Source organism: Telmatherina bonti (genome assembly GCF_933228915.1).
Source record: "Telmatherina bonti genome assembly, chromosome: 6".
In the NCBI taxonomy this organism is placed as follows: domain Eukaryota; kingdom Metazoa; phylum Chordata; class Actinopteri; order Atheriniformes; family Telmatherinidae; genus Telmatherina; species Telmatherina bonti.
The window spans coordinates 18,953,525-19,097,703 of NC_136624.1; the positions used below are offsets into that span (position 1 = coordinate 18,953,525).

The 144,179-nt window shown below is 39.0% G+C and overlaps 5 protein-coding genes across 6 annotated transcripts; 1 reads left to right on the forward strand and 4 right to left on the reverse strand.

Moving 5' to 3' along the window:
- Positions 1-1,526: 1,526 nt before the first annotated feature.
- Positions 1,527-19,948, reverse strand: LOC306757044 (odorant receptor 131-2-like; the record flags this gene model as incomplete). Its single annotated transcript, XM_079242008.1, has 2 exons — positions 1,527-2,294; positions 19,802-19,948. The coding sequence occupies 2 exons, from the start codon at positions 19,946-19,948 to the stop codon at positions 1,527-1,529; spliced, it is 915 nt and encodes a 304-aa protein (XP_079098134.1).
- Positions 19,949-26,918: 6,970 nt separating this feature from the next.
- Positions 26,919-28,696, reverse strand: LOC306757045 (odorant receptor 131-2-like; the record flags this gene model as incomplete). Its single annotated transcript, XM_079242009.1, has 2 exons — positions 26,919-27,698; positions 28,550-28,696. 2 exons carry the CDS (start codon positions 28,694-28,696, stop codon positions 26,919-26,921), a joined length of 927 nt encoding a protein of 308 aa, XP_079098135.1.
- A 4,356-nt stretch (positions 28,697-33,052) lies between these two features.
- Positions 33,053-34,718, reverse strand: LOC306757046 (odorant receptor 131-2-like; the record flags this gene model as incomplete). The annotated part of the gene is made up of 2 exons (XM_079242010.1): positions 33,053-33,820; positions 34,569-34,718. 2 exons carry the CDS (start codon positions 34,716-34,718, stop codon positions 33,053-33,055), a joined length of 918 nt encoding a protein of 305 aa, XP_079098136.1.
- An 11,197-nt stretch (positions 34,719-45,915) lies between these two features.
- Positions 45,916-76,800, reverse strand: matn4 (matrilin 4). Of its 2 annotated transcripts, XM_079242627.1 has the most exons (17): positions 76,593-76,800; positions 60,111-60,259; positions 58,792-58,967; positions 58,490-58,648; positions 58,049-58,280; positions 56,617-56,739; positions 56,063-56,185; positions 55,291-55,413; positions 53,647-53,772; positions 51,552-51,674; positions 50,411-50,533; positions 48,440-48,537; positions 48,159-48,290; positions 47,733-47,916; positions 47,481-47,633; positions 46,660-46,764; positions 45,916-46,366 (listed from the first exon to the last, which is right to left on the reverse strand). In XM_079242627.1, the coding sequence occupies exons 2-17, from the start codon at positions 60,190-60,192 to the stop codon at positions 46,308-46,310; spliced, it is 2,121 nt and encodes a 706-aa protein (XP_079098753.1). In that variant the 5' UTR covers positions 60,193-60,259; positions 76,593-76,800; the 3' UTR covers positions 45,916-46,307. The 2 variants fall into 2 exon arrangements, with proteins under 2 accessions (XP_079098753.1, XP_079098754.1); XM_079242628.1 differs by lacking the exon at positions 53,647-53,772.
- Positions 72,660-103,836, forward strand: rbpjl (recombination signal binding protein for immunoglobulin kappa J region-like; the record flags this gene model as incomplete). Its single annotated transcript, XM_079242012.1, has 12 exons — positions 72,660-72,680; positions 76,530-76,645; positions 84,406-84,534; positions 86,766-86,836; positions 86,984-87,099; positions 90,160-90,334; positions 93,755-93,892; positions 95,600-95,712; positions 98,529-98,669; positions 98,852-99,007; positions 99,104-99,207; positions 103,527-103,836. 12 exons carry the CDS (start codon positions 72,660-72,662, stop codon positions 103,834-103,836), a joined length of 1,590 nt encoding a protein of 529 aa, XP_079098138.1.
- Positions 103,837-144,179: the final 40,343 nt, after the last annotated feature.

Here is a 144,179-nt window from a genome sequence, read left to right on the forward strand (position 1 = left end):
TTAATAAAAAACTATTAAATAATTTCTTTTTTGTTTCTATAAAATTACCACACAATTATCATGTAATTGCCAATCAGTAATGTAAACTGCTACCCTCAAGGCAATCCCAAGAAGAATAGCTGCAGTGCTACGGCTGCTAATGTGGATCAAATTAAATAATAAGCAGGTATTAAGCCTTTCTGTCCTGTGATCATAACAGAGAAATGACTGATGTCATGCTGTGCATCCATTAATGCTTAAAAATATTAATGCAATCACTTACAGAAATTTGTTACCATTGTTAATGTACATATAAATAAAGAGTAGGTGAAAGCTGCATATGAGGGCTCACCATGCAGCATTTTTGAGCAGTTGTTATGTTACTTTTAGATTTATTTGAGCAGTTGTTATGTTACTTTTAGATTTATTTATTTACTCAAATCGTCTGCTGGCTTGACTTAAATTAGTATTGAAAATTACTTTGTGTTTGAGTTAGTATAACATTTGCACAAAACTATATTATCAAAAGATTAATATTTTTTGCAAGTCCCTTATAAATATTGTTATTTGTTCTTTTAATTTCTTTTCAAACAGTAAATCAAAAGTTCATTTAACAGTAACTAGTTATTTCTTGAAAGTAATCGACAAAGTAACTGATGTATATTTCAATGAAGTGATGAGTAAATTTAACTAGTTACCATTTTTAGTAAGTGCACAACAATCAAATTTGATAAATGATTTTATATGGTTTTTTAATTATTTCATAATTAACACACTGCCACAGACTTGATAAAAAATGCATTCCATGCAAAAACACAAAGAGTAAGATTATGTTTCTGACCCTAACCCAAAAAAGATGCACACACACACACAAATACACTCAATGTCCAGCGCCTCACTTGGTGGAAGTTGGAACATTTTCTGACAAGAGACTGTGTTCCCAGCAGACCCTTTCAACACATCTGAGCCTGCCACACCTGACCAACATCCTCCCCCACCATCCGAGCCAACTTGTGACTCAGTGGTGATCAGTTGACTGATCACTGAACCTCGTCACCCAAGAGTCCAATACATGCAGCTGCAGTCCGACAATACGACTATAAAGATCATCAAACTGTAATGTACAGTGTCCTGCTGCCAATTGTACATATGGAAACTCTTATGATTGAAAATGGTGTTTGTTATGACAATCCGTGACCAGTAGGGAAGTTCAGTAAAAAAAAAAAAAAAAAAAAAAAGAAAAGAAACACCACTTGTATTCAGATCACAGGGGTTGTCGTTCCCAATCACAGCCCTCCGGGTCTCACTGCCATTTGCATTCATGAGCACTCATGTCCCCAAGAAGAAGGACATAGTCCAAGGAAGGAGTTCTGTAAAATACTCCACCCAAAGACACCAAAAAGTTTTATGTACTCTGAACAGCTGCTTGGTTCGTAGGCGCAAACAACAGTGAAGACCCATCCCACCCACTTTCTTTACATGTTACTTTGCTAAAAAGAAAAACTGTAAAGTTTTGTCTTTTATTAGAATTTCATTCCATAGTTGATCTAATGTGCTCTGAAACCACATAAAAAATATCTTTTTAAGTACTTTCTGAAAGTATTGTCTCGAACTCCATATATAATTGGGCTTATGGCTCGCGGCAGAGCCTGCACAATAATATAGCAAGCAAAAAGGAAGTCATTATAATCTTTGGCGAACAGCTGCTGCAGAACACTTAATAACAGAGGAGATGCATATGTTGTCATACACAGCAGCACCTGAAACCCATGTAGGATTATTGTGTTTCGGGCTTTCTTTGCATCTTTACTTGCCGCTTTTGCAGTGAATAAAATCCTGAAGTAGGTGTAAAAGATGGTGAGCCACACTATAAAAAGAAACACTAAATATGTGACATCCCTCTTTTTGATAATGATGGGATTTGGAAACACAGTTTGTCTGACACAAAACACTTGGGAATGAAAGAAATCCAAAGGCTCTGTGGCCAAAGTGATAAACAAATCAGGAACAACAGACAACAAGCTGGTCGCCCAAATTAATCCAATCAGCATTAATGTCCTCTTGATGGTGCAGATTTGACAGTAACGAAGGGGGATGCAGACGGCAATATAGCACTCCACTGCCATGCAAGCCAAGTTCAGAGGGGTGTTTTCAGTAGCGAAGAGAGTCACCAGGATCAGGATGCAACAGACAGAGACATTGAGTTTGTAGATGGTGTAGCTGATGATGAACAGAGTGATGGACAGAGTCACTTGGATCATGTCGTTAACCACCATGTGAATAAAAAGGATGTACCGAGGATTGGTGTTAAAAATCTGGAGGGTAAAAACCAAAGTAAACACAGGAAAGATTTTAATAAATTACTGCTAGAAAGATGTATAGTGGATTGTGGTAACAAATAAAGATTCCAACAAATAGACAGGTTATGGATCTGCACCTACACTCATCTCATACAACTTGTTCAGGTTCTTTATAATCCAAACAGTTCCCTGTAGTTTCAACACTGTCAACATATTATGGATGTGGTAATTTGGCTACTATGTCTTAGTCAGAGTTGCATGGTTGCCTCACAGCAAAAAGCGGTCTACCCCCAGCCGGCTAGAACGGTGGTCTTCTGTGTGGACTTTGCATGTTCTCCCCTGTGAATGCATGTGTTCTCTTCGGGTACTCCAGCTTCCTCCCACCATCCAAAGACATGCATGTTAGGTTAATTGAAAACACAGAGGCATGTAGGTGGGCAATCAAACCCATCTAACAAAGCTGTGAACCCGAGACCATGGGGGAAACAATCCTTACCAGTAGCAGCAGGAAATTGCCTGTCCCACCATGGGGAGGGGAAGAATAAGCGGGTGACCTAACACCCCATTTTCAGAGTCCCCTCTCCTTTGAAGAAAAGAAAACTGACCGAGTATGGACTTAGCCCAGTTCTTCAATTTTCATTGGCTTCTGTGGTTACCAGTTCATCAGGAGTCCTTTTTAGTCTCCTCCAAAGCAGAGAGCAAAGACTCAGATGCAGGTTCATTTGTAGGAGCGAGTGTGAGCATGAATGGTGGTTTGTCTGTTTTTGTTGGCTCTGCAATGGACTGGTGACCTGTCCAGGGTGTACCTTGCTTCTTGGACGGAGGCTGCTGGGATAGGCTCCGGCTTCCCCGTGACCCTTAATCGGATTGAGCGCTTTCAGATGAAAATGTCTGAACTAAAGCTATTGTAATGCTTAAGTGATAGTCACTGTGAATAAAGAAGGGACCCACTTTATGTCAAAAATGATTTATGACCCCCTGTCATCCAATGAGAAGCTGCCACGTCACAAGTGGGCGTGGCTTAATGAACCGGAAGTCCCTCCCCTTTGTGATCCAATGAGAAGCTGCCACGTCACAAGTGGGCGTGGCTTAACGATCCGGAAGCCCCTCCCCTTTGTGATCCAATGAGAAGCTGCCACGTCACGAGTGGGCGTATCTTAATGAACCGGAAGTCCCGCCCCCTCAGTGATCCAATCAGCGTGTGCCACGTCATAAGTAGGCGTATCTTAATGAACCGGAAGTCCCTCCCCCCTCTGTGACCCAATCAGCGTGTGCCACGTCATAAGTGGGCGTAACTTGGGTGAGGGGCGGTCCCTGGACCACGTGATGTCCGGAAGTGACGTATGTCCGTACGTCATCTCCCTCCTCCCAGGCGTGGCTCTAAAAGTGACGTCATCCGTGGGCGGTCCCTGGACCACGTGATGTCCGGAAGTGACGTCCCTCCTCCCAGGCGTGGCTCTAAAAGTGACGTCATCCGTGGGCGGTCCCTGGACCACGTGATGTCCGGAAGTGAGGTCATCCGGCGGCGGTCCCTAGACCACGTGATGTCCGGAAATGACGTATGTCCGTACGTCATACCTGGGCGGACATGTCTTCTGGACGTACGGCATGCCTGGACGGTGTGCCTGGACATGCCCGGACATGTCTTCTGGACGTACGTCATGCCTGGGCGGTGTGCCTGGACATGTTAGGGGCATGTCCGAACGAGTCTAGAGGTATAAAGAGGGGTCCGGGGGGGGGGGGGGGGGGGGGGGGAAAAAGAAGAAAATTAAAAAACGTCTAAGAGAAAGAGTAATAAAATAAGGTAAAGAAAGTTTTGGGGAAAAAACAAAAAAAATCCCTTACCTTCTCCATATGCGTGTCACTCTGATGCAATCAGTATTTCTTCAGCGATGAGACGTGGTTTTTCGCCTTTGAGTCTTTTGGGTCTACTGGAAAAGAGCAAACTTATCATGGGAAATGCAAAAAGTAGTATAAACAGAGTTTACAGGGTGGGAAGAGTGAAAAAAAAGTTTTTTTGCTGGCTGCAAAAATCCTCTCTGAGTCTGTTTGTATTTACACCCCCGCTCTTCTACTGGCCCGTGTGGCAAGCACCCCCTCTTGTCTGCAGCAGGCTTTTTACGACCCTCTGTTGGTGTGTTTTCAGTGACTTTCGCGTTGATAAACTATTGGAAAAAAAGAAGAAGAATTAAACTATTATGATAAATGCAAAAAGAGAAGTAAAAAAATAGAAGTGTTAGCAAAAATAAAAAAAGTGCTAATAAATGGATGGGAAAAGAAAAAACGTTGTTTTTGCTCCTTCAGTCTGCAAAATCCTTTTTCCCCTCGGTGGTGGGACATGTGTTCTCTTGTTGGTCTGAAAGAAGAGCAAAAAAAAAGCTAACTTATTATGATATTTGTAGAGTTTTAACTGATAAAACGAGTACCTTTTTTCTACACGCGTCTATCTGCTGCTCATGCGTTTTGAGTCTGTTTTTTACTGAAGGAAGAGAAAAAAAGTTCCTTTAACTGTCCCTGTTTAAATCCTCTAACACTTGGGTTAACTTGCAGAGAAGTGGCAACAAGTTGTTAGCTGAGATAATACAAACAGAACATTCTTTCTGTCTCAAAGTAAGCTTTTATTGATTAATGACCCTCTAGCTGGGAAAAAGTTTTAAAAATCAGACACCTGGTCCATGTTTAAGAGAAAGGGGTTTTTAAACTATGGATGCTCATATATTTAACAGACACGTGTGGTAAACATACATAACTTACAGAGAAGCGTCAGCAAGCTGTTAGCTGAAATAATACAAACAAAACATTCTCTCTCTCGCCAAGTAAGCTTTTATTGCTTAATGACCCCCCCGTAGCCGGAAGAAAAAAATGTGATGTTTAAGAGAAAGGGTTTTTAACCTATGGATGCTCATATATTTAACAGAAACGTGTGGTAAACATACATAACTTACAGAGAAGTGTCAGCAAGCTGTTAGCTGCTGCCAGTGTTGGTCAAGGTAAGTCTTTGAATCTGAATAGAAATGAAAATATTAATATTAATTTTAATGATTATTATTTTATTGTTAGAAGTTCAAACGGAGGAGATCAGGACTTCTGCACCGACAGGCAGCATCGGCACGAATCGAAGTAAGCCCCACAAAATAAAAATAAATTTAAAAAAGATATCTTCTCATAGGAAGAAAAAAATAAATAAATAAAGTTTTATCCGAACTCTTATTTTTTTGGGCTTCTCTCCACAGGAACTAGGCGCGCTCTTCCTGCCGGAAGGAGGAGACCCGGCTTTCAGAAACTACGTTGTAATAACATTAGTAACGTAGCATTTTATTTTATTAACATATCATTGTTTTATTAACAGAAGTTTTATATATCATCTATCTTTCGTTTTGTCTTGAAATGTAGCGCCGGAAAGACGGCGTAACCGCGGACGTCCACGTTGGACGTCTCTGACATATCGGAATCCGCTCAGCAGGAGGGATAATTACGAACGCCGAGGAGACACGCTGGAGACATTCCTGCATCTGAGCCGTACACTGTCTGAAGTTTTAACTACGCTGGGTAACATGCTTCAAAGGTAAGCTGTAAAGGTGTGACATTTTCTACTCCTGTACTATCATGGAAGAGATAAACAGATTGTTAGATTCACTCAATCAGATTCCAGCGGCGTTCGCTAACCCATCTATTCCGTTTCAAGCCGATCAGCCCGTTCAAAATAGCGCGGATCCTGTACCGACTGATTTTAACAACTTTGATTTAATAGATCACGCTCTTCTTAACCTACATCGGCCTTTGCATGACAATTTTAACACACAACCCGTAAGTCTTCCTGGGACTGAGGTTGAAGAGATTTCACTCCCCGTACAAGATAGCTCTTTAGCACCATCCAGGGGACAAACCCGTCTCATCGCGGGAGAAGACCTGAGCGGTGCTGCTGAAGCTGCAGCTTCCCCTGACATTCTTCAGTTGAACGAACCTGTACAGTCTGGAGGAGGTATACGTGGGTCAGGAGAAGCTGCTTCGCTCGAAGCAGGTCGTCAGCTGTCCCGCGAGCGCTTCAATAATCATGAATTTAGACATACACTGAATCTGCCTGCCAGAGACATTCCAGACCTCTGTCAGTTTTACATCGATGTGCAGACGGGTATTGCGGAATTTGTTGATGAAGTTTACCCTCAGATTCATCGCGGCGATCTGGTCCAACTAGAAATACTGAGCCAGAACAGTCAGAATCATATATTATTACCCGTCACTGAGCCATCCCAGGGAGAGATAATGGATTTATTCGGGGATTTGCTAGACCGTATGGTACAGTCAAATGATAGTGTAGCTTCAGATTCTCGCCTAGAGCTTGTTGTGCAAATCATAACAAACCCTTCAGGCGGTGCTAAACGGAAACTTGAAAAAACAATAGACTGTGAAATTGTTCAGAAAAAAAGACGTCATCTGTACGTCGTGAACAATAGACAGGATGAGCTGTGCTTTGCGATAAACTTAGCCTTTCTAATCTCCCCACATTTCACAGATCAGCAGGCTGCGTCGTTTGGTACAGAACTGCAGCTTCGGGCAGGTCTGAATGCTAATTCGCCCGTCAACTTCAGCGACATTCGTAGATTTGAGGACATTGTCCAGCGTAAAATCATAATATTTTACAGAACAAAAGACCAGCGTCCCTTATCTAAATTTCAAACAGATTTCCCGGACCGAACAAATCCGCTGTTTTTTTTTCTCGCACAGAAACACTATTACGGGATTAAAAATATTGGAGGATTTATAGGGGGTAAATACATTTGCCACTTTTGCTATAAATCTTACAAAAACTCATACACGCACGCCTGTCCAGGGTTTTGCTCGGTATGCAACGTTTCTTCCTGCACTCAGGAAGAGGAGGCGTCTGAATTTTGTACGGATTGTAACAGAGTATGTCGCTCACATGCGTGTTTTGTGCGGCATAAGCAAACTAAACCCTGCTCCTCTGCTCAAACTGCTGATAGCATATGCTCGCTGATAAAACGCTGCAAAAAATGTCACACCACATACCGCGTGGCCAAAGGGAAGGCTTCTCACACCTGCCCTAAATTAAAATGCAACATCTGCGGCGAAAAATTAGCGGCCAAATCAGACCTCGATGTGCATCAGTGTTACATTCAACCGCTAACCCAGGATAAGAGGCAGGACAGTAATCTGATTTTTTACGATTTTGAAACATTCACAGACGCACAGGGTCAGCACGTACCATTTCTAGTCTGTACCAAAACGTTGAAGGGTGTCCGATGGGAGTCTTACGGTTTGGATTGCGCACGGCAATTTATCTTGCATTTCAGGAGACCGATGTACCGCGGATCTACTTTTATAGCTCATAATTCCCGCGGCTTTGACGGTTACTTGGTGCTGAATGCGATGCTTGAGCTTGGCCTGAAGCCCTCGCTGATTATGCAAGGCGCAAAAGTTCTCTGCTTTAGCGAACCTGATTTCCGAACGAGGTACATCGACTCACTCTCGTTTCTCGCCATGCGACTTAGTCAAATGCCAAAAGCCCTGGGCTTCGATGATTGTAGCAAAGGCACGTTTCCTCACAAATTCAGCTCGGAGGAGCATCTAAATTACATCGGTCCGTATCCACAAGCGTCTGATTACGGCGTGGACGGCATGTGTCAGCGCGAACAGGATGAGTTTCTTAGCTGGTACACGGATGCGTGTAAAGGGGCCTTTGACTTTAAAGCTGAAGCTCTGCGTTACTGTCGCAATGACGTCGAGCTTCTGGCACAAGGATGCCTGAAATTCAGACAGCAGTTTGTCAGCGACACGAACGTGGACCCGTTCAGCACCGTAACAATAGCGGCGGCGTGCAGTAAAGTATTCCGTACAAACTTTCTGCCGGCTAAAACACTGGCTATCCCGTCCCCCGATGATTATCGACGGCAGTGTAAGAGTTTTTCAAACGCTTCGATTCAATGGCTCGAGTGGGTGGCGGCCGTCAGAAACATTGACATTCAGCACGCGTTAAAAGGCGGAGAAAAGCGGGTCGGACCCTACTTTGTAGATGGTTATGCGCAGATTGCCGGTGAGCATTGGGTGTTTTCATACCACGGCTGCTTTTGGCACGGCTGTGCGTCTTGCTTTGACCCTCAGGGCATTTCTCCTATCAGAGGGCTTCCCTACGAGGAGCTTCGCAATGCGACTGAGCAGAGATCCCGCACGCTGGAGACAGTTTACGGCGTGCACGTCGTGGTCATGTGGGAGCACGAATGGGTAAAATTAAAGGCTGAAGATGCGACAGTGCGCGCGTTCATTGAAAACCTAAACATTCCAGAACCTCTCTCACCGCGTCAGGCTCTGTTCGGGGGACGGACGTGCGCCGTGAAGCTTCGGTACACAGCGGCGTCTGGCGAGTCAGTGCGCTACGTTGACGTGACGTCCCTTTACCCGTACGTCAATTATACATGCGCCTACCCGCTTGGACACCCAAAAATAATCAGGCGAGAATTTCTAGATCCGCGTGAATATTTCGGCTTCATCAGAGCCGTGGTTCTTCCTCCGCGCGCTCTGTTCTTCCCTGTTCTGCCCTTTAAAACCTCGCGCGGAAAGCTCGTCTTTACGCTCTGCCGGACCTGCGCGGAAATCAACAATCAGTCGACCGCATGCGATCACAGCGAGGAGCAGAGGGCGCTGACAGGTGTTTGGGTTTCAGAAGAGTTTAAGAAAGCTCTGTACATGGGGTACAGAGTGTGCCAGATTACTGAAGTCTGGCATTTTGAGAGACGCGACGATTCCATCTTTCAGGGCTACATTCGCACCTTTCTTAAAAACAAGCAGGAAGCGTCCGGTTATCCGACTGACGCGGCGGATCAGGCGTCCCGTGAAGCATACATCTCGGATTATCAGACGCATCAAGGTATCCGGCTAGACCCTGAGAAAATCGAGGTTAATCCCGCAAAACGTCAGATAGCTAAAATCTCACTGAACTCCTTCTGGGGTAAATTTGCTCAAAGGAGCCATTTGACTCGGACCTCACTGGTCACTGATGACGAGGAATTTTTCCACTATGTGTTCTCCGGCATGTACAACGTGGAATATCTTTCCTTTCTGAGTGAAAAAACAGCCATGATTCAGTGGACATACCACGACCGCGTCATAACTCCTCCAGGTAAAACCAGCAACGTCTTCATCGCAGCGTTTACCACCGCTTACGCGCGCCTGAAATTGTACAGTTATCTGGAGCAGCTGGGGAACAGGGTTCTGTACACAGACACTGACAGTTTAATCTATGTCGTGGGAAACGGTGAGACGGGTCTAGAACTCGGACGTTTTCTAGGTGATTTGACGGATGAGCTGGACGGCGACAGCATACAGGAATTTGTTGCCGCCGGGCCTAAAAGTTATGCGTATCAGACCCGCGAACGCCAGAAAGTTGTCATGAAAGTTAAAGGGATTACGCAGACGCGCGATTTCGCGACGCACATAAACTTTGATAGTATCAAAGATTTAGTGGAGGGCTTTCTAAACGACGCCGACAGCGCAGGGCACATCACCATCCCACAGCACACGATTTGCCGTGATAAAACAAACTTCAAACTCAGGAATCTTTCATATCAAAAAAAAATTTAGGGCCGTGTATGATAAGAGAAGACTTTTTCCTGACGGTTCTACTCTGCCTTTTGGTTACTAAATAGGAAGAAAATGTCACACTTTTCAGCACCTGATGAAGCAGAGGCCTTTGAGTACAGACTCAAAACTCCATTTTCATGTTTGTTAACAGGTCCGAGTTCCTGCGGGAAATCCCATTTTGTAAATATTGTTTTGAGAAACTGTGATCATGTCATGGATAAAGTGCCAAAAAATATTGTTTGGATTTACAGCTCTTTCCAGCCCATGTATGCTGAATTGCAGAAATTGAATAAAAACATCAAGTTTGTTCACGGTCTGCCAAATTCTTTTGACGAGGAGTTGTTTCCTTCTGATCAGACGCACTTGCTTATTCTGGATGATGTCATGTTCCAGGCCTCCGAACATCCTGAGGTGGTGAAAATTTTTACAGAGTACCGCCATCACCGTAACATGAGCGTTTTCATGCTAACTCAAAACCTTTTTCATAAGGGTAAACACAGCCGGGCCATTAGTTTAAACACAAACTATATGGTGCTTTTTAAAAATCCTCGGGATAAATTACAGCTGAAAATATTAGCTCATCAAGTTTTCCCATCACAGAGAGCCTTTTTTCTGCAGAGCTTCGAAGATGCCACCAGAGAGAACCACGGTTATTTATTGCTGGACCTGACAGCCACCTGCCCAGAACAGTACAGACTGAGAACGGGGATACTCCCCGGTCAGTGGCCTGCCGTTTACATCCCCAAAAAGTAAATAATAGATCATCATCAAGATGTCAGCGCGCATAAAACGGAATGCGGGTTTACTCAAAGCTCTGTATCATGCAACCCCTCGCCGGCGTAAGGAGATCCTGAAGCACTGCTCATCAGACTTTCTCCAGGCTCTGAGCGAGATTGCTTTAAATCTTTTAAAGGGTAACATTCCACTGTCGTCTTGCCAGTACAGAAAGCTTAAAGGTCAGAAGAAAATTATCAGATTGCTGGCCGATAAGAAAGCAGGGATAAACCGTAAACGGACGGTTTTAAGTAAGCAATCTGGAGGATTTCTATTACCGCTGCTCTCCGCAGCCGTGCCAATTCTGGGTAATATTTTAGGTGGAATCATCAGAAGGTAATCATGTCATCGCAGAAAATGTTTCTCATCACGCCTCAACAGTTAAACCGTCTAACCCGCTCCGGACCAGGGGAGAGTATTCGAGATAAGGCTGAAGAAGATCTGGATGAAAAAATGAGAGCTATATTAAACGAACCGGGCTTGGGTTCTTATGAAAAGATTAAGAAATATAACTCTCTGTTACAGAGATATCTCACCCTAATCAAACAAGGTCAGCAGGGTGAGCGAAGCGTTACTCTGACTTTACAAAACGACGCTGTCAGTGAGCGGCTGACCAGCGAGCGTCCCACCGGTGAAAATACTAAACACTCGGACTTGGATGAAACTGCCGGCGAAGTCATTAAAAACTTGCCCCCGCGCGACCGTCGAAATGCTGAGTACATTATGAAGAAATTAAGCGAAAGTGGTGGAAGCTGGACTGTGAGAGGGGAATTTATTCACCGGGGAAAAATAATAAAAGGTTCGCACATGATCGACTTACTGAAAAACCTGAATCAGTCTTTTAAAAAAAAAAAATCTCAAAGTCAACTGCCGAGAGGCTGGATGGATTTTCTAAACAGCTTGCGAGAGATTAACGTTCCTGTATCCACCGTGACAAATCCTGACGCGCGCGAGCAGTACCGCCTTCTTCTCCAGAAAGATGAAGATTTACCGGAAGCGGTAAACGCAGGTTGGGAAGCAGGGAAGAAGCAGAAGAAGACTAGAAAATTAACTTTATCCCCGCGCTGGGTTACGCCGGAGCAGAAAGAAAGCGGACAAGTTTCCACAAGACTGCGGAAAATTCGTAAGCCGCCTGCTTGGATAAACTTTTCCTCGTGAAAACAGAAAAAAAAAAAAACATTTGTTTTGTCTTTCTCAATAAAATCTTTATTCATCACATTTTTTTTTTTTTGCGTCATACTTTTTTCATACACACTGAATTAACAAAGTCGGTAACAATCTTTAAACATTTGTAGAGAGCAAGTCCCGTGATTAAAACATTGTGACCGTTGATTTCCGATACAGCGTTGATACTGCTTTACAAAGTTAGTTACCTCCAGGTCATTTTTTAACACGTCGTCGGTATACAAAGATAAAACTTGTTTATAAGAGAATCCCCAGGCACGGTGACAGAGATAATAAACGCAGTGTTGTCCGCAGGCTGTAGACAGAGGATGCTGAAGCTGTAGAGTGTGATAAGATATCTGATGTGAGCGGTCTTCCAAAAACTGCAGAATGCTGGCTGGGTAGTGAAAAAATGTGGGACTGAAACCGTAAGAGTCAAAAAAAGTCGACGTTCCATCCGCCTCCAGGGTAAGACTAAGCCAGTGCTCTCCGGGTTTATGCGAAGGATGCGTGTTGACTATAAAATAGCAGGGTGGCTGAAGCTCGCTACTCAACGAATGTAATTGGTCGGAGGCCCACACGCCGCAAAATAAATTTTTCCCCAGCACGCGCTGTAAAAGACTCTCCAGCTGATGGTTATTCATTCTGTTTTTGTTTTTTCAGTTTTAATAATAATCCACCAGCACCTGTCTTTTTGAGTTGATCTCCAGAATAGAGTCGTAGCAGGCGTACACAATCAAAGTCGTCGTGTGCGGAAGAGGCACCCTGAATCTCATTTCCAGCCTCAGACTACCGCTGGAGATGGGTGACAGGGCGTCGCTGTCCTCGGTGGCGTTCAGATTAAAGACAAACAATGAGTAGCCCTGATTAAATTCAGTTCGGTCGATGCTCAGCGGTAAATCTTTAAGATGTCTCCCCGTGGCTATAAACATGTTGTAAAACTCCCTGACCGAGATTCCCTGGTTGAATTGAGGCTGGAAGGCCTTGGCGGGAACCTGTCGGCCGTCCTGACATAAGGCTAAATATTCCACGTCGTTATGGATGAAATTAAACGGGGAAAGATCTCTTCTTCCTGTGAATGCCTCGTGGTGTACCATCCCCAGCACCACGTATTTTGGCACGGCCCCCAGAAACAGATTCTCCTGGTTAGAAATTCTGGAATTTTCCGGAATAGAATAAGTTTTCACCGTAACTCTCTGGATGGGGTAGAGGGCGTGACCTTTCAGTAAGGCCGCAGAATGACCTAGCCGCACAGCGGGGGAAACGGCTACTTTTTTGACAAACAGGGAGGCCCCCAAGATTTTCAGACGGAAAGTGGAGTCCCTGGCTGCTGTGAGACAGAAATGGTCGCTGGCTCTGGTCAATTTTATCCTCAAATCCACCGAGTTCAAAAGCAGTCTTTCGCAGAAAAATATGTCTCCGTGGAGGGCCCCGAGCAGATGCAGCTCGCTGGAATTCGCTGTGAGGGCCGCTCTCTGATTTAAACCCCTGTTCGGTCCGTTATTTGTGACGATGGAGTCAATAGCCCCGGCTGTATCTTTCATGAAAAGCCCCGCTGAAAATTGACTCTTGAGCGTGTCCTCTGAGAAGTTCAGCAAAGTTTCAATCATGGAGCGGTAAGGATGCGTTGCGCTGCTCTGCGAAATCAGTCTATCCCCGAGGATGACGTCGCATTGGCTGAAGATCGTATTCAGAGCGTAATTGATGAGCCCCACCTGAGCGTCGTCGGCCAGAACGGTGTGATCCGCGTTAGTAATCCGAAGCCGTAGATGAAGTAAAGTGTCATTTAAATCCAAATATTTCTCCCCATCACCGGGAATAAAAAACTCAATAGGACCGCCGTCTGTAATGGCTGAAAGAGGAGAAATTTCAGTGTAGGTTTTATCCTCTATAGACAGCTGCGTCATCGGGGCCGAAAATAAATCTAATTCAGAAAGGGTGCACTCCGACGATTTCTGATGTAAAAGAGCCATGACTACGTGGAAAATTATTTTTTAATTTTTTTAAAATATGTCCGTGCTCCGAGCGACCTTCCTCTCTCGGGCTCTGCCGGCAGCGACTGATTTTCTCCTGGCGGGAGCTTTGCGTTTTTTAGCGGTGCGCAAACGCTCACCCGGAGGACGTCTCTTCGGTCTGCGCGAGAGGACCATGATCCCACCTGATCCCTCCTGATTAGCGGGATTCATAATTTTCCCCATTGTGTGGCTCACCACGTCGCTAGCTATGTTCTTTGCCGCTGATTTTAGATGAGGCTTGGCTATGGCGAAACCTTTTTTAAACAGAGGGGTAACGAAACGGAACAGTTTGGAAAAAATGGATCCTACTCCGCGGCCGTACATCACCGGCGCTCCGTAAAAACCGGGTAGGGATCCCCCTACTTGACGCTCATAATAATTTACGAAACGATGAGGATCTTGTCTCAGAGCCATCTTTATTTATTTGACGCAGCCGGTTTAAAGTGCAGCTTCACTATGCTCTTTCCGTACACAAAGTTTACGGGTCTGTCACGATCAGTTTTTATTTCTATCCGAATGCTTTTCACGTAACTTTTCGACACGCGCGCGTAATGCACTGTATTATATCTAATGCTCACAATGTCCCCGTATTCCCCGCTAACATTCACGACAGCCAGCAGCGGTACGTAACTGTCCCCCACCGCTTGGTACTGAATAAGATCGGTGTAGACAAAAAAGTTATATATCCCAGTTCTCAGGTCGCTGGGGTGAGGAGAAGAGCGGTTGGAGATAGTCCACCAATCATTCGCTTTTAAGCCTAGCATGTATGCTAAGGGCCTGTAAGCACGGATTTTATATTGACCGTCGCCTTTAAAATCGACACACTTTGTCACAGCATTGTATGAAACGTTCGCCGTGGGCATGTATCTTCTTAAGGCAGGCTGAATCTGATCCAGCAGCTCTTTTTGCCGTGCGTAATACCCTCCTCGGCTAAATTTTACGCTCACCAACGTTTGCGTTTGTGATTTTCCAGAACCTTTTTCCGTCTGTTCATCTTCCGATACTTTCATGAGCTCGAAAAATGCTGCGTCCGGTTGGAGATTATACCACGTGTGCGGGTAGACGATCTCGCACAGACCCACGAGCCACTCGCCGCTCAGCTCAATGGGTTTTGCTAAATCAACAGTATAGCTGGAACTCGTGTTATCTTTAAACACGTCCTTACTAGAGTTGGACGGCAGCGTCACGTAAAATCCGTCTTGATGTAATAGATCCATATTGCTGAATGCTTGAACCTCAACGTACGCAGGTTTTTACGCATTCGTTAGGTCCGAGGTTTTAACCCAGCTGTTGAATTTCTCCGGCCAGTTTTTCCAGCGTACTAAAACTTGTTTTTCACCCCCGATCGTTCGCCGTTTTAAAACCTCCTCTACCTGATACGTTCTGTCTTTACCAATCTTTACTTTCTGCAGCTCGGCTTCATAAAAGGACCCGTCGATGGACTCTCCGTCGTAATCTTGGAGTTTGTATACGGGCGGGGTGCGTGGAATGCACTCTGCTACCGAGAAAACCTCATCCGTAAAGCTCTGCTCATATTTTTTATCAAACACTCCTCGCAGCTTTGATATTCTAACCAGATCTCCCTTCTTGAATTTCATCTTGCTAGCCTTTGTAACATACCTTGCTCCGTACAGGTTTCGAAAGACTTGAGAGGCGGTCTCATCAGTCACCTGCATGGGGGTCATCTTTATACTTTGGTGATAGCTGTGGTTATAACTTTTCACCAAATCTTGCAGGACGTCTATGTAACGTTTGGTGTTGTTGGCGGTGAAATATTTCCACATTCTTCCTTTCAAAGTGCGATTGAATCGTTCAACCACCGATGCTTTGAGGTCGCTAGCTGTGGCAAAATGTGTAATTCCGTGTTTCTTCAACAAAACTCTGAAACTTTTGTTGAAAAATTCTTTACCAGAATCCGTCTGTAACTTTTTAGGTACGCCGCTTTCTTCAAATACGGATTCGAAAGCTCTCACCACCTCCACCGCTGTTTTCTTCTTCAAGACACGTACGAAAGCCTTTTTTGAAAACACATCTATGACCGTTAATAAATAATTAAAATTGTCGTTATGTTCGGCTAAGGCACGCATATCGCAAAGATCTGCTTGAAATTGGTTCAAAGCCCGTGGGACAAAAACGATATTTCTGGTAAAATGGATTCTGGCAGGTTTATGCAGAGTGTAAGCGTCTTGTTTGGATAGAAAATCTCTGACATTATCAATTCCGACTTTTTCGCCCGTTTCATCTTGCACGCCCCGTCTAAGTCGATCTATTCCTCCGAAGCTGCCTGGATGTTCAGGGTTGTAATACACTTTTTTCATGATCCTTTTCTCCTTAACCATCCTGTCCTCTAAGTTTTTACTGAATAAAAGAAAAAGTCATGAGAGCTCTTCTTTTATGCCATTTCTTTATTTTATTTTATTTTTTTTTCATTCAACATCATAATAATAAAAACCTAAGAATAAATGATGGTGAAGACTTGCTCTATAATGGCGTCTTCCAAGTGACTATGAATAATACGTTGCAAACTTTTCAATTCAGACGTGATATTTACACTCAGATTGTTTTTCACACAGTAACACATCACATCGACAAACAGAGCATAAAGTGTAAATAAATGAATAGGTGATACAACAACACAAACTCTTGTCCATTCCCTAACAATGTTTTCAAATGTCTCTGACATCCCAGATGCATCGATACACACGGTACATTGTACAATCGTCTCCCAGGGTGTCAGGATCGAGTGAGAACGGACTTGGTGTAAAATGTTTTCCAGTCTTTGAGTTTCTAACTTTACGGTAAACTTCTCCGCACCTTTTTGAGTTAAAACTCTGTTTTCGATGACTCGCTCCAAAACATCCATCAGCCAGTAGTCAATGACACACTCCTCCGCATATTTAGTTAGTTTCCTCCAGTAATTTCCCATATTTTTTCCGCCTTCTTTATTAACTTTTCCAATACTCACTCAGCATTAAGAGCTGTCCTATTTTAACAGGATCCTGCTCAATCAGATCGTCTAACATGCTGTAAAGGTCCTCAATCTTCTTCACCGATCTCAGTTCGTATAAAATAGTCTCCGCTGCAGTTTTTACTCTGCCGTCATCGGAATTAATGTTGCGAAGGGTCAACAGATGCTGGATGGCTGGAATAAAACGAGGAGTGCATAGCCCTCGTATGATGCCGTGAAAGTTGTCTCGGTAGTAGTCGTCCTCCACCGCCTCTAGACAAGGATGCTCTCTCTGGCTAGGATGATTGATCTCGCAACCGTAGCAGTTAGCTCGTCGAAACTTGTGAAGGGTCATCGTGAGCAGATGGAGTACCGCTGTTTTCACAACTTTAATGAAGGATGAAAACACCCATCCGTCCGGCTCATCATCGTTGCCATTCGTGCTCCCCTCGGACGGGGTCGGGGAAGTCGGCGGTGTGAGTACTGACTCGGTCAGCCACGTAGCCAGAGACCCCGCCTGCTGGGAGTCCTCATACCCCTCATCCGTGGAGACTGAATCCTCCAATGCGCCCCTCGACTCCTCCGCGGAGGAGGGCTGGTGCGGCTGCTGGTGCTCCATCTCGCTCGACAGGACCGCCTCTGGAGGACTCTCCACCCCATCACCGATGTCATTCGCGGTGGCTGCAGAGGTCGGCTTCAAGAGCATGGTTGTCAGACGTCTCTGGCGCAGGGTTGGCATCTTGGTTCAACAGTGTTGACGTACATTCATGCGGTCTACTTATATCATGCTAAGGGGGGGGGGCTTCCTCCAGCACACATCGAAGGTCCAATGAGAAAAGATTGGAAAAGCAAAAAGGGGCGTGGTCTACAAAAATAAGGTTTTTTTCACCGCTAATGTGTCTTTCCAATTTCGACACTCGCGGAAAAGGGAGTCAAACTTGTCCTTCATTTCTTCCACCTTGCTCACCCAGGATTCGCTCGGCAAAACTAACACCGGTCTAAAAACACCGCATTCTGAATTAAAAGACTCCAAAACAAAGTCCTCTTGACCCATGCGCTCCCCGGAGGAGCGGAAGCTGGCTCGGAAGAACCACCGACTTGAGGCGCTGGTTTTTGACTGCCATATAGCGCTGTAACGAGGGATTCTTTGGCTCTCTGTAAATAATTCCCTTCTCGATCGTTTGGCTGGAGTAGCGAATGCCTGATCATCCTCTTCTTTTTCTTCTGCTTCTTCTTCTACCAGAGAATCCCGCTCAATCTCTGAGCTGCTGCGCGGCACCACCATTTTTAAGACAGTCCAGTCTCCTGATGTCAGTGAAGCGACATTCGCTAAAGGCCCAAAACTTTCTCCATCGCACGCCTGGTACAGGCAGAGCTCACCGGTTTCATACTTGAAATAATATCCCCAGCTTCCACGCACTCCGTATGCAGCAAGAGACCATTCATCCCGCAGAGATTTGAATGAACGCTGCTGGACCCGCTGGACATACACAGTACTTTTTGCAGGAGCTCGAGGAATTAAACCGTTGTCCTCATAGACGGTCACTGCCGTTTCGCTAATCACAGACGGCGGCGGTGTAGCATTCAGTCTGATTCGATTCTCTTCATTTGCCATATTGCAGGTCCAAAGAGCTGATTCTCTTCTCTGTTGCTCCATTTCTTTTTTCTTTTCCTTTTCTACCCCAGTAAGTAAGTAAGGGTTCTTTTTTTTTCCCCCCCCCCCCCCCCGGACCCCTCTTTATACCTCTAGACTCGTTCGGACATGCCCCTAACATGTCCAGGCACACCGCCCAGGCATGACGTACGTCCAGAAGACATGTCCGGGCATGTCCAGGCACACCGTCCAGGCATGCCGTACGTCCAGAAGACATGTCCGCCCAGGTATGACGTACGGACATACGTCATTTCCGGACATCACGTGGTCTAGGGACCGCCGCCGGATGACCTCACTTCCGGACATCACGTGGTCCAGGGACCGCCCACGGATGACGTCACTTTTAGAGCCACGCCTGGGAGGAGGGACGTCACTTCCGGACATCACGTGGTCCAGGGACCGCCCACGGATGACGTCACTTTTAGAGCCACGCCTGGGAGGAGGGAGATGACGTACGGACATACGTCACTTCCGGACATCACGTGGTCCAGGGACCGCCCCTCACCCAAGTTACGCCCACTTATGACGTGGCACACGCTGATTGGGTCACAGAGGGGGGAGGGACTTCCGGTTCATTAAGATACGCCTACTTATGACGTGGCACACGCTGATTGGATCACTGAGGGGGCGGGACTTCCGGTTCATTAAGATACGCCCACTCGTGACGTGGCAGCTTCTCATTGGATCACAAAGGGGAGGGGCTTCCGGATCGTTAAGCCACGCCCACTTGTGACGTGGCAGCTTCTCATTGGATCACAAAGGGGAGGGACTTCCGGTTCATTAAGCCACGCCCACTTGTGACGTGGCAGCTTCTCATTGGATGACAGGGGGTCATAAATCATTTTTGACATAAAGTGGGTCCCTTCTTTATTACTGTGTTAAAAACTACTGAGGGGTAAAAAAAACATTATTTGCAAGAAGTAAACAGTTGTGTCATCAACTGTACTTAACATTACTGTTTTTCTAGCCCAAACCAAAAGAAAAAGAGAAAGCAAAACAAATATTAGATTGTGGCTTTTGAAGTAATTGTTCATCCTGTTTATAGCCTTTAACATAACCCTCAATTACATCTGTATGGTTGTGGCCTCATAAAAGAAACACCAGAGAATGACATCTGCTTCAATGTGAATAAGAGTCAAGTTTCTTTCCTGCCACATTTATGTCTCTAGGAGAATTCACCCTCTCCAAGACACCCCTCACAATATTATAACATCATCTTTTTAAAATCTCTTTTTCAGTTGAGAGTGAGGAAACTTTCTTTCAGCTCAAAATACTATCCAATTCATACTATCCAATCAATCAACAGTTGCTTACAGTTAGCAACAGTTAATAACAATATTGTATGTAGTTTGTAATAAAAGGCTCATCAAACCTGATGTTTGCAGAAGGTGTGAATGAGACTAATATTGACATAGTTGATGGAAATCCCAAGGACGATGACGATCATGTTCTTGGTCAGAGCTTTACTGAAGGAATCTTGATATCGGACTGCTGTCACATTGGTAAATGATGCATTCATCTCTTCAAAACTGTTGCTGGAGTTAAGCAAAGAGAAGCACAAAACAAAGTCAGATTAACAGAACAATCTTCCTCTACAGTATAACAGAATACAGCTCTGCAGCAGATTTTAGAAAGATGTTTTCAAAGCTTAAAAATATTTAAATACCTTTGTTTTAAAAGTATTAAATAACATTGTCAGAATTATTGCTCTTAACTTACAGTGTTTTTCTTGAAAACATCTAATAATCACGTGTGTGGGGAAAAACACTTTTGTACATTTTCAAACAAAAGAGCAAAATATTATAATTATAACACAGGACAGCTCATCAGCACCAGAATTAAAATTGTTTTCAAATTTTGTCTTTGATCTTATTCTTTTCCAATAAAGTACATATTACAGTCAACTTTGAGAGATGTGAGCAATATTAATTAAGGTAAGTCATAAATGTTGCAGTATATAAACTGTATTTATTTTTGTATAAAAATGTCAGCAAATTTAATAAAAATATTTTAAAAGTCAGATAACAATCACAATTTACATCAGCTCTAAATATATCACAAACACAAAACATGTCATGGTGAACAAAGTGGTTAAAGCAAGATTATATACATATGAGACAAAAAGTTACAGTGAACATAATTAACTTTTAAAAACTAACTAAAAAATTAATTAAATGCTTGTTGTGGTCAGTAGTGGGCGATTAGGAAAAGTTCTACATTTAAAAAGTCAAGTATTTTGATTGTTAGCAAAGAGCTACATGAATATCATCTACACATGATTCAAAGTTAGAGGTACTTACCACAAAGTCTCGCTTGAACTGACACACTCAAAAGACTCGAGATGAACTCTGGCATTTATGTTGATCTCACATCCCATGGTCCACAGAGATATTTACGTGTAGCTTGGATGTGTGTGAGAGTGTGTGTGTGTACATGTGTGCATGTTGCTATAATGATGAAATTTTATTAGATACTTATTTACATACAGATTGTTGTGGTTAATGGTTTTATTGTTTTTATTTATATGAACCCATGGTACCCCTGAGTAAAAAATACACAGCAAGGAGGTTCTAACTTTGCTTGGTGTTTCATTGTTGCTTAGGTGTGACCAACTATGGAAGCTCCAATGACACTACGTCTGTCTGTGACAGACAGGTACAGCCGTAGCCAGGACTCCGCTCCTACGTACAGATATGGCCAACCAACCACCTCCTACTCATTCTCGCTTTCTTTCCATGTGGAACTACAGCAAAGCTCTCTCAGCATGGACAGACTAGCTTGGTGTACTGTTCATCTGTTCACAGATATCCAGTAAAGGGGCACGTCACTGAACACAGTCCCTGGCTCTGGTTGGTAACCGTGTTCAGTAAGAAGTTGTTAGTCTAACATTAACTTGTCATCAAGACAATCTGCTTCAGCTAACATGTCACAACAAGGTGACTCGGACATCAAGTAGTAAACCCAGAATTAACCCTCTGACCAGCACCCACGAACAGACTAACGTGTTACGACAAGCCTGTTTCCTCGCCGCATTCCAGCTGCCATCCCCGCCAGATGGTCGGAACCAACAACTAAGGAGGCTGCATCCCGCCCGTGCCCTGCGTCATTTGGGGCCTCCATCTTGGCAGGGACCCTCCTCCGATGTGTATAGTTTGCATGGACAATAAACACGCTCAGAACTCGTTAGCTAACATGCAGGAATGCTCGCATTGCTACTTCATGCTTGAAAAGATCCTCGAAAGGTGGCTGAAGGTGGCAGAAGCGAACAACCAGGACCCCCCCTCTTGCTGAGACCACAGCCGTGGCTCCAGGCGCAAGCTATCATTAGTTGGGCAGACATGATTGACCCAGTGTTAATAAGGAAGTAGAGTGCGATGCCAGCTCTGATCTAGTTGAGATGAACGACATAGAAGAAAAGGAGGATGACTCTACTTTCCCAGCCCAGCTTCACAGCCAGCCAGTGGGGCAGAAATTTCCCCATGCAGCAGACAGGAGTTTATATGATGTATGTAAAGGTGCATCTGCAAGGCTTTGAATCCCATGGCCTGTAGCTCAGGATGCTGAAGGGACAGAATTGGATCTATATGATGGCAAGAGACTTCCATCAGCCCTGCCACCAGCCAAGGAGCTGTTATTGGCAGTTCATGCTTGCATGAAAGAAATGAGCCATTACTGGTCGAGCCCTTACAAGAGCAAGCTTCCGACCAAAGGCTGCTCTAAGCTTGAAGTGCAAGGTATGTTTTGTCTGGGATTGGCTGAACCCCAGTGGTTGAGCCTTCAGTGGCTTATCACCTTCATCCAAACCGCAAGTCACTCATTGCATCTTCAAGTGCTGAGAGTGTCTCTTCAAGTTTCTTCAAGTGTCTCTGTTCCCACCAAGATGGATCGCCTCACAGCATCCATTTATCAGAGGCTGTACAAGTATGCAGCACAGTCTGTGTGCTTCCTTAACACACTCACACTGCTGTCTGCATATCAGGCTGAGATTCGTGAGTAGATGGGCCACCAGCTGGACTCTGGCTTGCCTAACCCAGTTCTGTGGGATGAAATATGTGTGGTAAATGATCTCATCCTCCACTCTTTCAGGAGAGCGGTGCAGTGCAGGGTTCTAGTCACATTATGGGACTGGCAGTCTCTGGTTAGAGGGTCCTATGGTTAAACCTGTCGGGCCTGGGTGATCCCAAAAGGCTAAGGTCATTGATGCAACTTATGATCAAACCAGAGGGCAGCTTTGGAGAAAATAAGGAAGACAAGCACCCACAAAAAAGAGGAGGGTGAAGCCTTCAACCTCTCTCTCCCATGTAAGCCAAACCCTCTTCCCCTACAGGGTCTGGCTTTGTAGCTGTAGCTGCAGCTGCAAGAGGGCAGCAGAGTGGGGTGAAAACACAGAGGCATGTAGGTGGGCAATCAAACCCATCTAACAAAGCTGTGAACCCGAGACCATGGGGGAAACAATCCTTACCAGTAGCAGCAGGAAATTGCCTGTCCCACCATGGGGAGGGGAAGAATAAGCGGGTGACCTAACACCCCATTTTCAGAGTCCCCTCTCCTTTGAAGAAAAGAAAACTGACCGAGTATGGACTTAGCCCAGTTCTTCAATTTTCATTGGCTTCTGTGGTTACCAGTTCATCAGGAGTCCTTTTTAGTCTCCTCCAAAGCAGAGAGCAAAGACTCAGATGCAGGTGAAACAAGGTTTAAATCTGCGTGCCTGCCAAAACACTTTGTCAGTGCCACCAAGCACGACAGTGTCCTAGTTCAGTTTGTTCCATTCAGGGGTAACGAACAAAATAAAATGTGTATTTCTGCATCCAGGCATTTTGCAGAGGGAAGAATGTCCATTCAAAAACAAACAAAACAAAATAAGAGAAAAAGCCATTGCCAGCGTGATGTCACAAGCGCGTTACACTTTGGCTGCCCGGACAGAGAGGTGGAGCACTTGTGCAGTTCATCCCTGGATCAGGGGGACTATTTGCCAGGATTATGGGCTTGAATTCACTGTCAAACCACCCAGATTCAATGGTGTGTTAGCATCAACGGCAAGCGTCAGTTTAGCTCATGTCCTGCAAGACGAAACAGCTGCTCTGCTGGACAAAAGAGCAGTCAGAGTAGTCCCAGATGAAGAGAGTTGTCAGAGTTTCTACTCACGTTATTTCCTCATTCTGAAAAAGGACAGGAGATCACTCCACCCAGTTCTAGAGCTACTTTTTTTAAATTGACACTTACAAAAGTATACGTCCAGAATGTTAACACACAAAACACTGTGCCGCTCTATCCGCCCAGGAGAATGGTTTGTGACAATTGATTTCTCAGATGCGTATTTCCACATTGACATATATCCTCCACACAGAAAATTTCTCAAGTTTGCTCATCAGGGTATAGTCTACAAGTTTCAAGCTATACTGTTCAGGCCATCATTATCCCCAAAGGTTTTCAGCAAGTGTGTTGATGCAGTGCTGGCTCCATTGAGGAACAGCAGCATCAGGATATTCTCCTACATAGATGATTACCTGATCTCCTCCCAGTCACAGATGGAGATTATTGAGTATTCCAAAGTGGTGATAAGTCACTTAAACAATCTCGGTTTCTAAATAAACTGGGAAAAGAGCTGTCTAATTCTGGCGCAGTGTATGCAATATTTTGGACTCAAGATAAACTCCATCTCATATCGGGTCACTCTGTCAGAGGGGCAGATTGCGTCCTTCACCCAGTGCATGACTTGTTTTCAGCTGTGGAAAGTTTTGCTGTTCAGAGTTTGCCTGTGTCTGCTTGGTCTTGTGGCATCTGTCATTTCAGTGGTGTAGCTAGGGCTTTTGATGATGAGAGATTATCAGCGCTGGGTCACGTCTTTGTGAATGTGCACCTGTCGTCATCTCCGCCGCTTGTGAAGATCACACCGGCATGTGAAGATCACACCGGCATGTGAAGATCACACCGGCGTGTGAGCCAGCTCTTTTGCCATGAAAAAAGCCAACAACTCTCACTGCGGGAGTGCCACTGGGTGCAGTGTCATCCAGGCTTACCCTGACAACAAATGCTTCCTTAAAAGGATGGGGTGCAGCTATGATGGACAAAGTGGTGAATGGCCTTTGGTCATAAAATATGGCCCACCTTCACATACATGTGTTAGAGTTGCAGGCAGTATTCCTGACTCTGAGACACTGTTTGCCCCACCTGGAAGGCCATCATGTCTCGGTGACGAAAGACAACTCCACGGTGGTAGCCTACATCCACCATCAGGCTGGGACCCACTCACTGCACCTGCCTGATGGTGGCCAGGAAGATAATGGTGTGGTGCAGCTCCAGACTTCTATCCATTTGAGCAACTCAGATACCAGGAGTCCTGAACAGGAGTGCAGATTTATTGTTCAGGGGGAGCTCACAGTATGGGAAATGGAGACTCACTCTTCAAGTGGTAGACAGATTTGGCAGAGACACAGTCGAAATGCCGTAGATTTCTTTGCTTCATGGGGAAACTCCCACTGCCTACTGTTTTTATTTCCTATCTAAGCCAGAAGCGCCACTAGGGATGGATGCTTTAGCCCACCCATGACCAAACATGCTGCTGTATGCATTCCCACCTCTCAGCCTGATCCCTCCCTCTTTAACCAAAGTGAGGGAACAGGGCCTGGCACTGATCCTGGTGGCTCCTTGGTGGCCATCCAAACCTTGGGTAGCAGAGCTCATTCAAATGGTAACTGCAGAAACGTGGTCCCTTCCAGTCCGCATGGACCTTTTTTCTCAAGCAGGGGAAGAGATTTACCACCCCCATCAAGACTGGGTAGCACTCTTAGCCTGGCCCCTGAAAGGTGGATTTTAAATGGTACTGGTCTCTTCCCAGGAGTGATTGACACTATCCAGAACACACAAGCCACCCTACACATTCTCTTTACAGCTTCAAATGGCAGATATTTGAGAAGTTGTGTGAAGAATGGCAACATGTACTGTTCCAGTGTTCTGTTGCAGATTTGCTCTGTTTTTTACAGGATTTGTTGAAAAAAGGGAAGGCCTTTTCCACAATCAAAGTTTATTTGGCAGCAATTTCAGCCTGTTATGTCAGATTTGGTCACTCACCTGCGGATCATCAACCCCTGGTGTGTCACTTCATGAGGGGTTCATGCCATAAACTACATGTCTCCAAACCCGTCATCCCATTTGTCGCTTGCTTTGGATTCCCTCTCTCAGCATCCTTTCGAACCGATTGAGGGGGTGGGACTGAGGGTTCCCTCATTTGAAACAGCACTGCTTTTGGCTTTGACTACAGCCAGATGAGTCAGTGATCTGCATGCCTTTTCAATCTTCCCATCTTGTTTGCAGTGTAGTCCAGGGTTCATCAGGGTGTGTCTGCAGCCCAATCCTGCTTTTGTGCCTAAGGTTATAGAACCATTATAGCCTGCAGCTCCTCGGTGGAGCTGCAGGCATTCCATCTTCCTCTATTTTCCTTTGTGGAGGAGCAGAGGTGAAACACATTGTGCGAGCACTAAGGGTTCATGTGAACAGAACAGTTTACTTCACAAGGTCTGACCAACTGTTTGTTTCCTGAGTCAGTTCCCACAAGGGCAACCTGTGTCTCGCAAAAGGTTATCACACTTGATTGTTGAGGCCATAGGTCTGTTTTAAAGACATAGAGGGGTGCAACCCCCCACAGAGATAAAGGCTCATTCTACCAGGAGCATGGCCACATCATGGGGCTTGTTTAAAGGGGTGTCTATTCAGGACATCCATGCTGCCGCTAGTTGGGCCACACCAATCACATTTGTGAGGTTTTACAGGCAGGATGTTGCTCAGCCATTGCTGGCTCATGCAGTGTTTGAAGTTAGGTCTAACTTTTATCTGTCAGGGGCTATTGCTCACTCTTCGGGATTTTTTATGCAATTTGGGAGCGGGCTATATGTCTCATAGTGAAACACTGAGCGAAGTTAGAAAACGAACATTGGGTTATTTGACATGAACACTGATTCTTTGATAACATAGTGAGGTGTTTCAACTTCACGTTCCTTCTTGCACGGACATGAAAAGAAACCTGTCCAGAATGAGTAGGAGGTGGTTTATTGGCCGTATCTGTATGTAGGGGCGGAGCCCTGCATGGCTCAACCTGTCTGTCACAGATGTGATGTGTCATTGGAGCTTCCATAGTAGGTCACGCTCAAGCAATTCCCACAGTGAAACATCACTCTGTTATTATCAAAGAACCAGGGTTTACGTCAAGTAACCCAATGATTTTTTGCTGACCAATCAAAGTTTCCACGCTCCAGTTATTCATTTCTTGGAGAAAATAATCCAGATTTTAAGTGCAGCTGCATGCATTTAATCATCAAATTTAATTTAATCCATAATAAAGTAAAACTGTGGTTTCTACCAGCCAAGCAAATGCAAGTGATTAATTAACATTCATACAGCAGTTGTACAACAGGTATGTTAGTGCCTTATGCCCTGTCTCTGACAGCAGTCCATAAAACTGTTACTGACCATGTAATTTATTAAAATTACCTTTACATAGCTGATTTATTGTGCTCTGACTTCACAAAAAAATACCTTTTTAAGTACTTTCTGAAAGTATTGTCCCGAACTCCATATATAATTGGGCTTATGGCTCGTGGCAGAACCTGCACAGTAATATAGTAAGCAAAAAGGAAGTCAGTAAAATCTTTAGGGAACAGCTGCTGCAGAAAACTTAAAAACAGAGGAGATGCATATGTTGTCATACACAGCAACACCTGAAACCCATGCAAGATTATTGTGTTTCTGGCTTTCTTTGCATCTTTACTTGCTGTTTTTGCAGTGAATAAAATCTTGAAGTAGGTGTAAAAGATGGTGAACCACACAATGAAAAGAAATACTAAATATGTGATATCTCTCTTTTTTATCAAGATGGGATTTCTAAAAACAGTCTCTCTCATACAAAACAATTTTGAGTGAAAGAAATCCAAAGGTTCTGTGGCTACAGTGATAAACAGATCAGGAAGAACAAACAACAAGGTTGTTGCCCAAATTAATCCAATCAGCATCAATGTCCTTTTGATGGTGCAGATTTGACAGTAACGAAGGGGGATGCAGACGGCGATGTAACACTCCACTGCCATGCAGGTCAGGTTCAGAGGGGTGTTTTCAGTTGATAAGACAGTGAGCAGCATCAGGATGCAACAGACAGAGACATTGAGTCTGTAGATGGTGTAGCTGATGATGAACAGAGTGATGCACACTGTCACTTGGATCATATCATTGACCACCATGTGAATAAAAAGGATATACCGAGGATTTGTGTAAAAGATCTGGAGGGAAGAACCAAAGTAAACACAGGAAAAGTTTAATAAATTACAGCTCGGAAGATGATTAGTGGATTGTGGTAACAAATAAAGATTTCAACAAAGAGACAGGTCATGGGTCTGTACCTGCATTATATTTTGCAGCCATTAAACTTGACCTAAACTTCATCTTGTAAAACTTGATCAGGTTTCTTATAATCCTGATAATTAATTCCAAATAGTTTCAACACTGTTTCCACATTATATATGTGGTAATTTGGCTACTATGTATCAGTCAATATTGATATTGACACTTAAACTTTTGGAAAGCTGTTGTGATGCTTAAGTAATAGTCACCGTGTTAAAAACTACAGAGGAGTCAAAAAACTTTAAATGCAATGCAAATGTAAAAATGCATGCAAGAAGTAAACAGTTGTGTCATCAACTGTCTTTAACATTATTGTTTTCTAGCCCAAACCAGGAGAAAAAGAGAAAACAAAACAAATATTAGATTGTGGTTTTTGAAGTAATTATTTATCCTGTCTATTGCTTTTAACATAACCCTCAACTACAACTGTATGGTTGTGGCCTCATGAAAGAAACACCAGAGAATGACATCTGCTTTATTGTGAATATGCTCATAAGAGTCAAGTTTCTTTCCTGCCACATTTATGTCTCTAGGAGAGTTCGCCCTCTCCAAGACACCCCTCACAATATAATGACATCATCTTTTTAAAATCTGTTGTTCAGTTGAGAGTGAGGAAACTTTCTTTCAGCTCAAAATACTATCTATTCATGCTATCCAATAATAGTTGATTACAGTTAGCAACAGTTAATAACAACATTGTATGTAGCTTGTAACAAAAGGCTCATCAGACCTGATGTTTGCAGAAGGTGTGAATGAGACTAATATTGACATAGTTGATGGAAATCCCAAGGACGATGACGATCATGTTCTTGGTCAGAGCTTTACTGAAGGAATCTTGATATCGGACTGCTGTCACATTGGTAAATGATGCATTCATCTCTTCAAAACTGTTGCTGGAGTTAAGCAAGGAGAAGCACAAAACAAATTCAGTTTAACAGAACAATCTTCCTCTACAGTATAACAGAATACAGCTCTGCAGCAGATTTTAGAAAGATGTTTTCAAAGCTTAAAAATATTTAAATACCTTTGTTTTAAAAGTATTAAATAACATTGTCAGAATTATTGCTCTTAACTTACAGTGTTTTTCTTGAAAACATCTAATAATCACGTGTGTGGGGAAAAACACTTTTGTACATTTTCAAACAAAAGAGCAAAATATTGTAATTATAATCCAGGACAGCTCATCAGCACCAGAATTAAACTTGTTTTCACATTTTGTCTTTGATGTTACCTATTTCCAATAAGGTACATATTGCACAGTCTGAGAGATGTGAGCAGTATTAATTAAGGTCATTTATAAATGTTTCTACATATAAATCAGTATTTTGAGGTGGCCACCATAAACTGTCACCAAATTTAACAAAAATATATTTTTAAAGTCAGATAACAATCACAATTTACATCAGCTCCAAATATATCACAAACACAAAAAAATGGCATGAGGTGCAATGTGGTTAAAGCCAGATTCTATATATGAGACAAAAAGTTACAAGAAATAGAATTAAGTTAAACTCACATGTTGCTTGTTGTGGTCAGTAATGGACGATTAAGAAAAATTCTAAATTAAAAAAGGTCAAATATTTTGATTGTCACCAAAGAGCTACATGAAAATCGTCCACACATGATTCAAAGTTAGAGGTACTTACCACAAAGTCTCCTTGAACTGGCACACTCAAAAGACTCGAGATGAACTGTGGCATTTATGTTGATCTCACATCCCATGGTCCACAGAGATATTTACATGTAGCTTGGATGTGTGTCAGAGTGTGTGTGTACATGTGTGCTTGTGACTGTAATGATTATGAAATTTTACTGGACAGTTATTTTGCATACAGATTGTTGTGGCTAATGGTTTTATTGTTCCTATTTACATGAACCCATAGTACCCCTGAATAAAAGCAAACTGTGAGGAGGAATTTCTGCTGACCAAAGTTTCCATGCTCCAGTTATTATTTTCTTGGAGCAAATAATCCATATTTTAAGTGCAGCTGCATGCATTTAATGATATATGTGTTTTATATTGTTTCTTATTGAGGTTTTCATTAAATGCTTAACAACTACAACAATATTGTCCCAATGTTTTGTTTTTAATTGAAAACAATTGTATTTTAAAAGAAGTGAATCCCTTTTTCTGGTGAGTGATGACTCCTGGCAGGATTGATCTCTGGAACCTTTCTGTCTTATGCTGGACTTGATGAAGCTGTACAATGAGCACACTCTGTTTCTTCACTCACTGTATTGTGTAGAGGAGGTGAGAAAGTCATCAGAAATCCTCAGCAGATTCATTGCCAAATCAGAGATCTTGCATGTTCAAACCAGCCAGTTCCTTATTATACCGTGAAGCAAAACGTCACGTTGTACCCTGTATATAAAAGTTGTATATTGCAGTTTCTCAGCCTGGGGACGTTGCTGGGTAGCGGCGGCTCTACAAGTGCACATGATAGATATCATTGTGTCATCAAACAAGTCTGGGACGTAGAGTTTTAAGGTAAAAAAGTTGTAGAATGTGTCTTTAAAACACCCTCTCAGAGCATCTTCACCTTCATTAGACCAGGTTTTAAGTATTTTGATGACTGGTTACTGTGGAACAATGACTTTATATATGTAAGTGAGAAGAACCAGATTATGATCTGATCTTCCTTAAGGAGGCAAGCCAGAGGAGCTGTATGCTTTTTGTTTTACATTTGCATTCAGTCCAATATTGGAGAAGCTAACATATTGTTGTAGAGTTGGTAAAGTTGCAGAGTGGGATATCTTGTTGAATTCTCCAGAGATCGCAATGAATGTGTTAGAAAGTCAAATCAATTTATTTATAAAGCCTTTAACACCAGCTGCACCAGCTGCAGCTGCACAAAGTGCTATACAATGCATGAAATGACATCAAACACCAGAAATGAAGAAAATTTAACAATATAATAATATTATAAAATAAGTTAAGAAAAATAAATAAAAGATCCAATAAGAACAAATGAAAGCAAAAGAGATCAATTCACAGGTTGGCTAGAAGGCCAATAAGTTAAAATAGATTTAAGGCAGGTTGTCATGGTTTGTACATTTTGTCTCTTTTTTTTTGTTCTGGTTAGTTCCAGTTAGTTATTTAGCAGTAAGTCCCGGAAAACGTTGCTCCTCCTCTGATTCCTGTTCCCGAGGATGTCGCTTCTCCTTGGCCTGCTGTCTGTGTGGCCTCATGGCCGTCTTCCAGAACCAAGCCTGCCCCCATCATCCCGGTGTCCTGGCTGTCCGGTGGCCGGTCTTTGTAGGGGGGTTTCAGTCATTACACCTGTTACTTGTTCTGTTTCTGTCTGTATTTATACTCCCTGGTTTCAGTTGTTTGCTGGTTTATTGCTAGTATTTTCTTGTCTTCTGGTTGATCCTGTTTTGTCCTGTTTTTTGGAATAGAGGTTTTTGTTGGATTGAAACATCTTTGCTCTGCATCCTGCATCTGCATCCCATCCCTACATTTGTGTCCACACCACCTCCACATCGTGACACTGGTTTTTAAAATAAACAGTGAAGGAGACTAGCAAATGGGCAATGGTAAACAGGTCAGATTCTGCTCGTTAATAGACTGCAGTGACAGACCGTAATCTTTGGTGGAAGGTTGAAGGCAAGAAAGGAAAACAAAATCCACAATGAGAGCCTGTCCACTCCAGTTCTCCTCCAACAGGCAAACTGTTAAAAAAGGGAGAGATTTCGGAGCTTAAGGAATTCATAAGGGGGTCCCAAGAAGAAATAAGGAAGGAGGGGCTTAAAGTGAACTAAAGTGATGTGAAAGATCCTTATAGGCATATCAATACTTAACCAGATTTTCTGGCATTATAAATCAATGCTCCACCATTCCTGGTTACACACAGGTTAAATCCACTTACAGAGAAATCCCCATACTCTTTGAGTCTCTTTTTAGCTGTGGGGATGGCCAGAAGCTGCTGGTCAGCTAACCTGAGGGACCATGATGGTGTGTAGTGGTAGAGAAGCTCCAACAATTAAAATGGAGACCATATAAAAGTTGATAAACAAACTACAGAATTTTAAAATGAACTCTAAAGTGCACAAGCAGCCAGTGGATTGAGGTAAACTAGGTGTGATGTGTTCTTATTCGTTCCTGTTAAAAGTTGTGCAGCAGCATTTTGGACTAGCTGCAAACAAGTAAAGACGGACTTACATACTGGCATGCTACGTTTGTAGCCTAGCAACAACGAGGCTGATGACATCACTAGCTGTGATATTAAATGAACCAGTACCAGAGTAACCCAGGTAAAACCTCTGTGTAAATGATATGGATGAAAACTCACAGTCTGCCACGAGTCCCCATATGTTGCAGAACCTGCTAGAGCTGTTTCTACAGGCCAGCGCAACAGTGTAAATGGCTCAGACTGATATGGTTCATAGAGACATTGTTCTTTCACAACTGTGGCGTGGAGCTGAGAGGATTCTGCATGGATGCTTTGCAAATCGAATAGTGGCCACTGAGCTGCTGACTCTCATTCAATAATTTCAGCATAATTACAGCATACCCAATCTACACAGCTGATTACAGAACCACAACAAATAAATTATATAAAAAATGCCAAAGCTTGGATTCTAACCCTTTAGATAAAGATACTTAGAGCTCAATGGTTCTCAAACCGTCTACTACGAAGGATTTATTTAGGAATCAACTCAGATCCACTCTCTTCCCTTGTCAACAAGTTTAATTTAATCCATAGTAAAGTAAAACTGTGACTTTATAAAACAATTAAGCAAATGCAAGTGAATTACTTACCATTTATACAGCAGTTGCACAACAGGTAGGTTAGTGTCTTTTACCCTGTCTCTAAAAACGGTCCATAAAACTGTTACTAACAGTTAAATCTATTAAAATTACCTTCACATAGTTGATCTATTGTGCTCTGAAATCACATAAAAAATACCTTTTTAAGTACTTTCTGAAAGTATTGTCTATACCTGCTTACTCAGAAAGCGTGTTTTTCTTGAACATAAAGAGCTCGAACATAATGGATTGTTATTCATTAAGTCTCGATACATGTTCATTTCTTTCTTACATGTACAGGATTTAATCAGTAGATTTTCACACAAAAAGAAACAATATCAATTCTGCCGTCTTCCATTCATTGTAGAAATTAAGTTTTAAAAATCCAAATAACACTTCGATGTGACACTTTCTATGTTACATTGCATGAACAAAACCATGTAAAGCTTTGTCTTTTATTAGAATGACCTCCACGTGGTAATTCTATGGTTCTCTGACTTTGCATAAAAAATACCTTTTTAAGTATTTCCTGAAAGTATTGTCTCGAACTCCATAGATGATTGGGCTTATGGCTCGCGGCAGAACCTGTGCAATAATATAGCAAGCAAAGAGAGAGTCACTGTGATTCTTGGGGATCAACTGCTGAAGAACACCTAATAACAGAGGAGATGCATAGTTTGTCATACACAGCAGCACCTGAAACCCATGCAGGATTATTGTATTTCTGGCTTTCTTTACATCTTTACTTGCTGTTTTTGCAGTGAATAAAATCTTAAAGTAGGTGTAAAAGATGGTGAACCACACTATAAAAAGAAACACTAAATATGTAATATCTCTCTTTTTTATCAAGTTCGGATTTCTGAACACAGTTTCTCTGATACAAAACACTTGGGAACGAAAAAAATCTAAAGGCTCTGTGGCTACAGTAATAAACAGATCAGGAACTACGGACAACAAGCTGGTCGCCCAAATTAATCCAATCAGCATCAATGTCCTCTTTACTGTACAGATTTGAACGTAACGAAGAGGGAGGCAGATTGCGATGTAGCACTCCACCGCCATGCAGGCCAAGTTCAGAGGGGTGTTTTCAGTGACAGAGATAGTTACCACGATCAGGATGCAACAGATTGAAACACTGAGTTTGTAGATGGTGTAGCTGATGATGAACAGAGTGATGGACAGAGTCACTTGGATCATGTCGTTAACCACCATGTGAATAAAAAGGATATACCGAGGATTGGTGTTAAAAATCTGGAGGGAACCAAAAGGAAAAAAAAAAACATGTTAAACATGTTGAATATGTTGTAAGGTAGCAAACAGAGACACATGGACAGATTATGGATCTGGATCTGCATTATATTAAGCCATTGAAGTTGTTCTAATGTTATTTTCAGATTCTTTGTAAATCCCTGATACTTTAAACACTGTCAACAAAATGTTTAAAATAGTTATTGTGCTTTTGTGATTTATCCATCATAGCCCCGTCTGCCTCTGTCTTCATAAGATTTGTTGGAGGAAAGATCGGGGAATGACATCCCCCCCTTCCCCTTTCACACACACACACACACCCACACACACACACACACTTTTACATGCAGCACATTACAGGGTGCTTTGAACTGTGACAGATGTCACTCCTGAAGCTCAGTTCACATAAATTTCTGCTTACAAATATATTATTATATTATATTCTATATCAGGAATCACCAAATCAGGCCAGTGTCTTGCAGGTTTTCTATGTGTCCCTGCTCCAACACATCTGACTCAAATTAAAGAATCCAACAGCCTATGACTCATCGATACGAATCAGAAGTGCTTTGTAGCAGGGTCCCTGTGGCAGGGATACTTGGTTTCATATTTTATCAAAGAGATAATTTGTCTATTTGCTGCAACATCTTTATCAGCTGTAGAAAACATAAATATAAAGAATTATTGAATATTCTTTTCTATCCAATTTTGACAGTAAATCAATTAGTCTTTGTAGCATGCGATATCAGACCTGATGTTTGCAGAAGGTGTGAATGAGACTGGTGTTGACATAGTTAATAGAAATCCCCAGAATGATGACGATCATGTTCTTGGTCACAGCTTTACTGAAGGAATCTTGATACCGAACTTCCGATGTCACGTTGATAGCTGATGTGTTCATCTCTTTAAAGTTGATGCTGGAGTTAAACATACAGTATATTATGTAATACATAATACATATTTTATAATGCATGTAAATATATCACAAGCACAAAACATTTTGTGGGTTTGGCAGCCTGATGACATAAATTAGAAAAACTGTTACATTAAAAACAGATAAGTATAAGCAAAATGAGACATAACACAACATTTTTTAGATCTAAAGTTCTTGTTATCGAATCGAGTAGTAGGTGGTTCAATACCCAACTTTCCATATCCAGCCTTAGGCAAGAAAGCCAACCTCATGTTGCTCCTGTCATGTTCATGTGTGATAAAGAAAAGCACAACACATAATTTACACTGAGAAGTCCTAGATGAATGCATGGGAAGAGAGACTGTGTCTGACAGTGTGAAGCAGTTTGATAGTCAACAATGCGAGGCCAAAAAAAAAAAAAAAGAAAAAAAAAAAAAAGAAAAAAAACTATGAATGCAGTCCAAGAATAGTTCAAAGTTAGTAGTGGTCTTACCTGCCCACTTTGAGCCAGGACACAAAGATGGTTTCAGACAAGCTTTGCCTTTTATGTGGTGTGACGACCTTATATCTCTGGAGTCAAAGAGGTGTGAGTTCAAAGTGTAGTTTGCATGTGTGTATCTACATGTGTGACGAAGGCTTTCATATTATTATTATTAATTCCCTAAATGCCAAAGTAGCAATATTTTACCAAGCACCATAACTGAGTGACCTCAATGCTTCCTTTGACAATGTCCTCTTGGGTTTATATATATATATGTATGTATATATGTATGTATATATATATATATATATATATATATATATATATATATATATATATATATATATATATATATATATATATATATATGTATTATATATATATATATATATATATATATATATATATATATATATATATATATATATATATATATATATATATATATATATACATATATATATTATGTTATCAGCCAGTCGATGGTCTTGAAGGTTCCACACTCAAATTTGAGGAGACAGAGCCTTTGCAGTTTTGCAGTTGTGGCTCGGAAGCTGTGGAACATAAAAGCCTCTAACTGCAGTCTGCCAACAGTCTGTTCAATTTTAAATCTAGGCTGAAAACATCTCTGTTTGCTTTGAAAATGATCATAGCATTAGACTTTCCATGTGTTTGTTTTTTTGTCTGTGTATTTTAGTGTTTTTATTGGTTTTATTGTTATTTTCAACTTATTTTCATTGATTATGTAAAGCACTTTGGATGCTGTCGCTGTTTAAATACGTTATATAAATAAAATTGACACTGACCTTGACATAAATCAAAAACAGAGACAAACCAGGTCAGATGTTGCCCAGTCACACAAGGTGTGCATCTGGAAATAAGGGACCAGGGTACTATGATGCGAGAAATGGTTTAATGGAATACATTGGACATGAGATGGGAACTCAATATAAAGTGGCTCTACCAACCTGCCACCTGTCATGGCTTGGACTTTGTGTCTCTTTTGTCTTTTTGGGCAGGGTGTGGACATGACGAACTTATATCTACACACAATAAGAACCATTTTTGCTCAGATTTTGAATATAATAATGAAGTACCAGGTCAACGTGAGCAACTACTACACTTTATTCAGCAGCTGAGGAGGAGAAGGACGATAAAGTCCTGGAGACAGAAGGCAGAATACCAAGCAGAATATGGAAAGGAAGCTATACATACAGTTGCTCTACCTAATAGAGCTAAACGCTGGCTATATTTGAAATGTTTTACCAAAATCCAATAAAACCAGAGCAATAACATACATAGGGTAATATGCATTCGTTGAAAACTGTCCTTGTTCATCTTTTGTTATCAACTGTCTCTGCCAAACTCAGCCATTTATTTACTTTTTTGCTAGTTATACTTGTTTATGTTGATTAAAGGCCATGGTGATATTTATGAAGTTATTGTCACCATTTGGTTACAAATATAATGCTTTTACTATGTCTCCATATCATGTCAACAAACATAGATTAAACTTAAAGTCAATGCCAAATACCTCAGAGCTCAATTCTATCAAGAATCATAAAAGTAGGGTGCTGTAGCATCTCAGCCTCTGTCAAACTCTCTTTAATGAAGTGTTAATTAATCAAATTTCATATGATGCCATTATTTCATTTCACTCTTTGTGTAAATACCAATATAGTTACTAATGTTATAGGCCCTTAATGTTTGTGGTAAAGTTTTGGCTACTTGAAGTTTCAGTACATTTTTTAGGTTTTGTGGCATGTGGAACAGGAACAAATAATTCTGGTTACACAACATTCCTGTTTTTGCAGATTTTAGGCTGAGGACACATAAATTCAGCATGGAAAATGACAGATCATATAATCCACATCAGTCCATAATTTTGTGGATATGTTAATGCACTCACTGGATTTAAGTGTTGTTGCGTTAACTTTTTAAACTTTCCAAAAGAGGCCTCTTGAGCAGGGTAGAGCTATTGTTAAAATTTAGTTAGATTTATTGGCTGTTCTAACTTGACTTATTTTCACCTTGTGGTTGTTAAAGTTGATAAAATCTAGATTTTCTTCAGAGTGTAAAATATTCCATGCCAAAGATATTGTTGTGTATAATATTTTACTTGAATAGTGTAAAAATCTGAATTCTCCAAGCTTGATGTGCAGTTGAAACTGGCCGTGCAGCAATCCTCTGAAACCAAACAGGAGAAAGAGATGCTTCTTCCCATAAACATGCAAGAATAGTAAAATAAATAGTAAAATATATCAATTTTAAATTCTTATTGGTTTATCCAGATTTCTTAAATTTTCATCCCCTCCAATAAACACTTACAACACTGTTAAACATTTAGTTGAACTCCGTGCAAACACAACTTTGTGGCACTTTGCACAACACTGTCCTCTGGGACAGTCTGACATTATCAGCAGTCTGTTGAGTATTCAGGAAATGATTCAGGCAGCAGGAAACAGAGTGAGCATTGTCCTCATTAGGTCTCAATAGTGAAGGTCACACACACAGGGGTTAGGCTGTTATGCAGTAGTCAGCAATCACTGCACACATACACAGCATCAAAGGGATCTATTAGATATTTCTTCTGAGAGTTTAATGATTTGCAATTAGGAGTTTGAAGATGTTGTGTTGATGGTGATAAACTTTAAGTGACTGTTTAAATTATGAACCAGTTGCAGCATAATGAGTGGTAAACAGTTGAATAAATAAAAGTTGATTAAATAAAAGCTATGATGAGTGGAAAGGTTGAGTCACAACTTTTTGCTAAACCATATTTTATTATATTATATTATATATATATATATATATATATATATATATATATATATATATATATATATATATATATATATATATATATATATATATAAATAAATATATATATATGTATTTATATGTGTATATACACACATTTCTGAGATGTCACTGTCTCCTTACAAATTAAATATACCTAAAATAAATGTTCTCTTAGAACAGAGATGTCTGTCTGAGGTTCGCTGTTCTGCAGGTTTTAGATGTTCACCTGTTTAAACACACCCGACTCAAGTCTTTGCTGAAATTACATCCAAGCTGTTGGATTCTTTAGATTTAAATCAGGGTAGGAACTGGTAGGAACTAACTAAACTTAAAAGAAAACATAAATATAAAATAAATGGACTGATATTTCTAGCTCCGCCTGGAAACTAAATGTGATGTATCTCCATATGTCTTTCACAATATCATAATTTTGCTGCAAGACAACACAGAAATAGAGTAGCAAAGGAATATTTATGACCAACACTTATAGCCAGCAGTCTTCAATGTCAAATACCATCAGAAATACAAATTTTCAATCAGTAAATGCTTGAGACTGTTCATTCAACTTCTAAAAAAGGTAGGCTATTACAGGGGGCAGAGGGATGCACTAGTGTATGTATTTATGTTATTTAAACTTTTTTGATCTATTTTATATTGCTATTTTATTCTTGTGTTTTTTCTTCTTTCTAATATATTGGTTTATTTTATTTAACTTTATCTGATATGTTTTGTACAGCCCTGTGGTGGACTGGCAACAAGTCCAGCGTGGACCCTGCCTCTTGCCTGATGATTGCTGGCAATAGGCTGCAGGCCCCCCACGACGCAGTATAGAAAACAAATGAATGTTTTGTAATGCACATTGGTTAACAGAGATTGTTTTTAAATGTGGTAGACAAATAAATTTGACTTTTTTATTTAGCTTTCATTACAAATGACTAGGTTGCATGAAAATTGCATTGTCATAAGGTTTAATATTTATTGTTCAGAAAAGATGTTCAAAACTACATGCTTAGGAGTTAGAACAATATTAAGACTAAGCATTTTGTTAAAAAAGGGTTACACCACATGGATGCTGCCAAATATACAATAGGAGGCTATGGATACATTCTTTATGTATCAGATTTTATTGAAATGAAATGAAATAAAATGTACTTTATTAATCCCCAAAGGAAAATTCAATATTGTAGTATATAATTAACTTGACTGCCGGCAGGAATGATCTTCTGTATCTTTCAGTCTTACATCAGACCTGAAGAAGCCTGTCACTGAACACACTTTGTTGTTTCTTCACTGTGTTGTGGAGAGGGTGTGAAGAATCCTCCATCATCTTCATCAGCTTGTGCAGCATTCTTCTTTGGACAATCAGCTCCAGCGGCTCCAGAGTTACTCCAAGCACAGAAGCAGCTTTCTTGATCAGTTTGTTGATTCTCTTCAAGTCTCTGGTTCTGATGCTATTACCCCAGCAGATGCTGCAAAGCTGACTGCACTCTCCACAACAGACTTATAGAAGATATGCAACATCTTGGTGCAGACGTTAAAAGATCTCAGCTTCCTTAAGAAGTACAGTCTGCTCTGACATTTCTTGTAGATGTAGTCAGTGTTGCATTTCCAGTCCAGTTTGTTGTCCAGCTGAACTCCAAGATACTTGTATTCCTCCACCACCTCCACCTCCTCTCCCAGGGTGGAAACAGTGCTTTGTTTATTCTTGTTCCTCCTGAAGTCAACAATCATCTCTTTTGTTTTGCTGCTATTTAATATGAGATGATTGTCACCGCACCATTTAAGAAACCAACTGACCAGTTCTCTGTACTCTGCTTCTTGTCCATCCCTGATACACCCCATAACTGCAGAGTCATCAGAGTATTTCTGCAGATGACAGAACTCAGAGTTGTACTGGAAGTCTGAGGTGTACAGTGTGAAGAGGAATGGTGAGAGTACAGTTCCTTGTGGTGCACCAGTGCTGCTGACCTCCATCTCAGACACACAACCTTTCAGTCTCACAAACTGTGGTCTGTTTGTGAGGTAGTCATAGATCCAGGTGGTTGTGGAGGTATCCACCTGGAATTTACGGAGCTTCTCACATAACAAAGCAGCTAAATGGTATTAAAGGCACTTGAGAAATCAAAGCCCATGACCCTCAGAGTGCTGCCTGACTGGTCCAGATGAGAGTGTGCTCTCTGGAGCAGGTATATGATGGCATCTTCAACCCCAAGTCCATTACAATATGCAAACTGTAATGGGTCCTGAAAGGTGTTTACTTGCTTGTTGAGGTGAGCCAGTAAGAGTCTCTCCAGGACTTTCATGATGTGAGAGGTCAGGGCAACTGGTCTGTAGTCACTTGGTTCAGCTGGTTGTGTTTTTTTAGGCACTGGAAAAAGGCAGGAGGTTTTACACAGCACTGGGACTCTATTGTTGTTTTGAGCAGGTCTTGAGAACTCTGGGACTGACACCATCTGGACCTGCAGCCTTGTTCTGCTGCTACAGTTTGGATTTGGGCAGAATCTTAATAATACATATTGGTTGCAATTACTCCTGCCTGCTCTGACTCTTTAATATATACATATAGCTAAATGTTCTACAGTTATTTTTACATTGGTTAGGTTTAATAAATAAAGCACAAATGAGGGACAGATTCTAAAGGAGATTCAAACACAGCACAAGCTTGTTAATTGCCACATCCTGCATGCAGGCATTTAGAATTTTTCAGGGACCTTCTTTGATTAATAGCTTTCAATGTATAACAAAATAAAATGACAAAAAGATCATTGACTAAAAATATTAAAAACTGTTTGTATTTATATCTAATCTCTTAACTAAAATTACTGTAAATACTCTATTCTTTTAGAATGATCTCTTTGAATCTACTTGCTATGAGCACACATACTGTACATGGCAACTGCCATATGTGCCCCCGTTTTTACTATGATATCTCTGAATGGGCACTGTACTGTGTGAAGAAGACACATACAGTAGGTCACAACATCATGTATGCTGTAATATGTCAACGTAATATGATGCTAGATCTGATCAATCAAATTGTGAATATTGAGAAATCAGTGGTAGAGTAACTATGTTTACAGACATTTTAAAAAATATAATTAATCTTTAAATGCATTTTTAAAAAAATAATCAATTTAAAATACCAAACAACTTCTTTTTAAGTATGTTATTTTAAAAACTAGACTCTATCACTTTCAGTAAATTCTTGTGAAGTTTGTTCACAAGTAACTGCTGGAAAAAACATGTCACATCACCGTCTCTTGAGAATTTGTGGTAAAGGTCACCGTCGGTAATGATGCTCTTAGTTCAAAAGCAGTAGGTGGTCCCGATGGAGCTGCTCTTTAAACCAGTCGAATACACCCCTCAAGGAATTAGCTTTGCTCCATGTGTGTTTCTTTCCCTGCACGTCTGTATGTATTTTTAAGAGCACAAAACTTCTGTTGATCCACTGAGAGCAAACTGTTGTCATCATGCATCTGTTATTATATGTAGTGTTATGAAAGAAAGTCTCAAAAGAAAAGTTGATTAAAGTTGACTGAAGTTTGATCACCCATTAACTCCCTTATTGAGTCATTTTCTAAATGCTATGATACACTTCTCACTTGTGTTTTCATTAGCATTCCCAATCAGTTACTTTAAATCAGGTAAGTATATTCCTTTATTAATGCTTTTAACTCAAAACAACATAGCTTAAATAATTAATTTATTAGTCATTTTTTCAGCTTATTGCTACACTTTAGTAAAACGTTGTATTACATTTAAATAGCTATAATGTTCATGTAAACATAATGATAAATGTGATAATGTAAGCCTATTATGGACTGACTATTCTGTCAGTGCACTTAAATGCTATGCATTCAAAGATTTTAAACAAAGCACACAAAAGAAAGTTGACATAACAGACTGTTGTATTTGCACCCTTTTGCAATTTACACTGCTCAAAAAAAGAAATGGAACACAAAAGTAACAGATTGTGGTTCTGAATGAATGAAATATTTTTATTAAATACTTTGTTCTTTCCATAGTTGAATGTGCTGACAACAAAATCACACAAAAATTATCAATGAAAATCAAATATATCAACCCATGGAGGTCTGGATTTGGAGTTATACTCAAAATGAAAGTGGAAAAACACATTACAGGCTTTGATGTAATGTCCTTTAAACAAGTCAAAATGAGGCTCAGTAGTGTGTGTGGCCTCCGCGTGCCTGTATGACCTCCCTACAATGCCTGGGCATGCTCCTGATGAGGCGGCGGATGTTCTCCTGAGGGATCTCCTCCCAGACCTGGACTAAAGCATCCACCAACTCCTGGACAGTCTGTGGTGGAACTTGGCGTTGGTGGATGGAGCGAGACATGATGTCCCAGATGTCCCAATTGGATTCAGGTCTGGGGAACAGGCAGGCCAGTCCATAACATCAATGCCTTCGTGTTGCAGGAACTGCTGACACACTCCAGCCACATGAGGTCTAGCATTGTCTTGCATTAGGAGGAACCCAGGGCCAACCGCACCAGCATATGGTCCCACAAGGGGTCTGAGGATCTCATCTCGGTACCTAATGGCAGTCAGGCTACCTCTGGTGAGAACATGGAGGGCTGTGCGGCCCTCCAAAGAAATGCCACCACACACCATTACTGACCCACTGCCAAATCGATCATGCTGGAGGGTGTTGCAGGCAGTAGAACATTCTCCACGGCGTCTCCAGACTCTGTCACGTCTGTCACATGTGCTCAGTGTGAACCTGCTTTCATCTGTGAAGAGCACAGGGCGCCAGTGGTGAATTTGCCAATCTTGGTGTTCTCTGGCAAATGCCAAACGTCCTGCAAGGTGTTGGGCTGTAAGCACAACCCCAACCTGTGGACGTCAGGCCCTCATACGACCCTCATGGAGTCTGTTTCTGACTGTTTGAGCAGACACATGCACATTTGTGGCCTGCTGGAGGTCATTTTGCAGGACTCTGGCAGTGCTCCTCCTGTTCCTCCTTGCACAAAGAAGGAGGTAGCGGTCCTGCTGCTGGGTTGTTGCCCTCCTCCACATCTTCTGAAGTACTGACCTGTCTCCTGGTAGCCCCTCCATGCTCTGGACACTACACTGACAGACACAGCAAACCTTCTTGCCACAGCTTGCATTGATGTGCCATCCTGGATGAGCTGCACTACCTGAGCCACCTGTGTGGGTTGTAGACTCCGTCTCATGCTACCACTATAGTGAAAGCACCGCCAGCATTCAAAAGTGACCAAAGCATCATCCAGAAAGCATCGGAACTGAGAAGTGGTCTGTGGGTCACCACCTGCAGAACCACTCCTTTATTGGGTGTGCCTTGCCAAATGTCTATAACCTGTTTCCACCTGTTGTCTATTCCATTTGCACAACAGCATGCGAATCTAATTGTCAATCAGTGTTGCTTCCTAAGTGGACAGTTCCATTTCACAGAAGTGTGGTTGACTTGGAGTTACATTGTGTTGTTTAGGTGTTCCCTTTATTTTTTTGAGCAGTGTGTATTGTTGGGTCCTTAGGCAAGACTCATAATGCTACAACCTAACCACCTCACATCAAGAAGGCAATCAGATAAAGAGACAACCTGGGTCTTCATCAGGTACTGAGGAACCAGTGTACTATGGTGAGAAACGGACTAAAAATTACATAAAATGGCTGTTCTCGACTACTCCAGCTAAAGTATACTGCCACTGGCAGGGTAATACCACATGAGTAAACCCACAAAAGCTGGAAACTAAATAATACTGGGATAAAGACATGGGAAGAATCAGCATTACATAAGGTACAGCACAGTGGTTAAAAGAACTTAAAGTGCACCACAGCTCCCTCCCTGAATAAGATCCAGTTACCATCACAATGGCAGATATTCAGCAAATAATTTCAGGTATAAAGAACTGGTCAGCTCCTAGCCTGCTCTGTGCCAACTGGTTACAGATGTGATTTTATTACATGAGCACCTAAGGGCACAAATTAACTAGCTGTTGAGGGATGCGACCCAATCTGAGGGATGGGCTCCACCCTGAAGGGTTGACCAAGACACTAACAGTCCTGATACTAAAAGAAGAAGACAATTCCAGCCGACAACCTATCTCTCCACAATATGGAAGCTCATGGCAGAGACATGGAAAAGTACCAGTGAGGCGGCAAACACCAGAAGCTGGTTGGCAGAACTGTCGACAAAGATTGTAAAATAAGACAGACAAACTTGTGCGCTGCCTGAATTGATTACGGAAAGCCTATCAGTCAATGCCACATACATGAATCCGGATATTGTTCCATCCCTCCATGTGTTAACTATACGCTAAGTGCAACGAGGGACATCAGGACGATTGAGCATTATGGCCAGTATGTCAGATGAAATATCCAAGAAATACCAATAATACTATTGAACTGGGGGCTTGAGATGACCCTTACCTATGGCAGATTGGAGTGTGTTGGAGGGACATTTATGTGTCAATTGAATTTCTTCACTGTGGAAAAATAAAGTCTTGTCTTGTCTTGTCTTGTCTTAACTCTTATCTTTCCATTTTACATAACTTCAATTATGAGAAAAAACATGCAAATGAAATGATAAAATATTGAACATTAAATTATAAACCAAAAGTAATATTCTTCACTGTCTTTTTTTAGACAGTTAAAAAAAAAAAAAATCTCTCTCTCTCTCTCTCTATATATATATATACATATATATATACATATATATATATATATATATATATATATATATATATATATATATATATATATATTCTTTACCGTCCATTTTTAGTTCCACAAACATATAGGGAAAAGTAAACGAAACACACAAGCTAAAAGTTATCCTTTATTGCCTTCTGTGCTGTAATGCAGAGATTTATTAGAAAAATACAAAAAACTGTAACTATTTGAAAATATACAAAACCATACAGAAAATAATGATTGTTATAAATTTATTGTAGTCTTTTAATACAAAACTGCAAAAGTTAGACATCCTACACTATACTACATAAGGCATTTATAATAATTTACAGTAAAGCTTCTCATGGATGATGATGATACATAGAAACACAGATTTTTCTTTTACTTATTTTAATTGTGTATTATAAGGGTATTTTGATATTATCTTTTGATAACTGCCTGTTTTCACTGGTAGGTGATGTGCTTCAGCTGTAATGATCAAGAATATAATGGTAAAAAGTGGGGACTTTACTACATGTAAGCTTACATATAGTCATTAAATGTATAAAAACAAACAAACAAACAAAAAAACATTAGAAAGTGCAGAGTAAAGAAAATATTTGATTTCAAAGAAGGGACAAATATTAGTATAATACTTTATAGGACTAATATCTATTCCTACATTTCTATTCCTGTAACATTCTAATAAGATTGCTAGACATTTTTGTTTACTGAAAACAGACCACAGCTTTAGAAGGGAACAATAAATTTCCCAGTAATTTCCTAAATTCCCTTTTTTATTTTAACTTACTGTCCTATCAAACAATTCTGGCCCTTCAGGCCTGAGATTAAAGAATTATTTCTACGGTTCAACACGAGACATATTTCAAAATGATCCAGGCCAGCTTTATATCGGAAATGCTAATAATATCAATTTCTCTAATTAATGTCCTCCTTCTAAGAATTCTTTATTCACTATTCTGCTGTCGGGTAAAACACAAAAAAGCAACAACAATCTGCTATAAATACATCACATTTAACAAAATGTATTAAACAGATCAAGTATAAATAGATCAATAAGAGAAGCAAACAGGCGGATCGTGACTTTAATGTACCACTATATGAGAAAATAGGAAACACACCCACATACAGATACAGATACAGATACAGATATATATATATATATATATATATATATATATATATATATATATATATATATATATATATATATAAATAGTACCTGTAGTTTGAGAAATGCACATTTCTGTCGGTTCTTTTTTTTTTATTTTATTTTTTTATTAAATATAGTGTTTTGTTCAGTGTTAAATGGAAAATGCTTGTGGTTTATGTAATCTATTACTACAACAGAACAAAAATCTGAAGCTATGTCACAGACTGAAAGTGTTTTTCACACCACTGCATGGGTGAAGAGCAGCTGAGCTGCTAAACGTAAAAGCTTTGTGAAAACACATCACGCTTTGTGAACTGAAGTGAAAAGTTTCTGATTGCTCGTATCTACATCTTAGAACCCATCTCAGACAGGAGGTGGATACATGATTTCACAATGATACTGCTTCCTCTTTGTTTTCAGTGTTCCTCTTCTGTGCCACGATGTTATCTCATAGTGATGACCAGATCACTTCCTGGACAGAAGCTGATTCTCCAGCTGCTCGAGACGAGTGGTCATTGCAGTCAGTAAATGGTTGATTAAGGAATAACAAGAAATACAAATGTTAACTGTAATCCAACATGTGAACACATGAAACATTAACTTTATCTCCTTTTTAGCTTGTGCAAATGCACAGATATATCAAGCATTGAGACTTTGAGAAGGAGAAATAAGAAGAATGCGTTGGGCGCTTGTCACCACAGCAATTTCATTACTTCAAAATATTCAAATGAATCACATACAAAAGAAAAAATCTGTAAAACCATCAGAGTTATTTGTTTAAAATAACCCTTTTGGGATAAATTTTCTTAAAGGATATGTTTCTGTGTGAGCTGCTCCAGGCTGCTCATGGTCGACTGCTGAAACTCCACCAGGTTTTCACAAGCACATGGATCCTTCACCTCAATCTCCCCCTGACTCTCCTCTGCAAAGGGGGGAAGCACTCCATTGTATTCAAACAAATCCATGCAGGGGTGCATGTTGCAGAAATATTCTTTGTATTTTCCCGAAGTGCACGTTTGTTTTAAAAATGGTGATGTTTCATTAAGTTACTTTTAATCTTTTCTTGGACCTCATGAAAGGTTAAATAAATAAATAAACCTGCATATTACAGCAAATTTAAATGTAGGGATGTCACAATTTGTTGTATCATTACAATTTCTGTCGTGTTGTACGTTCATCAGTAGGTGGCGCCACAGGTTAAGGCATCATTATTCATTGACATTCACAGAAAAAAAAAAATAAAAAAATCCTACACTACCAGTTAAAAGTTTGGAAACCGTTTCCAATTGGAAAGTGTGTCCAAACTTTTGACTGGTAGTGTATGAGCTGGGATTCTGGTACCAGTTTTTGAAAACCAAAAGAAAAAGTATATACATATTTTATTCTATGAAAACATTTCTAAAATAATATATAATTAATCATATAGATCTATTCTTTAAAAATATAGCAGTCACATTACTTGTCTTGTATATCACTAAGGTAAACCTGGCAAACATATATTTAATTATATCATATACTTATCCGATATAAATTAAATATACTTATATCATTATTAAATTATCCTTTGTTACCCTTTTTAATTATTTTTCAATCTTTTATATAAATTGCATAGCAGTGAAATACAACACAGCTTTGTACCTGGGCAGACATTGAGTTTAAGGTTCTCAGCAATGGTGCTGATGGCGCTGAAGTCAGTGGTATAATAGAAATGTTTCTCCACAGGTTCAGATGCAATTTCACGAAGTTCGTCTTCTACAGCTTTTCCAACACCCACAGCGTACATGGTGATTCCTGCGTATGTGCACAGAAACATTAAAAACATCCAGTCAGAAATCAAAGCATCAGAGTCAGTGAAGGTGAAGAGTCCATTAGGATTAAATTAGGTCTCACCTGCTTCTTTAGCCTTCTTTGCGTACTCGCTGATGTCGTCCTGGGATCGTCCATCCGTGAAAACCAGTCCAACCCGTGGGATGTTGCGACTGGCTGGACGAGCACCCTCTGCCTCTGCGAAGCTGTTCTCCAGCATGTGCTTGAGAGCCAAACCTGTCATTGTTCCTTTCTCCATGTATTCAACCTAAAAGTAAAAATGATGCAAGAGATTAAGCTGAACAAAGTGCGTAAGGCAGTGGAGACTACTGGTTTGGTCCAGCCTCCATAAATGTTTAAATAAAAACACACTTGTGAGGAAATATTGGCACATTTAGCTGAATTCTAGCCTCACACAGTTTAATACGGCTGCATCTCATTGGTGCAGCAACACTTTTTATTCCTATGTACTTTGAAGTTAAATGCATGAACATGTGCTTGTGCTGTTACCTTCATTACTGCAGCTTTGATCTCTTCAGCGGTGTGGTACATGTTGAGAGGGAACTCTGTCCTGACCCGACTGGAGTACTGGACCAGACCGACTCTGGTACCATGAGCAGACACATCCAGAGAGTCCACAACCTGGAGTACAGAAAGATGGGAGGAATATCAGTCTCGCCGCTTTGTTCTGTTTTTCACTTCTACAGTTTTCTGTTTCTGATCGACTTTGCAGACCAGTAAGTCAAATTGTGGACTTTCTTCAAGGAAATGTGCATAAAAAAATGTTATACCTGATTAACAAATTTTTTGACAAGCTCAAAGTTTTGAGGACGGACGCTCTTGGAGCCATCGATCAGAAGCACCAGGTCGATGTTGGCAGACTTGCAAGCTGCAAAAGAGAAGTGCATGATGGGAATAAATTCTGATGAGATGGGTGATTTTCCCTCTTCAGAATGACTGGTTTTATTCAAGCTGCACTGAATCATTTTTCATTTCACTTGGAAAAATCTAAACAAAACAAACATTCAACATATACTACAAAACACAAAAATCCCACTGAAAGAATCTTAAATCAAACTTCTACTAGGCACAAACCCACAACATGTCTTTTCTTTACTGGCAATATCAATAGATATCAGAATATAAACTGGTTCTTATTTTTTAGTCAGTTTTTAAATCAAATTAAATCAAAAATAGAAAGTACTTTTCATTCAATAAAAACATGGCACAAAGTGCTTTACACATTTAGAAACACCCCACACCATCTTCACCCACTATATGCACTTACTTCTCTAATTTAGGTGTATTTAAAAGGGGGGTTGGAGGTGTCTTGTTGTATAATGTTTCTGTCTGTGTGTTTCCTTTATGTCTGATTTTAAACTGTAAAGCACTTTGAGTCACATATTTTATGTTGGAAAAGCGCTTCATAAATAAAGTTTGATTGATAGATTGATATACACACACATACATACACTCATACACACAATACAGGTACATGTATACATCCATACACTGTGTGTACACAGGAACTTTGAAAAAAAAAAACAAAAAAAAAAAAATTCTGACTAAATACAGAGGACCCTGAGTCAGGAAACAGCATCAGGAAGCTCCAGGTCCCGGCAAGAGCCCAAGGCCAGAACACCTCCACCCAGGCGACCACCTTATGCAGGTCAGCCGAGGCCCACAGCAGCGATGCACAGACCCCGCTGACCAAGCAGATGCCCCATTCAGTAACGTTTTAGAGCAGATATAACAGTTATATTCCAGTGAAAATATGTTTCTTTCAACCATTAAACTCAACAAAATGATTAATAACTTCAAATATTCATGATCTTATATTTATGTTAAAATTTGTGCTGCTAGTAAACTTACTAAAGTAGGAAAGTGTTTATTGCAATTTTTTCTTGTTTGCCACACTTTTCGAAATCATTAGTTAAATCAACCACTTTCACTAAACAGTAAAGGTGATTTGTTTTCATGATAACCGTAAGACAAAAAGTCCAAATCCTAAAGTACAAATGTGGATGTCAGATGCCTCAAAAAAATCACGCACAGCACCGTCTGAGGCTGCACGCAGACACACTGGGTCTCTTCTGTCCTCCCCAGAGGGACAGAAAATTCAAAGATCTTCAGAGTCCAGACAGTTTTCCCAAAGAAAACTGAGCTGCTGTTAAATCAGTAAAACATCTGGTTTATTTTTTCACATCTTTATTTCCGCTCTTTTATTCAGATTCTAATCCCCGATTTTGGCTGGTTCTTCTATATGTACCTATTTCTTTCCAAATTCTAATGCAACAAGATTTCTTTTTTTTACTATAAGCAGTATATTTCCCCGTTTCAAGACATGCAGCAAAGTTGTAAACCTGTTTTGCTTGATGTCAACAATGCACACGCTGTACTGTGTTGCTATGGTAACATACACCAATAACTCAACCATAGTGCAATGTTCTGCTGGGAAAACTGGCATTTTGACTTCTACATGGACGTTATTTTACTTTAGACTTGCCACTTGAAACTTTCTCCAATGTCCCCTCCCTGTAAGCACTGTCCTGTGTTTTAGGAACAGCCTCCACTAACAGGACCGTAGTGGTTTAAAGATGGCCTCCTGCAGGTGAATCTCTTATCCATGTTTCTAATGAGGTCCAAACTAACCTCATTCTGATTTATACAAACTAGCTGGATGCAGCGATTGTTCAAACAGATCAAATGAGTTTATATGAGTTTGTTTTTTACAGATCTAGTACACAAGCAAGATGACTTACTGCCACAGCTTTTGCCATCCTCTTGAAGCAGTTGGCCTTCAGGACAGATACAGTAGTACGATCCAGGAGTGTTCACACACTGGTATTCACAGCCATGCTCCACGGTGTTACACATTTCCATGTCTGAACCCACAAAGCAAATAAACACATATTATAGAAATCCTGCAGAGATACACACACAGATACAAAGCAACCATGACAAGTACATATGACCTATGTAGGAAGTATTTGCTGCTTGCATGAGAAAAAACAAGAATAAATCATTTTAGAACAGTAGCAAATAAAATTAATAAAACTCTTAAATGAGAAAATATGTTTTTTGCAACCGCTGATGTTTTACAGATAGAATAATGAATGTATGGTCATGGTTAGGAATTTGCATGACTTTGTCCTCCATTAATATTTTTCCAGCAAGTAAACTCACAGGGTTTAAAATCCTTCCAGATTTATCATGCTTGATGCTTAAAATTAGATTGATTTGATGACAAAGCAACCGGAACATAATCTTGGTAGTAAAGCAGTATTCCTATTTTTGTTTTGGGGTCAGAACAGAGCAGAACATGCTCATAACTAAACAGTAATAACTGTGTGAGCCCTGACAAATGCTTCTGAATTTTGATTGGATATAATGTTCATGTTAAAAATGACCCTAAATAAAGAGATACAAGATGTATATTTATGTTTTGAAAAATATAATAAAATACTAACATGGAAAATTAGGCTTTACTTGTAATTTGTAGAAATTTTAACAAACAATTTTCTATTTTCTTCTTATTTAGACTCGACAATACAGAACATAGACCTCATGGTCTATCAGCAAGCAGTGAGTGAAAACACCTTTATAACTTGGTACAGAATGTACCCCATACGTAAGCCTGTGTATGAATCTCTGTCAAGGAGTGATCAAAGTTTAACTTTGGACTAAATTAAGACTGTTTTCAGTAGTTTGAATGGCTAAAAGGGAACCACTGAACATTCAGTTCCTCTAATCCACTTTCCCAGAATGAGTAACAACATTATCCAGTGCAAACAAATGCTTAAAAGAATTGAGCAATTTGCCTTGATATTTAGCGGCAATATGTTTTAAGCAGTGATGCAATGGAGAAAATTCTGAATGAAAATGACTGAATGATTCACTGACTTGTGCAAGTCTTCTTGTCCTTGTTGAGTTTGAATCCTTTGTTGCAGTCACATGTGAATACGCCTGGTGCACTGATGCAAATTTGTTCACAGTCATGCTTCCCCTCAGCACACAGGTCGATGGCTGAGTATAACACATGCACATGAAGTTATTCACAATTTTAATTTATGATAAAAGTAAAATGGAACATTGACTGAGATTAGTGAGGTATGTGTTTGTAGATCTAGCTATGCGTCTAAGCAAAAGCATCAGTCAGGCAAGAGGATCATATGATGACAATGTGTTTGTAAATAATAGTTTTTGTCTATTATCTATTATACATTATAAAAACAAATGTATATATATACATATATATACATATATACACTATTCACAAAAAGTTAGGGATATTCAGCTTTTGGGTGAAATTTCACAACAAGCCTAAAATGCATTCAAACCTGTACAGGTGAACTTAATGTGATCTCTCTAAGCTTTTAAATGCACATGTCCAACTGTTAAATGTTTCAATAAATTTTGCACAAGTTGCTGTTCTCTAACAAGGAGCTTAACGGCAAAAATCACAGCAGGTGTGTGATCCTTGAATTGACCAATAAATGTCCTGGTTCAATTAGAGCTGGTGTTTAAACACTTGTCCTCATCATGCTGTTCACATTTGGACATCATGAGACCAAGACGACACCTAACAATGGAACAACAGTCCCTTGCCATTGCGATGCTTCAAACAGGACGTTCTCAGACAGAAGTGGCCACTGAGCTTGGAGTGTCACAGAGTGTCATCAGCAGGTTGCAACAGAGATATGGAGAGACTGGAAGAGTCACAGAAAGGCCTAGAAGTGGACGTCCTTTGGCCACATCCCGTGCTGATGACCGCTACATTGTGAACACTGCCCTGAGAAACCGGATGATGAATGCCACTCAACTCCAGGCACGTTTAAGAGAGGTGAGAGGCACCCAAGTGTCACGTCAGACCATTCGAAACCGTTTACATCAGTGTGGTCTGCGTGCTAGACGACCTGCACGGGTACCTGACCACACCACCAGGCACAGGCATCATCGTCTTGCATGGGCCAGGGAGCATTTATGCTGGACGAGGAACCAGTGGGCCTCAGTGCTGTTCTCTGATGAAAGTCGATTCACACTGAGCAGAAATGATGGCCGGCAACGATGTTGGAGACGTCAGGGAGAGCGCTATGCATCAGCCACTGTTGTCACCAGGCCAGCTTTTGGTGGTGGCGGTGTTACAGTGTGGGCAGGGGTGTCCACTTGGTACAGAACTGCCCTACACTTTGTGAATGGTACAGTGACAAGCCCAAACTACCTGAATAACATCATTAATCCAGTGATTGTGCCCCTACATGAACAGCACAGGCCTAATTTCATCTTCATGGACGACAATGCTCCTGCTCATCGAGGCCGCATCATCAGGGAACGGCTGTTGGAGACTGGTGTACCTCAAATGGAACGGCCTGCACTCTCTCCAGACCTGAATCCCATTGAAAACCTATGGGATCAGCTGAGCCGTCGTGTAGAGGCTCGAAACCCTGCACCCCAGAACCTCAATGACCTGAGGGCTGCCCTTCAAGAAGAGTGGGATGCCATGCCTCAGCAGGCAATAAGTTGCCTTGTGAACAGCATGAGACGTCGTTGTCAAGCTGTAATTGATGCTCAAGGGCACATGACGAGATATGGAGACGTTCAAATTTTTTGTTGTGGTGTAACTACCATTGTTGTTACCTTTTGTGTTGAATGAATTTTTTGAGATGAGGAAATCAGTAGTGCATCCTTCTATTTAAATGTCTTACTTTTATGATATTATATCACTGTAGCATGAACATATTGCATTTTCCATAAATTTCACCTGAAAGCCAAATATCCCTAACTTTTTATGAGTAGTGTGTGTATATATATATATATATATATATATATATATATATATATATATATATATATATATATATATATATGTATATAAATTTGTTTTTATAATTATTTGATTGTTTTTTCATTGTTCAGAGAATCTTTCCACACACTGAAATCTATTGGTATCTGTATGCTTGTGTATGTGTATGTATAAATATGCCAATGTGGGACTAACGTTCACAGCTCTTCTCATCTTCGTTTAGTCTGTATCCCTCGTTGCAGTCACAGGTAAAGACGCCCGGTGCCATGTTCACACAGATTTGTTCACAGTCATGTTTTCCTTCAGCACACAGGTCTATGGCTAAATGACACACACAAACATATAGAGTTAAAGATGTTGTGTGTTGCAGCTGTTTCAGTTGCAGTTCTGTAGAAAGGGTTACTGAGAAGATAAAATGGACTGACAAAATGCCAAATATTAAATGCTGACAATGATATTAAAATTCCAATAAAATTCCAATTTATTAAATCTTGTACACATCAATTTGCTTAAATAAATCTGTGATATTCCTTTTCTTGCATTGGACAGCCAAGTAAAACGTGTTAACAGAAAAAAAAACTTGACAATAGCTGAACATGCATTAACATCTACGTGACCCCCTGAATTCAAACAGATGTAATCAAACAAATTAGGTGACAATTTGTCATAAAAATAGCCCTTCACATTTTTACTTTGAAACTGAGCGCTTGTGCCTTTAAGACATGCATGACAACTATGGAACAGCAAGTCTTTGGTTACCTGTAGGTTGTAAATTGTCTTAATTTCCTGTCAACAGGATCCTGTGCTGCAGGTGTTTCTGCATAACTACCTCTGCAGCCTCTGCAGCATCAGTAAATGAGTCAATCTGAAGTAGCATGCACAAATATGTACCAGCATGTTAGTGGAGTGCATTGTCATGTTTCCAACATGTGCTTAGTTTGTGCGCGTAGCCGTTGAAATGTCTTGTTTCTGCATCTTATTGCCCCCTAATTTTCAATAACTCTGCTGGATAGGAAGCCACGTTTCAATAATCGTATCCTGAGGCAATTATATTTTTTATGGTTTCCACAAGAACAACAATATTTATTAGTGGTACACAAGTTATGAAGAAAAAAATCACTATTATGGCGTGTAATTTTGCCAACTCAAATGATTTAAATATTATGATCTACTGTTCTTGCCAAGTAGTGATAAAATGATCATGATATCTGCTACATTAATCATCTACATTTCCTGTGTTTTCTCTGGAAGAGTCCATCGTATGAGCCTTCCAAGTTATCCTGCCGTTGAACGATAATGAATTTTGGTGAAACCGCACCATAAATTGGTTTGATATTTTTGGCCTTTCTTCCATCTGACACCCTCAGATTTTTTTTTGTTTAGGCTGGTTGGTTAAAGTATTTCATTCCTAATTTTATTTCATTCCAATTTTAATTGTCATCATGTGAGCACTCATGAGATGATAAGGCAAGCGTAGACTGTAGTTGTAGCACAATGGCATCATTTTGAGATTGCAAAGTGACAGTAAAAGCAAACAAAGCTTTGATTAAGACATGTATAATATAAATAGAAACAAAGAATACTTAGTGTGGTAATAGTTGAATACAATAAACAAATAAAATCAATAAAAAATATAATTTTGTTGCATATTATGTTGTTATGCTTACTTGTTAATACTTTATTATACTAATATAAAGGATCTTTGCTGATAACAACCATTTTTCAAAACATGCAATCATGTTGCTTGGTTAGGAAATTTTTTTTATTTTTTTTTATGAACTTTGATTCTTACTTCCACTACAACTACAAAGAACATCATTGCTGTTATTTCCCGCTTACCTTGACAGGTTTTGCCATCACCCAGCAGTCTGTACCCCTCCTTACAGGTGCAGAAATAGCCATTGAGCACATTCATGCAGTTATGATCACAGCTGTGGTTTCCAAATGAACAGTATTGGATCACTGTAGGGAGAAAAGCAGCAATGCAATCAGCAGCAGAGCACAAAACCAGCACCAACATGTGGGATTGCATTCATGTTGCTGCTGCTTAAAATAAAAACAAGCAGATGTCTACAGAATTCAGGCAGGATAAACCTCAGTCACTGAACGCATCTCTAGTAAATGCAAGAAAAGTTTTTACCGTTTAAAAGGAAAATGTTATTTGCAGGACCAAAACAGGATAAGATCCGATTTACTCACAAAACTGAAATGAGACTGCTCAACATCTTACTAACATCCTGCTCTGAATGTTGTGGTGGCAACTGGTAGCAGACATAGAGAGCCTTGTTTCCTGGGTACTTACTAACCCCCAAAAATAAAAAATAAGCATTCTGACTGTATATAGTTTACTGACTTTAAGTGGAATAAAACAGGTAGTTCACATTTCATCATTTTTTATGGATTGCAATGTTTAAAAACACCAAAGTTACAAATTTAGTAAATAGAGGGACTTAATGCAAACCCACATTCAGCGTGATGAAGCAGCAGAGGGAGTGAAGCAAACCATGCTTTAGTCATTAATGGGCTAAGAAGAGCAACCAGTTATTATGAGATGATTTCCATTTCTGCATTAATAGATTATAAACTGTGCATGTCTGTTTGTGAGACTAACTTGAACAGGTCCTCTCGTCTTCATTCAGCTGGTATCCTTTGTTGCAGTCGCAGGTGAAGACACCAGGAGCACTGACGCAGACTTGTTCACAGTTATGCTTTCCCTCAGCACACAGGTCAATGGCTAAAACATACACACACAACATGCAAGATTCCCAATAACATTGGAATATTAAATAATTGTTTGCTTTAAGTACTCAAGTCCCCTATTCTTTACTGAATTAATCTGTAATATCTGACTCTAGCTTTTTTTTTTATAATGTGCATGTTTATATGTATTAGCAGTGGGACATACTCTACAAAAATGGCACACGTATGCTAATTAGCCATTACTTTAAATCAGGTGTGTTGCAGCAGGGAAACTCAACACTCTATCTAATAATCTAAAATAACCCCAATTTTCACGTTTACATTTTTCATCCATATCAGCAGTTTCATCTATAAGTCTGTTTTTATTCCCTTTTTTTTTTTTTTTAGCATGTTACATTAAAAATGGAAAGGCATATTATGTTTTCCATTGAAGTCTATGTTTGACTTTGACAGTTTATTTGTTACCAGCACAAGTTCTCCCATCCTCATTCAGCTTGTATCCTTGCAGACAGAGGCAGTGGTAGGACCCTGGGGAGCTCTCACAGATGTGCTCGCATCCATGGTCCGATTCCAGACACAGATCTACACCTGAAGCACAGTGCAAATCATAATCAGCATGTATGTCAGCTTAGCTTTGCTTCACTTAGTGGTAATTATCCGTTTTATTTTTCCATTTTTATTCACAACTTAAAGAAAATAGCAGCTGCCACTTTTGTTTGTCAAACCTGCAAGAAAAAAATACTCCTGGGAGCTGATTTATTTCCAGCTTCTTGTGACCTGTCTGCAGATACAGTTAGGGTGTTATCAGCCTCAGCTGTAAAGCTCTGTCAAGGTTCAAGCAGTCTTTGTTTTTCTCGTGAGGTAATTTGCTATGCAGCAGTAAAACAATCAATCAGTGCAACGATCACACAGAAACGAGTGAATATAAAAAAGAAAATGGTAAAAGAACAAAACCATAAAACAGAGCGACTTGTTCAGTCGGCAATGAGAGCAGGTTGTATCTATCCATGGTTACACCTGGATTTGTGCAGGAAGGTGCAGGTAGTTTTAATCTTATTATTATTTCTTCTTGTTGCTACAGAAGACTCTTTGGGATTTTTAAAAATGATTTATTTTCAGATATTGTTTCACCTTTTTATCCTTGTTTCTCCCCTTTCCACCTCCCACTGAGGATGACAGTATTATTACTTTTTTATAGAAGCAGTCCACTGTGAGTGATTGCTGCAGAAGGAAAAAGCTGCTCCTGACACGGTTTGAGGAGTTTTGTTATGAAAAAGTACAGCATTCTTTTGGGTGAGACAGGCAGGGACATTTTTCTCTTTTTTCAACAGGCTTGACAGGCTTCTGGGTTTTTAATAACATAAAAATCCTGCTTTGCCCTATCTGATGCCAACTGCATGACTTTTCAATTTTAAAGACTTGGCCTCAGGTTTTTACATGACTTATGCTAAGACGACTTCAAATAAAAATAATCCATTAGCAGAATTAAATGTGAAGGCCAGGTTCAGATGGGATTTTAAAAAAAAAACCCAACATTATGTCATATCCAGGAAGAACGACTCCCCCAAAGTTCAGGTGTTTTATGAGCTTCAGGCTGTATTTTAATGTTGTTTTGGGCCAAAGCGAGTTTTAAGTTTTGACATTCCAGTAAAATTATTTAATTTTTCAGAGTTTTTGTTTGCTTAGGAGTCTGTGCTTAACTCTATACTTCATGACGATGTTATACAAAATGAAAATAAAACTGAGTTAATTCTAAGTCAAGTAGACTCGATCCTCTGTACATAACTGACAAACAATCTCTTAAAGGCTCTAGAAACTGAGAAATGCTATTCTGTGTGTAGTGTTGTCTTTATGTTTTCACAAAAAGTGATTATTATTTCACATCCATCATTCTTACCACATAGCTTGTCCTGGAACTGTAGTCCGAACTGGTGGATAAGATCAAAGCTCTCAACCAGGAAGACGTGATCTTCAAAAGGCGGGGACGCCATGGCCCTCAGTGATGTCATGTCAGCTCTGGCTACGCCCACGGCAAAGATCTCAATACCTTTTTCTCTGGCCTCAGCCGCCACCTCCGCCACACGGTCCTGAGGACGTCCATCTGTCACAATCACAGCCACGTTGGGGACCTAAAGGACATGGGGAAGGGTGGGAAACACTTTGATGGCAAACTATTCTAATATTGTATCAGTAAGATATTTGATGTCATCAGCACAAAAAGCTTTTCAGATTCCATTCAGTAAATCAGGGTGAATACTACTAAACCAATAAAACAAAGCTGCGTTATGGTTTAAGACACTGTGTTGGGACATGGGAGGTGTATTATGTCTTGCAGTACCCGTGGTCTGTCTCCTTGCTCAACAGTAAAAGCTTCATTCATCATATATCTGATGGCGAGCCCAGTCATGGTACCCTGAGCGAGGGGAATGATCTCATTGATGCCTTTCACCATGTTTTCCAGCTTGCTGTGGGCCATCAAAGAGAACTCACTGCGAACCTGAGGACAAAGGAGGTGAACAATGATGCTCTGTTTGAACAGCATCAACTTTTAAACATGGACTTATTGTAATTAATAAAAAAAAAACAGAAGTACAGAGAAAGAAAAAGAGAAATAATGAGGATTCTGTAGGTATGCAGTACCTGGCTGGAGTACTGAATTACTCCCACTCTGGTAGCATCAAGTCCAATGTCCAAAGTGTTCAGGATGTCAATCATAAACTTCCTCATGGTCTCAAACTCATGTGGGCGAACGCTGCGGGAGCTGTCGATAAGGAAGACCAGATCCACAGGGCCAGACTTACACTTATGGTCAGGACCTAAAAGATTAATTAAAATAAAGTATTACAACATTGTATCAGCTAACAAATGAAGATAAGTTAAATTTTGATCCCAAATGAATGACTGTAACATCAGTTCTACTCATTATTCTCAACTCAGCTCTTTTCTGCTGTTTTATTGTAGCGGTAACTGTAGTACTAACGTGGTTTGGATGCAACATCTCTGTGGTGATGCAGTATCCATAATAAAACAAAGTGTCACCCACTGAGCACAATAAACTCTTTATAAGCTCATTTTTCTGTAACTGTAGAAATATGTGTGTGGTTTTCATATTTATGTTTTGTTTTTTTTTGTCAAGCATAAAAATAGCAGAAGTCTTTGTGCTCGAGTATAACTTACACCACTTTTGCCACCTGAACGTACTTTTCCATGGCTGCAGCTGCTACTGGGCACCTGTTTTTGTCTTTAATTTTTACTGATTCACTCTTGTAACATCATCGGGGTTTAAAAATCCTCCACAGTCATGGATGAGGAATGAGGTGAGCCTGTGTTTGTAATGTGGCTTTATGAGCTGGAAATAAATTGTTTGATTAATGCTCATCCAGAATTTCTCAACAAAGACGGAGCTTAAACTGGAAGACATAACAGAAGAGACTTGATGCCGGTATGAGAAGATGTGGGATTGTTGTGGAATCTGGTTTTGGTTTCAAACAGACGAGCAATGATGACAAGTTTTTAACCTTGTATAACTGAGTTAAAGCTTAATGTCTGGCCATTTGTCTAGGTTTTACTGCCTGCCAATAAAATGTGAATCATGTTTAAATTTACTGGACTGATCAGGCCTGCATGGTTCCAGTGAAGGGTTACTTAAGTTTCAGAACTGGGAGCAAGATGAGAGATGGGACAATTACTGGATGTGGAATTATGGTGTATGAATGCACCAACGTCACATAGCAAGGAAGTTTCTTTTATTTTATATACAGTATACTTCTTGTGACTATACTATATGAGACTAAGATCCATAAATAGAAAAAGAAAAACATTTTTATTGTTATTTAGTATTCATTTCCCAACTTTTATTGAAACAAGCTAACAATGCAGAACATCTGGGTGAAAGTAAGAAAAAAAAATTCATTCTTTTTCTTTATGTTTTCATTTTTCTCCAGTAACGATAGACTCACCTGATTTTGGTCTTGCTGTTGCAAGGACAACCACGGTCAACAGAGTAACGCAACTTAATGCTCTGAGCTGCCTCATCTTCATCCTGCAGATACCGATCGAGCAGATGGGTGTTTTGCAGCTGGGCTCGTGTCAACTGGTACTGGATTAACTGTGAGAGAGAATGTTGGTGGGGGAATCAGTGGTGAAGGAGAAAGCAACACAAAGATTTGTGCGAGTTTAAGGCAGATGTTCCCATTTTTTTTAGAGTGAAAAAGGTCTTGAACTTATTAACAAGAGAAACATTAGTGAAGAAAAGCCTGACTACAGAAGTTCTACCAAGCTTTTGCTTCAGTTTTAGGGTTTTATGTGTAAAATAATGTCTTATGTTCAGCTTAATTGTATATGTCCTTTTAGATGCTTTTTCCATTCTTAAAAAAACTTTTCAATTGTCATCATAACTTTCAAAGATAGAAAGATACAATATAATTGAAAATGTCATCCCACCATAAATTACCCTAATTTATACATAAAGGGTACACATCAAAATTAATTTAATCTCCTCACGTTGATTATTCTCTGAAACTGGGTCAGAATACAGTTCTCCTTGGTTTCAGTAACCTGCCTGTGTTGACCCACCCTCAGTCCAGATACATCCAACATCTGGACAGCATAACAGGTATAATAGCATAACCTTTGACTTATTTTTACTTTTTATTTAACCTAAATTTAACCAGGTAAGAGCCTCATTGAGAATAAAAGGCCCAAAACATCAGCAGGGACTTTTCGCACCCTGGACACTCACTGTTTGAACTATTACCTTCAGGTAGAAGGTTTAGATCTTTGAAGACGAAGACAAACAGATTTAAGAACAGTTTTTACCCAACGGCAGTCATCATTTTAAATAATGCTAATCATAGATGATTAAGCTGGGGCAGCAGACGGTACACTATTGCATTGTTTGTGTATTTTATTTTATTTTAATCTCTATCTTTTTATATTATGTTTTATTGAATGAATGAATGAGGCATCAGCTGAAATGGCACTCTAAATTTTGTTGCACTTGTTGCAATGACAATAAAGTTTATTCTATTCTATTCTATTCTAAAATTTCTTTTCTAAGAGTGACCTGACCAAGACACGAGCAGCAGTTAAGCCTTTGACAAACACACAACATGCATTCAAACTAGCTCATGCCAGTTAAAGTTAGACTTAAAGCACAGAATATGTTTAGTTTTATTGTGTTGTATGGTAACTATTGCAGCAGTTCTAAGTAGCCTAACTAGTCATTTGTATTCCTGGCTACCACCTCAATGATGCCACTAGCTGTTTGGATTTTGATAGCTAAAGTTTCACAGAAAATCATAAACAGTAGGGTGATAGTACAAATCTCAAAGAGTATTGTTAAAAAAAGGGGGAAAAAAGAAAGGTTAATAATAACCTCTTTGGGTACAACCAGATTGTTTGGTTCAAAGACTAAACAGATTAAATTGTTATGTAACCAAACTGAAAAGAGCAAACTCCCCTCCACCTCGTAGAAAACCTGTATGTCAACGACAAAACTGCAACTTAAGATAAGTGTTGACATAAAGGAAATAACGCAACAGGATCACAAAGAGACAACATGCTGAAGGAGATTGTTGAGATCGATGGGTCCAGCCAACCGAAAATACCCACTGATACAAAAAATTTAATAATCAAATCATTATTCAAACTTTTTTTTATCTAAGGGTCCAGTGTTATGGATCTAAATTGTAAATAGCTGAATAACCCTCACATACCCCGACATGATGGTAGCTGGTAGCTCTTTCTCGAGCCAGTTTTTGGTATTTGTCCCTTCTGGGCTACTGTCATAACAGCAGGGCAACAAGGAGGACCACGCGGACCACCTGCTATGTTTCTGGATATTAACTACTCACTGTAAGGTTAACCAAAAACACACGGACAAAGAAATTCCTAATTTCACTAAATATTTCAAACTTAGTCCTGACAACTGACTTGCATCTATTATTCCAAAAGCTATAAATTAGAGTTTTTTTTGGTGCCTGACAACAGTGTCAGTGCACCTTCTGTTGAATTTACTGACTATCAGGTTAAATTCACTTTGTTAACACTCCGCTCAGTTCATTTATGTACAAAATAGTAACAACCGTCACAGTAGCACAGTCTCAGTTGGAGTTTGTGTCGTTTTCACTCACTTCATCTGATAGTGCTCATTAAAGTGATTAGAGAGTGTGGAAATACCAGCAAATTCCTGCTGTTGTTTGTGTAGTGATAATAAAGGCCATGACGGGCGTGTGTTGCAGTGGGACATTCCAGTCCTGCCCCATCATAAAACATTTGGCTGCCAACACCTGGTTAAGGTGCGTTGCAGTTCCTGCTAATAGAAGGCTCTGGATAAGCACACACAGAGTCCTGGATCTGCCTGGGTGTCTGTCGGTATCCCTGTAGGCTATCAGCTCTGCAGCAGAGGGATAACGATAATGTCTGGAATGTGTTTATGTTCAGGGCACTCGGTCAATTCCAACAGACAGCATGAAAGTCATGTCCTCGTCTTTAGGTCCACAGAAATGTTCCTTTAGGGCTTTATCACAATCTGACTGGAAGCCAGAGATTGTGGTCATTACAGGCTCCCATCAGGATCATGAGTCAACAGATGTAGCAGAGTACAAAGGCTCTTTTCTCTCTTTATGTCTCTGTTTGTCTCGTTGTCTTTCTTTGCGATGTCTGCTCTTTTTCTCTGTGCCCACTTTCTCTCTTCACCTCCATTCTTCTCCAAATACTTTCAGGAGCATCTCTGCAGTTAATGGAGGGTCAGCCAAACATCTGAAGTTATTTCTGCACCTTGGCAGTCACCAACTACAATTAGGTTTTTAGGTAATTTGGGGTGTGAACTGATCCCTTAGCGGCTCAGACCCGGGTTGCAGATTCAAGTTGGGTTTGGAGAAGATATGGAGGCAAAGTCAATACTTTGTGTTTTTTCTTCATGTCCAATTAACTGTTTTTGTAAATGTACTTACAGGGTAGGATGTTGTACTTGCTCTGCAGTATTAGTTGTATTTTACGAGTTTTTCTAACATCCAGGTGACTGCCAGTTCTCAGATTTTCTGCAGATTGCTGCATTGTAACAAAAGTTACACCCACAAGTTCTGTTATTCACATTTTTAATTGTCTGTTCCACATTATGCACCTCTCCCCCAGCAGTGAATGTCATCCATATATTCACCTTACCAAGTAACTTTTGGGAAAATGAGGCACTATTGCAAGTTTTTGGTGTTTTTCTTTGTTACCTGAGTTCAATAGCAAACAGCAGAGCTACTGAAGCAACAATTAGTGAGCTGTTTTGCATATCCACAGTGTTATGGCAACTCAGAGAGCTATCACAAGCTATAGGGTAATGATACAGCTTGACATCTTTCTGGATGCATTTGAAGGCTGGATGTGCATAAAAACTTGTTCTCTGGTGAGAACTCTGTGAACGACAACATATCTTTTGTTGCATTAAGGTTTTGAACAATGTTAAATGTAAATGGACTGCACTTAACTTTGTGCAGGCATCTGGGGTATGCAGCTGTTTGTCTTAATATCACACACACATTGCACATGAACCCATCAAAGGCAACGTGAGGTACAGTGGATGAAATAAGTATTTGATACCCTGCAGAATTTATAAGTTTGCCCACTTCCATAGAAATGAACAGGCTCTAACTTTTTTATGGGTGTTTACTTACTGTGGGTATAAACAGACATGTGGTCTGGGGAAGCTGGAGATAAAATAAGTCTTGTGTCAAAGGTTACAGTGACACTTACTTTCCACTTTACTTCATAACAATATGCATATGCACTTCATATGCACCTCTCCCCCAGCAGTGAATGTCATCCGTATCTTCACCTTACCTAGTAACTTTTGGGAAAATTAGGTACTATTGCAATTTCCCCAAATGACTTATGATGTTAACTACACCTTTGCAGCATCTTGAGACAATGTATTTTTTAATATGATGACTAAACATATTGAAAATATTGTGAAAGGGATCAAATAGATGCATTAAAGCTAAACAGAGGACTCTTTTCAGTTTAGGTAATAAGATAAACCTGAAACTTATGTATGCATGATTGAGACAAAGAGTCCTCAGTATGACTTTCTGTACCTGGACGGCAGTAACCAGCCCCCTTCTGAGCCTTCCTGTCTCCCTCACCATCCACTCACTAAACGACAATCTACTACGATCCCACCGCTGCTCAGCAATATAGATACATAAACATACACACTGCTGCCACCGCTCTGTGTGAGTCAGAGACCAGCAGTTCTATATTCATCCACAAAGAGAATCATTCAGCTCAAATACAATATTTTCTTGTTAAACATTTCATTGACTGGACAGTGGTGAAGACTGTTGGTTGTGGTGACTGTGAGCCACATATCAGTGTGCTTAACTTAGCTGGTAAATGTAGAAATGGAGATCCTATTTCCTTTAATTACCAAGTTAAACAAATTACAACTATGTGCTTCCTTGTTACCTTTGGAGGTAGTTTCTTTTTTCACAAATAAATAATATAATCTGTCACTTATGAAACATGTTTACGCCACTGAACAGTTCTTTATCTTCTGGAAGTGCAATTTGAAAGAATGATCAAGTGGATGGTTACATTACTTAATATCAAATCTAAAATGTAAAAAAAAATGTGCTTTGAGTATGAAATCTAAGGACAACTGTTGCCAAATGTTTGTGGAGCAGTTTGATGCCACATACTGGAGTATTAACCAACCGTTTTGTTTAAAGAGCTACTTGGTAAGAAAGGCAGGAGTTCATGCTGATGTTGGTATGCATGCAAGATTATAAACCAGAGGCCATTCCTTAAAAGTTCCTTTCAAGCCTTACAGGTATAAAAAACATTTGATTTTCTATCAGACTTTTATTAGTTTTAATGGATGGAGGATTAAAAGTTTTAAAGAATAATAAAGAAAAACTTTACTTAAAAAATGTAATCTTAATGCTTCTTTTTTTCATGCAACTGCTACAAAATTAGCAGGTCTAACAGTGACACCATAGGAAACTATTGTCTCAAAGACGACATCATGCACAGATGGTCTGACTCTATTTGTTTATGGTCTAGGCTATCTGTCCCGGACTTAACTAAATCTAAAAATTTACTTTTAGGTCAAACAGTAAAGACTCTCTAAGGGTTATGGGGACTTGGGGAAAAAACATCCCATTAAGGGTCTTTTTGCAAAAGTCATGTAATGAACAGCCAGCAGAGATGAATTAAAGTCATTTCATTTCTCTAATTCATATTGGCTCAGCTAACCTTGGGCTTCACTGTCAGTCCATTCGTCATATTTTAATTGATTTGAGTCTAAAGTCTAATATAATCTGATATACTTTTGTTATAATTTATGATTTTATTGTGATTTTGCCATTTGTGTTATCTTTAATGCTTTATTAACTCTCTGTAATGCTTTTAACATGTCATGTAAAGCACTTTAAATTATCTTGTACATGAAAGGTGCTAAACACATAAACTTGCCTTGCCTAATATAAAGAAGTCTTGTTTATATATGGAAGATTCCTGCTGTGAAACAGGAACAAAAAAACCCCACATAAAAGCAGTTCTCCAAACTACCAACGGCATCATATCTGCTGTATACACAAAGGGCAGCCTCCCCAGTAGTTGTATGAAAAATGGAAAGTTAGGTGAAATAGTAAAAAAGTATTTCATGAATCACATACAAGCTGACTATCTTAAGAACAACATGCAGCATCAAAACTGCTGAAGATCAGGCTTCATAATGTGAGTCAATGTGACAACTGGTCTGGTCAGATGGTTCAAATTACTTAAATTGTACATAAAAATGTAATCTAAATGGAAACAACTACATCTTTCACCTCAGTGTCGTTGACTAGTACATGGCAAACTTATCTAATATTAATACTATGCTTTTTTAAATTTATTGTGTCGCTTTATTGGGAAATCTGAAGATGAAAAATGAGGATATTTAGTGTGGCATGTTCTGAGATATTTGCTTTCAGCTGTCACTGCTGTCTCCTTTCTTGTGCATTCTTTCAATACGTATACCAGATAAATCAGAGACCTCTGGCAGTAACAGACATAAGAGTTTTAGCATGCCGATAGGATCCAACATAACAGAGGACATAATTGATGCTCCATCTTTTAACAGTTCAGGGCCTAAAAATCCTATCCTTACTCTCACCCTGAGTCTACCTTAACTTGTGTTTTATTTAGATGTCTTAAAGTTATTTACCTTGGATGAAGCCATTTACTTTAATCCAAATAAACACAACAAAACCACATAAGATCAGCGATTGCTTCTCTAAAATGAAGGGACAGAGAAGCAGCTTAAAGGACACCACAATATTAGACCCTTGTTTCCTGGTAGCACTGTCGTCTGGAGAGAAGAGCAAGGTAATGCATTTTCCAGATTTCCCTTGCAGTCTCCCCAAGTGTTCACTAAAAGTGCAGACAGTAAACAGAAGGAACCCTCACCTGACTCAGTGACTTCTGCAGAACACATTGCACCAAACAGTATATTTAAGCTGCCTCAGCCCTGATGCTGCAGGAGAAGTGTGAAACACTGCTTTCAGTGATGTTTGCACTGCTTTTCCCATATTAATTCATCTGCTAGCTGCTTGATTTTAAATATTTAAGGAACTGCTTAGATCTAGAGAAGGACACCCTGAGCATTTGTTTGTTGGCGTTTATAAATATTGTTTAAATAAAACTTTGCAATCAGATTCAATATGCCTCTTCACTGTCAGCAAGATCATTTTTTTAAATTAAAACTGACAACTTTCATAAGATATTTAAACAGATCTTCATTTAAAAAAAAGAATAGACTCTATCCATTCATTGTGAAGGCATATTCTCTCTATTTCTCATTTTAAACCACATTTTTGTGCTGAATTAGTTAAATCATTCAGTTTTACTGGACAGGAAACATTTAGTCAGTGGATCTGGGCTGGTCACATTCATGTTCACAGAGCGCTAATGCAGACGGAGAGCTGCCATGAATCAATCAAAATATGATTAGTTTTCACTTAGCTTCACTTAGCTTTGCCTGACTATCCAAAGAGTGTTCATCCTTACTCAGTTGAGTTTGACTGATACCCCTTCAAACTTCCAGCTGCAGCTCCTGAAGTAAAACAGAACTCTTCCACATATGCTATTCTTCAACTTTACTAGTCCTTCCAATGGTTGGAGTGGCCAGTAAATAACACGAGCTGCGGTTATGTGATTTTTGGTCACCAAGTTTGTTTTTCTCTGTGCTGACTGATGGAGAACACAGCCTTGTTGTTTGCTGTTATCACACTATAATGGTTTTAACAACCAGCAGCCATGACAGTGTAACACAGAGACATTGCAAAACATGTCAGTCTGTAAGATAAAGGTACTCAAAGGCAAACATATTCCTCCATTGCTGTTGCAAAAGACTTATCAGCTCTGCCATTTACGTAAAAAATAATATTAGTTGAAGGACTGATGTGTCATCAGCAGCTGATTTAAATATGTCAGCGCTTATTCTTTAGTTTAGCTCAATAGATTAGTGTCGCTGAACAATCAGTTAAATTGATCGTGTTTGTATTTCTATCATCTCACTTGTTAACGTTATGTAATGTTTCATTAATTATTTAAAATCTGAAGTTTGAAAACAATAAATTGGTGCCAATGAAGACTTTTGAAAAGTTTAGTCCCTTAAAACAGCATTTTGTTCATGCATTGCAATTGTCTCTTAAATTTCTATGTGATAATACAGTTATAGTCACATGCAGTCTCATACATATATACATATATATCCACCATCAAATGATAGTATTCACTATCTTTACTCACTATTTACTATCTTTACTTACTATTTACTATCTTTATGCTTCTTTGTTTTTAGATAGGATGAACCCATGATTGTCTTTTTCTTTTGTACAGTAGAGTTAACAGCAAGATTTGTACATTTGAGGAAAACCTGTCTCTTCAGCCTTAATGCCTTGTCTGTCACAGACTGCTTTGTAAATGTCATAATTCCCTCCGATATCATAACCAGTCAAATTTATTGGGCACAAGATATCTGAGATTGCCACCATCACTGCATTTTTATCACATCCCATGCGAGGGTTCTATCTCAGTTTATGATGAACTGCTGTCGTTTGTCGTCCCCTGTGCGTTTCGAGTCTATTACTCTGCAGAATTATCTCAAGTTTATAGGCTTGTACTTGAGGTAATCACTAAATGTAGATCATCTGGACGCGTTCACTTCAAGCTGAGTTTGAGGTGATACTAGTGCTCAAATCAATGCTAAACCTGAATCAAGACTGGGTTGCCTAAACATTTAGGGTAATGCACACTGTTAGTCCTAGATGTAATTTAAAAACAAAAAATCCTTATGTTTGTGTTTATATAATAAAGTTAGTTTCTGTTTCAAATCCTGGCCGTTTCCTTTTTTTTTTTTTTTTTTAAAAAAAGCATTAATCCTATTTTAAGGGTCATAACAACCTGTGCACATGAACAGCTGTGAAAAGCCATGTTAAAATGTTCTCTCTGAGATACCATACTGCAAATTTAAAAGTGGAGTAAAATTTCATAAACATTAACAATGTCACATTTCACTTTGTAGTTACTTCTTTGCTGATCTCAGTCCTCAACATTAAGTTAAACTGTTGCTTACAACAGTTGAAACCACAACTGTTTCTCAATATGGAAAATAAGGAAATACATAATGGATTTTTATATTTGATTATAACGTGTGCTGCACGAACTCCATTCTCATGGGTTTCACATTACTTATTTTCATCAATAAAAAAGAGGCATTAAACAAAAAAAAAAAGTAATTTAAATTAAAATTTTGACATTTTAAACATTTGCCACAAGATCAGCTCACACATATTTGCAGTGTTTGCTATAGAGAAAGGTGTGTGTGAGAAATCTGCCATGCAGGAACAGGTGATTATCTCCTTATTCACACAAACTGACAAGTACAGTAATATCTGCACATACATACACACACACCAAGGCCAGATAGCATATCTGGGATGCAGAGCAAACAGGAACACACGCTTAAATTAGTTTTCCAACCCTCTTCTTACCGTAGTCTAACTGTAAGATATAAAGGCAGCATTTCCCTTTCTGGTGAAGCTCATTGATCATTTTACTGGCTTGTTGACTTCAACAGATTTTGACTGAGCTGAAATATGAGGATTATGTTGCATCATAGCATGGGTAACGTCTGGAGGGACAAAAACCAAATCTGCTGAACTGTGAAGTTTTTTTGTGAAATCAGAAAAACAACCGGGGCATCTGAACCAAGAAAACACAGAGAAACTTCATCACTCACAGTAAGAGCCATGACAGTAACATGCTGTTGGGATTGTTGTTCATTTGCAATTAATCTGAAAAAATAATGTCATTGAAGTTTGATGCATAAGCTGTGGTGCTTACTTTTGTTTAAATCACATTCAGAGTATTTTGTCTTAGAGAAATTTCTCATTTACACAAAGGATGCTTTTACACATATAGTGGACCCAACAAACATTTAATGTCAGCAGACCATCAACTTGGAACAAAAAGCCAAATGGATGTTTAATCAGCAGCAGCCTGAATTAAATTCAACTGGCCTTTATGTCTTTACTGGACAATGAAAGCATTGTTTGCACTCCTTTAATTATAACTGGCAAAGTTTACACTTGTTCATCCACTGGATTGTTCTCTATAAACTTGTCTCAACAGGTAATCCTGAAGTTATTTAGGCAAGGCAGGTTTATTTGTATAGCATGTTTCATGCTCAAAACAACGCAAAATGCTTTACATAAGATACTAAAACTGTTTACAAAACCTTTCCAAAAGCAGATCAGCTATGGACCTGGAGAATGTCCCACTCTAAAAACAGCTGAGACTATCATGGATGAGTTGAGCATTGGGAATGATGGCAGGGAAGGTGAGTCAATGATGATTTTGTAATCTATCATTTTTAGAAATTGTGTGTGAGCAGTTTTGGGGGGTTTGGGGGGACTCTGTAGTGTTTCTAAGTTCCCTTGGCAGGATGTAGAGACATCTAGTGGCTCAAACTGCAAACTGCAACATACAAAATAATCCTCACCTACTCTTAGACTAAGATGCCCAAGCGTTCCCAGGCCAGCCAAGAGATATAATCCCTTCAGCGTGTCTCCTCCTGTAGGGACGTGCCCGGAACACTTCACCAGGGAGGCATCCTGACCAAATGCCCGAGCCACCTCAACTGGCTCCTCTCGATGCGGAAGAGCTCCACTCTGAGCCCATCCCGGATGACCGAGCTCCTCACCCTATCTCTAATGGAGAGCTTGGCCACCCTGTGGAGGAAACTCATTTCAGCCGCCTGTATACGAGATCTCGTTCTTTCGGTCACGACCCACTGCTCATAACCATAGGTGAGGGTAAGAACATAGATCGACTGGTAAATCGAGAGCTTTGCTTTCTGGCTCAGCTCCTTCTTCACCATGACAGATCGACACAGAGTCTGCATGAATGCAGACCCTGCACCGATCCACCTATCGATCTCATGCTCCATCATAAACAAGATCCTGAGATATTTAAACTCCTCCATTTGAGGCAGGACCTCACTTTCGACCCGGAGAGGGCAATCCACCCTCTTTCGAGGACCATGGTCTCAGATTTGGAGGGGCTGATTTTCATCCCAGCTGCTTCACACTCACCTGCAAATCGCTCAAGCCAGAGCTGGAGATTAAGGCCAAATGACGCTAACAGGACCTTGTCATCTGCAAAAAGTAGAGACCTAATCCTGAGGTCACCAAACCGGATCCCCTAAACACCTCAGCTGCGCCTAGAAATTCTGTCTATAAAAGTTATGAACAGAATCAGTGATAAAGGGCAGTCTTAGCGTAGTCCAACTCTAAACGGAAACAAATCTGGCTGACTGCCGGCCATGCAGACCAAGCTCTCACACTTGTCATACAGGGACCAGACAGCCCGTACAAGAGGGTCCTCATACTCCCGGAGTACCCCTCACAGGAGCCTCCGGGGGACACGGTTAAACGCCTTCTCCAAGTTCACACAGCACATGTACACTGGTTGGGCAAACTCCCATACCCCCTCCAGGACCTCAAAGTAGGTATAGAGCTTGTCCACTGTTCCACAACCAGGACGAAAACCACACTGCTCCTCCTCTTTCCAAGATTCCTCTACCTGACAAACCCTCCTCTCTAAGACCCATGAAAAGAACTTTCCAGAGAGGCTGAGGACTGTGATCCCCCTATACTTGGAGCACACTCTCTGGTCCCCATTCTTGAAAAGGGGGACCACCACCCCAGTCTGCCAGTCAAGAGGCACTGTCCCCAATGTCCATGCGATACAGCAGAAACATGTCAGCCAGGACAGCCCCACAGCCTTAAGGAACTTTGGGCGGATCTCATCCAACGCCAGGGCCTTGCCACCAAGGAGCTTTTTAACCACCTCAGCGACCTCTGCCCCAGAGATAGGAGAGTCCACCCCCGAGTCCCCCAGCTCTGCTTCCTTATCGGAAGTCATGTTGGTAGGATTGAGGAGGTCTTTGAAGTAGTCCCCCCACCGACTCACAATGTCCAAAGTTGATGTCAGCAGCTCCCCATCTCTACTGTACACAGCGTTGATAGAGTACTGCTTCCCTCTCCTGAGTTGCTGGAATGTGGACCAGAATTTCCTTGAAGCCATCCAGAAGTCGTTCCCGATGGCCTTGCCGAACTCCTCCCACGCTCGAATTTTTGCCTTGGCAACAGCCGAAGCCACATCCTGCTTAGCCTATTGATACTTATCAGCTGCCTCCAGAGTCCCACAGGCCAAGAGGGCCCAATAGGACCCTTCTTCAGCTTAATAGCATCCCTCACTGCAGGTGTCCACTAGCTAGTTCTGGGATTACTGCCGCAAGCATTGAAGTCCCCCAGCAGGACAAGGGAGTCCCCAGTGAGAGCACCTTCCAACACTCTGTCTAAAGACTCCAGAAAGGCTGGGTACTCTGAACTGCTGTTTGGTGCATAGGCACAGACCACAGTCAGGACCCGTCCCCCCACTCAAAGGAAGAGGGAGGCTACCCTCTCGTCCACCAGGGTAAATCCCAACGTACAGGCACCAAGCTGGGGGCCAATGAGAATGCCCACACCCACTAGGCGCCCATCACTAAGAGCAACTCCAGAGTGGAAGAAGGTCCAGCCCCTCTTGAGGGAACTGGTTCCAGAGCCCAAGCCATGCGTCGAGGTGAGTCTGACTATATCTAGTCGGAACCGCACAACCTTGCGCACAAACTCAGGCTCCTTCTCTGCCAGAGAGGTGACATTCCACATCCCTAGAGCTAGTTTCTGCAGCCGAGGGTCAAACCACCAGCTTCCACGCCTCTTGCTGCCACCCAGCTCACATTGCACCCGACCCCCATGACTCCTCCTACAGATGGTGAGCCCATGGGAGGTGGGGGCCATGTAATCCTTTTGTGCTAAGCCCGACCAGGCCCCATTGGCCACCCGACACTCGCTCTAGTGCCCCAATGCCATGCCTGGCTTGAGAGGGGGTCCCTGGTGATCCACAAGGGAACACTTCTGACAATGGTTATCATCATCATGGGGGTTAGTCTGGTCCCTCCCCTAGACACCTGTTTGCCATGGGTGACCCTACCAGGGGCATAAAGCCCCCGACAACATAGCTGCTAGGATCTTCAGGACACACAAACCCCTCCACCACAATAAGGTGGCATCTCAGGGAGGGGTATATCAATCACTTGACCTATAATAACCATCCCACCTCCTATTTGGGTCTTGACCCTGAGGTCAAGAAATGGTGACAGATGACGGATATTTGACATTATGTTGAAAAGTTTCTGACACTCAGTTTGTCTGAGGACTTCACCAAGGTAGGACTTTATTGCATTTTTAGACGTATTAGTGCAGTGAAGTGTTAATGTGCTCAAAGCTTCAACAGTCATCTGACTGCAAGACAGTCTTCTTGTTCATACGAGACAGATGGATCCATAAAGCTGCTCTGCCCTCCTTCAAATTACTTGTCCTTTTGCTTTTACTAATTCAACATTATATTGAATCTGCCTGACAGTCAAGCTTAATCTAAGCATTCTGAACAAAACACCCCCAGTGCTGTCCAGTACACTAGGCCTTTGTTTCCAGCCAGGGGTCCAGATGGATGGAGTTAGTTTGATAAATCTGAGGGATGAAAGGGTGAAAACCATTTCTCTTACAGAGGTTTTCATTCCATATGTGGTTTCTAGTCATGTTGGCAGAGATGGTACGTCAACCCATCCATCTGTTATACATGGATGTATTTCACACCTCATTACAGGTAATAGATGAGTTGAAATGAAATGCTACATTGACAGTCATGGTGCCCAGAAGGGGAATCCTAATGACTTTGGTTGTAAACTGTACACCGTGTCTTAATACATGTTTGGAGAATTATGATCAAATGTGGTTTAAACACTCAATGCTCTTGAAAAATGTTATGGTGATGGTAATAATAATAACAACCATCAGGGATCCTGTGGTTAAATAACGAGGGCTACACAGATTTAACAAAATCCAGTGATTGAGTCGTGCTACTTCAAAAGCTTTCAATAGATGCAGTGGTGTGTAGTGAAGTGAAAATCTTTAAACATATTGAGATGGCATGTAAAATATTCCTAAAGGGGGCATGCTGGGATTTAAAGTTACTGTTTCATGTTGTTTAATGATGCAGCAACTAAATCTCTAGTGGATCATGTAGAGATTAGGAATTGCTCTACATTAACTGGTCCTCTTTTGTGGGAAAACATGGAAACGGTAGAAATAACCGAGAGAGTTACTTATTTTAAAAAAGCATTTAAAAATTAACTTTTTTCAAGAAAGAGAACATGAAATTTGAAAATGTTATTTTTCCCTGGTTTCATGTTTAATTGTTAATTATATTGTATGAGGGAAACATACAGACATCCATAACTAAAACAAATGTACTGGTACACTTGGACATCCGGTGTTACCTTGGCCTCCCATTCTCTTTTGTTAAAAAAAAAAAGAATATCAGATTAACCTGTTCAATATGTTAACAAGTACACCTATTATATCATGCACTATTTACCAATTGCACCATTAAACAATTGATGATAAACAGTGCCATAGTATCGTTTCCTTATGTTGTTACTAAATTCTTCAACTCTTGTCTTCTCTAAATGGCATGACTGAAAATAGAATGGACAAAAGTTCATTTTACCTTCACCAAATGTTTAAACAAACACCTTCTTGTTAGATATATATCGTGTAACAGGAATGTTAACATTAAAAATGGAAAGCTGCTTCAACTGCTCAACTTAAATGTAAGTAAAAAAAACAAACAAAAAAAACTGGCAAGGGTGCAGAAGGATGTTGCATGTTAATGATGCAGTCATAAACGCTGGGCAATATGTATTACTATGGGGCACTTACATTGCAATTGTTGTGGGTCTCTAATAAGAATGAAAAACATTGGGATTAAAGTAACTGGTTTAAAGGTGACAAGGTGAAAAGAAAAAAACAGTAGGTATGCAGGTAGTTAAAGAAGTAGGAGTTGCACATACATGCTTGTAGTTTCTCTGCAAATGTGACTTACAGTCTGGTTTCACATGGAGGTAAAAACATATCTGTAGGTCAGAGAAAAGGAAGCAAGGCTGCAAAGATGTGTGCCATAGATTTATACACACTGATGCAAGGAAAAGAGAGAAAGTGGTAGATAAGTGGGCAGAGTAGAGACGAGCAGACATGAGCAGTGACACGGACAGAGAGCCTGGTGTCTGTCCCTTAGCTGATTTGAGAGTTGAGTGACAGCTGGAGCCCATACTGAGATGAAGACACAGCACTTCTTGTTAGTAGCTTTAGATTGGAAACAGATGTTGACTCTGCTACTGTTAGCAGTTTCCCTGACTGCCTGACCTGTTTTATTGACTGTCTACCTGCCTGCCTGCCTGTCTCACTGAATTACTTCCTGCCTGCCTGACTGACTGTATTTCAACCTGAGGGTGGTTTTATACGTTTACTGTGACCAACAGTAAACTACAAGCATGAGGGAGCTCAGAATTCATTCCTTGCACCAAAATGCCTGATTCTCAGTCCCCTTCAGGGGGAAGACTTTTCAGGGCAGAAAACAAACTTTGTCTTTTGGATGAACTCAAATTCAGCAGTAACATTTAAATCTGGAAAGCACTCAGACTTCCAGCTGAGTTTCAAAGTTTGCTAAATGAAACCAGCTGATGATGCTGTCACCGCCTTAATTTAGCAGTGCTCCCTGAAAGCGTTTCTTCTCATCTCTGGACCACGGCAGCCAGCATCAAGTAACCAAATGTTGTTTCCTCTGCCTGTGTCATTAATAGTTATAGAAATGCCTACTGTTTCAGTACTGGTCTGGTGTTAGGGTGACTGATTGGACCCACCTTTGTAGGTTTACAAAGCAGAACTTTGCACCTAAAAAAATAAATGAGTTTAATACTCAAATGCAAATCTATAAAAAGATTCCCAGGATGCCATTTTCTTCCATTGGATGGCATGTATACATACAATTACGCGCTGTTTTGTTTTAAATCTACAAAAAAAAAGAGTGTCTCTGATTACATGGTGTGCATTTCTCAAACAGTAAGTATAAAGAATAGCAACACAAGCTGATACAGTGAAATGTTTTTAACAACCATACAACTTAATTAAAACCATAAGAGGTAAAAAATAGTAGGCTATAGACAAGACTATTTAACATCTCCTACTGTGAAATAAACACAGTAGGAGATGTTAAAGGATAGTAATACTAATAATACCACACCAGTCAGCCTTTCTTCCTATAAAACCAACTCTTGTCAACCTCATATTTAAGTCTGACTGTATTACCACTTTCATAGGCCTGAATGAGTCTAAATGATTGTGTTATCTGCTAAATTGCTCTCTCTCGCAGTCGCACACAGCATCACCTCCAGGCAACCAGTGTGAACCCAAAGTGTTACTCATTCACATTATTAGCACCTTCTTTAAAACCACGCTGTCACCTGTACATACTAAAGCTTCTGAAATGTTATGCCTGTTGCAGCATGAGGGCTCTCTAATAGGACATTTTATCAGATATAATGAGATTTCTTTCACAAAAAATATCAGAATGTAATTTTAATCCACCTCTGCCACCCGGAACCATCAAAGGCGTCTTTGGTTTTGTGGCTCTTTCATCGAAGTTGACTCAAAAGGCAAAAAAAGGTTACTGTAGCATTGCATTTAAGGGAAAACGATCATTCTGGATAGCATTTTATTTACAGATTGTGTCAATAATTATCTTTGATTTCAGTTGTGGCTGAAATGAACATAAATATATTTAATGCTCACAAATGGGACGTCTCACGTCTTGCACTCATCTTTGACTTTTATACAAATCTGACAGGTTATCTTGTTTTGTCAGAGCCATCACTGCACCATGAATTCCCTCAGGTAGACCCCGCTCTGTTATACCAACTTCCTTTGTCCCCCGACCCGATCAGCCCGCTGACTCACCTGGGGACGCTGCAGGTCGGACACGATGTACAGAGGACCGACGGATGGGGCAGGTAGGACCGACAATTCTTCACCTCCGCCACAATAAGACGCGTAACATACAAACAGCACCCCGGATTAGAGAAGAAGAAGAGGCCTATTAGTTATCCCCAAACTTTCACAGAGAAACTCCGCGCCGTTTTATGAGGAATGAGCGCGTGGACGTGAAAATGCGTTCAAGACTAACGCAGTTGTGGAATGAGGGGGTGAGAGATGGTGTGGAGGTATTAGAATGTCAGGAGGAGACATATAAGGGGAGAGGGAGACCCCACCCCCTGCAAATGAAATTCGAACAACGGGGAGAGTTATGGAGGATGCTGGAGATGTGAGGTGAGCCATATGGCGCATGGCGCGCACCGTGGCGCACGAGTCAGAGCACCAACGGTGGACTCTTCTTCTAAATTAATTCATACAAAGTCTTAAATATCTATAAGTATTTTACTTGTATGTTTGTTTTACATAGAGTTTAAGTAGGCCCATAATCAAAATATGATCCAGAGATGACTATTACTTTTCAACGATTTACAATGTAGACCCTCTGCAGTATCCTAAGACTATGATAAACTTTTCACTGACTTTCTTAGAATGATGGTATGACCTAACCATCCCTGTTTATGCAGACATTTCTTATAATATTGGAATAGATTTATATTTTCCTTTGTTGCGGAAGACATTCAAAGTGCTTTCACTTGATCCATTATTTATCCACTCCTCCTTTACTCTTCAAGTTGTGTGTGTATATATATATATATATATATATATATATATATATATATATATATATATATATATATATATACACACACATATATATATATATATTTAGAACTGTGCCTCTAGAAACTTTCTTCTTGTCCATCTTTATAGACCTGTCACCTGTTGGGTCATGCTTACTAGCTAACCTCACAATAATTGTAGTTATTACAACTTTCTGTGTCTTGTGTCAAAGCAACCTCTGGTCAAGAAGATGTTCTTTTTTGGGAGGTGAAAGTACATTCCTTTCCCTCCTTTCCCCCTCTCTGTTCTCAGCCTATTCAGTGTGCATTGTGTGAAATACCAGAAAGTCTGAACTCCTGATACACTGTCCTTTGACCTTTGAAGAAGGGAAGGTCTAATTTAGATTTCAGCTGTCACCCAGGTGACTGACCACACACTCAGAAACACACAACCATTCAAGTTTGAACCTTGAACTGTGAAGTGATGTGTCACAAGGCTTTTTTCCTAAATGAACAAAGTATTTTTACACAGTATGGCTAAACTTTTAACTGGCTGGCTTAGTCTGAATACATGTTCACGTGAAACTCGGTGAATGTTGGGGATGATTTGGTAAAGTAGCAGATGAGTTTTAGATAGGAAGTATTTATTAGTGATTGCCTACGATTATCTGGTTATTATTTATTGTGTAGTACCATAATATACTATACAAAATACTGCACACAAACTAGACTGTTTCTGAACTCTAGTAAAAACAAACAATGTTTAAAAGTGTAAAGAGTTTTTTTTTCTTAATGATTTGAATCACTAGTAACATGAAGACAGCCATGCACCATCAGCTGGAAAATAACATGTATAAGGAACCTAGCTGTACATTATTAGCTTTTTTTTTAATTTTTTTAATTTTTTTTACTTTTTTTACATTATTAGCTTTAATAGCCTGTTTTGAAATGATTTAGAGAGAAATAAACACATTTATGTTTTTCCAATCTAATCCAACTTTTTGAAAAATATAATTTAAACAATCACACACGACCAAAGTGCTGTACAGAATAATAAAAGCATGGTAAAGAAAATAAATAAAAGCATTAGTGAACAGTGAAATCTGATCAATGAAACAAATTAATAAATAAAAGCAAAAACAAAATGTCGATACCTCAGAGTGTTAAAAGGCCAAACAAAACAGGTGGGTTTTAGGAAATGATTTACAAACCGGCAAGGTGCAGACCTGTCTGACATGCAGTGGCAGGTTGTTACATAATGTCAAACCAGTAAAGCAAAGGTCTGATTTCCCTGATTCTTCCATATTGTTCTTGGCACCATCAGCAGCAACTGGTTGACTGCTATTAAAGACTGTGAAAAGGTGAAGAAGCTCAGCGAGGTCAGATGGTAAAAGACCATGGAGGGGTTTAAAAACAAGTAAAATTATTTAATCTAAATTCTAAAATGAACAAAAAACCCTTTTGGTACCATCTGAAGACAAGCTATGGAGGACTCACTAACCCCCAAATATGGCAGTAGTTCAGCCTAGTTGTGATGAAGGTGTGTTTAATAGGCATGCTATTAGACACCTAGCAAGTTTTATTTGTTTGAAATTGTTTGTTTTACATTATATCATCAGATCAGTTTTCCATATAGTTCGTCTTCCTTTGAGTTTTAACTTAGTCTACTTTCTTACTTTACAGTCAGAAACAGGCCTTATGTTGAGATTTAAAGAACAAAAACTTCACAAATGATTTTGCCATGTTTTAAGTGTTGGTATTAATGTATTTGCCATTTAAAGGGCATCAGCTTTCATACATAATGTGACAGCAGCACAATTGTGCTGACTCCATGCTGTTTGGATCAGGGTGAAAAGCAGGTCCATCAGTTGGGTTCTTGTTGGTTTAGATTTTCGCACTTAAATGTGCTGAGTCATCCCTGGTCCAGACAAGACATTTATTCATTTATTCATTGTTTTTCCAAAACACTTAGTTCGGTTAAGGGTAAGCTTAATCAGACTAAGCGGAAGCTGGAGCCTATCCTACCTATCATGGGGCAAGAGGCAGGGTTCACCCTGGACAGGTCACCAGGCCATCACAGGGCCCAGACAAGACAATCAACTCTTACGGCCCCAGTATTTTGTAATAGTGGCACCTTTACCACTGTGGATGACCGAATGTGTGCATACATGGGTTAATGGGTAAATGGGAAATGTTTTCTAAAGTGGAGAAGCAAACTCAGTCTATGCAAGTGTAGTTTGTTTATCATGCATTTCAAAAGGTGTTTGCCGCATCCACTGATGTCACATAAGTGTAAATACTAATAGTTTAAAAAGCTGCAACTTTATCCTCGTATAGCACCTATTAAATCTGTCAGCTTTCAAGGTGACAGCATTGCCCAATGAGAACTTTTCATATCTGGTTTAAGGATCAGTTTCTTAAAAGTGTTAGTACACCTCCTACTTGAGTAACTCCACCCACTGCCAAATTAAAAAAAAAAAAAAAGATGGAGGATGATGGGACAGAGAGTGGATGGGTTGTGAATACACAGGCAGAAATTATTGAATGACTGACAGCAGCTCAGCAGTCACTAGCTAGATGGAAAGAAATTCAGATTCACACCCAGGTGGAAGAGTTTTCCCCCCCAGAATCTTCTCAGATACATAATGACGAAAGAGCAAGGTGGTCCTAAACCATATCAGTCTGAGTCATCAGCGGTGTTGTGCTGGCCTTCAGCAATAGGTCTGGCAGCCAATGGCAATCTGTGGCGACATGCAACAGGCTGATGCAGCTGTTGGAGGTGCCACTGCAAGTTGTTGCTGCTACAACTTGAGCTCACTGTCGCCAGATCAGCATCAGTAAGTAAAAAATAAAGTCCATGTTATTTGTGCACCCCCCATAAGTCACATATCTGTCCCATTCCAGCAGTATTTTCTCAAAAAATGTGTAAAAATCTGAACATCTGAAACTAGTGAATCTATGTCAGATAAGTTCATAATCGTATGTGTTGGTGGGTGCGGCAAGGCAAGGACCTTCCTCTTTTGCTTCTGTAGGGATGGAGCTATTAGTTGTTGTTTTTTTCATTTGAGAAGCACCAAGTAAGGACTGAGCTAAAAGGACTGACTGTAGAAGAAATTTATCCAGTCAGATGTGGGAGTCAAAATGAAGGAAAACCTCATAATATCAAGAAAAAATTATTGTCATCAAATATTTGATGCAAGTTCCCATTTAAGTCTGTTCTTAATCAGAAAAAGGCTTTCATGCAAATATGACACAAATGCCAGCTTCATGTTTTATCTAACTTATCCACCACCTTAGGCTCTCACAAGATGAGTGTATAATTCCTTTATTTGCTTACATTTTCCTTGTTTGTTTTTTTTTTTGTTTGTTACATAAATAAGTGCAAAATATTCAACTTGGGTTTATTTTCACTGGAAAATATTGTGACTGGTCAACAACAGCTTGTTTATAAATAAATACATTATGGCTGCAAACTGCAACAGGTTAATGACCTCTGAATATTAGTCCGCTCACACGTACACAACTACATTATGTTTGAAGGATTTTATTAGCAGAAAAGTACGTGAACAATATTAAATTCTGCTGCATTTACTTCCACCGGTGTGTCTGATCAGAACGTTGTCCATGTGACTGTTGTCGTGCTAGACTATCCTGAAAGCCAACATCTTATTGTTTAAAGAGTAGACCTGCTTTACTCATCGGCTCAGATTTTTCCATAAAATAAAATCCTAGCTACATATTAAAACAAAGATATAATTTTCTTACTTGGTAAAGCCGTACACTCACATCTCGTCCGGCTTCATTTGTTTTTTTTTTTGTGTTTAAATTCTTGAGTGATATGTTGAATATTCTGAATCACAGTTTTTGGTAATGTAAAAGCAACCAAAACAAATTTTGGAAAAATAATTAGATTTAAGATAAATTTGCTAGCAACATGTCATGTTCAATTTGCATAGTGTTGTCATGTTATAGATTCTGTGATAGAACTTAATATAACTTTTTGAAAGTTTTTTTAAAAACTTTATTTAATAAATTATTGTCATCTCTTAACATCTTTGTCCTCGAGGAAAGAAATGACATCCAAGCAGTTATGTTTTAAAATGTGTTTTTTCAACAGTCACGTAATTCAGAAACGTCCTTTTCATTCCTTCGTCTTTTTTTTTTCTCCTCCTTTTACATTGACAGTCTTCATTATGAGAAACATTCCTGACTCCAGGCCTCGGGGTTACATAACTCTGTGTCTGGCTCCTCATTACATCCTTACAGTGGAGAAAAACACAGTAAATGTGACAGCAACTATTGTTTGCAGCTCTACACGGGGCAGCTCAGCATGGTCACTTAGCCGCTTACCTGCTGTTCAACACAGCATCTGAAAGCAAATCAGGAGACACAGGAATGGAAAATATTGTGTTCTGTCATTTTACTGTTTTCATTCATTTGATTAAATCATCTTAATAATTTTGCCACAATGTACCTGGAATATATTAGCTATTGTGGTAGGAGGAAAAAAATGATAAATATAGAAAATATACTTCAGAATATTTTGTCCTAATAATATTAGTCTTCTATCATCACCTTTCCTTCTATTGAGTTGTTACTATAAGCCCATAAATGCACTTTTCAGGTAAATGGTGGTAGGTGAGGGTGTCAAGATTGGATATTAAAAAAAAAAGGATCCCCTAAAGTCTTAAGGCCTTTACACAGCGGGGCCAGGGCAAATAAAAAACACAAAACTGCAAATAATTTGGAGAGGAATTATCAATGTTTCTGACTATGCACACCAAGTGCGATGCAAAATTGTAAATAATGTGTGACAATTTTCAAACAAAATTGCAAGGTGGAAAGGTGGATTTCACATCAAGCCTTGACAAGTGTGCAATAGAAAAGACAAAAAAAAGCACTGGCCACATACTATTGTGGAAAAAAAGAGTAAAACTGAGGAAGTTTCACTGTTAAATCAAGGAGCAGAAGCTGGCCGACAGCCGCTGCAGAACAGAAAGATGTCCATGGGAAAGTTCAAGGGTTCGCTTTAGTAGCTATGGCTTGAAGAAGCAGAGAAGAAATAATGGAAGCTCGGCCATGATGTTACAAAGTTTAAATGAAATAGCAGTGAAAATGACTCCTGCATAGCTCGCAACCGGTGATCTATCAGTCAACAGGCCTTTTCTGATTGGTCAGTTATATAGCTGTCGGATGCGAATATTAAAAGAATCCACTTCAGTTTGAAAAAAGAAAAAATGCTGGATGTGAACATTCACATTGGCTTTAAACTGATCCAATAAAAAATATTGAAAGTTTCCAGACAAAATATTTGGAGTAGGTGTGTAAAGGCCTCTAGTCTTTCAACCAAATATGGACTACGACACCCTTCTCAGTGCCAAACTTGGTAAGATCATCCTTTCTTGGGAGGTGTGTGGTCATTTTAGCCGGACAATGCCAGACTTTATTTTATGTGACCCCCAACAGCGTGTTTCATGTGCACAGTGTGTGTCCATGCTGGTCTTCCTGCAGTCCAGATCTGTCTTTGTTTAAACTGTATATACCATCGTGAAGAGTGAAATCAGATGATGATGACCACTAAGAAATGAAAATAAAAATCTACGGCAAAAATACCTTCAGAGTCCAAATAATTACAGTTTAATTAAAAAGCACTGTGATGTAACATCATGATTAACTAACTTCTTTCCCAACTTAGTTGTGTTTTGTTGGTATCAAACTTAATATTTGTTTACATTTAAAATACATTCAAGTAGGCCAAAGAAGCCACCTAAAGTAATGTGATTTTCACAAACTGACAAGTTGTTTTAATTTGAATAAAATGTTTTTCTCATACTAATTATGGTAATAATGCATTTGCTTTAGTTTTTGTTTGTTTGTTTGTTTGTTTGTTTGTAAAGGTAAAATGACAGGAGAGTTTAAATAACATAAGTGACATAAATTACTTTCTTTTTCTTGTGTTTCCTGCAGCTTAATCATAGATAACATAACATAATCGTGACAATTCCCTCAATAAACTATTCTAAAATAATCAATTTAAAATCATCATCAATCATTATCTTCAGCATGTCTTTGTTTATATGTTCCTATTGCTATGCACATTGTCAAGGTGGATAGTTTTTGAATATATCTGTTGAATGTTTAGTCTGAGTCACTTTGTGCCAGCAGGATAAAGTACAGAGAGATCTGTTTCTTTATGACAAAGTGGCTCCGGTATGCGCACGTGCCATAAAGAATTCCTTCTAGGAAACAAACATTCTCGCCAGCATTTTACCCTTTCCCACTTGTGTTAGTGTACAGTTTGATAGCAGCTGTTAGAGTGCTTTTAAAGACGTGTTGTACATGTGTTCCGTTAACAATCACTCCTTTAGTCACAAGATGTAACTTGTTCAGTTTGTTTGTTAATTATAAGATATGCAGTTAAAAATATCTTTTTATGATGTACCAAAATACAAAGCAGCCACAACTTTAACAAAACATGTCTTGGTGCATACAATCCAATGAATTGGAAATGAATGTCAGCAACCTTTTTATTGTGAAAGCAATAATCTTTGGTGGCTTGTCAGTTCATGCAGTTTACTCACTCATTCATTCATTCATTCACTCATTCATTCATTCATTCATTCATTCATTCATTCATTCATTCATTCATCCTCCTCACTAATGTAGTAGTAGTTTACTGAGGTTTGTAAGTTTCTGCTTGAAACAAAATGCTAAAAACCCATGGAGCAAAGTGTCTAAGATGAGGCTTTATTAATCCTTTGGAGCTGCTATCATTTGACTGCAGCAGACCCAAATCAGCAACACCTGCTGATGCGGTTGCTGCAGTTGTCCGCCTAAATCCTTTTCTATCCTTTTCTACATCTTAACTTGACTAGAATAACATTTTTCCAACATGGTATAAGAAAACAATGTAAGTAAAGGAACAGCATTTAAGCCTGTTGACTGTTTGACTCATAGTATCCAGCTCTGTTGATCTAATATCTTCATGAGCCAGATCCTCACAAATGAAATATGTTCTTTGTATGTTTGTGAGTGAAAAAGAGATCTCATTCTATCAGGAGACTGGACCTCGGGTTTCAAGGCTGCCAGCTACTCGGAAGGCAAACAGGAAGAGAAGCTCATGCAGACCAGAGTATCCTCATCCAGCACGCCAAGGTTGCTCAGAAGTCCTACGGCAACGAGAAAAGGTCCGGCACTGCGTCTGTGCAGGAACACCTTTTAAAGCTTGTACAGTTAAAGGTTAAATAGGTAACGATGACATGGAGTGTTTAAAATCAGAACTGCAAAAGAAATAACACAAACGTGGAAACTGGAGTCAGCCAGTCTACAAAGGTTTTTCATAAAGAGGGAGCAATTTGGTGTTTCATTTCGTTTTTCTTTTTTTGCCAATCAAACTATTCCTACAGTCCAGGCCACGCTGTCTTGAGTCATTGCTATTGACTGAATTTACAGGAATTTAAAGTGGTGATAATGAGGATTGTTAAGATTGATTCGGGAAATGTGATTAGTGTAAATGTGTACACTTCACACATACAATACAACTCACTGAGTCCTCTTTACAGAAGAAGGATGGGTCGTTTGTTACATACTCCACGAGAAGCAAGAACAAGAACTGAGTTCGAACTGAGCACGTCTGCAGCGGGGAGGGATCCCTGAGGGGGGTGATGTCTGCCTTTATGTGTAATCAACCCGGTTGTCATCTCCATCAGGTTATGTTTTTACTGGCATCTTTTTGCTCAAGATAACTTAGAAGGTTAAGGAGGGATTTTTTAAATAAAAATTTTAAGAGTTGTTGCAAATGTAAAAATGAAAAACTAAACAAATTCTGGTGGTGATCCGGATCACCGTTTGGATCCAGGAATGTTTTAAGAGGATTCTTTAACATTGTACTTGGTGGAGGTTTCCACTCTCCGAGTGCTTTTCTAGTTTCATATTTGACGAGCAACTTCGTCCTCAGCAGGGCGGGTCGTGCACGCGGCTGGGTCTGAGTGTTTTAATGCCTCATGTAAAAATGTTTGTACTTTCTCACCACCTCGATCAGCTGTTTTATTAAAACAATCAGTATTCCCTGCAACAGTAAAAACGCAGAAGCAGCAACTCCGCTTCATGCTTTTTCCGTGTTAACCACGCCCACCTCAAATGTCCGACCAATCACACGATACTTCTCGGAGCCCCGCAAGAAAAAAGTTCTGCCAGCCCGATGTGTCAAGAACTGTCTTCAAACACGTCCGCGAGAACAAAATGACGTCATTTTTTTTCTCGGAGCCTCGAGAACAAGAAAAAAGTTCTCGCTTCACGTGGAGTATGTAACAAGCTTTACACAACAAGCCTTGCTGAAATCTTAGCACTTTCTAGAACTGGTTGTCTTATTGCTGAAATTGTGGCTTGTTTTTGATCAACAGACAGAAAGTTTTAGTTCGCCCACACATGGTGAGACGCCGACAACCAAAAGTGGCCAACAACCTGTCGTTGACAGCAGCAGCCAATGACCGTGACTGTTCAGCTGCTGTCCACAGAAGCAAGCACCCCCCACCAACCGCATTGTTTACTAATTAAGCATCGGCATATGCTGTCAGGGTGCCAGAGTGCAACCATCTGTAAATTTTAATTTCAGCTTAATAGTTAATGTAAAGTAAACCCTTAGCACTAATGCTACACGCTAGTTTATGTTTGTATCTGACAGAATGTAGAAGGAGCTACATTAATCAGCAAATGTCACACAGCAGCTCTTTTCCTTTTGTCTCACTTATTAAATTCACAAAGTTCATAAGTATATAAATTCATAAATAATTTGATAAGTTTGGAAGGCCAAACATGCTATTCACTTGGCCAAAACATTGTTACTCTTTTTGTCGTAAACTAATAGGCCACAAATTTTACTCAATAAAACTATTAATACAGTCACACAAATTAATAACACTCCAGTTCATCTGAAGGCGTGGCGTTAGTGTGTCTCTGTGTATTCCCTACTTCCTCCCAATGCCTAAATACGTGTTATAATTATGCTCGTGTCCGCTGACAGCAGCTGGAATAGGCTCCAGTTTTGTTCCAGCTGCTTGATCTTTCCAAACAGGTTAGTTAAAAGATGTTCAGTTAAATGTATAAGATAAGGACAACCAGATTCTACAACTTATGAGCTTTAATATCCAGCATTTTTCTTTACAGTAATTAATTTGTTGTTTGTCAGTTACTGTATATTGCTACTTGCAACTATTTTCTAAATGAACAACTAACTATTTAATCAATTTTTACCTGTTTTTTAGTATTGATAAGGTAGATAATAAATTGGAATTTAGTGTGATGTTCCGTTTACCTGCTTTGAAAAGGTGTCACATGAGATGTAAAATCCAGATATATGACTTTGTTTCATGCAAATTCACATCTATTTCTTTACTCCACAATGTCACATTGTCTGCAGGTTCTTCTGTCCTCCTCCTTGTGTTTACATCAAGGGTCATGGGTGGAGGGTCATGCAGGATCACTTAAAAGGTGAAGTGGCACAGTATATGCGCTTTCAGATTATTAAAACTCATATTTATATCTGTTACAGCTCGATTGATCCAAATTCTGCCATACTCTTCCCCACTTCCTTGCCCTTATTTAAAAAAATATTTTTTTCTTGTCATTTTCCTGTAGCTGCTGGCTATGGAGACTCGGTATACCGACTGTGCGGCTACATGTGTCTGGACAGCGCCAGTCAGTCACAGGCAGACACATTCAAACTGGTCTTCGATGAACAGCCAAACTCCTGGGTGAGAGAACTGTGATCCTACGCAATGTTCCGACCTATTTAACTGGACGGGTTTTGCCACCAGAGGCCTTCCAGTGACACAGACCCCAATTTCCTGAATTTTAAATTGGATTTTTTACCCCTGCAAAATGATCCTCTCCAAACAGCAGGTTTTCAGTATGTGGTGATGTTGTGCCACTCAAAGTATGGAAATCTATATCTCTATTCTCTATATAAAAGTAAATACGTTCTAGAATTTAAAAGTTGAGGATATTAATACCGACTGATAAAGTGCAAATAATACAGAGAAATGAAACTGATCACAGCAAAAACAAACCTGTTTTTCTTTTTTTTTTTTTTTTTTTTTACAAAATGAGGAATCTTTTTCAGACACTCATCTGGTGAAAGCTGTTTTTAGTACAAAGTAAATTCAGAGTCAGTCATCCATCGGGAGAATAATGTGCACAAAAGGCAAGAAGTTCAGTACTGTGTGCTATTTGTCCTCCACTGGAATGAAAGACTTATGGTGTCAATATCTTTTAAGATGCCTGAAGTAGCAGCGTCTAGGAAGATTTAAGCTGACAGTTTGTTCTAAAAGCAACAGCCAGTTTCCAAGTTGAAGGTTAAAGTCACAGCAGAGGGAAACTTTGCCTTCTGGGCCTCATTCTTCCAGATTTCCCCAACTTGATTGTTTTTAAACGTTGCAGCAATAGAAACAATCCTAACCTGTGATTCAACCCATCAGCACATTAATTTTTTCCTAACATCCAGAAGATTCATCCAGGTGTTCAAACTATTTTCTGCTGAGGGTGAAAGTGATGAAAAATAAATTGTGTCCTGCTGTAAATAAAATTGAATTCATACGTAAGGACTATTTTAAAGTAATATGTTTGAAAGTGAACCCAGATGCAGCTTAGAGACTCAAATTAGCATTGCAAGGATAGTTTCATGTACGTATGGAAAATCTTGTGTGGTGAAGCAGAAGTCTGCTACAGTTTGGTGGACTCTGATGAGGCAAGGCAGAGCGTCAAATAAACAGGAATACACAGGTTACAGTTGTATTTGTATTTTCTAGTGCTGTTTTACTCTTATTTAAAACACTTCAGTACCACATACCACATGCAAACAATTATATACATTCACACAACTGGTTAAGCTAAGTAATCTTAGCAACCATGCATCCCTTTGAAATCCAATGGACACATCAGAAGCAGTTTGAGTTTACAGTCTGGTCCAACAAGTAGAAGTCGGATTTCAGTCAAATGACAACTGTCCTTAGTAGTGAGTTAAACCTGGACAAGATGAGAGTCCAAAGGATGTGTTACCACACAGGTTGGTGATGAAAAGCTAGGGTTTACTGTGGAAACTATTGAGCTGAAGCAGGTGTGCGAGTAAACTATTAGACGGGAAGGCTCAACATCGACATACAAAGATTCAAATACGGACACAAACACAAGTCTTCATAAGACAAAACTTGATGAGGGAAACTGTGAGATGCAGAAGAAATGAGTGCATATTTGTACCGCAGTAAAAATTTCATCAGCTTTCCACACCATAATGCAGCTGGCATTGTGGGGATCCACCACATCTTATGGATATGCTAACAAAACAGGAGACATACACAGAGTGCTGGCATTATTGGTGTAAACATGAACAAACCACCAAACTAAAACTCTTGTTTGTCTCAAAAACTAAATTGACTGAAATTGTAGATCAGTTCTTTGCTTCTTCTGCACTGATTTCAACATTGAAAATGCAGCTTTGAGGTCTTAGGTTCAAATAATTTTTTTTCTGTGGAAACTACTCTATATTGCACCAATGCTTCAAAATTGTTATATGCACATAAAACTTAGCTGAACAAAGATAAGCAGAGGTTTTTCATCTACAGGCTTTTGATTAATCCTGGTAGATGGTGAAGTCTTTGTAGTAACATTTTATGACAGGTGAGCTGTGTAGATCCGAGCCATCCCGAAAGTCAGGCATTAGTGTTTTAATTTTGTGTATTGAGCCAAGTATGTCATCTTCCTTTTTTCTCCACAAATCATTCATTTCTAGGTCATGTCAGAAAAACTCTCTTCTGCAAAAAGATGTGAGTTTTATCTCCTGAGATTAAACACAAATGCAGGAAACCCACATTTGAATTATCTTACTATACAATAATTATCTAATGTGTGGTTTTGGTTTGGTTAGTAGTATACATACAATCACACTTTTTCTGCACTTTTCAACCAATTCAGTGGTGCCTAAAGTTCCAAAACTTACAACATAAATCCTTTTCACTTCTTCTCCAGCTCTTTATCATGACTGGCTCCAACTGGCAGCTTAACGTTGCCAAAGTTAAAAAAAAAAAAAAAAGACAAGAAAAGATAAGAAATGAAAGAGGATAGGCTACACTCTCTGGATGGAACAAATCATAGCAAATTAAGGAGTTTAATGCAGATCTGACATAGATAATTGTAGATTTGCACAAGCCAGGAATGTTTGGAGCCATTTCTAAACAACTTCTGATTTCAATTGTGCATAAGTACAATTTAATGGGTAGTATAATCACTTCATAAGATCTGGAGAAAGATTCAAACTGTTAAAAGAAGTTGATGTGAACAGCCAGGATCATGGTATTACAAGTTACTGTTTTACTAGAATTCTTCATCATAGCTTAAAATGATGGGGTTTTTTTTTGTTTGTTTGTTTGTTTTTGTGCGTTAGTGTGTGTCTTTTTGTGTTACAAGTTCTTGAAAGGAAATGCAGTTCTAAAATGAGTAGTGAGATGTCAGTATAGGGTCACAGTAAATTGTCTTTGTAATGAGAGACATAGATAGTTTGTTTAAACTTTTTCCACTGCAGAGATGATAAAACACACTGACATTACTCAGTTAGACAACTGAACAGCCATCTTCCCAGTTTGGTATCTTTTTGTTTGAACCCAGTGAATTTTAGATACATCTTTACACATATAAGTCCTTCTAGAGACTAAACATGCTCTTAAAAGTCAGTTCAGCATTTACATGAAAAACAAAAATGAACCACAATTTAAGTAAAATTGACCTTCATCCTTCACTGACTGACTGTGTCTCTGCTGCAGATGTTTGCTTGTGCAAAGTCTCTCTTCATCTCGGACCAGGATAAGAGGAAGCATTTCAGCCTGTTGCTACGACTTTTTTTGGGCAACAGACAGGAAGTGGGGTCCTTCCAGAGCAAGATGATCAAAGTCATCTCTAAACCCTCCCAGAAGAGACAGTCCATGAAGAATGCTGACTGTAAGTTCATTTATTGGAATCTTAAATGAAGCAGATAGTAAAATAGATGAGAAAATACAAAAAGTACAAATTGCTGTGTGGTAATCAAAATAAATTAATGTGTATTTAAAGAAGCAAAAACTACATTTAAAACAAACACATATGTCTTGTTCAAAAGCACAACTGGGTATCAATATTATAGGAGCAGTTTTGTTTAATTATATATTTTTTAAAAGTTCTGACACTGAAATTGTTATTTTTTTGTTTACTTGCTCAAATGTTTGGCTTTTTTTTTTTTTTTTTAACCAAAATTAGATACTATGTTAAAATCCCACATTCCCACATGGTATTTAATATCATCTAAGTTTTCTGCTTAAAGATTTATTGATACAAAGTTTAATCATCAAACCTCACATTGGTATACGTAACTGGTATAGCCAGGTGTGTTAGAACAGGGATCTATTGAAAACCTGCAGGACAGCGGCCCTGGAGGACTGACTCTAGGCACCCCTGGTGTATTAATGTGGGACTACAACATAGGGTGTTTCTCAATTCAGGTTCTGCACACTTCCAAGTGCGATTCGTCAGTTGCATGCGTCATAGTGGTGTGCTAAGTGCTGTCCCAATTCAAAGGCTCCTTTGAGTCCACCCTTCAAATCTGCACTTTGTTTGGCTCCAGATTAACTTAAAACGAAGTGTACAAGAGATGTATGCTAAGCGCCCTCTCCTATCCCAGAATTCATTGCGCGCCTGATAGAAAAAAAATGAGCAGCAGAGCGCTGATTTAGGTACCACAACAGCCAGACTATTTATTTATTTATTTTTATGTATATATATACTATGGATGGGAAAATCGAATTGAAAAATTGAAAATTGGGATTTTTTTTTATTTTTTTTTGCATCACAATTTTAAAATTGATTTTTGTTTAAGAAAAAAATCGATTTTTTTTTTCAAACAAATAGAAATAATCCATTATAAAATTTTTGTAATTTTTATTGTTTGTAGTGATCTTTTTACTTGTCTTCTGGGGCATTATAGCAGCAAAATGATGATCTGGCTATTGTGTAGTGTTTTTTCTAGTTGAAATCAGGAAAAATTACGAGCAAAAAAATACGTTTTATACATTTATTTTGTTTTTAATCTACAAAAATCAGCAATATCAAAGAATTGTAAGAATCGCAATTTAAATCGAATCGGCACACAAAAAAATCGGAATTGAATCGAATCAAATCAAATCAAATCGGGACAAAAGCATATCATCACAGCCCTAATATATATACACACACATATTTGTCCCAGCAGACAAGCTGGGAGGATAGCGGTATTGTGTCCAATAACCACAAACAAATTTATTTACTTGTCCTCAGATGTCTCCGTCCCCTTTCATTAAAGAAAAGGCTGAATTTATTACAGTCACTTTTTCTTGGGAGGGTATGAATACATATGAGGACCACTGTATATGTGTCTAACAAGGGTTATTTTTCCTTGAAATTAACGTCAGCTTGACAGGATGAGTTGTCAGCCAGAGGAGAGCTCGTCTGGTCCGCCTCCTCCACGTTTCTAACTTAAACACAAAGGAAAATGAAAATAAATCAAATTTAAATTACTGGCACCATTTTCTTTCATTTTAAGAATATTTCAGTGTTTTTCGTGAAAAAATTGGATCACTAATTAGATAAACTTTGCTTATGTAGTTGCTAGGTAACGGAGGACTGGAGCACTATGGGTAATTCTCGTACACTAGATAGGCTGTCTCATTTTACTGACTGTAAGCGTACTTTGTTGTGTGCAGATGATGTAGAACACTTCGTAGCCTACGCAGTCTGCGCACTTGGAGATGTGCAGAACCTGAATTGAGAAACACCCATAACATTGGGGGTTTCCCTGCTTCAACACATCTGACTCAAATCATTGGGTAATTAGCAAAATTGTGCAGAGTTTGATGTCAAGCGCTACACAAGTCTGCTAATTAGGTCTGATGTGAGTCAGGTGTGTTTCATCAGGGAAACTCCCATCACTTGCATGACTGCTGCCCCCGACGACTGGAGTTTTCCACCCCTGTTCTATAATAATAATACATTTGATTACACTGCACTTATCGCGGACAGCACTCAAAGTACTTACATGTGATTCATTATTCATCCACTCCAAATTTGCACTTGGTGATACCAAGCAAGACATGTATCCACAGCTGCTAGGCAATTGCCTTTCTGACCACCACCGAAACGTTCGTGCTTATTCATACACCAGCAATGCCACTAATGGAGGTAAGGAGGGTGAAGTGTCTTCCCGAGCAAGGCGATAGATGATTCTCTCTCTCTCCAGTCATTGGACAACCTGTTCCACAACCTGAGCCACCGGAGTACCGTAGTCATTTCAGATTTCTTCTAAGCTGTGATCTATTGGGAATGTAGGTCCACTGGCCAGGACAGAAAGATGCTGAACAAGCTAATGAGGGGCATCAGCTCTGTCCCAGGTAGACCTCTGGACTTAGTGGAGGTGGTGTGTGAGGGGAGGATGTTGACTGACATCCATCATCAGCAACACTGCTCACCCCTCATATGAGACTTTTGAGAGCATTGAAGCATCTACATCAGGAAAAGACTTGTACATGCAAGATGTAAAAAGGAGTATTTCAGCACTTCATTCCCATCACAAGACTTCTGAATGATCACAATTAACTAGTAAACTGGTAAAAAATAATGATTTTCACAACTACTAAGCATGGGTCTAATTAGCCTATCTTATGGCACATTCACATCGGCCTTTAGGATTCGAATCCGAATTCACCGAAGAAATTCTGATTCAGATCAAAGAAGTGGATTTGGTCTGCCTACAAACACAAGTCTCAGTCCATTTCAAATGGACCAAATACAGGAAGCGGACGACAAAGTCACAAACACAAGGCACTTCCTGCATTTGGAGTATTATTTCATTGTGGATTGTGATCGCATTAAAGGTCCTCTGCCTTGTCTACCTTGCCTTTGGCTCAAAGTGTCAGCATGAATGTGACCTTGGTCTGCATGGATACACTCCCCTAAAACCGAGCTAAGTCCCGAATTGGACGGAGTCTAGCGGACTATCCTCATGTCAATGCACCCTTACTTTACTTTTTTCTACTTTGTTGTATTCTTATTGTCTGTATATACATTTTATAATTCTTATGGAGATTTTTGTTTTCTATTGAGCTGCACTGTCTCATCTCATCTCATCTCATCTCATCTCATCTCATCTCATCTCATCTCATCTCATCTCATCTTATCTTATCTTATCTTATCTTATCTTATCTTATCTTATCAATATGCTAGCAATCACAGAAGAGATAAGTGTGTTTTACACTCTACTAATTCATCATCTACTAAAGTGCACATTCTCATTCTGAAAATTGATACAGTAGTATGATGCAAGGGCCTTTACAGAGTGTCTTTGTGTGTTTGCAGTGTGTATTTCATCTTGCTCCAGAGTGGCTTTGTTCAACCGTTTACGCTCTCAGACGGTCAGCACTCGTTACCTCTCTGTGGACAGAGAAGCTTTCATAGCCAGCGCCAGACAGTGGTCGGCCTTCACCATCACCATGGGTGAGTGTGTGTCACAGCTTGTGGGCTAACTGTGCAGCGCAGTACATTCAAAGCTTTGTATTCTGGTATGTGTTGTGTTCTGGAAAGGTCATTTCATGGTCAGTCTGTGATTTCATATCATGGTCAGTGTCAAGCTCGTGTTAAAAAAAAATGATTGTCCCGCTTGATAGGACTGGTAGAGCAACAGAGGACGCGAGGCCAACTCAGCTTCTTTGAAAACTTTATTTTGAAGTTTCAGCAGGTTGAAAACCTTAAAGAAAAGAAATTAAATAGGAAAAATTAGAAAATAGTTTTTAATGAAGAGACATCTTCTTTGCCATGACAGTCAGTCTATGATTTCACTGTGAACTTTAAATAAAAGATAAAACAGATGTCCTGTCAAAAGGTCATTTTCTCAAAGAACTTTTATCACATGTAATGTATTACACATTTTACTATAATTTAACAAAACATGTGTGAAGGTTTCTCACAGTAAGCTGCCTCATGAAGAACAGATTCGATAGCTGCTCTGTTAAGTGTGTTAATGTTGGAAGAATTGTATCTAAAATATTTTTGACTTAGTAAAAAGGAAAACAGAAGACTCAAAATGAAATAGATGTGGCTTTTTACTTGCAAAGAGTTTAACAATACACAACAACTGGATTAAAAAAAAAACATCACCATATGATGGAAAGAGAACTGTCAGTTTTGTTTTCACAGTTCTTTATATAGTTCGTCTCTGGCAGTACTGAGGAAGTCAGGAAACATCTAGCAGCGGCAGATAGCAGAACTAAGACATCTAGGATGTCAACACGGATTGTGGCTCTAAGCATATACTGTACGTCCTCAAAACTTTATTATCACACTTTAGTTAAGTATAGAGATGCCATAAAATATATATGTAATGATACATATTTCCAACAATTCCCTCCTGTTTATGATATTTCTATGTGCATTGGATGCCCCCACATGTTGCAGAAAACCCTCAAGTCCATTATTTGAAGGAGGAAAGCGACACATTGTCCTGCTGCTGTCAGCAATGACCTTTGTTCTCAGGCATGGTAGCATCCAAAAGAACGGGGAAGGGTTTGGTCAACATAGAAACAGGAAAAGAAATAACTTTATTATTATTATGCAGTGATAGAAGAACAATGCCAAGCTGTCCATCGTCTTCCTCAATTAATCTATTTCACTTTAAGTCAGCAGTTTTTCTCTTTACTAAATGAAGAGTATTGTAATTTACTGTGAAGTCAGGGAGGTATCATAAGGGTGAAGTCACCATGAGTTCAGTTTGCATAAAAAAACACTGGAACAGGGATGAACTGTGGCCATCACTGGCATCAAACTTGTACCTTCTAGTCGCCGCCTGGCCACCCTGCATTAATACACTCAGTGTGTGCACGGTTATTCACCAGCCTTTTCCTCACACGTGTCTGGAAGGCAGTGAGGTTATTTATGTAGTACAGTTTTCAAGCGCACAGACCTCCCACCACCAAAACCTCAGTTTCATCCATCAGCACTCTATCCTCTCTACCATCAACAAACACACACGCACCTACTATCCATTTGTCTTTATTCTTTGATGGGGAGAAATGTTAACCATTATAAGGAAAATATTTAATGAGAAAAATTAAAATCCGCAAACATTAAACTACTACATCAAAAAATCAGTGTTACAGTCTACATGTTTATTACTCTGAATATTCATGCTTTATTCTGTGTGTGTAGTGGATGACCAGCGTGCTGACCAAGGGGGTTTTGTGCTGAGTGAAGCCTTCATCTGTTACGGCTCTGTGGTCCAATTAGTTTGTACTGAGTCAGGAGTAGCTCTACCACCCATGGTAACACACACACACACACACACACACACACACATCCATACATGTATTCTTAGCTTTTTCTCCATATTGTTTCACCTTTGATGTTTTGCATGCTCCCTGCTGTCTTTCCAACTATAACTTGGACCTAAGTTTAGTGTCTTACCAACTCATCAAGTTTTGACTGTAAGAGAAATTACATGTTTTCATGCATCAAGATGCATTGACTTTTAACTTCAGGTGTAGTTTTTAGTATCAGTATCCATATCACTGTGTGTGTGTGTGTGTGTGTGTGTGTGTGTGTGTGTGTGTGTGTGTGTGTGTGTGTGTGTGTGTGTGTGTGTGTGTGTGTTTCTTATTTCTTTGCTGAAAAGTTTCTTCTGCATTTATACTCACTTGTTTTTTGTTGTTTCCTGTGAATGTGCAGAAAAGTAGCTGTATCTCTTAAATGATATGTTTAACTCTGAACTATTGGCCTGACAGATGCAGAAAAAAGTTTTTCTTTGAAAGAGTACTTCAACCAAAAGCTTCCTGTGTAGTCATTTGGCTTTACAACATCCCCATTTCTTGTCTGTGTTATGACCTTTCCCATTAACTGTGAAGAGGTTGCTGCATTTCTGTGTCATAGTCTGACATTTGCCACTTGCCACTTCATTAAATCCACTGCGCCAGTACCAGGTTGGACCACCTTTTGTCTCCAAAACTGCCCTTATCTTTTGTGGCATTTTAGACAAGTTGTTGGAAACATTTGTTGGAGATTTTGGTACATATTTAAATGATGGCTTTACACTTTTGCTGTCGATTTGATGAGAATCTTCTATTCTGCCACATCCCAAAGGTGCTCAGTGCAGTGGTTCTCCATCTTTTGAGTGACAAGCCCTTAGGGAGGCATTCGGGATGTATCCAAGCTAGATGTCTATGCCGAATCACCTGATTCTTCTCAGTGTTGAGTAGCTCTACCTGAGCCACTCCCAGATGACCGAGTATAGAGCCCAGCCACCCTGTGCAGGAAATTCATTTTAGATATTTGTATTCATATTCTCATTCTTTCATTTACTACCCACAGTGCCCATAGGTGAGGTTACCTCCGTAGGAGCTCTTACCGAATGTAGACTAACCAGTAAATCGAGAGCTGAGACATTTGACTTTGGTCCTTTTCCACCACAACAGACTGATGCAGAGTCTACACATGAATTATTGTTACACTACTTCCCCCTCCTGAGCCACCAGATGGTGGACCAGAATCTCCTGAATGAAATTAATTACATTTACAAACCATGACAACAGCATCTTCAAACTCCTCCCAGGCATGAGTTTTTGAGTCAGAAATCCAGAAACGCTGTTCTGCTTAGCCTGCCAATATACTTTTTTTTTTTTTTTTTTTTTAACCATAAATCTATTAGTCCAGTTATAACTTCTGCTTGGATCCCACACAGCGTGCAGATCTTTGCCTATGCAGGTTATTATGCAATCACAAAATTGTTGATAGTGTTCCTCCCATTGCCCAGTTCAGGTTATACTTAGACAAACCTCTAGCAGAATCCTTCATTTCGCTGAGCAGACCTTTTGTCTGGACCTCTGAAGCTGTGAACATAACACCCTGCAGGTCCGCTGGAAGATGGTTATAACCACATCATGCTATACCATATATGTTTTTGTAGTTGAGGCTTATTGCTGTATGGTTTGTTTTAATATAGAGAGATTTTACCCACAAAGTCAAGGCCTGATGAGATATTTGGCTCTGACTTCTGTTGTGCTCAGTGTTCAGTGACTGTGGAAGAGGAAAGTGGATATAAAGACCAAAACGTTCAGCTGGCTCAGCAGACAAAATTGAAACCAAAGCATTTAATATCCTGCGTGCTGTGGACTCTGGGGTGTTATCAAATGTGTTCATTCTCACATCGGAGGTAAATCATTAAGATACCGCCATATGAACTGAGACAGTGGTATTCAGTTTGGCCCTACGAGTTCCGCAATCCAGCAGGTTTTCCATGTTTTCCTGCTTCAGCACATTTGAATAAAATGGACCCAACAGCCTATCAGGTTCTGCACAATGACTCCATAATTTGAGTCAGCTGTGTTTGAGCACGTATACATAGAAAAACTAATAGATTGTGGCCGGTAGGACCAAACTGAATAGCCCATAATAAGGCCACCATGTTGTCATAAAGCTTGTTTTTATGCAATTGCCCAAAGACCCAAAGACTGCTGGGATACGCTCCAGTTTCCCCCGCGACCCTTCATCAGATTAAGCGGTTTGGATAATGAATGAATGAACTAAAAAATGTTTTGATTGCATGTCTCCTGGGTTTTCTACAAATAGGAAGTGTGTTTTTTTGTAATCTCTTTGTCTGCAGTTCTCTGTCAACTTTCCAAGTAAGTTAAAAATAAAAGTTTAATCATTAAGCAGAAATTCAAACCCAACGAGTATCATAAAATCTGTTTGGTGTGTTTACCCTGAATTCCCGGAAGATGAATGAAAACAGATTTTTCTAATCTCCTGAACTTTTAAACACTATCATAACCTGATCAAAATTCAGTCCTAATAAAAAATAAAAAAGTTTTAAATTGTATGTAACATGTTAGTGTGCAGATGTTAGCATAAGTGTGCAGATATTTAGAAAAAAAAAGGCCAGAGCCGCTAAATTTATTCTCAGTTCAGTCAAATATCACCATTAAAATGACATTTTAAACACTTTTTCAGCTTATTGTTAGCTGGAGCTATAAAGAATAAACCTCCTCTTTGACTTATTGAGACATGACAGAAAAAAAATGATTATTCTTCAGAGGAATTGTGCTTGGTGTTTTGAAAACATTCCTAAGATTTTTGATTCCTCCAGGTGATTCAGAAAGTCAACAAGCAGCACGCCATCCTAGACGTGGACGAGCCAGTTTCCCAGCTCCACAAATGTGCCTTTCAGTTCAGAGACAATCCCAATACTTATCTGTGCCTCTCAAATGACACCATCATACAGTACCAGGTGGGACGGCCTCTTTCTACATCTATCCTATTTGTTTTTTCTACTTCTTAGTTTCATTTCCTCCCTTTTCCTTATGCCTCCACCTATTCCTGCCTGTTCACACTAATTAAACATTTTTCCCTCGTCTTTCCTCCGTTCTTTTTTCAAAATATCTCTTTTACCTTTTTTTCTGTGTCCTTTAGGCCCCATCCAGCATGAGAGACCCTAGCAGAGTGGTGCTGAATGATGGATCCTGTTGGACCATTATTGGTGTGGAAGCAGTGGAGTTCACCTTTAACCAGGGCCTGTCTTGCATTCAGACACCAGTTAGCCCTTTTCCTGTTATTACTGGGTTAGAGGTGAAATTTTATACCAGCTTCTTAAAATTTTTTATGACTAATCCTCTAAAGTGGAAATTTATGGGAAAATGTAAAGTCATGCATGTGTTCTTACAGGTAAACGGTGGAGGACACGTTGCCATGTTGGATATTCATGGTGAAAACTTCAGTCCACACCTCAAGGTCTGGTTTGGTAACAGTGAAGCTGAGACCATGTTCAAGTGAGTTGACAAAAAACACGAAAGGGCAACATTAGATGTGAGAGGAGGAGGTATATTCAGTTGACTGGAAAATAAAAACCTTGGTAAATGTCGTATGATTGCAGATTGGTATAGGATTATCACAAATGTACTTTTAACACAAATATTTCTTAAGCAAAACAAATTTTCAAAGAACATTTTGAAAAGTTTTGAGGAAAACATAAACAGAGATCACCCTGATAACATCCAGGACAAATTTTCTATCAGATTTCAATTCAATTAAATTCAGCTTTATTTTCACAACAATGTTGTCACAGGGCACTTCACATACACAAATCAACATACACATCATTTCAAGCCAAATCAGACAAAGCCTTTAATAGAAATCAACTGATCGCATCGAATCATGACTTCGATCCAATCCCCCATCGTGAGCATGCACGAGGCGGCAGTGGGAAGGAAAAAACTCCCTTTTAACAGGAAGAAAACCTCCAACAGAACCCGGCTCAGGGAGGGCAGCCATCTGCCTCGACTGGTTGGGGTGGAGAGGACAGGACAGACAGATTTCATGATAAAATGTTGCCTCACTGCTTTTTCTGTTTTGTTCAACTGATCTTTGGGCAGATTTAATCTTTAAACAAAATATTCCTGCCTAGAAATGTATAATGCTGCTTACATTTACCTTTATACTCACTTCCTGTATATTTTGATTATCTTAGATAAACAAAAGTTTGTATCATTAAAAAGTGGTGAAAAACGTATTTATGTGACGTTTGAGTCCCAAGTGGAATGAAAGCTGGACTAATTTTGTGAAGTTTGTACTTGGTTTTATGAGTTGACTGCCTGAGTGACTGCGTGAGGTTAAAACTTCGTCCTCAAGAGACTCTTTCCTTTTCTTTATGACTGCCTCATGCCGTCTTCTCATGCAGCTTTGTCAGAGAAATACCAGGTGTGTAGCTGAGCAGCCAAGGAGAAAATTAAATTATTGGGGTTTTTTTTACTTTGCAAAGAATACTTTGAATGAGAAATAGAGAAATTATGTGTCCTTTTTTATAGAAAAGTATGTTTTGTCCCCTTTTTTAACTTAAGACTGCACCTTTCAATAAACTGAAACTTGGGGGCAAAACACACTTTAAATTGCATATAGCAGAATTTTAAACCAACGCTACAATTTTCCAGTTATGAAAATGTTTTCTTCTGACTTAATTTAATGGCAGAATGATATCTATTATATACATCTCCGGAGCTGGCATCACTGCCCTGCAGGATCCTGACAGTTAGAAAATGTACCTCACAATTTTTGTTCCAGCTCGGAGCATGTTTGCATTCCACTTTATGTCACCGCGCAACACAGCAACTGGATATCAACACATTAGTTGTTTTGTATGCTCACTACTGCTTATCAATATTCAGCAAAGAAATGAATAGGATATAACAGAGGAAGAGATAAGACTCAATACTGGACAGACTGATTTTTATTAGCTGGAGAGAGCTCAGAGGAAAGACAGGATGCGAGACAGATGCCAAATTATCCTTTATTAAGGATTCCAAAGTTTGGTCGTGCTACTTAATGTGAGAGTTGCAGTGTTTTAGAAACACATTTAAAAAGATTATACATTTGATTTTGGCTTCTAGTACATAACAGCTAGATATGGATCTGCATCAGATCCTAGCGGTCTTGGGATGATTATATTTCTAATAATTTTCCCCCCAATCGGAGCCAACTATTGTCACATATGCCAAACTCATTATGCATTTTTTTTTTCCTTTTTTGTTTTTTGTAGTCTGCTTTAAGTTTCTGCTCAAAATGGACCAAGACCTGAAACTCAAATCAGAATTTTTTTGCGCATTCAAAACTCCCTAAACAAATCAGACTTAGCAAATGGACCAAGATACAAATCACAAAGGCTTGTTTAAATGTGTCAGTTTAGTCACTGAAAAAAATGTTCTATCAAATATTAGGGTAGGCTCTCAAATAATTTAAAAAAAAAACTTGCCAGAAGCATAAACCTAACAAAACAGCAAAATTATTATAGAAACAACAAAAGAGTTTCAATTTGAACATGGAAACATTAGAAAACGATGGTCAGCATCAAAGAGAGTGAGCTCTTACCTCCAAATGTGGACAACCTGCTTTCTAGAAAACTGATACAAGATGTTTTGGAAATTGTCAGTAATCAGCTTATTTTGTCACTTTAAAGCATCTAAGGCTGCATTCCCATCAGGATACTCTGCTAGATTTGGTCCGATTGGGGAGTCGGCTCAGTTGTAGGGTTTAACGCTGCACTTTGGTCAAACGCGCCAAACCTTTACAATGATATATCCCCATTCCCACCGACGGTGGCGCTGCACTAATATTTAGCAAAACAGAGGCCAAGACCGGCGTGAAGAAGAAAACTCTGTTGCGAGTTAGACATGGAGCATGAATCTATCGCTGTTTTGGTTTTTTTTATTTTGTCTTATGCAAATATACGACAGAAATACACTCTGAGAATGACCGTAGTATGAACAACAGACGAGGCAGAGGATTCTTAACGCGATAGCTATGTACTTATCCGCAATGCACTGCAACGCCAAATGCAGGAAGTGACTTTTTTTGTAGTTCGCGAGACCTGCGTTTGTAGGCGGGCTGAGTCCACTTCTTTGGTCTGAATCAGAATTCGTTTGGCGCATTCCCCACCCAAACAAAGCAGACTTTCCGAGCAAACGGACTCGGATTCTAATCAAAAAGGCTGGTGTGAGTGTGCCCTAAAACCAAAACCATTTGGCATACGTTTATAACAGAAAGAATCCAACATCAGAAGGTGTTTTTTCTTTGCACTGCTTTGTTTATCTGCTCTTGGAATAGGGAAATCAGGCTTTCTTTCTTCATTTGTTCAGGAGAAATTTCAGGGATTTTCAGAATGAAGAGAATTGGCACTTTACTCAAAAACATTGACTTTACTATTCTTGAAACTCACAAGATGGCCTGCAATTTATTGACTTCCTTCCTTTTTCCTTGTACTTGTTCTTATTTGTTTTGCAAGACCAAACTTGAGCCAGTAAAGGGAACTCCACTGTCTAGGGAGCAGTCCTCTGTCTAACTCTTCTGTTGGGACTCTAATTTCTAGAAAGGCTCTACAGACTCTGGACATTCATGCTCCCCTTCACAGAGTCCCTCGCAGACCAAAGGAGCTCCTTTGACGTCAGATCCCACCTCAGACCCCCACATCTAAAGTGCTGAGGCGTCGTAACTCAAGGTCTCTGGCTGAGAACAAATCGCTGAGTTTTTGCAAATATTCCTCCCAGAAACTTAGCACCATGGAGAAAAGCTGTGTTTGAACAACTGTGCTATTCACAAAGTGCTGCAGCCAATTACAAGAGTAATTTCTCACAACTGTTTAAACAGAGCTGTAGTTTGAATATGTTGTCGTAGTTCACGTGTGTCACTTAGTTCAATATGTCTGCCTCATAATTATGTCTATTTTACAGCTTAATTTATAACATATTAATTTTGTGGCCTTATATTACTTATAAATTGAAAACAAAGTGACTGTAGTTTATTATGGACACAATAAATCTCTACTGCATTATTTGTAGTGACAAAGGAAAAATGGCACTAAGCTTTTTTATTCAAATGCATCAGGGGCGATTCTAGGATCAGAGGTTTAGGGGTGCTGAGCATCCAGAGAGCTGCTTGCCCAGGCAAGATATATATGTATACATATATATATATATATTTAAATAGCTTGGTCATCTGGGAGGGGCTCAGAGTAGAGCCGCTGCTCCTCCGAATCGAGAGGAGCCAGTTGAGGTGGCTCGGGCATCTGGTCAGGATGCCTCCTGGACGCCCCCCTGGTGAGGTGTTCCAGGCACGTCCCTCTGGGAGGAGACCCCGGGGAAGACCCAGGAATCCCCCCTGCAGTGTTGGTAAATGTCACAAGGGAGAGGAAGGTCTGCCCCCGCGGCCCGGCACCAGATAAGCAGCAGAAGATGGATGAATGGATGGATATACATATATATATATATATATATATATATATATATATATATATATATATATATATATATATATATATATATACATATATATTATATATATATATATATATATATATATATATATATATATATTGATATACCGTACTCTTGTCTGGATCTGTCTCTTTTTCCCCGCTCATTAAACTCATCAAATTTTTGTGTTTTTCTGATTTATCATTTTTAAATCAGACACAAAGCAGCATTGACATACAACTGATAAACATACATTTTGTTATTGCAGCCGTAGGATTTGTTCTCCTGGTCGACTGAGCAGCATCCCATGCTTTTACCTAAAACATCTCCTTGTTTTTCCACTCCAGGTCTCCAAAATCCCTGCTCTGTGTCGTCCCTGACGTTTCCATTTTCAGTGATGGCTGGCACAGTCTGCGACGCATCGTTACTGTTCCTCTTTCTCTCGTCAGAATAGACGGCCTCATTTATCGCACATCCTTCAGTTTCACATACACTCCAGAGCTCCACTTGTCTCCATCTGTCCGAGGAGCAGCAGCAGGAGGTGTAAGGAGAGAAGGCAGGGCAGAGGAAAGCCGGGAGGATGAAGAGGACATCCTGTTAGAGACCATCCACCAGGAGTTCACCAGAGCTAATTTTCACCTCTTTATGCAGAGTTAACTTATCTGCTCCAACCTCGGGTGAATGTGGGAGGAAAACTCACTGCAACAGTAACCGTGCTGTGCACACATTTTGCGGGCACTATAGCTGTGAATTTATTTATGGTAGTTTTGGCCATACAGAGCTAAACTAATACCTCCAGGCTTTACTGACTTAGGTGCTGCGGGGGACATTTTATGTAGTTACTAAAACACCAACTTAATTAATTTAAAGAAATTTATTCATGCAATATGTAAATCTATAATATCCATAGAAATACACTTGAATAAGTTTTTTTTTTTTTTCATCAGCAAGATTTGCGTTTTTAATCTTTGTATTGTAGAAAATTTGAAAAGTTTGAAGTGTTTGACTGAGCTAACACTTTCATGAACTTTTCACTTTCTCTAATGGATTTCTGTGTCCTTCAGAGAGACATAAACTTCTATATGCACAGTGTGGTCTGTGTCTTTGGCAGGGAAACAAAACAGCAAAGAGTATAAAAAATGAACTGTGAAGTCCTCAAAGGAAAAACAGTCACGTATAGAGAGGTGCACGGGGTGAATGCAGTGTGAGAGGATGTTTTTGTGGAGGACGGACACGCGATCTAAGGGCAGCATGTGGAGAGAGAACGCCACAGTTAAACACTGTTTCCTATTTCATCTGTTAAGAGACACCTTTCAACCTAATAGATGGAAGCTGGAGTGTAATTTGAGTCTGATTCATCATGGTGTGTAAATATATGTGAAAGGCACTTTGTTGCTCAGCTGTAACTGCAATTCATGTGGATTTAACAAAATAAACAACAACTTGGTTCATACTTTTTTGTGTATTTACGCTGTTAGTGTGCCATGAGAAGTATGGTGAGTGATGTAAGAGACTGAAGTTAATTACTTGTTTAGCATTTCAAACAAAATGTTAAAACTTCTGAATATACATATACATATATATATATATATATATATATATATATATATATATATATATATATATATATATATATGTATACATTTAGACAAAAAGTACTGGACTTTAGCGGCTGAGAGAGGGGCTCCACTCTCAGGCCACATCCACCATAGGACATGAATGAAAAAATACTTTTTAAAATAAGTTACATTATGAAATTGCATAGCAGAATTTTCTACATAAATGCACGGATCAAACAGCAGAAGGTGTGTTTTAACTTTAGATGAATGCAATGTATTTAAGTTTTACCAATGACAAGACATGACAACATGGCAGTTATACTTTCCTATATTGTTATTTTTTGTGACTTAATACATTTCATGTATTTATAATAGGCGTATCACTTTATGACAAGATAAAGTCCTGTCATTTTTTTATTTGGGTGGCAGCTCTACACTTATGCACGACATCAAATCATCTTAATCTTCATCTTTTTTCTGCTGGGTTTTATTGGTAGTTAGCAAACTTTCTTCATTTGATCTCCTCACCAGTGGCAGCAGGTGAGGGAAGGGTTGATGAGGGAAAACTTTTTTTCTTCCTGCCCTATAGTGGAAGTGGCCCGAGAGTGGACCTTGCAGAACTCTTCCCCCAGTGGAGCTCTGCAGCCAGACTGTCTTGCTTGGTTTAGATTTCTGACATCTTGTTTCAGCATTTTATACTTCTGCTTCTCAGTTACACCGTCATTATTTTCTTCTTGTCAGTTTTTCATATCTGAATACACTTCCCTCTGTTTATCTTCCAGAGATCAGCAAGATATTTGCTGTGCTGTAAACACCTTGAAACTGTAACACTGCACTGTTGTAGGTACTGTTTCCATTTCAGCATCTAACCACAAATTACCATGAAACAAAGTAGTCAGTTTACTTAAGGTTTGCTCTGTGAAGATCTTGTGATTATTTTTGTTGTGATTTTTGTAAACTTTCTCACTTTAGTTGCATATTTAACCCAGTCTGATGACACAGTCATAGCTACTGTCAAACTTTCAGACTTTCAGAGTTCTTTTCTTAGTTCTTGTCATCTTTAGTTCTTGTTTTCTGTTTTATCTTGTAGTTTTCCTCCCTTGTGTTTTGGTTTATCTTCCTATTTCATGTTCATTAGTTCACCTGTTTTTATTTTGCTCATTCATTCCACCTTTGTCTTATCAGTGTTCACAGTATCCGTCTTGGCTTTAGTTGGCATTAGTTGCACTTAGTGATGTCATCGGTATTGTCTTTGTCCTTATTATCTTATCGTGTCTTGTCTAATCTATGCTCCAAGTTTAGCCTTAGTATCATTAAATCCTTATTTGTGCAATAGTTTGCGTCCTGCCTCGTCAGCCTGCTTTTTAGTGCACTGACAGTGGAATAATTGACAACTTAATCATTCCTGTTAGTTAGGATGTTGATAACAAAGCCAAGTCAACTTTTTTTTATAAAAGCACTCGCCGACAACTACTGCTGAACAAAGTGCTGAGCATAAAATAATCAAAACAGTAAAACAATAAACAATCAAACACGGAAAGATAAAACAATAAAACCAGAAAAAAAATGCAAGCAATAAAAGCAAATCCATTCTGGGTAAAGAGCATTGTGGCATCAAGACTAATAAACAGCAAGACTATTGTAAGTTATTTTGTTGCTGTGAATTGTTACTCTGAATAGATTTTTGCGAACACATATAAGTTAGTTTCAGAATCCCCATTCCCTTCCTCCCTTTTCTAAGCTCATATATAATAGAATGTGTATTTTATTTGGAGGAATTATTTTTTCTCATTTGAACAACAATGCATCCATACTTACAGCTCAGTTAGTTTCTGATATAGCATTTTGTTTTAATTGAAAGAACCATAATGACACGAGCTTTAGTGTGATGTGAACTAGTAATTTTGAACATCCAAATATCAGTTGACCAAACAAACTCACGTTACGCCACAGCCTCCATGAAATGTTCATGGTTCAACACTGAAAAAGATTTCACAGGAAGAAATCCATTCAGAAGCTTTCATCCCAAACTTGTCAAACAGCAATATCCTGTAACTTTACTTTGCTTTGGATTTATGCTGGTTTTAATAAGGCTTACCTATATTTTTAGCTGGACCAATAATTGGTTGTGATTTTTTTTTTATATAATTAGAGAACAATGTGAGCAGCAGAGGAGAGAAATGATGAAATATTTTGGATCTTATCCTGTTCTGCCATGCCTCCCAGACATTTGTCCCTTTGTCCCTTTAAGATCCCATTCTTACGAAGTTAATCCAGATAATTAAAGTGTCAGATTGCAGCAGAAGTCAAATGGCAACAAATCTCATAAATCTGACTCTTGTACCTTTTGCGCAACTTTTTAGAAGCTGTGCATATTTAGTTGGAAGTAAAAAGGAAAAAAGTGACCAGAAAGCTCTTTTGTTCCAAGCAAGTGAAGCAGAAGAAAATCACAGAAGCATGACAGGACCTCCCACTCAGCGGCATTGCTTTATAGCAAACCCAAACTTCATCCCCAGCATACTTCTCATTCTTAGTGTAACATGGCTTCTCGTCTGCAGTTCAGACTTGGTCTGAGAACATTTTCCCGATCTAATTACAATTACAATCTCAAGACAACAGTTCAGTTTATTTTACTGCGACTGTAGGATTCAGGCTGGATCTAGTTTACTTTTTTCCTGCATGACTGTGTCTGCTTTGGTTTTATCACTGATACTCGAACTTTCAGCTCAGTAGCACCTGTACTGAGGAACAGCAGGTCTGTTTTAATCTGATTACCCATGACCCTGTTCACATCTGGCATTAATATGCATCTTGGGTGATCCATTTGTGGACAGCTCTATGAGAGTGGGTTCATGAAGTACCAGTCAAAAGTTTGGATATATTTTCCCGTTAAATTCAATGAGAAAATGTGTCCAGACATTTCACTGGTACTGTACTTTATATTGGAATATGCTTTAACTCCATTTGCTATTGACAACTGTTGATTGGGTCTCACTTTTCTAAGCTCTGAACAGGTTTAACTTGTCTCCGTAAAACCTCTATAACCAACCTGTCATGCACACCTCTCTTCAAGTAAAATCCACCTTAACCACATGAATGTACAATAATTGTCATGGTATACAGATTAATTTTTTGTTTGTTTGTTTGTTTTCATATTTTAATGTCTTAGTTTGATCCATCTGTTGTCAACATTATGTCTTTTAGTCTTCCTATTTTACTTTATTCAGTCATGGGCTTTCTGTTCAGTTTTTGTTTCCTGGCCTTAACTCTCCCCAGGTCTAGTTTGCTAATACTTAGCCACATGTATTATATTTATCATCATCTTCCTCAGTAAATACTGCCTTCCAATAAGGAAACATTGTGAGGAAAAACTTAATAAACTTATGATACTGAGATTCATCCATAGTCTGTTAATAAAAGAGCCATTACTCCAATCTGCATCCCTTCTTTTCCTAAAGAGACCGCCTTGGTCTAAAAACAAGAAAAAGAAAGAAAAAACTTTGAAAGCTTTGAAAGACGTTAGAGATGTAGACAGATATTTAATACACTGGCAGTGATGGAGTGTTTGTTTTTTGTTTAGAAGCAGAATCCCAGTTTCAGATGGTAGAATTACATCAACATGTGTTTCATCCATTGTTCTTTGGGTATTTAGGAAACTTGCTACCATATGATGCCCCTGCTTGCCTTTGTGGATATGCTGTTGGCCATTTGGGAATATGGCCTGCATCTGCACTTTCCCAGTAATAAAGCAGAATATAAAACTCCTGCTACATCATTATGTGCTGAAAAGAACTAAAAGTGAAGCATTTAAATTAAAGGTTTAAAATCTTTCATGATTTCTTCCCTTTGGAGTTTTCAGATCATTTGGATATTCTTTGTAATATACTGTGATCATCAAAACGTCTGCTACACGATTTCATTGTCACTCTCCCATGACAAGTTGTGCTTCCCACTGCAAATTTATCAGTGTGGCTTTTTAACTCACTCAAGACCACAAAATCCTTAAAACTCACTCAAGTTCATTTTAAAGACCAAAGGACCATTAGCGATGGAGCAAACCATGTGTAAATCTGGCCCCAAACTTTCAAGAAGTAACTTCAGCATTTTTTTTTTAATCCAAAAAAAGGAACAGCACACCTCTACAAATTGTTCTTCCAAAATAATAAAGCAACAACAACTAAGGCTGTTAATGAGCTTTGTACTGTATGTATTATACATGGTCCATGACTAAACAAGCAGGCAGGCATCGTGCTTCGGGAACAGGCTTTCACCTTCCCTTCATACCTCACGTGTTGAAATTCTAAGGGGAACAGAGAGGCATGCATCTCTCTTCCTGAGTTCTTTCTCCTTTCCTCTCCTCCTCTTCCTCATGATTAGCAAGACAAACATGTACGAAAGAAAGGAGGAAGGAGAGGGGTAGAAACAGGACCAGGTCGTATCTGGATACCTAATCTCTATCATGTGGGAGAAACTTCAAACTGAGCGCTTCACGTGCCCAAAACATTGACAGCCGCAGAGTTTTAACTCCATCCTGATGAATGAGAAGCCGAATGAAAGAACCCATTATTATATTCCCATCTAAAGTAACACACCCGCATTCTTCATTCAACTCTTCACCTCCGCCACCCTGTTGCATGATGAAGAGTTCAATGACTTTAAAGCTTTTAGACTGAATACAACCTTTCTGCAAGCACCTTAAAAAAGGAAAAGACTGACTGTCATCACCATATCACCACAAGCTACCAGATTATAATTACTTTTGGTTATATAATAGAATAAAAGGCAGCACAATGGTGTTTATTTTTTCATCCTGGGGTCATAGAAATCTTGCAAGTTTGAAAAACTGAATCTGGGCCTCTTTTTCTTGGTACTTGAAAACATTTCAGCCATTATTAAAAAGCGTTCTTCTGTGGAAGATATAAAAGATTGTTTATACAGACTTGAGTATGTGATACACATCCTGATAACCTTTTAGTGGCTTAAACTAATGTCATGTTGGTGTCATTATATAAAAAATCTGAGAAGCAGTGTTTGGAAGTATTTGGGGTTTTTCACCATCTTTGGTATAATAATAAAAATTTTTAAAAAATCATTTAAAAAAGGCCACTTGTTGACTTTATACTTGTTGAATTCAGCACATTTTGAAAAACACCCCTTGATGCAGAATACACTGTTAATTTAAAGTTTGTTCAAAATTTTTGGAAAGGTGACAACCCTCAAAGTTACAGTAACTTGTACATGTGAAAGCACCAATAACCCTCAAAGGTACATACAGGTTTTGGAGCAACATATATAGCATCCAAGTCTTTTCCAGGGATGTTCCTGCTTATTTCAGAAAAACAATGCCAAACCACATTCTGCAATTCAATTCAATTCAACTTTATTTATATAGCGTCAAATCACAGCAATGCCATCTCAAGACGCTTTACAGACAGAGGGGAAAACATAATGAAGGCCAATTCATAACAGCCTATATAAGGAAACCAACAGATTGAGTTGAGTCCAACTCAATCTCCCATCCTGAGCAAGCACACTGGCAACAGTGGGAAGGAAAAAACTCCCTTTTAACAGGAAGGAAACCTCCGGCAGAACCCGGCTCAGGACAGGCAGCCATCTGCCTCTGCTGTGTGGGGGGAAGAGGACAGAAAGACAACAGACAACAGGAAAAAAAAGAAGCTCAGTGTATCAGGAAATGTCCCTCAGCAGTCTAAACCTATAGCAGCACAACTAAGGGATGCTAACCATCCCTAGCTATAGGACTTATCAAAAAGATAAGTCTTCAGCCTAGTCTTAAAGGTGGGGAGGGTGTCTGCTTCCCTAACACTAACTGGGAGCTTATTCCATAAGAGAGGGGCCTGATAACTCTTTGAGACTCTAGGAACCACAAGTAAGCCTGCAGTCTGGGAACGAAGTACTCTGCTTGGTATATAAGGAACAATGAGGTCTTTGATATATAGTGGTGCCTGGTTGTGGAGGGCTTTATATGTAAGGAGAAGGATTTTAAATTCTATTCTAGATTCAACAGGCAGCCAATGAAGAGAGGCTAAAACTGGAGAAATATGATCTCTCCTGCTGGTTCTGGTCAGGACTCTGGCTGCAGAATTCTGGATCAGCTGAAGGCTTTTCAGGGCATATTTAGGACAGCCCAGTAATAGAGAGTTACAGTAATCTAGTCTCGAAGTAACAAAAGCGTGAACCAGTTTTTCTGCATCACTCCGAGACAGAATGTCCCTAATTTTGGCTATATTACGTAAATGAAAGAAGGCTGTTTTAGTAACCTGCTTAATATGTGGGCCAAAGGACAGGTCAGGGTCAAATATTACTCCAAGGTTTCTCACTGTAGCACTGGAAGCTAAAGTAATGCCATCCAGGTTCATTACAAAACCGGAAAATTTAGCTCTGAGTTTTTCAGATCCAACGAGAATTACTTCAGTCTTATCTGAGTTTAAGAGGAGAAAATTTCTAGACATCCAAGTCTTTATGTCTATGAGACAATTTTGTAGCCTATTGGGCTGATTTGTTTCATCTGGTTTAAATGATAAGTATAGTTGAGTATCATCTGCATAACAATGAAAGTTTATTCCATGCTGTCTAATAATTTTGCCTAAAGGGAGCATATATAGCGTGAAGAGTACTGGTCCAAGTACAGAACCTTGAGGAACTCCATGACTTACTGTAGTTTGGGAGGAGGACTTGTCATTTACATGAACAAACTGAAGTCTATCAGATAAATATGATTTAAACCAGCTTAACGCTGTACCTGTAATTCCAATCACCTGTTCTAGTCTTTGTAACAGAATGTTATGATCGACTGTATCAAATGCAGCACTAAGATCAAGCAAGATAAGTACGGACACAAGTCCTTTGTCTGAGGCCATAAGAAGGTCATTAGTAACTTTCACCAATGCTGTCTCAGTACTATGATGAGCTCTAAATCCTGACTGAAACTCCTCGCATAAATTATTTCTGCTCAGGTGGGCATGTAGCTGAGCTGAAACTATTTTCTCCAGAATTTTGGACATAAACGGGAGGTTAGATATAGGTCTATAATTTGCTATCACCTCTGGGTCCAGAGATTGCTTTTTAAGTAAAGGCTTGATTACAGCAGTTTTAAATGATTGTGGTACATATCCTGTCACTAAAGATATATTGATAAGATTTAGTAGTGATGTATTAATTAAAGGGAAAATGTCCTTAAAGAGGCTCGTTGGGAGAGGATCTAAGATACAGGTGGATGGTTTAGATGAAGCTATTATTTTAGTTAATTCAGAGGGTTGGACAGGACAGAAACTATTTAGACACAAGTCAGATCCTGGTTCTAAGGATGCTTCGGAGACCACAACAGGCTCAACATTATAGGTAGAAGGAAGAGTATTGTGAATTTGATCTCTAATAGTGTCAATTTTTTTCCTGAAAAAATACATGAAATCATCACAGCTAAGTGAGAAAGGAATACATGGGTTACAACAGCGTGGCTTCGTAGTAAAAGAGTTAACAATGGAGACCGCTACTGAAGCTGCACATCAAGTAAAAATGAGAAAGAAATCTACCTGCAAATGTTCAACAATCAGTGTCCTCATTTCAGAAACACTTATTGAGTGTTGTTAAAAGGAAGGGTGATGTAACACACTGGTAAACATGCCCATGCCCCCATGTTGGAGGCATCAAATTCAACATGAGGGAATATTTCCAAAACAACAACAAAGTTTATTAGTTTGAACATTAAATATTCCGTCTTTGTGGTGTATTCAGTTGAACAGAGGTCAGAAGAATTTGCAAATCGTATTCTGTTTATTTATATTTACATGTTTATTTCACATTTTCACAACGTTTGAAATTCATTGGAATTGAGGTGGTAAATAAAAAGCTCAAATTTTTACATTTACCCGACTGACCTGAGATGAGCTCTGTTTTGCACTTTTTCTCTCCATTGGGACAGTTTTACATGACGCAGCCACTCAGAAAATAAAAAATCTGATCCCTGGCATGTTGAGGCAGTACTACAGTGTCCACTGTGGAAAAGAAAGTAGAGGAAAAATAAATGTACTACAACTGAGTGAAGAGGAGCTGAGCCATGACATGTTATAGAAAAGCAGCTAAAGAGTTCTCAAGAGTTCAGGAAAGCAAAACAGTTGCTTTCCTGACAATTGAAACATGACATGAGAGAAAACGTTGGAGATTCATAGATCTGATCTTGTGAAACAACTCGGAGAGCCTTTAAGGCTGTGATTTAAGATTAAGCCCGGGGGATCAAGCTGAATCAAGCCTAGGGTAGACTAGATATTAGGGGTTAAGACTAGATTTAGGTTTAAGGTCACTCTATTAAAGCGTGACATTTTAGATTCAAAGTTCAGGAAAATAGAGCAAAGAGACATTTTGAATCTTCACAGGGGAAACACGTGTACATCTACGTGAGAGTGAATAGTAGCTGTATTATAGAGGGGCCCTTACCCTTCTGCTAGCAGTTTCAGCACTCATATCCTTCACAGTGTGGTCATGAGGCCCTAGTCCCTCTGGTTTCTCTTTGTATATTACAGTGGCATAAAGGAGCCTACTGTCCAAGGCTCCTCTGATTTACTACGGTCCTCTTCCTGTATATCATCACCTCGACATCACTGTGACGGACAGGCGGCAGGACGAAAACAAGAGACATTCAAAACGCTGAGAGGTAAGAAAAAGAGAGAACTGAGAGCGAATATGAAAGAAAAATAAAGTCAGGTGAAACATCACAGCATAAAGAGTTGAAAATGCTTAAAAATGAGACTGTCAGTCAAGAAAGAATGGCTTGAATGCATGAAAAGGGTGAAAATAACATCCCAGACATATAAAAGACAAGTAGAGACACCAGATGATCATTTTCATCCGGCCAAAGATGAGTCTGATATTTAGACAGTATTGATGTGTTCTCAGAGAAGAAGACCGAGCTCATCAGCGGACATCTCCTGTTGCTTCCAGCTGTTCAGCTTCAGGTGGCGACAGCAGCTGTCTGCGAGGAATCCTCCTGTCAGAGCTGTTGGAGAAGCACGAGCAGAATGCTAATTGCAAGAAGCTAACAGAGCATGGGAAAAATGGGAGGAATGCTAATGATAGTTAATAGAGATTATACCAGGTGGGAGTGTTGGACATGCCCTGGAACAAAGCAGGACTCAGGCAAGACGATAAGGAGGCTGCACGTTTACAAACCACCTGCTTTTCCCACAAAATGATTCAGTGATTGACGGATCACTAAATCCAGGTGAAAGCCGGTTCTCCTGTTTGTTCCGCAAAAATGTGGAAGCAATTTAAGTAATGGGTTTATTGTTATGCATGCTGCACATAAATATTCTTTACTGAGACTTTTATAGTATATTCTGTCCACCTCAAAAACGTCTTGCTACAAAAATAAAAAAAGGAGTTGGTGAGATTTCTTCAGATTCAGAAGAAGATTGATGACACAGATGTCCATCTAACATGTATTTTATGGACAGCTTGCAGCACCGTCTGACAATCAGATACAGTTTAGAGAATGAATGCATTTCTGTCTGTTCTGCAGCCTGCTTTGGTTGTCACTACTTCTCTACAAATATCTTTATTATGTTTAACAAAACATAAGAGGTCTTTTTATCATTTCTGCACCGCTCTCTACAGGTCTGACTACAGCATTTGAAACACTTTAAGGTCTTTGACTGGATTATTACAGCCTTTTTATTCATTACATTGGGGTCATCTTTGCCCTGTTGCACGACTCATTTTCAGCTAAGTTTCAACTGTCAGAAAAAATTTGATACACAAAGTAATTCACTGACATAATGACTGCAAGGTGTCCAAGTGATGTTGTCAAGAAACCCTTTCTATTATTCTCAGGCACTGTTGTGCCTGATAGTTACTGTGAGGTTTTTCTGCATAAAAGATAGATAGATAGATAGATAGATAGATAGATAGATAGATAGATAGATAGATAGATAGATAGATAGATAGATAGATAGATAGATAGATAGATAGATAGATAGATAGATAGATAGATAGATAGATAGATAGATAGACAGGCTTTTATTGTCATTTTAACATTCTTATGTACAATAAAATCAAAAGTGCAGATCAGTTCAAGGTGTGAAGTCGTACCATATAAAACAAGAGTAATATGTGAATAAAAAGGTATAAAAGGATAAAAAGATCATGCTTTGTTCAACTTTCTTGAAGAGCAACCAGACATTTTCATTTCGGTGTCATGTATCCACAGGAGGTTATTTATGGTGATTTGTTTAAATGCAAATATGCAAATTTAAGCCATGCTGCCAAGTTCTTCTAACAGAGGGGAGGGTTTCTCCTCCAACTCTTCTGAACAACATGACTGGAATTCTTCCTACTGTGCCGTCATTAACTTTAATATTCAACATGCCAACTGACATCTCTGTAGCTCTTGTATTTTATGAGTTTTTTTGAGGATTTCCGTCTTATTTGGGGTGAACCTAGAGCCATCTTGTATGTTTCCCGCTTGTGAATAATCTTTTTCACTACAAAATGACTCTAAAGAGTTTGGAAACAACTTTATGACGCTTCCCAGATTGATGGGTAGCAACATTTGCTTCTGTAACATCATTGTTGATGGCTTTCCTCCTCAGCATTGTATTATTGTAACAGCTGAATGATCCAGCAAGCCTTTGCTTTTAACATGGTGCTCACACCTGAAGATTATCATTCAATTAATTGTATTGGCAGCTATCTGCTATTTATCCTCCTAACTCACTAAGGTGTTGTGTTTGTGTGTGTGTGTGTGTGTGTGCTTAATTCTCCACTCAATAACTCTGCCTTTCAGCTGCGTTATTGCCAAATTGATCCTGACATGTTATATACTGTTGTATATTTTGACCTTTTTTATATTATGTCTTGAAAAAAAAGAACTTAACATTCAAAGAGGATGTTCTTTTTTCCAGATGACTTTATGCATGTGTCACTGCCATTGTCTCTGCAAAGATCTGAAAGCTACAAAACTGTGGGAGGATCCCAGGATGTATCATCAGCTATGTAATGACAGGCTGAAACAACATTTATCTAAAATTAGGACCAAATGGGTGAGATAGTGGCATAACTTCTGAGCTGGGTCCATCAATCCCAATAATACACCTCAGTAGAAATTGCAGAGAAAAAGAAAGCCAATATCCAGAATGACAAGAACTTCTGGTTAAATTTGATCCATTTGCTTTTGTTTTAAGGATTTTGTGGTCTTGCTTCCCCACACTAAATCTGATAAATAATTGGGCCTTTTTTCCACATCATACAACTGTTTTATAATAGTTGATAGAATATGCATCTTTTTATTTTGGAACCCCTTGGTGTTGTTCATTCATCTTTAATTAGCTCAATAATATTCAGTCTCACTGTAAAATAATTTTTTTTTAAAAAGCCTTTTAAGGAGCCAAAGATATTAAATTAATTACGTGACATCAAAAGAAGAGTAACTGATCAGCTTTTTCAGTCTATAGGAGTTAATACACACTCAAAATTAGATCTGTGTTTTGATAGAAGCTGCTTCGTTTTTGTGTTTTGCTCAGGTCAATAAATATAATTAAAATTGTACAACTTACTCTGAATGATCATGCTAACTTGGATTGGGTTGATACTACCATATCATACTGCTTTTAGTACATGTTTTTCTGTGCGGCAGTAGGTCTCTTCAGAAACAGCAAACAGGGAGCATGTTATGTTAGCTCTTTTCCAGACAGTTTCTGTCCATTAGGGTCAGTCTGTGCATCTAACATACAAACAAGCCTTCTGTCTAGTCATGACAAGAACAAATACAGATGGACATTCCTCCTGTTCACTGTCACATAGGGAATTATGTGTGTATGTTGTCTTAGTTACATAAAAAGAAAAAAAGGTTTATTTGATTTTCAAGGACTTTCAAACTATTTTGCTATGGTATGTGTTAGTTAAACATCTGCATCAGTAGATGCTGTCCTGTTTATCACCAGATTGTGAACGCGCTTGTATCACTAGCATTGAAAGGAGTGTCTTCTGACACTGCCAGACTGTTTTTGCCCTGATGATGCAGGACGTGTGCACATTCAGCATATCTGTGCGTGTTTATGTGTCTGGGTGACTGTACATATCAGAGGAAGTTACCTGAAATACCCAGACAAACCCGGGTCATGTGCAGAGCAAAACTGTTAGCTGAAAGAATTTACAAGCCTCTGCAGACATGAAATGCCTCGTATCATGGTGTGAAATATGTTTTACGAGCTCACAGTGAACATCAGTCTTCATCATTCAACAGTCAAACAAGTCTTAAGCAACAAAGATTTTAAAAATCACCTGGTTGTGATTTTTGCGAACACAGATATGTGTTCCTAAAGCATACAACTCTGTTAACAGGTTAGTTGGAGGTGTGATGAAGTGTTCGCATCAGTGCGCTGGTGGGCCAGAGGTTTGGTGTAATTGCTTCAAGACTGTACAGAAGTTTTCAGAATAACTGTGGTTTGAGTTTGTAATCAAGTTGATAAAGTTTCGCAAAATTTGCAAATCAAATCCTTGTTTTTTTCTCTTTGAGCAACACTTTGAGTGTTTGTTGAAAGTCTAAGATTCAGCCAGTTTAATGTTTAATGTTTTTATTGAACCGACCAACAGAATAGTTTCCTCTGTGCAGGCAGAAAGTGTGAAATGTCATCTGGCAAGCAGATGTTTCAGTGGAACATGTTTTTATCACACTGATATGTAAATAGGAGCTGACACCATCTGGGGAGTTATAATTTAAAATTGTGGTGACTGTCAGAGCATTTGGATTTTATTTTAATTTCTATTTTAATTCAAAAAGATAAAACATCAGTCAATATTTGTACAGATTTAATTTAGATGTGCTCCATGTAACTTGGAGTCATTTTAATCACCTTCCCTTTTGCCAGATACTAACAGGCTCCTGCCAAGGTTCGGTCATAAGGAATTATTGATTAAAAACTCCAGCAGTTCTTATTTATTCAGTTTATTCTGAACAGTTTGGCCCATTTGGCTTTTGTCTTTGGCTAAATACTAAAGCAAATTCTGGCCACAAGCAACATATTTGGATTTTAAACATATTAATACACATGTTAATGCTCACCTACCTCTACAAGTTGGTGTATTTGTTTGTGTTTTAATGACTGTTGACCTGCAGTGAACCTCACTGACCTTCACATCCTCCAGTCAACTTTTGAACTGAATGACACAAGACCTTCAGGAAGACACACACAATCACCAAACACACACGCAGACAAAAAGGGAGAAAGCTTTATGCAATTTGGATATCTGAAATAAGCACAAACGGACTAGAACAAATTACATAAACTCATCATCAAGCCATGATTTAATTAATTTTATGCAATCAGATAAAAACAAATTGACCCATTAAATGTCTGAAAATAAAAAAAAAATAAAATAAAAGGCAAATAAAAAGAAAAAAAATCTGTGCAAAATTTAAGTTTAATTATTTTTCCAGATGTTTTATCTATTTTCAGATTGATAATAGAAGTATTGTGCTTGCAGTTTATCCGAGTCTACTTCCATCTTTCATTTACTAAGTTTTATGTTGACCATGAAGCCTTGCTTTATGTAGGGATTAACATTCTAATGACGACCACTTTACTGTATATCCTTATGCTCAATGATGTATACTCTGACTTTTCTTAATTATTGATAAATCAAACTTCATCACTTTTTATAGAAGGACTGGTATAAGAATGTAAATGTGTGCATGTGCAGAATACTGTCAAAATTTTAATCTTAGACATTCAAACTTACAACTGTATCACAAACCCTGTTAAGACCAGAGTGACTGCGTGTTTCATCGCAGGTACTTTCAGTATTTGTACAGCACATCCCAGCTACAAGACCCTTCAAAGCACCTTACATAAAAGCATCAAAAGCTTTGCAGCTGGGCACACAAAGCATTAAAACAAATGTTTACAAGAAAATTAAAGAAATAAATAGAGTGAAAACAAAATTATGAAAAAGAGTTAGTGTGAGGAATCACCCAAATCTCATGGTTTTTTTCTTTTTTGTTTTGTTTTGGGGTTTTTTCTACCGTCCAAATGAAACATTTTTCATTTGCCTTACAGCGAGAAGGCTCCTGCTTTGATTATCAGTTTGGGTCTTTTTGTGTATCTGTGGTTTGTTTTCTTCAGATGCTCTTCTTCTCCCACAGTTCCAAAACATGCTTGTTTAGTTGAATGGTAATCCTTAAAATATCAGTATGTGTGTTCAAGTTCAGAGGTTCACAATTTAATTTGAACACAAGCCCCATGTCTGACAGGTGAGTGTCTATCCCACTGTGATGTCAGCCCTGTGATGTACCAGGCAGGCTGCCAGAGACAAAGTGTATACACCCACACCTCAAGGTTGGACCTGAAAACAAATCTGATGCTTGAAAATCCGGTCTACATCCCCCTTCTACCCTCCAATCTCCTTGCATAACTACTGTGTCTTGTCAACAAGCCAGCATCATATAATGAGGTTTTGCTTGAGCTGTTTTGTGCTGGCACAGTCATATCATCACTTGTGGAGCATTTCCCTGTTCATCCGAAAATCTAATGACTAATAATGAGATACTTAATCTGTTCAAACAGATGTGAAGGAACATCCCGTCCTTATCACCACGAACTACCAGTCAGACGTTTGGACACACATGGGAAAGTGTCCAAACATTCAATGAAAAATGTTGTGATCCAGAAAAGGTTTGAAAAGAAAAAGTTTACCTCCAAGCAGTTGTGTGCAAGGACAGACACTAGGTGGTGCTGGAGTATTTGTCCTTTGAACAAGTGCCCTTATCAAAGTTATTGTTTTGTTTTTTGTTTTCTTTTATTAGTGTATACTGCAAGTGGCCCTTGTTTTTTGTTTTTTTTGTTGTTTTTTTTAACTTGTCATATCCAGCATTATAGCAAGCAGGAAGGTCTGGCTGCTGTTGTGCTGAGCAAATTTGCTTTGCCAAAAGGAGCTTTATAGATATAAAGATCCCCTTGATAATCAGAATTCTTATTTTATTTTTTGTTTATTTTGAATGAATGTTTTCTCAGGTTATTTATATAGTACTGCTGAACTTGAAAGGAAGGGACAGGGAAAAAAAAATAAAACAGAAGCAGCAGCAGACAGAAAAACAAATAGATAAAGACATACTTTTAATAAAAACACAGATTCTATCTACACAGTCTGCTACATCTGTCCAGGACATCCCACGTCACCCAGAGGAAGAGAAAGTGTCAGATTTACCAAAGGTGAACAAGCTAAAAGAAAAACAACAATAAAAAAAACATGTATTTCCAGTAAAACCAGAAACCCAAAGAAGAGCAACTCAAAGTGGCTGTTAGTTAATTAGAACGACACAGTGCCTGTGTCAGCAAGAAGACGAGCCTTCATGGCAATGTAGCAACGCCAGCGTGAAGGTCATAGGCAGGCCAGGGGGACCCTGAGAGACCTCGGCAAACAGAAGCCACCCCACCCAAAACATGACCTTGCATCCACCCAGGAGGTGGCAATGGGAGGCCCCAACTGGAGTCCCCGTGGGCAGATACCGGCAGTCTAAGACCCCGCCGGGCACTGGCTTCTCAGGAGGGACAGAGCACAGGCCCCAGGGCCACAATATCTAAATCGTCCATCACCCTACAGATGGAGGGCTCACACAACATTTACAGAGGATCAGGTCCCCCCAGTCGGCCAGCCAGCATGGGCCAGTCCACACCCCAGTGCCCCAGCTGCACCGGGAACCTGCCCCCTTCAATCCTTCAGTCTACTCCCTTTAGTTTATACAATAATAAACATCAAACACACATATATCCTGTTTTTGTTTATTTAAATCCAACGTCTCAGGCACACTTTCCTCAGACCTGTATTACTCACTCGTCTTTTGTTCCAATAATTCTTCATGCTGTTTGTTTGACATTCTCTCATTTCACTTTCACTTTCACTTTCTGAGGGACGTTGCTGCAGCACTACTGAAAAGCTGAACATATTCTCCCCTCCCTCAACTGCAACCACGCAGCAAACACATAAATGAATGGAGGGTATTGAATGCCCCCAAAGACCCAGTTATTTGTCTCAGTTGTGAATTACCGTCTGTGTCATACAGTGCAAAGCGCCAAATGCTGACCTGCTTCTTCAACAAGCTAGACCTAAACATTACCAATTAATTAATGTGATGACCACCAAACAGCCGTTTGATATAGCAACAAAGTAGGTTTACATCAGGCTACGTAATTAACACTTGCAGTCATTTATTTGCTAAATTTCAAGCAGAAAAAGTAGCCGTCTGTCTTGTTGTAATGTCCCCAAACAGTCTCATTCATACTGTTGGTGTCTTTTCATTTAACAACTGCAGCATCCCAAGAAAGGGAAGATTGAGGAGAGAGAAAGAAAGCAGCCATCAAGCAGCAACGAGGAAGAGGAGGAAGGGGATAAACAAGCTGTTTAAGGCCTTTTAAAGCTCAGATTTTAACATTGATCTTTTCCTTTAATTCTATTTAAATATCTTAAAAGCTGTCCACAAAGTGGTTTGTTCATAGGGCCTACTGCATCAGGCATGAGACTATCTTATCTAAATATGTGTGATATATGGTTCCACATACCACTCAAAGTGCTCTTATTTTCACTGAGCACCTGCCCCCCCCAAAATGTCTTTGCACACCACAACCTACAATGTGTTTTCATACACAAAACCAGTTTTTACAAAAAAACAGACAGAAACTAGTTTCTTCCTTGTTGTACACAGTCAGATGTGGAAGAATCTGATAAAAGATCTGACAGAAATCGGCTCAACCCAGACCACTACGATCTGAGTGTACTACAGAAAGAAAATCATTTCAGAGCCAACAGGTCAGCAGAAAATGAGAGAAAAGAAAGAAAATGTTGCACAACTGAAGACAGTATTGCTAAAGTATTGATGTCATGAAACATGTCATTTATAGTTTAGCAAGGTGATCACAATTTTCTACATTATTTCAAAAATATGTTATACAGTTCAGTGTCTTTTGAAAGATTGTTGGAGGTCCAGGACTGAGTTGTTCTTTACTGATGAGTTTTCAAAATGAAGACAGTGCATATGATTCAGTTCTGTTATTTATTTACTAAAAGCATGTTGGTCTGGTGAGGTTATAAGTTTTACCATCATCAAGTTCAAGTCAAGAGTTACAGATGCAGGGATCAATGCAAGCAGATTAAAAGTATACATCTATCTGTTCATGTGTGTGCATGAAGGAGTGTTGACTCTGAAAGTGAACCCTTCTTCCTGCCAGGAAGGATTGTCCCACAGGAAAGTTCTACACACACATACACACACACACACACAGAGTAACTGTAGTCACTTGTACAGTCACGCACCTTTCACAAAATTATACAGTCAAACTTGTTCCTTTGTCTCCTCCTGTTTAATGTTTCTCCTATGTGGATAAGGGTTCGTTTCTGGCTTGTAAACACACACAAACACACACATACTCTTTTTGTGTCTCAGTTCCATGCTGTGTTCTTGATTGTCTTGCAGGAAGATATTAATATGTTGTCACATGAAAAACAAACAATAATAACAACAAAAACCATCTTAGTTGTTTTAGCAACAGTTACATCCAATAGTTATATTTTGTTGTTTAGTGACCTAAAATGTTTATATGTGAACTTTCTGCAGGAGGTATGATGGACGTATGATGGGGGAGTTCATGTAAATAGCACAATACAATTTGTAAAATGCAAAAGTTTTACTATTAGCTGCAAAAAAACAAACCTAATGGAGAAATGTATGCAATGTGTGAAATCTCTGATCCATGCTTGTGGACACTTGAGTGACAGAAGAAATGGTCAACACGGGTGGTGAACCGAAACCACATAAATTAACTATAAAGGGCATCATTACACCTACTGAAACACATTTTATCAAGAACGTACAAACCGGTAGATTTTTGTGTGGTTGCACTTTTACTTTTACCCTTGAGACAACTTCTTAACTATAAAAAGTAGAAACCAGAGAAGAAATCAGTTTAGATTTTGTCAATGGAAAATTGATTTAAATTTCCTTTGTCTTTAATACAAAGCATGCTGAACTGTAGAATCAGTAATGAAGCATGTGGCAGATAAGCGGATTTCTGACAGTCTTCCTCGCCTTGCAACACATATTCAGCTGAAGAAGGTTTTTTTTATTTCACTTTTGCCAAGGTGAAAAGGATTCTTGTTGAAGGTGTTGTCAGCAATTAGAAATCCAAGATAAGATCAAGTACTTTAAGAACTTGCAGAGCATGTTTTCGCATCATCATTACATGTCATTATGATAACACCTTTGGATGAGACCCAGACTGCATTTAGATGAGGACAGCACTCAGAGCACCACATTCATATGCGAGGCTAAACTAAATGTGTTGACATGGCAACAGCTTTGATTAAAATGCGTGAGCTTTGTTCGCACCAAATAAAGCCAAATGTGGAAGAAGCAGAAGCAGTTAGAAACTAAGAGGGAGTGAAAGGTGGCAGTGAACTTTTCTAAAGACAAAAAGGAAAAACTAAAGACCCACTGGTGTCGGAAATGAGGGGAGGAGCTGCAGTCAGGATGTGTTGAGCTGAAAAGAAGAGGAGGGGTTGGTGCTGTGGAGGATGGGAGGGGCGAGACCTTCAAAGGCCTCAGATGAGTGAGAGAGGACTGCCAGGAGGTGCCTGTGTGGAGGGTACAACTTCCCAGCAGCATATTACTGTGAAACCAGCAGTACCTCACAACATCAATACAAATGTTTTCCTCAGATTATTCTGAGCTGAACTTATCAACCGCAGAAGTGTGACATCTGTTCTTAAATTAAATGTTCTAAGTTTTTACACGACTGCACTGGATGTGAAACTGATGAAGTTACTGGCTATTTTAATGACCATTTATAGTATTTAGTTTGGTGTCTAGGTATAAATTGCAAAAACGTATGCAGTGGTTTATACAATAGTTTTCCAGCTAACAATAAGAGTAACCAAGAACCTTTTTCAGTAAAAATTGTGACTTTTTTCTATTGTTTAATTGTTTCATAGTAAGTGTATTCTTTTTTAATTACACATGTACAACTGTACCACTACATACTGACAGGTATGACTCAGGAGGAAAAGTGGTTAACTTCTTCTTCACCATCAAATATTTGGTACCCCAATGATACTGTCATAATTTATAAGCGTTTTTAGCTTAATGGGTCAGTAAATATTTGTATTTTTAAGTGTACCTCGGCCAACAACAACTTAAATTTTGAAAAATTCCCATCTAGTCTTATTAGATATACACTGTGATATACAGATATACAGACAAAAGCAACAGAAATACATTAGTAAATGGTTAGAAAAGCATGAGAAGTACTACTACGGTATGTACAGTTTAGTGTAAAAGCATCTGTTTTCACTTCAGATTGTGAAACAGCTCACACTAAAAACAAAACAAGAGACAGTGGATCATATCCTCTCATGATTTTGTGAAGCATCATTGAGTGTGACCTGAAAACTTCTACAACATGATTTCATGCTAGCACAGCCGTGAACAAAACATGCCAGGTCTACCATGTTCATAGAAACAGTAACATGCTGTAGAACCAAATAGCTTCTCTGCTTATGCTATTTCCATCAGGTTTGTGCAAAGTTCTCCTATAGCTTGTGCTTACCCAAACCTCTTATGATTTCAGAGGGATAAAAACTCGGGGGGTTGTTATATCGGGACTTTAATCTTTGCAGGTGACACATTCTGTGAACCTCCTCAACCTAAGAAAGTTTACAGTTTGTATACAGTTTGGGTGACATGCAGATAGCTGTAGCTCAAATAGACCTGTTTGCTAATACTAAGGCTAAGTCTCAATTCTATCTTTTACCCCTTCCCCTACCCCTGGCCCTATCCCTCGGCCCCCCAGTGGAAGGGTAAGTATCAAGTGGTGAAAATGTTCCACTAAGAAATGGGACACCACTACACCGTGACAGCGTCATGTGTAGGCACTCTAGCTGCTACACAAACAGAGGCGACAAGTGATTGTTTTCCAAGATGCCGTTGTCGTCAGCTGTGCTACTTTCTGTTGTCTGGGCAATCGGTATATCTCCCATGTTTTTGTCTGCTTGTTGGCCAGTCACCTTTCCTTCCAACCACACCTCTTCTATGTTCTGTATTAAAGTAGAAATTTTTTATTTGTTTTCATTAGCTCAATGCATTCCATTACAAGGGTCAGATACAAGTTGTCTATGAGGTACATATGCATAGCTTGATTTTGTTTTTTTTAATGTAGATATAAATACAGACGGTAGGAGTAATTGTATGAGAATTTTAATGTTGTGTAAACTGCATAAACGGGAACTATTGTCCCTTGAATGTTGTTTTGCAGACATTGTATTCACAACATGGGAATTGCACTTGTACTTTCTTTATGTAATTATAACTTAATAGAAGCTTTTTAACAGAAATTAGTACAAGAACAGGAACGTAAACAATAAACGCCTCTTTTTCTGCTCTGTAGCGGATAAGTGCCCTCGTGTGTTCTGGTGTCCCTGGTTAAAACATATCATACATTTTAGCACTGTGCACAAAAGTAAAGGAAATGCTACAACATATAGATGATTGTCACTGAAAGAAAACAGCGACTGGTTTTATGCATTCATATATCAAACCAGCAGTTCAGCAAATGCTGAACAGTTAGCCTCTTGTGCTAACTGTAGCAAACTTTCACAGAGTAGAACATATGATCGTAAAATAAAATGCCGTAATTTCTGTCTTGTTATTGAATCGTATTTTAATGCTGAAAATACTTAAATTTGTAAACCTCTTTTTCAGCGTTGGTAGACATGTTGCCGGTGAACGCGCTGCACAGGAACTAGTAATTGGCAGCCGTATGCTTCTACCCCTTCTTCAATGAAGTGTGGTCCTGGAAAATCTTCACTTGAAGGGGTGTGTAACCCTCACCCTTCCCCCTTAGCCCTTGTCCAAAGGAGAATTGGGATACCTCTTCCCCCTACATGATTGCGCAATATGGAGGGATAGGGCTAAGTGGAAGGGGAAAGGGGGAGAATCACCCTTACAGGGCCGATGGTTGACTTCTAACTGTTGTAGCACACATCTTGAAGTGTTATTAGGAAAAACCCTGATCCCCTTGCAACACATTAATTCTTGTGTAATAAAGAAAAGCACCATATTAGATGTGAACACTACACTGGGGGTTACATGTCTAAGTACTCATTAAATATAGATGAGCACAAGCCATTAGGCTTAAGTATTTGAGGGAGTTCTGTCAGTCGAGACTGACAGAGTCCGTCTAAGGTGGTCTCTGAGATGGTGAGTACCAGATAAAACCAGGTTGTTGAAAATGGATTCAGATGTATAAACGCGCTGAGGTAGTCCTGATTTATTACATGGAAGTACACATTTCTAAAAGTAAAATTTCACTTGCAAGATGAGATGATGTTTCCTGCACGGCATGGCTTAACATACAGTGTCTTTTTCATGTACAGATACAGCACAAACTCCTGTATCAGATGAAACGGTCTGTTCTTTAAACTGAGGTCAGATTGCTGCAGAACAAGCAGAGCATAACAGCTATTAGGTAAGTATGATTTTTATTTTTATTTAAAATTAGAAGAGACGCGGTGTGATGAACTCTGTTCCCAAACTCACCTCTATCTTTGAATTTTTCCATTATGAATTCATTATATAGATCATAAAACACGCGATTCAATTCTACAGTCATTTAGCAGACGCTTTTATCCAAAGCGACTTACATATGAGTGAGAACAACACAAGCACAAAATTAAACAGTAGAGGACATCGTAGGAAGATGCTAGTGGACTGTCCACTTGGATGCAGATCCTTGCATGAAGTGCTACAGGCTTTTTTTTGTTTACTCTCTTCCCACCATATAATGTCACCTATGTTACAATACAGAGAATTAATATCATAAAGTTTGTTGCAAAGAACTGGGCTAAGTTCTCCAACTTTCCAATAAACACAGCTATACTAAGTGTTGAAGTGCTCCTTGAAGAGCTGAGTCTTCAGCTTGCTCTTAAAAGTAGACAGGGACTCTGCAGAGCGGACAGAGTTTGGGAGATCATTCCACCATCTTGGCACAACAGAGGAAAAGAGTCTGGCTAGTGATTTAGTCCCACGTTGTGGTGGTAACACAAGGCGTCTTTCACTGGTGGAACGTAGCTGTCGAGAGGGAGTGCAGGTCTGGATTAGGGAGGGAAGGTAGACGGGAGCCGTTTGAGTTATTGTTTTGTAAGCCACTCACTCACAATCTTCACTGAGTTGGAGATTAAACCACTTACAAGTCTGAGGCTGCTCTACCGGACTCAACTAAAGGGTCATAAAAATTCCTTAGAGCTGAAGTACCAACAGGTCAGATGTGTTATTGGCTGAATATGAGTTTGAACACAAGACTGTATGTGACTAAAAATAATTTTGTTGCTCATCATTTGCTGTTTTCAATTTCAAGTGAGCCAGAGAGAAAGGAGGGCAAGCAGTTCTGTAACTTCGATAAATTAAGAAAACATACACATCTATGGAACTCCAGTTTGTTTTCTTTGGCTCTCCAGCAGCTCTCCTGGCAGATATGAGTAAAACTCTGGGAGACCAAGCGAGCTAACAATGCAGCAAGTGTCCCTGCTGTTATGTAAGGTTCTCAAACCTGCCCATTTAGAAATACATCATCACTACCCATGAGCAGAACATATACACGACCCTGTCTGAATTGAATTCAATTGGCATATAGCCTGTTTAGGTAACAGTTTCCTCCAGTGGCTCTGGGAGTATCAAGTCCATCAGATGTGATGTTATGTGTATGAACCAACTGCATCAGACCTGGTACCACATTCAGCATAACTGCACATTAAAGTTGTTTTCCCAAGTTTAACGTGCGATCTTACTAATATGAGCCATAAGTTTCTATGGGTTCTCTAGGTTTTGCAGCTCCAGAGCCGAAGAAAAGGGAAACACAATGTTCACAACTGTGGATCAGCTCTCTGACACATTCGAATAGACAGCAAAACGGCTGAGGAAAATGAAAACAAAGTTAGTTTGTTTAACCAACCACTCGAGTTTGTAGGGATTGAAATTAAGTTTTTATTAAACTTTGCCATAATACCCCACTTTAATGAAGCATACGCAAAGGGAAAAGTCTGCACATACACTATTGCTTCTTCATCACTGTTGCAGGTATTTTTGAATGAAATCATGGGGAAGATTAATGTAAAACGCACAGACAAAAAAAGCCTTAAAGACATTTCCATAGAGTTTTTTTTCTTTTTGGGTAAAACAAATGGATGCGGTTTGGGGAGTGGTAAACACTGGCTTTCAAGAAGAAACTTCAAATTCAAAAACCTTTTAATAACAAACTGTTGAGTTCGAGTTTGTTTGAGGGACTAAGTAAATAATAAAGATAAACCAGAGGGAATTCCACAATTCAAGGGTGTCACTGGGAGAGGAGAGACAAAAGACCTAATTTCCAAAAGCATATGATTCATGAAAATCAGTAAAGTGAGGAATAATGGAACAGAATGGATTTGGCAACTGCCTCAGTTCGTCTGGAGCTCAGAGAGCAGGGCTGTTTTGGTTTGGTTTTGTTTTGTTTCATTTTTTTTTTTGTCTTTTTACTGTTATGCACCATATTATTTATCCTTAACTTCTTTTGCACTGTGTACTTTTTGCACTGTTTCCTTTTGGGTGCACAAGGTTTTATAATTGTCTTATTTTTATACTTAATTATTTCTTCTATAATAAATGTACTGTATTAAATGGTTAAAATAATTTCAAGTCGCTTTATATGTGACACAAAATTTGTCAATGAAACTATCTTAAACCTAAAACCTTAAACCTTTATCTTATATGTGGTCTGTTTTAGATTGTGAATTTGATGAAGAATGACAATCAAGTCAATCACAGACTCAGAAGGCCCGAGGCAAAATCAACTTTATCTACTATACAATACAATACAAAACAACTTTATTTATAAGGCACTTTAAAAACAATAATGTTGATCAAAGTGCCACATTGTGGGGAGGTTAAGAAAAAAAAACAAAAAAACAACATACATGAAGACAACTTAAAAAAAAAAAATCAGACATCTAAAGACAAAAGAATAAAAGCAATCAATTTAAAACAATCTAAATAAAATCAGATCTAAAAAGTCAACATTGTGTGGGAAAAGCCAGCTTAAACAAATGTGTCTTCAGTACTGATTTAAAAGCAGATACAGTGGAGGCCTGTCTAACATCATCAAGGATCAAACTCCAAACTCCCCAAGTAGAATTTGAGGAAGTTAACTAGACAGGAAGTGTGTGTGAGTCTGCGTTCAGTGCAGACACTGAGCTCTTCTGTGGAAACTATCTTTAAGTACCCTAAACAATGGACTGAAGATAAGAAAGAGGGCAATGAATATCTTCCAGTGGCTGCTTAATCAAGAAGGATCATATCATATTTAGTCATTATGACAGTTCCTTTATAGGAATCTGATCATGTTTTGTCTCTGTACAAGTTTTCCCTTTTCTTAGTTTTCATGGCCTAGAGGAAATTTTCTGGTCTTCTTTTTAGCTGTAACCGATAAAAAAATCTGTTAAAGAAAACCATATTCATCCAACACTGCATGGGATTTGCATCTCCTTTAATGCAGGATTTGATAAACAATTCAAGCATCCGGAGAATTGTAGAGTGCAAAAGCACAAAAGGGAAAGCTGAAGTTGGACACCAATGATCTTTGCCATCGGTTTACACAACAACAAAAGCCATCATTCATCAGAAACTCATTACTACAGACACTATTTATGCCCTCACTGTTCAACAGAAAAGCCTTTTGTTTACTTTGTAAAGAGTTGGCATGGACTTGAGCCTGATAGGCAAGTGGGATGGATTACAGTATGTAGTGTAGTCTTTCTTCTCAGGAACCAGATGAGTATATAGAATAAGATTCAAGATTCAAGTTTATATATATATATATATATATATATATATATATATATATATATATATATATATATATATATATATATATATATATATATATATATATGTGTGTGTGTGTGTGTGTGTGTGTGTGTGTGTGTGTGTGTGTGTGTGTGTGTCCTCTATTTCATATACAAGATTAGTTGTCAATCAGCTTATTGACTTCTTAAATGAAAGTGGAAATCTTGATAAATTCCAGTCAGGCTTTTGACCTTGTCATTGAAACAGCTCTGGTCAAAGTCTGAAAGGACAGGTTGAACACCGATTTCTGTCCTTTCATCCATCCAATAAGAGTTGAATGTGCAGTTGCAGAGCTTCTCCCTAGCAACAGATAGCGTGTGTGTACTGTAAAGAGAAGGAATCTGTTTAAATCCCTCTCTATCTATCCAGATTCTGAGTTCCAGGACTTCCCTGCTGCAGTCAAGATCTGACTCCATACGGCTCATACACCATTGCAGGGACAGCAAAGAGCTAAGCTTCAGATTGGTGGGGGAGTTGCGCGATTTCAGAATCAGCTTATTGCTAGAGAAACTCAGAGAAGACGTGATACAGCAGGCATATCTGGGCATTTGGTGACAAAGAAACTTTGCATTCGTCAGAGAAGCTTGGCGCACCCAAAGAAGCCAGAGGTAGTCAGCATTGAAGTCTCCACAAGAGTAACAAAATCTGAGTTAGACAGATAAATATCCAGCCGTTTAAGAGTTGACTGCACCCAATGTTCAGCTGTGAAACTGCACTGTGTCTCTTTATTTGAGGTTATACAGCCTTATAAAGAACAAACTAATAATGTCCATATTAAACATAACAGATATAATCTTCAGCCTACACTGTCTATCTGTCTAAACATTTGAGATGTGTAGAGTTGGAGTGTTGTGCTGTAATGTAGAAATGGGTAGGTTTACACTTCTGCCAACTCCTTTTTAGACATGGATGGATTGTGAAGATGTGAAAAAAATCATTGAAAAACATGTTTAAAATTTATACATCAGAAGAAGAAAGATGAGATGAACTGCGTCAGATGTTTAAAAGTGTCCGTTTAACATCTGGATTAAACTGTTTGGTCTGGGTTTAAAAAGTAAAACGCACCTACAGAAACCTACTAAATGCTTTACCCAGCTCACTGTCGTGACATTTTTTTTTTTTTTTTTTTTTTTTTTATGAAGACGCATAAGCCATAAGCCAGCCTCTTTCCTCGCATTTTGGAGAGCTGCCAAGCTTATCAGTTTGAAACGTGATGTTTCTGTGCTCTGATGGACTTTACCGGAAGTGCTGCTGGTCGCGGAAGTTAAAAGCGAAAATGTAGAAGATGCGTCATAAGAGAGGGAGAATTATACTGGCTTCTCGAAGATGATTAATCGTCGGATGATTTCAACAACCATGCAGCTTCTTTCGCTCGTGTGCCTTTTCATCCTGATGTGGTCTTCAAGAGCTGATGCAATAAGCTGTGTATATAATATATAAGATTATTTATTATATATTATATATACCTCTCTCTCTCTATATCTATATATATAGATATATATCTATATATATCTATATATCTATATCTATATCTATCTATATATATATATATATATATATATATATATATATATATATATATATATATATATATATATATATATATATTAAATTACACTAAATTTCCTCAGACATATTCAACCATCCTTTTTTGCAAATGATGTCTTCATGTTTTTAAACAAATGAGCAGTAATTTGTAGCTTAGTGAAAGTGGGAGATGTTTTAACCTTGGGTGTGGCGTAATGCGGTTTACCGGAGCTGTGAGGACCGGATGGGCGCCTCTTCCTTTAAACTCACACCTGTTACTGACAGTATGCTCAAAACATTATGATGTTTCATGTTTTAAAATAAGTTAAATTAAATACACGAAATGAATTTCATTTAGGGGGTTAAATAAATCAAATACACATTCGAATTACACATTTTCATTAAAACAATTTTTAAGTACATAATTATGCTATACAGCATACAAAATGTTTATAAAATACTGGTGTATTGCGGTACATATTTTAACAAAGCAACTAATTTATCAGAATAAACATTCTGATTTGTTTTTAATGAGATCTGTGAAAGTAAGCGCTTCTCATTAACTGTTTTTTTTAGTAGACTTATAATAATTTCTTCTGACAGTATTCTTTTTTTTTTTTTTTTTTTTTTTTTAAGTTCTTTCTGTGTTATGGTGCAAGCAAATGTAGTTAATGTTGATTTTCACTATCTTTTTTTTTTTTTTTTTTTTTTTTTTTTAAATCTTTATGCCACTGTCACTTGACTGAAGTCATCATACCTTCAACCATCATGATAAAATCAAGAACAGGAATGTTGTTCTTCATTTCTGTAGCCTCAGTTAATCTTTACAACAGGTTTACTAACACCAGGGTCTCTGGTTCATGCTATTGGATGTTGTTTGCTCTCGAATGTACTAAAGAGACTGCTGAAGTTTGAAGTGTGTAAGATCTCAGTGTTGTCTCAATGATGTTTTTGTTTATTTTTGGTAACTGTTTTTCTATTAAACACAGTCTTTTATTTTCATACCCAACTGTGTACTGCAGTACACTCAGTGCATGCCTGGTTAAGATGTTATTGTTTATTTGTCGTTGTATCTGTATTTTCAAAAAATAATTTAACATGAGCCGAACAAAAGTAAGTTTTAAGTAATACACTTTCTCACACACCTTGTTTTTTTTCCTCACAAAGGAGCATGGCCTGTTTTTGTGTTTCCACTTCTAGATGTGGCAACAGAGATAATCTGATAAGCATTAGTATGGTATCAGAATCCTGACATAATATGAAACTGGGGGGGGAAAAAAAAAAAAACATTTTGAAACCTGGAAAGTCTGTGATGGAAAATTTAAAATCGGGAAAAAAAGTTTTGCAAGTCTGAAAAATAAGTCTAGAAACCTTGAAAAATGTTTTAAATGTCTGAAACAAAAAGAATTGTTGCAAGCATAACTTTGTACCAGAATTTTTATTTTAAATAAGTGCAATTTACATATTACAAAGTTTCAGCCTCGTGTTTTCAGAGCTTCAAACGTTTTGTTGCACCTTTGTTGTTCAAGTATTTTCAGAGTTTTAAATATGGCATTGTTGTTCCACCTTATTTGTTTGCAAAAACTGGCTCCCTGTCACCTACAGCATTCAACATCCTGCCGTTTACCTACAAGGCCATTTATAACCTCCTCCCTACTGACTCCTCCATCTTCATTCCAGTCTGTTCCCTCAGTTCCTCCTCCTCTATCAGCATCAAAAAAGGCACCCACAAATATATTATGATTGTTGTTTTTGTTGTTAATAATATTAATAATGAAAACAACAACAACAATAATAATATCTTAATATTAACTGCCTTGTCCAGGATGTTGCCCTCCTCTCACCCAGCTCCAGCTCAGCTCCAGCTTCCTGCAACCCCGAATTGGACTATGGATGGATTGAAATAAAAAACATCTGAAACTTTAATGGGAGATCTGAATATTACTGTGTGCATGTTTGCAATAAAGATTTGAAACCTTGAAACTTGAGTTTTGAAATGGTAAAATCTTCTGCACAGATGCAAGCTTTTCCCCACAAGCTCTATAAAACTTGGAGTCTAAAGATTCTGCAGGCTCCACTTCGCTTTTGTGAATCTTTTTTCTATATCCCTGTCACAAGTTAATCAGCATCAGACACTCAGAGAAATGGAAACTAGCAGGAGTCTGCATCAATTTTTTTTATGTTCTAAGAATCCTGCTGTTTTTATTTCCTGCTATCCAAGTCTGTCCTCTGTCTGAGAGCAGCAGAGCAAGTTTCAGTATTTCATTGAACATGTTTGCACTTATTAAACACATTTATATTGACTCATGAATAATTACACAGTTGTCATATGAATATTTTCACCCACATTAAATCTGGAATAACTATGATGTAGAAATATTTTGACTATTTACCAAATATTTTTATAAAATTGCGTTTAATTTATAAATGTTTTTGTTTTCCAGGTCTAAATGTCACTGTGAAAGAAGGCGATGTTGTGGTTTTACCTTGTTCCTTCGGGACTATGGATATTACAAAGACGGGCTTCGACTGGAAGAAAGAGAAGAAAGACAACGAGCCAAACAATCTGGAGGTGTTTTTGTATGACAGAGGCACCATATAAAGTCCTCATCGTTCAGGTCAGGATGAGCACTTCAAAGATCGGGTCTTTCATTTTCCCGACCAGCTCACATCTGGAAATGCCTCCATACAAATCAAACCTACAAAACTTAAGGACAGTGGAACCTACATCTGCTATGAGGCAGCTGTTCCCCCCAAATTACTGTCCACAGTTAATCTTATTGTTGGTGAGTATTTTCATTGATCAGTTAAAGATTATTTACAGAAGAGACTAGTGTAGGTGTCCCAGATGGGCTCAAGGTAAATCAGCTTCACATAAAATAACACATGTAACATGGATGAAGTCCATCCTTATTGCAGGTTTCAGAAAAGCTTCAGCTAGAAGCATCTTTTCTGATATATGAGGTTCATTTATACATCATGTTTTATCCCCAGCAATTCAACCAAGCTTCTAACACCAGAACAAACCAGAAACCTTGCAGTTAGTGATCAACCAACTTCTACATCTGAATCTAAACTGAGTGATTTTGAAGTCTCATTCACAACTGATATATTTACTTCCCTGAAATAGAGTATGTTTTGTTGACTAACAAATGTTCAATATTCAGTTTGAGAGATTTATTTCATTCCTGGCAGAATGTAAAGTCTTGCTTTTGCTGACATAAACCATCATGAGCCACTAATGTCACAACCTTACTGGTTCCTTTTGCCTCTGGTGACGTTTCCTGTTCATCTCTGTGATGTTTGTGTCTGTGGCTGCATTACTACAAACATGTCACAATAAACACAATTTTATTAAAAAAAAAAAAAAAAAAAAAAACAACTGATGGAAAATCAAATGAATACAGCAGAGCTACTCAGTTCAGTCCGATGAGGATCACAATCCAGCAGGTTTTTCATGTATTCTTGCTTCATCATACCTGACTAGATTAATAAGTCATTGTGAAGAGGTTGGTAGACTGATAGTTAACAGATAAATCAAATAATAGATAGATATAATGAAAGATAAATATAATCTGATTCACACCTCGCGGCAGGATTATGTTAGAATATAAGGATTATAAAACCTGCTGGATTGCAGCCCTCCTAAAACCGAATTGAGTAGCTCTAAATACGATATGTATCACAGACTGTATAGAGTGTCTTAAACCGACTCATTTTTCTGAATACTAAAGCAGGTGTATCCAGAACTAATATGTAGGATCAATCCTGCATATGTTTCATGGCGACTTCTTGTTTTTTTTGCTGGCTTTGGTTTTACCACTGTGTTTTTCACACTGTCAACTTGCAAATAATCCTGCCATTCACACTTGTTAGCCATTTTACAAACTCTGCCTAATTAAAGTAACCTCTTGCTTGCTTTCCAGCTTATTCAACAAATCACTCTGCAGTTTTATAAATGTTTGGTTGATAATCAAATTACTAAAGCATCTGCCTGAAAAGAAAACATAAGTCCATGTTTTATTCAGATGTTACATATTATGATACCATTAATCTATGTTACTCTATATAGGATGGTTTAAAGACTAAAACAGGTGCGCCTCTGAACAAAGATAAATCCATCTAAAGCACCTGTAAAGTTCTCATTTGTCTCATTTATTTATTCCATGTCAAAGAAAAAAAATTACAGTTCACAATTTTAAAATAATTGTGTCACAATCAGTGTGTGTTACCATTATTTGCGAAACTGGATTATTGCCAAGGAATCAGTTTTATTTCATTTCTTGCTTTATTTTACTATTTAAAATAAAATCTCATTGTGATGTGATGATAGACCAATTTGTCTACTTCTTGCAAGGAAGTGAATTAAAGAACACATATTTGTACACATATTTGTGGATCTGTTTTCTACTCAGTTGTCAAGTCAAAGGTCACAAATATTACCAGCATTTAATCAGAGACCACCTTCCACACTAGCTCTACCCCAACAACAGGAGACAGAGATGTTTTTTTGTCTGACTGAGACAGAGATGATAAGATTTGCTGGAACATTTATTCTAACTTTGTGTTTATAACCCATCCAGAACTCATTAAACTAGTCTCTTCTGTAAAGCAGCTGCAGTTTTGATGAAACTGAAGACTGTAAGTTTTCAGTTTTTATTTTGATGATTAAACAGGAAAGTAAAAAGAACAGGATTATATGGTTTATTTTAATGACCATGTTTTGTGTCAACCCCATTATTGAAAAGCTATAACATAATAACATATTTGTTGTCTTCTCTTTCAGATGGGATCTTAACCTCTTAGGGCCGATTACAGCTGTACACATGGTTGCAGCGTTTTGTAACAAACAGTTTATCTTTGTTACCATTTCCATCATGACCATTTATAAAAACATAGACATGTTGCATCACTGTGTGGTGAACTCTGGAGTTTTCATGTCATTTGTTAGACTTACTTGTTTCCATGCAGATGGTCATTTGTTTTGGTATTCAACAAAAAAAGAGATGAAGCGATGATTTTTTTCAAAACCTTTCATCTCATGTTTCAGATTCAGTAAATCAGCCTGTAATTAGCCTATCAGGTAGATATTGACAGGATACACTTGTTATTTCATCTACAATATTTGTGGAAATTTTAATCAGAAAGGGTGCAGTTGTTTTTATACAATTTAGAAAGTGCAACACAGGGCACTTCCAGCAGATGGCCACAGCGCTTTACAAAACTGTATTTAAAATTAACCTAGTTAAAGTAAATCTTGGATGTGATATTTAAGACTATCCATAAATGTTTAATTTATCCACAGAAACCTTTTCCAAATGTTTAATGTAAGCTTTTATATATTCAGATACTTAAAATTGTTTGTCTTTTAACTAATAAAATCAGTTTTTCTGATTTGTCTATGTCGAATTAGCATAGAAGGACCGAACAGATTCACTTCGATAGGAGACTAGACAGATAATTTCATTATTAGAGAGACTTCAAGGGGCTGAATTTCTATTGGATAAAGGTGGCTCTGAGTTAAGCACGTATTTGAACACTCTGCTCTGATTGGCTGATTGCATTAAATTTCCTGTAAATTCGTCACTTTCAGTCGACCAATGATGCTGATTGGTTTGTTTCGCTGCTGGGCGTTTCCTGATTTCAGAGTCGCTGAACAATATTGGTAAAACCTTTTGTCCGTACTTTTAAATGGGTCGTAATCGTCAAGTTTTGGGACTTCGAAAGAAAAGAAAACATTTACATTTTCTTTGAATTTATACGCTAAACTGAGTTGATGGGGTTTAACGCTGTAGGCTACCACAAGCCCCAGTTTGACCAGTTATCATTGTTTTTTAAATACGAAATGACAAACATGTACATTGTTAACTTTTTAACAATGTAAAAGATTGTATTATTTTTATATTGTAGCCGACAATATTAAGAGAAATTTGTAAATCTGTTAAAAAGGCGAACACGTGAGCTTTCAAACCAGATACGGCATGGGCGTGACGACGTTTCCACTCGGCGTGACATATACTGTAGATTTATTCATGTTAACTGATAAGATAAGGGTCGCATATAACCTCCGCATCTTAAAAGGTTAAAAGACAGAACAAATGAAGGCATAAAAGGTGAGTTGCGATTCTGGTTACGTCATCGATCATCCCACCTGTATCTGCTGTCAGGAAGCATTCACATTAAGAAATGTATTAGTTAACATCTATTAAATTTGTAAAGGTTTCAACACCGTGCGTCTCCTTTTAATTCATAAACTAGTTACAAACTTATGCCTACAATAGTTGTACTGGTTACTGATATTATTAATTTTTAAGTAGGCTAATAAAACGGATACAAAGCTAAATGACTCGTCAGATTTAAAATGACTGAAAAACTAACACAAGATCTGAGGCCTGTACTACGAAGCTGGAGGTCAATTTTAGGTTAACTCTGGATTTTCAGGACAAAAACGTAAATCATGCTGAACAGATAACCTGCCTCCGCAGATTAAGAGATCAAGGAGGCTATAAAAGTTTCGTCTCCTAACCAGTTCGTCCTCTTGGAAAATGGCCTGCTCTTTCTGAAAACATAGTTGCGTAAATCTACAGAGGGGGTTTAGGAGAGAAAGTTTTTAGGGATCGACGCTTCCATTTGATGAAGAAATTAGCTCTTGTTATTGACCGCTTTGAAGGATGATTTCCTCTCGTTCTTGACTTCTTACCAAATCCATGTAGCTCCGCAGGGTTGCATCTGAAATAGTGTTCTTAATAATACTGCTTACACACGCAGAACTGCAGAACCATTAATTTATGGAACCACAGCGACTCATGCCGATGAGGAACACAAAACAACATCCCTCCTGAGCTTTAAAAGAACCTTGTGGAAACTAGAAAGGAAGAAAATGAGGAAGCGCTCTGTAAAATCTCTGGCCGTAATAAAGTGAAAATTAGTCATAGTAATAATATTGTCTGTTCGATTATAATAGTAATAATATTGTCTGATTAATTAATTTTGTATAATGTCACAAAATATCTGGCTGTTGGAGGGAAAGATTGTTACTTTTTGTATGGATGTGTGTTTAATCCTTCATATTTCCAAAGAAATAATTGCCTGTTCTCCAAGGTTTCTACGTGTTCGCGATTTGTCAGAGGCTGCAAAATCCACCTCTTTTATGATCAGCAATGCAAAAACCCTGAGTTAAATTACCGAGTTGATAACCAGTCTGGTAGTACCGCTTTTCAAGATCTTTTACTGCTTTGCTAGTATTACTGGCAATGTGTACCTAGACTAAACGATTATCTTGGTTTTTATTCTAATGATATGTATAAGTCTTTTATGAGTTGTTGTTGTTTTTGTTTTTGTTTTGTTTTTTTTTAACAAGAGTATGACACAACTAAAGTCCTAAAGAGTAAAATACAAAAGAACAGAATGAAATTTCCAATAGACAAATATTCCACTAATACAAACTGTTGCAGTCTAGTGTTAAAAGTTTGTGAGCGCCATGTTTTGTATTACATGTTGTATAATGTCACAGTCAGACCTCTGTGAAACGTCAGAAGAGGAAGACTACACACATCACAGCAGCAGATTTAAAAGCAGAACATTTGTGTTGAGGTCCAGGAAATGTTGATGCTACAAGTGTCTATAATAACATAGCCATTAGGATACTGATGGTATTCAACTGTCATAACAAATGTGGTGCAAACAGACAGTCAAATGTTTGGATATACCGAACTTTTGGCTGACACTATACTTTAGATTATATTTTGTATCAAAATGTTATATTCAATTGAAAATGTTTGAAAATATAATAATAAATGTCTGATGTATAAATAAAGTTTTATTTCTATTGACAGGTACAGCTTCAGAGCCATCTGTCACAGTCCTTGAGGAAACTAAAGACATGGCTGTGCTGCAGTGTAAAGTTCGTGGTGCTTCTCCAAAGCCCAATGTCACCTGGCAGCACAGAGCTGGAAACATCCTTCCTGCTGAAAAACCACAGGTCAGTGAGAGAGAAGGCCTCTACGACATCATCCTCCAGACCACTGTGACCGAAACTGGCCACTATCGCTGTGTTGTCACACAGGAGGAAATCTACCATCAGATCTACACAGAGACATATATACTTTTGCATGGTAAGATTTCTTTAATTTCCTTGGTAACATTAAAATAATTTTAGTAGTTTATGTGTTTAAACCAACCACAAAGCTGAGTGGGATGAAAAATCATCTCAAGTCTTATTTCTACTGAGGGTCTCAGACTATGTTTAACTCTGTAAACAGAGACAGGAGACCGAATGAGAGTATGTAAAAGATTTATTAGGAGCTGGTGCATAGTCGTCCCAAATAAAACATAAAATCTACTCAATATTTGTTTATTTAAATAAAATGGCTTCATTTTAACTGTACTAGTTTTGCCAGTCATTGATGAGGATCTTTTGTTCATCTATCAAAGTCTAATTTTATTTTAAATAATACAGGTGTAAAACTTTTATAAAAATGGATTTTAAAGTTCTGTTTACAACAATCTCTGCATGACTCAATCTGAAGCGCAAATCTGATTGTTTATTTAAATTACAATTAAATTAATATCGTAACATTCACTGTAGGAAACATTAAATTTATGTCTGGAAAACAAGCCAAATTGCTGAAAAATATATCAAATTTTTAGAAATGAGCAACTTTGGCTGGTGACACACTATAATAGATTATTCACATGTAAGGACAGTTTATACTCCAAGGGAAGATATTCCAGTATAAGTGGGATTAGATCTGAGACATTAAAAGAGGTTCAACTTCTAATGTAAAAAGTGACAGGACAGAACAGTACTGGCTAGTTCCACAAAATAAGGTATTTTTTAAAAAAAAAAGAGATTTTAAAACATTTGTAACACCACAAGCTTGATGGTTTGTACTTCTGACAGTGTATTCCACTGTCGCGTCATGCAAGCTCAGGATGGGGATTGGATTGAAGTTATGACTTGATGCAATTTGTTGGGTTTCCTTAAAACCCAACTTTGACTTTGATCAGGAAGTCTAAGGCTAAGTCTCAATTCTATCTTTTACCCCTTCCCCTACCCCTGGCCCTATCCCTCGGCCCCCCAGTGGAAGGGTAAGTATCAAGTGGTGAAAATGTTCCACTAAGAAATGGGACACCACTACACCGTGACAGCGTCATGTGTAGGCACTCTAGCTGCTACACAAACAGAGGCGACGAGTGATTGTTTTCCAAGATGCCGTTGTCGTCAGCTGTGCTACTTTCTGTTGTCTGGGCAATCGGTATATCTCCCATGTTTTTGTCTGCTTGTTGGCCAGTCACCTTTCCTTCCAACCACACCTCTTCTATGTTCTGTATTAAAGTAGAAATTTTTTATTTGTTTTCATTAGCTCAATGCATTCCATTACAAGGGTCAGATACAAGTTGTCTATGAGGTACATATGCATAGCTTGATTTTGTTTTTTTTAATGTAGATATAAATACAGACGGTAGTAGTAATTGTATAAGAATTTTAATGTTGTGTAAACTGCATAAACGGGAACTACTGTCCCTTGAATGTTGTTTTGCAGACATTGTATTCACAACATGGGAATTGCACTTGTACTTTCTTTATGTAATTATAACTTAATAGAAGCTTTTTAACAGAAATTAGTACAAGAACAGGAACGTAAACAATAAACGCCTCTTTTTCTGCTCTGTAGCGGATAAGTGCCCTCGTGTGTTCTGGTGTCCCTGGTTAAAACATATACAATTTAGCACTGTGCACAAAAGTAAAGGAAATGCTACAACATATAGATGATTGTCACTGAAAGAAAACAGCGACAGTGGTTTTATGCATTCATATATCAAACCAGCAGTTCAGCAAATGCTGAACAGTTAGCCTCTTGTGCTAACTGTAGCAAACTTTCACAGAGTAGAACATATGATCGTAAAATAAAATGCCGTAATTTCAGTCTTGTTATTAAATCATACTTTCATGCTGAAAATACTTAAATTTGTAAACCTCTTTTTCAGCGTTGGTAGACATGTTGCCGGTGAACGCGCTGTACAGGAACTAGTAATTGGCAGCCGTATGCTTCTACCCCTTCTTCAATGAAATGTGGTCCTGGAAAATCTTCATTTTAAGGGGTGTGTAGTCCTCACCCTTCCCCCTTAGCCCTTGTCCAAAGGAGAATTGGGATACCCCTTCCCCCTACATGATTGTGCAATATGGAGGGATAGGGCTAAGTGGAAGGGGAAAGGGGGAGAATTGAGAATCACCCTAAGTCTGGCATGAAGGAGGGGGGGGCAGGTCAGACTATGTTGAAGGCCTGTCTGTGATGCCTTGCCAACTTTGGGCACAATGCTTTGTATTAGGGTTAAAACTCTCTCTGGATTAATTAATATCAGTCATCTCAACAACTGCAATGATGCAGGCCGAGAATATTTCAGGATTAAATGTCGAACATCCATATGAGTCGCAGCATGTTATCATTTATCATTAACGATAATGATCCATCCATTCATCCTTGTTCTTTAATATTTCTCCAAATTCAAAATGAGCAAAGACCATCAGACAGATTTTTTTTTTTTCAATTGTTAAACAATTTTAAAGCTATATAAAAAAGTAATTTGCATCAGGAGTTACTTCTGACTGGGAGTGGTAAACAGTTCCAGGATTAAGCCTTGCAGTTTCATATGACTTCTTGTTACACAAAATTTTCAAACCTGACTAAAACAGAAAGCAGCCAACTTCAGGTAAATAAAATGCAGCATAGGATGAAAAATGAAAAGCAGCTGAGAAAATATCAGCCTTTACCCTTGGTCTGGAGCAGGGGTAGGTGCATAGAATAAATCTCCATGGTAACGTATGCGCCACTGCTTTAGTGAAAGAGAAGCAAGGATGAGTTCAACCAGGATAACCAGGAAATTATATCTTGATCGGTTGTCTAGGTTTTGTAGAACAACCGTCCTTATAAAAAGAACAGGAATAAAATCATTGTATCATCTTTCACTTCAAGTCTGAGTTTATTTGGGTATCATCAATAATTTAAAATATGATTATCAAAAACTACTGCATGATCTGTAGAACAAAATTAAGGTCTGTGCTGTTCCCGATTTTTGTTCTGAAGAGAAAATACTACAGAGGAAAACTATTGTGATTAAACACAGCATGAAATACAAAATATGGACAGACCTCTAGTCCTCTATGCTCCAGATTTTTCCAACAGTAAAACTAGCTTTCTGAACCATGAAGATCCCCTGGTGCTGCACATGTTTTTCCACCACAACTTCTTCACTGATGACTTATTTATCTGTAGATTGTGTCATCTTTTCATTTGTAACGACATAAACCAAACAATTCCTGCTGTGTCTCCCCACAGGTTTACTGTTCTCTGTTGACATCCACAGTCATGTCTCTGGATGAGAATTAATTTCTGTAGCTAAATGCAGCACCTTTACATAAACTTAGACATAGATTTACAGGTTATACAAAAACTACTTCTATTAAGCAGACAATTTTCTCACCAGAATATGAAACTGTCCAGGTCTTGAACAGGATAATACAAAAAAACTAAAATTAATTACTGATAGATAAATATCTCACTAATATTTACTGTTGTAATCTAGTGTTGATGTTTGTGAGCTTCTCCTGTTGTGTAACGTCACCGTAAAGCCTTTGTGAGACTGTTTATAAAAAAAGAGAAGACTACAGACATCACAGCAGCAATTTTAACAGCAGAGCTGTTGTGTTGAAGTCCAGGACATGTCAATGCTACAAGTGTCTCTAAAAAAACGGCCATTTGACACTGATAGTGTCCCACCATGATAACAAATATGTTATAAACAGGCACAGTCAAATGTTTAGCAACAGCTGCTCTGTCAAAACAATAAGCAGGTGTGTCCAAACTTTTGCCTTATACTATACTTTTTAGATTTTATAACATTATATTAAACTCAAATTAAAACGTCTAATAATGTCATTTTAAATGTCTGATGTATTATTCATTCATTTATTTATTCATTCATTTTCCGAACCGCTTAGTCTGATTAAGGGTCATGGGGAAGCTGGAGTCTATCCCAGCAATCAGTGGACTAAAGGCAGAGCACACCCTGGACAGGTCACCAGTCCATCCAGGACAAATATGGATCCTGCATGTGTTTAGTAGCAACATATCTTTGTCTGCTTGCTTTATTTTTACCACGGTTTTCCCACACGGTTAGCTCACAAATAATCCTGCCTTTCACATTCTTTACCCATGTTACAGCTAAACACTAGTTTGATTTCCACTTAGTTCAACAAATCAATTTGCACAGTTTTATAAATATTTGGGGGATTATCAAATTTATGCAGCTTCTGCCTGGAAAAAGGTGTTTTATTCAGGCCTTAGATATGATGATACTGCATATCTTTGTTATTCCACACCAAAGGAAAAAATACAATTTACAATTTAAAATTATTATATTTCAATAATTTTGTGTGACAGTAATTTTCTTAGTTGAATTATTGCTGAGGAATAAGGTTTATTTAATTTGTTTCTTTATTTTTTTTAAATAAAATAACATTGCAATGTTTTCCCACTTCAGTAGTAGACCTATTTGTTATACTTGCTAGGAAGAAAATTAAAGAACATATTAGACTTGTGGATGCGGTTTTTTTCTCAGATGTTAACTCACAGGCCAAAATATTACCAGCATTTAATCACAGACGAGCCTTCATACCAGCCTTGTCAGTCTGACATCAAGATAAGAAGATTCACTGAAACATTGTTTCCAACTTTGTGTTTACTAAGCTAATCTGTTCTGTAAAGCTGCTGCAGTATTCATGAAACTGAAGGTTTCATTTCATTTTTCATTTTTCGTTTTGGTGATTAAACAAAAGAAAATGGTCAGAGTCGGACAGGGTTATACAGCTCATTTTAAGCCCCATGTTTTGTGTAAGCCAAGTTAATGATATCACACAAAGAGTTATAACATAGTTTTACGACACAGGTGAGTTGGGAGTCTGACTATGTCATCGATCATCT

Coding starts and splice junctions, on each gene's coding strand:
- matn4 (XM_079242627.1), bottom strand. CDS start 60,192: ATGAAGATGAGGCAGCTCAGAGCATTAAGTTGCGTTACTCTGTTGACC. Junction 58,281..58,489: donor AGCAAGGAGACAGACCACGG/GTACTGCAAGAC, acceptor CATGTCCTTTAG/GTCCCCAACGTGGCTGTGAT. Junction 46,367..46,659: donor GGAGCAGCTCACACAGAAAC/ATATCCTTTAAG, acceptor TCAACCATTTAC/TGACTGCAATGACCACTCGT.